Here is a 144,179-nt window from a genome sequence, read left to right on the forward strand (position 1 = left end):
TGACGACATATCGAAGAATGCAAATTCATATCTACTGCCATGCCCAAAACTGAAGTCCAAAAGCCTCAACATAAAACCAATCTGAAGCTCATAGAAAATGGTATAAATACCCTTGAACACATTGGCATAGGAGACCAGTTCCTAAATATATCACCAACAGCATAGACACATAAATTGGACCTCTTGAAACTCAGAAGTTTCTGTAAAGCAAAGGAGATGGTCAACAAGACAAAATGGCAGCCTACAGAATGGGAAAATATCTTCACCAACCCCACATCTGACAAAGGACTAATCTCCAAAATACACAAAGAACAAGAAACTAGACATCAAAAGACCAAATAATCCAATTTAAAAATGGGGAACAGATCTAAAAAAGAATTCTCAACAGAGGAATCGCAGATGGCTAAAAGACACTTAAGGAATTGCTCAACATCCTTAGCCATCAGAGAAATGCAAACCAAAATGACTATGTGATACCATCTTAACCTGTCAGAATGGCCAAGATCAAAAACATTGATGATAGCTTATGCTGGAGAGGATATGAAGTAAGGGGAACACTCCTCCATTGCTGTTGGGAGTGCAAACCTGTACATATGCTTTGGGAATCAGTTTCTCAGAAAATTGGCCATCAATCTACCACAAGATCCAGCAATACCACTTTTGGGCATAACCCCAAAAGGAGGCACTGTCACACCATAAGAACATTTGCTCACTATGTCCATAGCGGCATTATTCATAATAGCCAGAACCTGGAAACAACCTACATGCCTCCTCAACTGAAGAATGGATAAAGAAAATGTGTTACATTTGCGCAATGTAGTACTACTCACCAGTAAAAAAAAAATCTTGAAATTTGCAGGCAAATTGACAGAACTAGAAAAAGCATCCTGAGTGACATAATCCAGACCCAGAAAGACAAATAGAATGTGTACTCCTAAGTGGGTAAGCATACAATCCACAACTCCAGAGAAGCTAGGAATCAAGGAGGACCCTGAGACATACATGGATTCACCTAGGAAGGGGAGGTATTTTTGTTTATCTTGGTTTTTCAGGACAGGGTTTCTCTCTATTGCTTTGGAGCCTGTCCTGGAATAAGCTCTTTAGGCCTGTCTGGTCTTGAACTCACAGAGATCTGCCTGCCTCTGCCTCTCGAGTGCTGGGACCAAAGGCTTGTGCCACCAATGCCTGGCCGGGGCGGGGGGGGGGGGGGGAGGAGGAGTAGTTTTTAAGGTTCACATTCTGTGGCTAGAACCCAGTCATAGAGCCACATCTCTCAACAAGGATCTCTAGGATACAGTATGAATGAAGACCTACAACTAAGAAAGTGAGTTTTGGCTCAACAGGTAGCCCTTTTCAGCAGTCTTTTTTTTTTTTTTTAAACTTTTATTCAATCTTTTGTTCATAATTTTTTAATTATTGTGAATGTGTTGAGTATGTGCTGCGGAGGACAACTTTGTGAGGGTGGCTCTCACCTTCCATCTTTCTATGGGTTGCATAGTTATTTGGCAAACACCTTAACCTTCAATGTCATCTCACTGATTCTTTTTTGTATTTTTAGACAGGGTCTCACTGTGAGGCCCATCTTGGCCCTGACCCTGATGCTCCTCCCTCGGCCTCTTGCAAACTGAGATTACAGGTGTTTGCCACTATTAGTGGCCTGGGAATACTCGTGGCTCAATCTTTGCAAGTGAAAACTTTTTGTTGTTGTTTTGAGACAGGGTTTCTCTGTAACTTTGGAACCTGTCCTGGAACTCACTGTGTAGAGCAGGCTGGCCTCAAACTCACAGAGATCCATCTGCCTCTGCCTCCTGAGTGCTGAGATTAAAGGTGTCACTACCTCTGGGGTGGAAAAACCCTTTCATTGGGGTCACCTAAGACCACTGGAAAACACATATTTACATGATTCTTTAACAGTAGCAGAACTAGTTATGAAGTAGCAATGAAATAATCTTATGGTTGGGGGTCACCACAAATTGAGGAACTATATTAAAGAGTTGTAGCATTAGGAAGGACACATCCTCTCTGGGCAGGCTGAGGGTTCAGCTCAGCTCGCCATTCAGGCTGCCTTCTAGTACTACACATCTGCACCCGAGTCACCCACAGGGCTGAAACACACACCCATTCTCCCACAAATTGCCTTTCCATGTGCACCTCGAGGTGAGTTTCCCACAAGCCCCCAGGTGAAACTGCAGCTGCTGGTTGCACACTGACTCACCTAGCTGTTTTCCCTCCCAAGAATTGTGTGGACAAGTTGCTGACCAGGTCTGGACTGTTCCCCCAGGCCTTCAGCTGGAACTCCAGAAAACACAACGCTCAGTAAATAAGACACGAGGACACCAGGGTCTTGTTAGCTTGGATATATATATATATATATATATATATATATATATATATATATATATATTTTTTTTTTTTTTTTTTTTTGTCACAGAACACTGTTTGCAGTAGAGGAAACCGGCATTGCAGTCTGGTGGTGTCTTTTCTTGGCTTCTTACATAACCAGAACGTGGTCATCCTTTAGGTCAAAAGCCCTCATGGCACGTACCCTATTGAAATTCAGGACGGCTCCAATAATCTCTCTCTGTTTTTCTTTGTCATTTTTTAAAAATAAACATTTTAGATCTGTCCGTAAGAAGGCCGCGGAGGCTCCTGCCCAGCGGAAGACGAGTCGGCACAGTTGCTACACACGGGCTGCCGCCTACTCCAGGCTAGCAGTTGAAATCTTTTTTTTTTTTCAACTCATTTTTATTAAAAAAATAAAAAATGCTCCAACTATCAGTTTTACAAAATATCTAAGGGAAACACAAGAGCAAGGTGCTGAGGTAAAAAACACCTGAGGTAGTTTTATTTGTGTGTTTTTCTCATTTTAAAAAAAATCTGTAAATTTAACGCCCTGGGCCAACAACCTTATATAAATTGCTATTTTCCTGCACTTTAAATTTTTAAAGAAAGAAATAATTTCACTAAATGTTGATGGCTTATATACCAAAATGTAAAAAGACAAAGTACATTCTTTCTTTATGGACTTTTCCTGTTTGCTTGGCTGGTTGGTTTGGTGGGTTCCCGCTTTCGTGCCAACGACTCTTGTTCGTTTGAGTAACCAAATGTCAGCTGAGGCTGGTTCGTGTGTTTCGAGTTTGTTCCTTGTGTGACGTGATACTCAAGAGAACTGCTTTGCCTGGTGGGGGGGTGCATAGATATGGGGGGGACAGAAAAGGATGAAGGAATTCAAAAAACATCAGATAAAGAGGAGGGGGAGGGGAGGGAGATAAACAGAGAGAGACAGAAATATATAGCAATATGCAAAAAAAAAAAAAAAAAAAACCAGTTTAAAACCTGTGAAGCAAAGAAATGGGTGTATGGGACAAACCGGTGACAAGGGCCTGGGGCCCCTCCTCAGGGACGGTATCCCTTCTGTTGATAGACACAGGTGACCCACAACTGCCTCGAAGTGTCCTTGACAAGATTCCCTCCAAGTGAATTTTGTGTGGGTGGCTCAAAGTTCCTTTCTGTACCAATGGACCTCACCCAAAACTTTATTCTTTGAAGTCTAGAAAAGCCTGCTTTCTCTTCAAAAAGAAAACAAAATTAATAATCGAGTAAAAATTGGAGTTAGTTGAGTTATTTGATATATTACTTCTAAAATATATTAACACTGCAGGCACCCTGTGTAACCCACAGGCCACATATCTTAACATCTTTCCCCTTCTAATATGTACATACATGTACAGAGACGACTTCCCACAACAAAGGAAAGGCTATGGAGTCTGCTTTGCTTGCTTTGCTTTCAGCACGTTCACCTGTTAGTTCAACTCAAAGGGATAGCGCCATGGGAGCTGAGGAGGGAGCGGAGTGGATGGGCAGTGGATGGCTATGAGCCTGCAGAAGCCAGGGGAAGCTGGGCGCAGGCCAAGTGCTGTTTCTGGGGAACCCGGCCCTCCCTCTGCCCTTCTGGACCCCAGGAGGTGCAGGGGTCTGCAGACCCTGGCTGCTCTGCAGACTTCTCACTCCTCAGGATGGTCTTTGGTTTGCTCCCGATCTGCTGGCTGTTTGGTCTCATCTGTCACGTGTTGGGAAGGCTACATTCATCTGTTTGCTGGCGCCTGTGGGGGCCTCACTTGCTGCGCTGTGCGGCCCCTCCCTGAGGGTATTTCTGCTCCTGCAGCTTCACCTGTTGTACAATTTCCCTGATCTTGCGCTGTGCGGTCTGCAGCAAAGAGAGGGAGGGGAGGGAACAGGGAAGACACAATCCCAGTCCTGGGGACGGCAGGAAACAGGGGGTCTGGGACTCGGGAAAGGATAGTTGAGTGCCCAGAAATATCTCACTTCCCCCAGGCCCAATAGTCATGGACAGAATTCCTCTTTACCTCACCAAGCCTGCTGGGTGCAAGGTGGTGTGGGGTGGGGGGAGAGGAGGGTGCCAGGCTGGTGTGTGTGGAGGGGCAGGCACTAGAACTAGCTCACAGTGAGCAGATGCTCCAAGGAGCAGCAGTAGGGGTCAGTGATGGGGTTGGAGGTCGAAGGTCACTCACAGCTGAGCATGGCTGTGTCATTCCCATCCCCCATGCCTCCCACTCATTCCCTCCCTTTCCAGAACACTAGAAAGATCAGGAAAGGAGGGAACCCCGATAAAGCTGAACTCTACCCCTGGCCTAGGCAAGTCACAGGCACAGGCACAGAAGGCAGAGTGGGATACAAGCATGAAGCCATGCCCTGCCCTTCTCCTTTGACTGACAAGAGGATCCGTTGCCCTCTTCCAAAACCCGCCCAGCAATAAGCATCAAGACAACTAGGCCACATGTCACCACAGCACTGGCTTCTCTGAGTGCAGGGCAGCAATGATGTGGTCTGGGGAGATAGGGTCCCTTTGTGGGTAGTTACCCTTCCACAGTAAAACCCGGCTGCTCTGCTGGGGGCTTGCTGGACATGTGGCTCCTCAGAGGAAGGCTGGGAGGGCAAGGGATGCCAAGCTCCAAAGCAAGGTGTGCCAGCAGCCTTGCACCAACGGTTGGGGGTCAGGGAGGTTTCCACTGTGTGTGTTGTGTGGTCAGGAGGGGCTCAAGTGCGTGGCCCCTTGACACAAATGCAATATCTGAACCAGCAGAAAGAGCTGGGTAGGATGTGGGGCCTCACAAATAGTACCTGGCTAGCAAAAAAATGTCCGATAATTCTGACGATCACTTCGGCATTTTCATCTGGCGTTTGGTCACGAGGCACGATAACTTCTGCGCTTGTCAAGTTCTGCAACTCATTTACCTGGAAAGACAGAGAAGGAAATGAGTGACACAAGTGTACCCCACACCCCATAAAGCCAATACCTAGGGAGAGACTAGGGATATGGGGTAGGGGAGGCAGGGAAGCCAAGTCCGTTCCTTTCTCCTGTGGGTTTGGGCTCCAAAAGGCTGACTGACAGACTCCATGGAGCTGAATGCTCTAACCCTGCAGACACACATGGGGAACCCCAGTAAGAGCCCAGGTTAGACACTCATTTCTGGACCAGCTTCCTGGATGCTGGCCAAGAGCCCCTCTTGTCTGACTCCTCCCCTCCCCCCCCTTCCCTCTCCCTCCTTAAAACAAGGCTGGTCTTGAACTTGATTATGTAGGTGAGGATGACCATGCACTTCTGATCCTCTACTCACTCTCCATTTCCTGAGTCCTGGGATGATGATGCCCTGCCCCTTGGCATGATGCTCAGCTCACAGGGAGGGGCAGCTAACCTCACCAGGGGATACAGAGAATCCAGTGGTTGGTGCTCTATTCTCTGTCTCCAACATTTCAAATGCCCCGAGCAGTCAGTGTGCGTGCCTGGGATTCGGATGGCATTTGTAGATCCAGGGGCTCCGTTTTCCAGGTCAACTTTATTCTTTTGGATATGACAGCTAGAACCTGAGCTCCCTACCCCAATTCCCGCCACTCAACAATGTCACTCCACCATCACCAAGTTCTACTGGAACTTCTCCAGTCACCCCTCACCAAGGGAGAAAGTCATATTCCTTGTGTCTAACAGGTAACCTACTGATATCTATGATTAAAATACTTTTCTTGGGGGGGGGGCTGATCCCAAGATCCCATACTTGATAAGCACATATCCTAACACTGAATTATACCTCCGCCTGGGAATTCAGGTGACATGTGTTACTGATACCTTCAGATTGGACACATAAGTTACTTTAATAATATATTTTTTTCTCACTGTATTGCTGAGCCAACTCCCCTAGAGCAGACAGCCAAACTTGAGAAACCAGAAAATGTACAGTGGGGGAGGGAGAGGCCCTGGAGACTGCTGTCAAGAGAGCACAGGCCAGAGTTGTAGCCTCCCAACTCGGAAACCAGGTCGAGAGTGGTGTCCACATGTGGGTGTGGGCAGGGTAGGAGGTACCCTTCTTGTCCTTCAGATATAAAAGGGCTGGGTGGCACAGCGCTCGGGAATAGGGTAGGCTTGACACCATGGGACTGGGCCCTTACTGTTACAGCCCTGCTGATGACCTTTCTGTCCTTAGAATCCCCATGCCTCATCCCTGCTGATGTGTCAGACCCAAGTATGTCATTGAGCAAAAGAGCTAGTGAGGGTCTAAGGGAATCAGGCATGGCCAGGGCGGGAAACTCACCCAGGTGTAGGGAGTAGGGAGCCAACTTACCGTTTTCCCCCCTTTGCCAATCACCCGGCCAGCTGTCGACGAGGGAACCCGGATGTGGGCTTCCAGCTTCACCTCTTCTTTGGGATTAAAAAAGTTTTCTTCTTTCAGCTTCCCAAAGATCCGTCCCTGAGCCTGAGAACAAATGACTGGTGACTGGGACAGCTGCTGGTAATGCCGCAAGGCTGTATAGGAACTAGGAGCCTCAGTTTCAGAGTGTTCAGTATTCTCTCCAGGCAAATGGGCAGCTGCTACCCACTCAGTTCTTACAGAGCGGTGTGTGTGTGTGTGCGTGTGCTGAGTGTGTGCATGTGTGTGTATGAGAGACAGAGAGATAGAGAGACAGAGGGGGAGGGAGAAAGAGAGAGGGGAGAGAGGGGAGGGAGAGAGAGAGACAGAGAGGGGGGAAGGAGAGAGAGAAAGAGACCAGTAAGCAGCAGGAGGGAAATGGACACTAGGCTCCCACAGGAGAACCTCCACACCTCTGGGCTGTATGCCCTGTACCAGAGCCTGCAGGGCTGGCATGGTCTTTGGCACTGACCTTGAACTGGGCTTCAGGTGGCCCGGTGATGATGACCATCCTTTCACTGACATCTGGACCTTCTGCTGGAGCTATCTGTGGTTTGAGAAAAGGAACATGCTGGTGGTGAGTCCTCTGCTTGTCTAAGAGCATGCTGGCACCAGTTGACAAGGCCATAGTGTCACCTCTGCCCTGGGTCTTAGGCTATCCAGCCAAGCTCTATGGGACACAGGGTCTGCCAATCCCCAGGCCCGAGAGCAAAAGAAATGGGTAGGCCACAACACTATCCAATCACTCTGTAGCTGCAGGAAAGGTTAGGCAGGCTCTAGGTCTCAGTTCACAGATGAACCAGAGCAGGCTGCCCTGCTTCCAGTCATGGCTTCCCTCACTCACCTATGCGGCATGGAAGAACTGAGACAGCTAGCTTTTAATCCTGTGAGGATACAAATAGGAACCTCACCAATAATTTGGTTAGAGGCTGTAGTGGTTTGAGTAAGAATGGCTTGCCATAGGTTCAAATATTTGAATGGTTAGGGAGTGGCAGTGATAGAAAGAATTGGGAGGTGTGGCCTTGTAGAAGGAAGTGTTATTAGGGGCGGAGTTTGGAGTTTCAGTAGCCTAGGTCAGGCCCAGTGTCTCTCTCTCTCTCTTCCTGCGGATCCAGATGTAGAGCTCTCAGCTACTTCTCCAGCACCATGTTTCCCTCCGTGATGAAAATGGACTAAACCTCTAATCCTCCCCTATTGAATGCTTTCTTTCATAAGAGTTTCCATGGTCATGCCAGGTGGTGGTGTGCAAGCCTTTATTCCTAGTACACAGAGACAGGTGAATCTCAGTGAGTTTGAGGCTAGCCTGGTCTACAAAGTGAGTTCCAAGACAGCCAGGACTGTTACACCACAGAGAAACTCTGTCCTCTGTCTCGAATAATTGAAAACCCAACCAACAACAACAAAAAAAAAAGTTGCTGTGGTCATGTTGTCTCTTCATAGCCACAGAACACTGACTGAAGAAACTGGTACCAGGAAGTGGGGTATTAGTATTACTATGTCAGGGTCTGACCATGCTGCTTGTTGGCAGATTGTGGCAGAGATTTTAAGCCAGCCTAGTATTGATTCTGTTGTGTGGTTATTAGTGGTCACTCTCTCATATAGATCTATAATGAAAAGGAGCAAACTTGTAGCAACAGTGGCCACACCCCTTTGGGCGTGGCTTCAGGTGTGGACAGAAGTAGTAGAAAGAGGAAAGCATGAGGCATGGTGGCTCTCTCGAGCTCTCTTTCTCTTGGGTCACAGATCGGATCAGAAGGGCAGAGACAGGCTGCGGTTGTCCTTTATTATTATTATCTGTGTAAGTTGTTCCCCAATAAAACATCTATTTATCATTTATCTTGGGTCTAGTGAAATCATTATACCCATGCCTTCACAAACTGAACAAGGAAAAATACAAAATGTACAGTTTGAGAAGAAAGGTATCATCAGGAAATGTAATAGAGATAAATCCTGTGCTCAAGGAGATAAAAAGTTTAAAGAAATGCCAGAGGCTAAATGGAATAAAGGGAGTGGTGATCTCAGGGAAAGATCACCTGCTAAATAGTCAACTTTTGAAGAGGAATTAAAGAAAAGTTTAAGTAGTGACGGAAACCATGGAAAAAACATAAAGCTGTTGAAAATGTATTCTGAATGAGGGGGCCAAGTTACAGCCCCAGCAAACAGAACTTGGCAGCTTCAGCCACATGGTTCTGGCTTTAGAGTCAAGGATACAAAACAGGTGTTGTAGAATATCTCTCTGCAACTAAGAAAAGCTGCAGAGACAAGGAATGTCCTAGGGCCCAGAGAGGCCATTGTGTGAAGCTGTGAAAGGGAAGCTGGATTTCCTTGGAGAGCCTAAGATGTTAAGAGATGCCAGAGTCAAGGGATACTGCCTGCTGAGGAGAACTACTAACAGGAAGCAGACCCAATCCAAAAGAGAGGAGTGTGTTGCAGTCAAAAAAGCTGAAAGGAGTTGGAGGTCTGAAGAGCATTTTGACATCAGACATGGAGGTGCAGAATTTGGAATTTGCCCAGCGGGTTTTAGGTCTTGCTTTGATTCAGTATTTCCTCACTATGTTCCCTTTGCTCCATTTTAGAATGGCAAAGTATACTCTGTACCATTGTTCGTTGTAAATATGTGATCTGCTTTTTAATTTTGATTTTATAGGTGTTATAGCTAAGAGATTACCATGTGTCTCAGAAAAGACTTTGAACTTTGGAATTTTAAATAGTGTTGAGACTATTATAGACCACTAGGACTTTTGAAGTTGGACGGAGTTCTTCTTTTTGCATTATGATATGGTTACAAGCCTATGGCAGCCAGGAACTGAATGTGGGTGGTTTGAATAAGAATGACCCCTCAGAAGTTCATATTTGAATGCTTAGGCAATGGCACATTGGTAGAGCATTGACTAAGACAAGGTCCTTATCACATTTCCCTCCCAGCACATTCTGACTTACTTAAAAGAAAATCTTTAAAATAGGAAGAGGAAGGAGGAGAAGGAAAAAGTGGCAACAAAACTGAACTGGATCTAGTAGTCCATGTTAGTAGTCCTAGCATTTGAAACTAGATGCTAAGTTACCTTGACAACACAAACACATAAGATTTTCACCTCAAAAACAAAACAAATAAATTAAAACTCAATCATCAGATCATGGCAAAGTTAAATGTAATTCACAGTAAAAACAATGGAAAGCACAGCAGGAACCTAAGGGTGAGCCAGGAGATCTAGGTGAGCACACAGCACATCATGCAAGATCCAACACAATTCTCAACTCCCAGCTTCGCCAGAGCATTTGCACAGCAACATTAGCTGCAGACCATGCTCAGGAGGTGGAAGCAGGAGAATCAGGACTCCAGGTCAGCACAGGCTCCCCAGGAAGGCTTGCAGTTTGCCTAGGCTATGAGACCGTGTCTCAGGCAAGCAGGGAAACAAAAAAACAGGGGGAACATAGTCAGTTACAGGGTCACCCAGGCTGAGGGAACCCAGGGCTCAGGGAGGTGGCGTTCCCACGGGTTTGTAGGTGTGCTGTCTCCAAAGCTCAGGGGAGACCTCCACTCAGGTATGATTCTGTTTTCACCACATCTAGGCTCTAAGCCAGAGTCTACCCTGGGACTTTAGAGTCCAGTGGTGTGACCCAGCTCTCTTGGGAACATGCCTCCACAGTGTGCTTGCTGTCACCTGTACTGTTCAAGAAAGAGGGACACCTTCATGGAGACCTCTGGCCTTGACCATGGCATAAAGATAAACAGAAGATACAGGTAAACTGTAAGCAAGCTCCCGAGGACCACTCTCCATGGTGGGTAGTTACTTCTTGGTGGTAATAACAGCCTGTTCAGGGGATGGACACTGAGGTGGGCTGGCCCTGAGACAGGTAGCAGGAAACCCTGTCTACTTCAAGATCCAACACTGGCACTAAGTCCTAAACTGAGAGGGCTGTGGAGTGATGTCTAAAAGTGATGAGACCCGTGCATAAACTCCCTCCCTCTTCACTCCTGGGAATCAGTAAGGTTTCCAGGGAGGAGGAGGGGATGGAACAGAAACAGGACAATCTGGGCAAATCTTGGTTGTCACACTCCAGTTTTGTGTTCTTGGGTGGATAGTCAGACCTCTTGGGCTTCATTTCTCATATGCATCAGCAAATGGGGACATCACTGTTGTGGTCAGCCATAGCAGATGCTCAGGATCCTAGAGTCAGTGGAATTTTATCTGAGAGCTAAGCTGACCACTTAGGCCTGGTCTCTCTGTATCTCACTTTTTCCAGTAAAGGCCAGGGTGAAAGAGTCCTCAAAGCCCTTTGGTCCAAACTGTCTCACTGAGCACCAGCAAAGATCTGGGTGAAGCCAGCCTGTTCGCATCCCTGCTTTCTCCATCACGTAGGCCACAATGCTACCTGTGCCAAGCCACTGGGCACAGAGGACGCCATGCCCTCATCACAGCCACCCCGGTCTAGGCTTCACCCAGTTTGAATGTGAGTCTCTAACTGCAAGCAGAGACAGATGCAGGCTGAGAGTCCAGCAAGGTGTAATCCTCTCCCCATGGCACCGCAGTCTGCATTCTGCATTAATTCAGAATGTTTTGTTTTTGTTTTGTTTTGTTTTTCCCCTGTCACACTTGCTGCGGGAGAAAATCCAGCTTTTAGGGAGAAAGTGTAAGTATTCTTTCTCCCCAAGTCATGGGACCCAGTTTCATAATTCTGGGTTGTCTCATGGTAGTGAGTTATTTTCCATAGCAATGGGAAACATTTCCCCAAGTGTTCCACGGGGTTTGCAGTATCTCAGCGGAGCTGACAGCTGGCTTGAAGCAGGCCCATGGCAAACAAACAATCCTTGACAACAGAGAGAAGCAGGATCTGGGGCTAATGAAAGCCACATCTGTAGACATCTACCTTACAAGCCAAGAGGTCTTCTCTAGCCTTCTGCTCAGACCTGGGTTCTTAACAGGTGTCACCATCAACTTCTGTTTGCCTATGATTTTATCAGCACTTTCCACAAAGTTCTTCATTCCATTTGTTTTCTCACAGTCTGTAAGTCCTAGGAAGCGCGGACTAACAGAAGCATTGGTGTGCTCAGTGCTAAGCATAACCGCTAACTGCACTCGAGCCCATTGCCTTAGCTTGGGAAACACCTTCATCCCTCTTTTATCTTCTTGGGGAGAAGGGACAATGCCAACCCTCAAAGGACCCGGTTTGGTCACCACTAGCATCTTTCTTGTAACAGTTGTTTGAACAGGAAAGGACTAAAATGAAGTTTGGAAGCTGACAGGATGGTCCTGGAAGTGCACCCTGTGGATTCTGTCTTTGGGTCATGTAAGAACTGACGGCACTGACAAGAGGAAGACCTTGGGGGCAGCAGCTGGTAGCGGTCATCTTACCTTGATGGAAGCACCAGCAAATCGAGCCAGCTGTTTGATGTGCATTCCCTTTTTCCCGATGATAGCACCCACAGCCTGGGTTGGGATGAAAAGATTCACAGTCTCCTGCTCTGGGTACTAGAAAAGAACACACACACAACTGACACTCTAACCTGGCACCTCATGGCCCAGCTAAGTAACCTTAAGAGCACGGTATGTGAAGGCTCACTACCTGGGGAGATGACCAAAGTGGCACGCGCGATCTTTGTGTGGCCTGGCGCTCTCTTTGTGAACACTAGCAGGGTTAACAAGCACCTCTGAGAGCCCATAATTGCTGGGCACTAGCAGCTGTCCCTGGGTTCTCTAACATACACATATCTGATATGCGTTTCTTGTGCCTTCATCCAAGAACCAAAATGGTTATTTTGTGATGGCTCAGTGGATTAAAAAGTGCTTTCCATGCAAGCCTGATGATCTGAGTTTGATCCCTGGAACCCACAGTGGAAGGAGACAATTCCTGAAAGTTGGCCTGGCCATTAATACATAAAACAGCAAAAACGATTAAACACACCTGGCCACAGAGGGAAAGCTGTCCAGTCTGTCCTATAACTAGGAATACCATTTCACAAAGCGACTCACCCTGCTGTGCCCATGCTCCATGGCGAGGACCCAGGGAGGTGGGCAAGCCACCTCTCCCTGGAAACCCCTGAGGAAAGACAGAGGCTCTTAGGCCAGGGTGCCAATGGTTCTTATGGGAATGATGTGTCTTCCTTCAGTTGTTAAGACTTTGATTAAAGAACACCAACCCTCCTCCAGCCAATTAAGTGTGGTATATGTTCATGTGTATACATTCATGCTGGAGGTCAGAGGCTGATCACTCCACCTTAGTTTTGACACAGTATCCTTTGGAACCTGGGCTCAGTGTTTTAGCTAGACTACCTGGCCAGTGAGACCCAGGGGTTCTGTCAGTACTTCCTCAGCACATCCCACACCTGGCTTTTATGTGTCTGTTTAAGATTCAAACTCAGGTCCTCATGCTTTTACGGCATGTACTCTGTCAACTAAGCCACATACCCTATCTACTGGAAACTTCTTTAGCTTATAAGTATTTTCTAACTGGCTTTCTTTTGTGTTTTTAATATATTTTTAAAAAGTGGGGGGGGGGGGCTGGAGAGATGGCTTAGAGGTTAAGAGCACTGGCTGCTCTTGTAGAGGTCCTGAGTTCAATTTCCCAGCACCCACATGGTGGCTCACAACAATCTATACAGTGGGATCTGATGCCTTCTTTGGCATAAAGGCAGACATGAAGATACAGCACTCACACATAAAATAAAGTCTCTCTCTCTCTCTCTCTCTCTCTCTCTCTCTCTCTCTCTCTCTCTCTCTCTCTCTGTGTGTGTGTGTGTGTGTGTAATTGCATGTGCCTACAAAAGCTAGAGACACTGGATCCCCTGGAGCTGGAGGTACAAGTGGCCCTGAGTTACCCTGACGTGGGTGCTGGGAACGCCGGTCTTCTGGAAGAGCAGTGAGCACTTAGCACTTGTAATGAATGACCACAGCTCTAGTCTTTTGTTCTCTCTCTCTCTCTCTTTGTTAGACAGGGTTTCTCTGTATTGATTTTGGAGCCTGTCCTGGAACCTGCTCTGTGGACCAGGCTGGCCTCAAACTCAGCCTGCTTCTTTTGCCTCCCGAGTGCTGGGACTAAAGGCGTGCACCACCAATGCCCAGCCCTTGTCTTTTGTAGCTCAGAGTGGCATGAAACTCACTACACAGTCCAGGCTGGCCTCAACCTCTTAATCCTCCCACCTCCCACTCACAGTATGAGAATCACCTAAGAGGAGGCCACAGAGTTGAGGGGCTCCCCAGCGCTGTAAACAGGGTGGCTTGTTGCTTACACTCTAAGCTGTATCACTCCTGGCACAGACTGGAGGTACAGCAGAGAACATTCACACTGTGACCCTTCACTGGCCTGTTCCTCAGGGCCATTGGGGCCAGCCATGGGGCAGGAAGGATGATGGCTAGGGCAGGTCAGAGGGGCACTTACGGAGTGATGATGCGGGAATGGGCCGAAATGGTGATGAGGGTACATACTGGGGAAGTATCCGGAGTGGGTCTGCATATGAACAAGACATTCAGTGAGTCAGGTGTCTGTCTCCACCCAGCACGTGTGCTCTGTGAAGCACACGATCTACAGACTTGTACCTTTGGTTTCTAATCTCTGAAATCCTGGCAAGGTGTCACCTGGTCCAACAGGCCTAGAGCTGCTGCTTCTAAGATGAGCTTTGCTCTCTAGGAACCCAGCCCATGCCCACTCTCAGGGCTCAGACCCACCTTTGGTGAAGAAGGGCTAGTGGCTCCTATTTTATGGTGGAATTACAGGTTGTGCATTACAAGCAACACAGAATACTGGGGACAAAAGCCAAGAGTTATTCAGGATAAGCAAACGTGATCCTGGGAAGACTGACCGGTGTTAGCTACATCAGAGATTTCCAGAAGGAGCAGAAACTCAGTGAGCAGAAACTGAAAGCGACAGTGAGAGAAAGGAAGTGTGCAAAAGCGGATGTGTGGAGGGGGGGCAGGAGGGCAGATGTGTGGAGGGGGGGCAGGAGGGGAGATGTGGGGAGTGGGAGGAGGAGGGCAGATGTGGGGAGGGAGAGGAGGAGGGCAGATGTGGGGAGGGAGAGGAGGAGGGCAGATGTGGGGAGGGGAGGAGGAGGGCAGATGTGGGGAGGGGGAGGAGGAGGGCAGATGTGGGGAGGGGGGAAGAGGAGGGCAGATGTGGGGAGGGGGGGAAGAGGAGGGCAGATGTGGGGGAGGGGGGAAGAGGAGGGCAGATGTGTGGAGGGGGGAAGAGGAGGGCAGATGTGTAGAGGGGAGGAGGAGGGGAGATGTGTGGAGGGGAGGAGGAGGGGAGATGTGTGGAGGGGGGGGGGGAGGGTAGATGTGTGGAGGGGGAGGGGGAGGGTAGATGTGTGGAGGGGGAGGAGGAGGGCAGATGTGTGGAGGGGGAGGAGGAGGGCAGATGTGGGGAGGGGAGGAGGAGGGCAGATGTGGGGAGGGGGGGAAGAGGAGGGCAGATGTGGGGAGGGGGGAAGAGGAGGGCAGATGTGGGGAGGGGGGAAGAGGAGGGCAGATGTGTGGAGGGGGGAAGAGGAGGGCAGATGTGTGGAGGGGGAGGGCAGATTGGGGAGGGGGAAGAGGAGGGCAGATGTGTGGAGGGGGAGGGCAGATGTGGGGAGGGGGGAAGAGGAGGGCAGATGTGTGGAGGGGGAGGGGGAGGGCAGATGTGGGGAGGGGGAAGAAGAGGACGGATATGGGGGGAATCAGGAGGGCGGATGTGGACTCATGAAGCAGAGCTAGCTATTCTGGAAAGTCAAGTTGAAACAGTAGCTAATCTTTAATCGAATACCTACAGCATAGCAGGAACTGATACTTCGTATCTATTTGTAAGTTCTTCTGTCCTAACCCCTACCCCTTTTTTTCAAGGCAGGGTCTCTGGCTGTCCTGGAACTCGCTCTGTAGACCAGGCTGCTCTTGAACTCACTGTTATCTGCCTGTCTCTGCCTCCCAAGTGCTGGGATTAAAGTTATGCGCCACCACCGCCCAGCTTATTTATACATTCTTACCCCCCCACAGCAGCCCTGTGAGACAGAAACATATCTGAGTTCACAGACACTAAAGTCAGCAAAGCTGTGTTAACTATGTTTTCCATGAGGTCAAGTAAACAGCACTCTCACTGTCACCAGTGGGAAGGTCGTGACAGGTGCAGGGCACCAAGGCACACAGGCCTGCCTGGCAGAGGGAGAGAAGGATGGAGCTTGGAGTAGCTGAGGGCACTGAACACATTTCAGGGTGATGAGAGTCTCCCACCGTCTGACTCTCCAGCTAGACTCAGCTACAGATATAATTCCTTACCAACCCTTCTTTTAGGTCGGAAAGGACGAAGTTATGAGCACCTGTAGTGCTTCCCAGGTTTTAGAAGGGTCACATGCCTGTGGCATCTGAACTGAACTGAAGAGACTGCAGTGATGCCTCTGCCCACAAGAGGGTGCCACCAGACGGGGGTCTGGGGAAGCTAGTTACAGTCCTTTCTGGGGTATGGCTGCTAGGCATAGGGGAGACGATTACTGCAATTTGTTTTTTGTTGTTGTTGTTTTGTTTTTTGTTTTTTTTTTTTTGCACTCAAGTTTCTAACCACGGGAAATGGGGCTTCTGCCTGTCTCTGGCCCCAAGTATGTGTCCTTTAGCTGTCACAGCAGAAGCGATCCCTGTGGATTGTGATTCTAAGCCCCAAGCAAGGACAAGCATAGAGCTAGAGTACAGCTTGTATTCTGAGTCCTCAGAGCCCTAACATGAACACTGTCCAGACCAGTCTCAGCCTGGGATGAAGGAGAGCTTTCAAAATTAGTTGTAGAAATGATAATGAGGACAGATTTCTTCTAGCCCTAAGGAGGAGCCACAGGGTTGCTAGAGAAGAGTTCTGAACTTAGCAGCCAGATTTCTAGCTGAGGTTCAGACCTACGCCTGAGTCTGAATCTCTAATCTCTATAAATGGGACAATTTTTTCAAAGCTTCCCGAGTCTCCCACCCTCCCTCTCCAGACTCCAATGCCTACATCAGATTGCATTTGGCCATCTATTCACTAACTCAAACGCTTTTGAGCACCCACCATGTGGGAGACCTTACTCTAGGAGATAGGGACATAAGGGGACTTACTGTCTATTTGTGAGACAAATGCAAAAGATAACTTCAGATAAGTCTTAAGACAGTGGCCAGGGCAATAGAGTGAGCAGTGGGGTTCTTAGAAGATCAGGCCAGGAGGGCTGGCCCAGGTGACATTTAGGCAGAAGGTTAGCATGCCCAATACAAGGGAGAAGGCAGGGGCTAGGATCATGCCTTGCAGGCCTGGTCCAGATGTGGACCTGCCCTCAGGCCCATCTGTGAGCCAAAAGGGATGGGCTGTTTTAAGGTGTGTAAATGACACCGGGTGGTGGTAGCACAAGCCTTTAATCCAAATGCTCAAGAGGCAGAGGCAGGCAGATCTCTGTGAGTTTGAGGCCAGCCTGGACTACAAGAGCTAGCTAGCTCTAGGAGTGTAAACGAATATTTACATTCATTACAATGAAGCAGGTGCCCATCCCTTTCCCATCTCCCCATCCTCCAAGATGGAGCTGACAGCATCCAATGAAAAGGAATTTTCAAATTCTGACTCCTCTGGTAATCAGAAGGCAAGCTATCAGTGACCTAAGGAGACCAGGGTGCAATCACCTGCCCACAGGGCCACGGCTGCCTATCAGTAGGCAACTTCCCCTTGACCCTGGGTTCACTGGCCCAATCTTTGTATGCAGGAGAAGATGCATATTTTTATTAAAAGAGCACGGTATGAGCACGTGGGGGAGGGGTAGTGTTTTTTATGAAGGTGACAGCTATGTCTGCTCCACCACTGGCAAGGGAGAAATTCTTTTTCATACTCCAGCCCATTAAAACTTCCCAGTCTAACTCTGCTGGTGGGCAGACAGTACAGAGCAGAGGTTAGTGAAAGCTCACACCAGCGCTGTCAGGTCACCTGCTTTCCTGGAGGAACTGCAGGGTCCAAGGCACAGATGCGAGACAGCCTGACACTTGAGTGAGGTGTCTTCAAGCAGGAGAAACCACAGGCCCTTGGTACAGACAGTGAGGAAGGCATCTGGGCGGCCCAGGGCAGGCTCGTGTATTACGCTCAGGAGCTTCAAGGGCTCTCTTGGGACGACAGACTCATCCCCAGCTGGAAAGACAGCAGGTACTGCCCTCAGGAGCCAGCGATGGGGGTGCAGGATAGGCAAGGACTTAGACAGTTTTCCAACTTAGGGAAGTTCTGTGTTCTGTCCCAGATTGTCAAAAGGCCTGTTCCTCGCAGCTTATCCACTCTGGGTTGGTTTTCTTAGGGCAACTGGAGGAGAGGGTGCTGGGGACTAGAAACTAAAAAGCAAGAACTAGAAGCAAAATGAACCTGGACCTTCGTTTGACTGCAGCCTGAGTTTTGCTTGTTTCCCCCTAGTATAGCTTTCCTTGTGTTCACTGCAAAGAGTCACTGGTCTGTTGGAGGTCTCTGGTTTTTGCTACACTATCAATGCTGGGACTCCTCTCGGCTATTCTGTTGTTGCCCTGTGCACGGAGATCCTGCAGCTTTGGGTCTGCAGGTCAGGTTTCCTTCCCCTGCTCCAGCAGATCACAGATGGGGTGGGTCAATTCACAGCCTTGGTTCTGAGCCTGAGTGATTGCAGGGTTGGTCAGCCTTGTGCTCACCACCAGGGTGAGCTCCAGCATTGCCCAGGTTAGCTCATCCCTTGCAGTGTTGAGCAGGGGGTGGGGCCGGCCCTCCCACTTTGGTCACTTCCTAAAGGTTGGCTCTCCTTCAGGGCCAGCTCTACCTTGTTGCCCAGGGTGGAGTAGGGGCCACTCTCCCTACAGCTGATGAGGGGCAGGGACAGTTAGCTCTCCTGCTCCTATGACCTCAGGGCCAGCTCTCCCACCTGCCCCTGTGTTGATGGGCAGTGTGTGTGTGTGTATGTATGTGTGAGTGTGAGTGTGTGTGTGTGAGAGAGAGAGAGTGAGAGAGAGAGAGAGAGAAAGAGAGAGAGTGAGAGAGAGAGAGAGAGGTAAAGCATCTCTCCCTCATCCATGCCACAACAGCAGGTGAGTAATGGGGACATCTCTCCCATGCTAAGATCTTAACCACTTAGGCTTCCCTGATCTGCTCATGCCTGGAGCAGTCTCAGTGAAGTCAGGTGGGGCCTTAGGAGAGCGCTGTCAGTACTGCCCTATGGATTCATTAATATATGCTCTCGAGTTTACTAAAATACAGGAAGGTACAATTATATGTCATCAGGTATGCATAAAGATAGGGGGAGAGGGCAGCAAGGCCAATCCACAGGCCCAGTGAACAAGTTCTGACAGCACGAAAGCTCCCAGAGAATGCAGGGCAGTGTGGCAAAGGGAAACCCTCATCCACCTAGAGATCTTAAGTCCCCAACAGGAAATTGGGCAAGTGCTCAATTGGTACCCCTGTAGCTCAGCAACAAAGCCCTGGGTTCAGTCCCAGAACCTCATGAACCAGCGGTGGTGTCACATGACTGTCATCAGAGCACTGAGAGGTGGCAGCAAGGCAGAAGCTGGAGTCCATCCATCCTCAGCTACATGGGCGCAGTGGGGCAGCCTGCACTACAGGACTGCCACCAGCAAAGAAATAAGCAGAAAACAGAAAAAGGAAACTCTGCAAGCTCTATTAATAAGAAAGAGGGTCTGGAGAGGTGGCTCAGGGGCTCTTCCAGAGGTCCTGAGTTCAATTCCCAGTGACCACATGGTGGTTCACTAACATCTGTAATGAGATCTGGTGCCCTCTTCTGGCATGCAGGCATGCATGCAGGAGGAACACCATATATATAATAAATACATCTTTTAAAAAATAAATAAGTGTGTGTGTGTGTGTGTGTGTGTGTGTGTGTGTGTGGTGTGTGCATGTCTTTAGTCCCACAACTCAGAAGCCAGAGGCAGGCCGTGAGTTCCTGTGAGTTCTCTGTGAGTTCCAGGCCAGCCAAGGCTACAAAGGGAAACACTGTCTTGAAAAAACAAACAAATAGTATTGGGAATCAAAAGAAACAAATAATCACAAGGTTGAACATTTAAAAATGGAAGCAATCTGTTACATACAACTTTATGGTGTCGTATCTAAAATACAGATAAAATGGATTCCCCCCTCATACTGGAGAGCAAACCCAGAACTCTGCATACAACAGGCAAGCATCCCTCCACTGAGTTTCAACCCAACAAGTGAAATGGACACTTTCATTAAACTGTAGTGACCTCTGTATAGACACCTGAGTTGAATGGAATGGGATGGAGCACAGAACTACGATGAGGTAGTGTGTGAGACAGATGGAACAGGTCAAGGTGGTGCACTCACCCTGGGTGGGGTGGGGTGTGTGGCTGTGGCTGTGGCACAGGACTGGGACAGGAGGATCAGCGGTTCAAAGCCATCCTCAGCCACAGAGCTATACTGGGCTATATGAGACCTTGTCCCAAAGAATCAAAAGCAAAACAAAGGGCAGAGTTGGATTTCAAATTGACTGATAAAACAACAGATTACTCAATAAATTACTTGGGAAACTGGCTATTCACTTGGAAAAATAATAAAGTTAGATCAAGATAAATGCCCTGTAAAATACAGTATAAACAACCCCCAGCAAAACCAACAACTGAAAATAAGTACAAGGAAAACATTTTTACAATCTTGAATGAAGGGGCTTTTTCCTTCACATGACATTAAAGGCCAAAAGCCCCAAAGTAAACATCTTATCTCTACTTTTTATTTATTTATCGATTTCATTTTTGAGACAGGGTGTAGCTATGTAGCCCAGACTGCCTGAAATTTGGAATCCTACCCTGCAGTCTCCCAGCTGCTAGAACTATGGGCATGAGCTACATTTTAGGGATTTTTTTTTTTTTAAATTTTGTTTGTTTGTTTATTTATTTATTTACTTACTTTTTATTTAACATTATCTTTCTGCTTAAAAATTCTGCACCAATTTGGTCTAAGAGAAAGCTGTGATATTTAAATTGCATACACCATTTTCTCCTATAATTTCAGTTACTAAGAGCTTTCACTTTTAGACAGACCCTACTGGGCTCCCTGTGCAGCCTCCCGGAGAGTGAGATGTCTTCGGCACCTTTTTTAAATGGTGCTAAGTAAGTTATTACATCTCACAGCAAAGGTAAAGGACATGAACTCCACATCCGTCCAATGTGCTTCTGCCACAACCTTCCTTTACAGACACACACACCGTTCAGGGTAACTCAAGAGATGGCTTGCAGTGCTCCCAAGCACCTCAGAGAAGCTTCTGTGACAGAGGCCTGTAGGTGTGGTGCCGCTTTATGACTATGTTGAGGGTGTAAACACAGGGAACCCCCGAGAGCCACTAGCCATGCCTACACCAGAGAGCAGAACCGAGTTCACCCACTTGATTCTCTCCATAGAAACAGTTTATACACAAAACAATGTTTAAGAGAAGAAAAGTGGGGGAGGGTAGCTGTCATGAGTTCAGTGTGTCAGTCCTCAATTGGTAATGTACTAATCTTGAATGATAATTGTGGGTGAGGGCAACAAGCAGAAAACACAATCACATTTCTATTGCTGAGAATTCTGAGTCAAACAATACTTACTGATAACCTACTAAATACTAGGCAGTTTTTAGTGGGGTTTAGCATCAAACACTGTGGTGTTTTCATTTTAAAACTTCCTTTCAGTAAAATATGTTTGATTTAAGGACAAAGGTGGGAATGATATCTGTTAAGAATAATCCATGTATCTTTAACATTTGTATTAAATAACGAACATGCATGAATGTCGTTTGAAATAACGACTCTTCTTTTTCCAGACAGGGTTTCTCTGTGTAGCCCTGGCTGCTCTGGAACTTGCTCTGTAGACCAGGCTGGCCTCAAACTGCCTCTGCCACCCAAGAGCTGGGGTTAAAGGTGTGCACCACCACTGCATTTTTATAAAATGGACGTCAAGTTACTGCATTGGTGAGTGGTTCTTTTTCTCTGTGGCACAACACCGTATTTGAGAGCACACATTCAGAGCCTGGATCAGTATCCATTTCCCCACCAGACAAGCTCTTTTATTCATATTATAATCATCCATGAAGACAGATTGCAAATACAAGCCTTTGCCCTTACTAACAGAGCAGAGTAGTTATGCTGCTTGGAGCTGCCCAGCAGGAGTGACCCTCAGGACTCTGAGCTACTTACAGCGAAGGGGTGGTAGGGGGCACTGGGGGGGACTCCACGGGGCCCTGCTGGTGGAGGAAGCACGGACAGTCCTGTTGAAAAGATGCCAAGTGCACTGAGGTTCAACCCTGGGATTAGATTGGCTTGTTGCTGGGAACAGAAATGAAGAAAAGAGATGAGGGAGAGAAGCCCAGAGAGGCCAGGCTTGCTGTGGCCAGCCTCCACCTCCTATCTGCACAGCACCAGAGTTTCCCAGACAGCTCACCCTAGTGCCTGGACTTCCTCACCTTGTACTGGGCATGGACAACAAATCTCAACCTCTCAACCGAACTTCCATTGCTTCCAAGCTTCCCTGCCACCCTCACGTTATCTCCATATCGGACTGTGGCCACAGATGTCTTTACTCAATGCTTCTCAGTGCTTTCCCGTGAAGCCCCGCCCCGGACCCACCAAACCCTGCTCCCTGAATACCCTGTGCCTGTTGTCACTCCTTCCTCACCTGTTCAGGTGCCCCCCCCCCAGTTCACATGGCCTTTCTACGCTCTCTTAATATTCCCATTTTTCTCAAAGATACAAGACAGAGTTCCTGACTCAATGCCTCGCTCCTGCCTCACTTCCTTGGATCAGTGGCCATTTTGCTTGAAGCTATATTCAGTGTCTGACACAGCAGTACTCAATAAATATTTGTGAGTGAGAACAAATACTAGTCTTTTCTAGTCACCCAAGGATGACTCAGGCCCTTCAAGATCTCATTTCTTATTTCATATTTCAACCTAGAATGCTCACCAGGGCTGGAGGCAGAGAGATACCATCCCCCATGCTTGCCTGTGCCCAGCCTGCCCCCAATCCTTGGCTTCCTGAACGCGAAGCAGACTTCCAAGATTTTCTGTCTGTCTTTCTGAATATAAAGTCACCCTAGAAAATGTCTCTTTTTGTAAGAATGCAAAACCAGCAAACCTGGCTCCTTCACCAGGAGCACCAGATTTTGTGCTATCTCATGGTGCACGGGTATGGCTCTGAAATGGCGGTGTGTAGAGCACCTACAACTTTTTTTTAGTATAGCCAGGTGTTCATGGAAAGAGATGTTGAGCAAAGACATTAAAAGCCCACAAGAAAAGAATGAGATGGCCAAATGACACTGCCACAAAGGCATCCCACTGTGTCCCACAGCTACTGTGTGGTAGGCGGGCGGCAACCAGGTGGCGCTGGAGAGGTGGGGGATGGGCCGGGACCTGAGAAAGCTGCAGCTTTGCTGTGAGAGGAGGAGCTGCAGCACAGATCACTCTGTCAACAGTTAGTCCTCTGTGAAGTGTTGGTGGGTGGGACAGGAAGTAGTGAAGGGTCAAATGGAGCCCAGAGGTCAATGATAAATGTGGAAGCTGAATTGCGGCCCATGACAGCTGAGGACCCTTCTATTCTCAGAAAATTATAGTGAAAAATGAAAGATTTTACTCTTCTGAGCTGAGCCTTGCTCTTCTGAGTTTTGCTGATGGAGAAATAATTTTAAACAACTATAAAGTGAGAAGGAAGTAACAGGAAGGGCGTGCAGTCTTCTTCAAGTGCCAGAGAGCACTCAGATGTGTGACAGCATTTACTAGGCAAACTAAGAGTGCCAACCAGCAAGCAAGAGATGCCAATCACAAGTTAGCCCCTCCCTTCCTCCGCTCTGAAATGGCTGCTTCAAACAGATTTACCCCCAAGCAGCTCGAACTAGACAAGGTCTCTGTACCAAGTGAGGCCATTTGTTTTGACCCTGAGTAATAAGCTCTAGGCTTTACATATGCTACACACATATCACCACAGAGGCAAACCTCCAGCCCAGTCAACTTATGTTTATGATGGAGGCAGGGTCTCCCTATTATGTCGCCCCAGATAACCTGGAAGCTCATTATGTGTACAGACCAGACTGGTTTCAAACTCACAGACATTCACCTGCCTCAGTCTTTCCAGTTCTGAGATTAAAGGTGTGTATCACCAAGCCTAGCTAAAGCATATCCTTGAAAGTTTAAAGAGAGAGAAGACATGACAATTTTATACAAAGTTGAGCAAACAGAAGAACACACTTTCCTGGCCCTACATTTTTATCCTTGTATGTGGCATCCAGCCCTGTTGACCCACATCACTTTACACATATATGTGTAGCCCAGCTCTGACCTCTTCCTTTTCTAATACGTGTGATTGCAAGCATCACTCTCGTTACAGCCTGTAAAGTGTGATTTTATTGGCTCACACTGACCTGTATGTAGCACAGTTTACTGACTACTTAATCCTAAGAGGCTGGAAGCTCCTTTCCCTAATGCACTTCCTCAGCTGAAGGACAGCTAACCTCACAGAGCTTGGGACCTGCCCTAAGCATGGGAAGATCAGCAGGGACACAAGAACTGGGTACTCACATTAACGGCCAGCATATCATTTTCAAAGGCTTCTCGAAGCTTCTTCATGATCTCTATCTCAGCATTGGCACAAGCGTCAATGGTACCCTTCACTGTGATGGTTCTCTCAGGGTTATATATGCTCAAATCCTGCAAGCTGGCCAATGGAGAAAAAGACAGGAAGAATAAAATTCCAGACCACAGACACATCCTGGTAAAGACTTGATTTCTCCTAACACTACAGCACAGAATCCTGCAATCTAATCTCAAGTTACTAGTAACTGACACTCTCTCTCTCTCTCTCTCTCTCTCTCTCTCTCTCTCTCTCTCTCTCTCTCTCTCTCTCTCTCTCTCTCTCTGTGTGTGTGTGTGTGTGTGTGATGTGTACACTATGGATTGAACCTTGGCCTCACAGTGCTAGAAACCCTTCTAACCCCGAGTCTTATTTTATGTTTTGAAAGGGCTCACTAAGACTATCCTTGAATTCACTGTGCAGTCAAGGTTCAACTGACTCTTCTCCCGAGAGCCTGGATGACAGGCTTGTGCCACCGAAGCGACTGTATTTTTTATTTTAACCTTTTTGCAGTGTGGTGTTGGGGTGGAGCCCAGGGCCTCCCTCGTGCTGGTGAGAGCTCTGGTGGACTGTGGAGCCCACCTTTGGAGCTGCTCCCACTGCTGCCCAGAGTAACTGGCAATGGCTGAGCATCTCCCCTCTGGAGAAATGCTCATCAGTCGATCCTACACATAATCAGTCTGAAGGGGTCACTTACGATGAGATGGTTATCTTGGTCCCTGTCTCATGCTCAATTTTCTTCAGATTTCTGCCTTCTTTGCCAATCAGTCTTCCAACCAAGCCATTGTGGGCCAAGATTTTCAGAGGAACCTCCTCAGCCCTAAAAAGACAAAGCACATTCAACACTCAGGATGGACGCTGTGTGGGGTTCGAGAGTCATTACTTCACTTTTATGAGTGGAAACCATCTCCTGAAGCTTCTTTCCCACCCTCAGCTTATAAAAACTGACTAAAATGAGCCACACAGAGGTAACTCTTCTTCCCTTTTCTTTTTGCCAGTACTTAGATGGCAGTGGCCTGGCCATTGGGAACTAAATTAAAAAATAGAATCCCACATAATCTAGCAACCCCACTTCTGGATATATATCAAAAAGAAATAAAAATTGTGACTATCTGTAAATTGACATTCACAGTGATATCATCGAGAAACAGTTGAGGTTACAGCACTATAACCCAGACAAAAGGGTGGACATTTTACGCGCTACAGCTGGACGAGCTTGGGGACTGAGATAAACCAGTCACAGGAAGACAGATCCATGGGACCCACTCACGTCAAGTATCTAAAGCGGAGCTTCTCAATCTTCCTAATGCCGTGACCCCTAATACAGCTCATGTTGTGGTGACCCCCTCCATAAAATGATTTTCGCTGCTACCTCCTACCTGTGATTTTGCTACTGTTATACCTGACAAGGGGGACAAATGATGTGGAGCTCCCATGAGAAGGTTGACTCCAGGAGGCTGTGACCCCAGGTTGAGAACCACTGGTCTAAAGTAAAGCAAGTGGTAAGAACAGGAGGTAAACAGAGAGGCAAGAACAGGCTGCCAGAAGCTGTTTCATGGGCACCGGGAGGCTCAGGTTTGCAACCTGAGAAAATTCAGGACATGTGTTTCCTAAAGTATGAATGAATATAATGTCATGTGTATTTTATCACAATTCTTCCAAACATTTAAAAAAGCACAGGAAGTGATGCTCTTCCTTTCTAATTTGGGATACCTTTCTATAGTGATACAAGGTCTGAGATATTGTAAGGAAAGCAAAACAGAAAACTGTCCCAGGCCTCTGAGCCCAAGGTTCCGGTGACCCAAGAGCTTTTCTAACATAGGGCTTTGTGTTATGTGACAATATGCTTCTTACTATTTAAGTCACTTGTGTATTCTACTTCTTTTGCATGGAGAGACACATTACAGCAAGATACTGTCCCAGACTACAGACAAGTCTGCCTGCCTGCCTGCCTGCCTGCCTGCCTGCCTGCCTGCCTGCCTGCCTGCCACATCCCCAGTGCATACGGCCACATCCAGCACATGGTACCTGATAAACACTAGGCAAATAAGAAGAAAGTTTAGTGTCTTGTCATGTATCCTTTGCCTGTTACTTGCCCCTTCTGGGCTCGGTCCTCCCTGGAGCCCCAAGTCACTCTGTCCCTGAATCTTGGATGAGTGTCCTCGTGTACAGTCAGCAGGCTGGTTTCTCACGACTGCGTTTACTCCTGCTGGCAGCTGTAGCTTCAATACAAAGTTCAGTGCTTGGCATGGGGCAGCTACTCAGAAACCCTCATGTCAGAAATCCCAACTCCATCTTGTTCCGTACGCCATCTTAAAATCCCCACTCACACCCATCTTGTGTGTTTTACTACATGTACACAACTAATCAAAACAGCCAAGGAGGGTGATATTTGTAAAAAGCCTCAATAATTTAGATCAAAGAAGGGCTCCCGTTAGATGAGGGGCTAAGCCCTGTGTGAGACATGAAAACAGATTAGCAGTGTTGCTCTTTTTACAACATTTGTCTTGCTTTCATGCATCACACCTACCACTTGCCAAATGAGTTTAGTATTCAACCCACCCCCTGCTCCTCTAGGAGGCTGCCACACTGCTTGCAGGCAAACTTCGAAGACTGACAATGTTTTTTTAAAAACTACAGATAAATATAATTAAATAAATTTAAGTAAAACCCAAGCTGTTACTGTGTCCACTTATGAGATATCTTTCTTTTTCTTCCCTTTTTTTTTTTTTTTTTTTTTTTAATGGCCAGGGGTTTATCTGTGAATTCCTGGTTGTCCTGGGACTCCCTGTAGACCAGGATGACCTTGAACTCAAGAGTTCCACCAGCTGCTGCCTCTGCTGTTGGGATCCAAGGTGTGCATCACTACCACCCACTATTTTTAATTATATGCAGTGGGAAGATCCACCTTCTGATGGCAGCCTATATAAAGGACATGGGAGATGGAAGCTGTTGCTTTTCACCTGCTTGCCCTGGCTCTCACTGGCAAGTCGTCCATTCCTTCACTGGCATTAAAGCCTGCTTTTTCAGGGTTCCATATACTGAAGACCATCTGAGACATGCAGTCACATGGACTGAACAAATGCTGGACTCTTGGATTTCTTGTTGGTAGACAGCCATTGTTGGACCACACAGACCACACAGACCACAGTCTGTAAGCCATTCTAATAAATTCTCTTCCTCCCTTTCTCTCTCCATACACATATACTCATTTATATGTACACATAATATATTCATATATGTTCATATAATATATACATTATTGATGTATATGAATACACACACACATAAATTCATTCTACCAGTTCTATTCCTCTAGAGAACCGCTCTACCTTTATTGAGTAACACACTTAGAGCTTTTAAACACATCCTTTTTTTAAAATTCTCTCATATGTTACATCCTGACCACAGTTTCCCCAACCTCTCCTCTCCCCAGATCTACCATCCCTCTGTCTTCTCTCAGAAAAGAGCAGGCCTCCCAGGGACATCCACCAAACAAAGCATAATACGATACGATGAGACCAGGCACATACTGTCACATCAAGGCTGGACGAGGCAACCCAGGAAGAGGAAAAGGGTCCCATTAGTAAGCAAAAAACTCAGGAACCATCCTCACTCCCATTGTTAGGAATCCTGCAAGAACACCAAACCATATCATATATGCAGAGGACATAGGTCAGACCCCTACAAGCTCCCTGATCTATGTGAGCCCCCATGAGTCCTGGACAGTTGATTCTATATGCTGTGTTCTTGTGGAACTTCTTCTTTTTCTTTTTCTTTTTTTTTTTAAACTTATTTATCATGTATATTCAGTATTCTGCTGGCATGCATGCCTGCACACCAGAAGAGGGCACCAAATCTCATTATAGGTGGTTGTGGGCCACCATGTGGTTTCTGGGAATTGAACTCAGGACCTCTGGAAGTGCAGCCAATGCTCTTAACCGCTGAGCCATCTCTCTAGCCCTCTTGTGGAACTTCTAACTTATTTCTTAATCCTACAGCACTGGGTGGTCTGAGCATTGCACAAACTTACAGTTTGGTCTCTTCAGCCTCTTTCTGCATAATTTCAAGAATCATGCGGCATGCTTCAGATGTCCCTTCTGGGGTGGCATGGATGGTGACAGGCTTCTCTGCAGCCCCAGAGTTCTCCTTTCTGTGGATGTCTACCCTATAGGAAAAGAATCAGGGGCTATAGCATAGCATCATCCAATAGGGCCTCAGACGCAGGAAAACAGGCCTGGCCAATACCATGAGAACAGAGGAAATGCTATCAGTACACTTGCAACTGATCCTTTGCAACTCTGGTCAGAAGGGGGCCATTCTTTTTTTTTTTTTTTTTTTTTTTTTTTTTTTTAAAGAAGGGGGCCATTCTGACAGGCATGCTGCATCACCAAGGCTCCAGACAACTTGGTAAGAAAGCCAGTTTGGTTAATGAAGATTTTTTGCGAAGCTTTTCAAATATCCGTAGTTGTGAAGAATAAAGTGAGAAGGGGGTAGCATAATGGAGCAGTTCCAACCTCTGCACTGATAACAGCTTTTAAAAGCCATATATCCATCCAATTCAACACCAAATTCAGGCAAGCTTTATGTATCTGAGCGTGGACAGAGGGGCAGAGGTGTGCCTCTCTGCCATCCTACGGTCTTGGTTTCCTTTCTGGTGGCAGTCTGCCTTCTTCTAGGCTCTTAAAACTAACTGCTTAAGACTGAAGACTCTTTGAACTTCTTTGGTAGTGGTGGTGGGGGTCCTGCTTGTTTTGTTTATTTCTGGAATCACATAACTGAGCCCCTCTCACTTCCGCTGTTAGAAAGAACCTCCTCCTCAAACCCAAGCACATATTTTGAGAACTAATTTCATTCACTTCATTGAAACTTGAGCCACCTTACACAGTGTCTGGAATCAGAACAGAGAGAAATAACTTTCTTTATAGTGATCAAGCTTAGGGGCTCCTCTGCAGGCTACAGGACATTCACTCAGTGACTGGAATAAGACACGCCAGCTTGGGTAAGAGTATCTGCTGGCAATTTGGTGCTTTGCAAATGTGAGTTCATTTGATGTGCCCAATTGTTTGCATTCTCACAACGATCCTGGTAAAATACAGTGGCTTCCTTTTTCACAGAAGCAACCAATACTCAAAGAGGTGAGATATTTTTATAAAAACCTGAACATGTGTCACTGTTTTCAAGTCCTATATCTTCATTACAGTGTGCCGGGGTCTTATAGACATATAAAAAAGTCAACAATTGAATGAATCATTTTGTCAACTGACTGCTACCTCCAGTTCAGTCTTCTTAAACAGAAAAATCAGACACAAAGCCAGATAGCTTCTTGTTTGATGTAGCAGTGACCCACAACTACTATAGGAGACAACCTAGATGGTCTACAGAGTGGCTACTCCAAGGCTGACTCAGCCGGCGGTAAGAGCCCAGACTGGAAGCATTCTATGACCACACAGCCCCTACCAGTCACTGTGGCACTAGATGTGCTCATAAAATGCTAGCAGAAGGGGTTATCTTTTTATGGATTTAGCTTTTCCGGGGATGAGGATTACGTCATTAGCATGAACACCCATCACAGCCCCCACCTGAGGTGAGTCTGCTCATCATCTATGGAGAAAAGCACTGTTCCATGAGGCACAGCTTCCCACTACAGCAACAAGTGACCCGAGGATGGAGACAGGATGCAGGCTACCTCTCAGAAGCAAGCAAGGGAAACGCTGGAGGCACCTACCGGGACTGGGTCTGTTTAGTGATGTTCTTTATGGTCAAGCCTTCCTTTCCAATGATGGCACCAACAAACTGGGTGGGGACCAGGATGCGCAGAGGGAAGTCAATCTGTCTGGCCTGAGAAGAGCTCCCAGTGCTGTGGCCTTGTTCCCGGGAAGAGTGGTCCCCATGCTGGGCTCGATGAGGAGGTGAAGGGGAGTTCACCTCTTCGTCAGGGATATAGGAAATCTTGAAAGAGTAGTTCTCAAACTGATGCCCACTTAGCTTCTCAATGGCTCTGAAACCCAGCAGGGATACAGGGGTGAGCATCAAGAATATAGGGGTGAACGAGACAAACCCCATCTTGGCCCTAGAGTCTCAGTCAATGATTAAACAAGCTTCTTGGTGTCTAAATCTAGGTGACTTACACATATTCTTCTGTTTCCATTTCTTTCCATCACCAAAAACTATAGATACGGGTCCAATATTATTACTTTTTTTAAATCATAACATATCTTCATGATTATTATAATCATACCACAAAATTTAAATATATTTGAGATTCTGAAACTCATAAGCAAAAATTAAGGAAACTATATTCATACTATAGTGTCCCTGTCTTTATTATATACTATTTACAAAAATGTATTAAAGTGGACATATTATTTTTAAACCTTAAAAATCAGTTAACACTCTTAATTATCAAATATTTTTATATAACTCATTGCCCACTCCACTTGACACAACTTTAAAATGAGACCAACCAGCCTTCTGGTTCACTGTTACTTTTGCTACTGAGCCTCCCTTTAGTTTGTAAATTGTGCCCCATCTCTTGAAAATCACAGGTTGTCATGGGTACCTCTAAAGGTGTAGCCTCTCCTCTGGGGCAAACTCCTGGAGATGAGATGGCTTAGTGTCCTTCTGGTAATGTTTCAATATTTACTACTCTATATCAGTTAGGGTGTATTTAGCCCTCAATCCTCAAAGTTACAGACTTATCTAAAAATAACTATTATAAACAACAAAACTTAACTTTCATTATTTTAAAAACTGTACATGAAATGAGACAATGTCTTTACATGTTTCTGCAGAAATCCTACTGGGGTAACATTGAGAGTTTGTGGCTTCATTATAAGACAAGACCTTCTGAATTCAAGGAAGGCAAGAGTAATGTGTAGATGCTACCCAAGTGGCTGGGCTATGGCTATGATGGCCGGAGGTGGCGGAGCTAATGAGCCGGTATTTTAGCAATGAACAATTAATCTGAGACTGCTGTATGAAAATGGCTAAACCTGTGTCTTCGTATGGAAACTGCAACAGCAGTGAGGTCATTCCCTTGGGAATGGGTACACAGTGGCTATACACAGCCATCAAGTATGACCACCGGCTACACCTCTACATTACACTGGCTTACGAGGTACTTCAAGGACTCCTACCAAAAGAAACCTCTTAGCTAGGCATGGTGGTACAGGGCTATAACCCTTCCCCACCTCAAAAAAGCCCAAAAGATTAAAGAAAAAGAAAGACTGTTTTTTTTGCATGTGATTGCTTAAAAAGGTAATCCCATGTCTGTTAATAGTAAACTCTAATCATTACTGAAGCAATAGAGTAAGGAATGGAGTAGGTAAGGAGTCCAAGCCAGGCACATGGGAGGAACACTCCCAGATAATCAAGCCTGCTATTGTCCTTGAGGTGGACACTTTGTAAGATATTATACACAGGAAAACTGTTGCTTTAGTCTCCATTCAGTGAGTGTGCACAGGAGGCTGTGTGTTTTCTTGTGGAGAATGGAGCATGCTCTGGTAAAAGCTTGTCAAATGAGTCTATGGGCACAGTATCCTAAGGCTGGTATCCAGCTCTTCCTGCCATGGCTCTTGTCTTTCTGCTGATGCTAAGGTTCAACACTGTTTCAGACAGAGTTCATGCACAACCACTCAATACGCCAGTTTGAACTCCCTGGCTCTACACAGACATGCCCAAAGTAGCAAGAACACCTTGGAGTTGTTGTACAGGCAAGTCCAAGAGGCCATGGGTACCCTGGAGTTGTCCTAGCATGTCAAAGAGGATGTGGACTGGCTGGAACCTGTTTCTCAGGAAGGTTTCCCGAAGCAGGCCTCAAAGGACACCAAAGACAAACCCAAATAAACCTGCAAGGAAATAAACCCAAACCACTTACATCTTCGCTTCTTCTCTTGTTGAATAGGTGACGTTGACAACAGCAGTTTCTGTATCTGTATTGACTAGGGAAGAAGTGAAAACTACATCATCATTTTAAAATAGATATCACCCCTGGCCCATGGAAAGCTAACTTCAGAGGAAAATAAACAAAACACCGTATTATCCTAACTGTAGTCATGTATATCTGTTTACTATCTTTATAGAACCTGTAAATCATGTTACACTCTGTAATCAGTTGCACATATAACATGTTGCCCTGCATTTCACTTATTTTATAAGTACTTCTTTGTTCTTCAAAGATGCTTGTCTTCTGAAAGTTTTGTGGTCCTTGATTCTGGAGTAAGCTGAGCTCCATTTAAATAATTTATTTCACTGGTCATTGAAGCCATGTTCCTAAGACCGTATTGAGGGGCTCTGCTGGATAGAAATCACCCATGAAATAGGACAAAGAAGAGCTCAATAGCTTGCTCTGTGTCCTGAGGCACTGGAAGCTGGGCCGTCTCCACTGTTCAGGTGCTGAAGGGCTGTGTGTTGCCCTTGAACACCTCCTTTTCAGGTAGTACCATCCTGATTCAATTTCATGATGTTAGTTGTCTCCAACACTCCAAACCTGGGATTTCAGGCATGTGCCACCACACCCAGATCAGCACTGTTTTTAAAATTGTTTTCAAGTTCACATCTGTAAAGCCATCTTGCTACCAGAATATCATCCTGTCAACCATAAGGAAGTGAAAACGGAAAACAGACTTCATAGAAAGCTTATCTTCTGAGTGCTTCCCTTTCAACTCAGGCAGCCTCGAGAAATGGTGTCATGTTCTTAATAATCGTGGAAGGGAGCACACCCTAATAACTGTTGGTTCACAACAATTATGCTAATTACACTGACAGATCGGACCATCTGGGAGAAATCGGATTCTATATGATTGTTTCCTGAGGACTTTATGATCCTTTGCAATTGTCTACAAAATACATCAACAGGTTCTCACTGAGTGATGTGAGCATTCGATGCTGTATGAAGGGTACAAATTATGCTCATTTTACACACTTGGAGACAGAATTAGTGCAGTTCAGTTGGTGAGGCTGAGCGACTGTCCCAAGGGTTCTCAATGTAAAACTCATCTTTACTATACTTTAGTGTCTTCATTTGTCAGGGTCTTGGGAATCTACCTTTCTGGACTCCTACAGAACTACATAGGACATCAACTTTGGGGGCCTTTTTGGTTCTCCTTAAAAACCAGTACTTCAGGCACTGGCCAACAAAAATGAGTAGCATATGCAGTGCTGTTCCTATGGTGAGCCTCAGATATGAGTGCACATAAAACCACTCAGAAATTCTTGATTCAACCATGAGCCACTCCCTCCACCCTGAGTCTCTGCAGGTTTGTGGTGAACCCCAGGAATCACACTTTCATGCATGTCCCAGGAATCTTGGTGGGAAAATGCTACCTTGTAGTAAATAACCCTTTTTTGTTGTGTCCTCACCTCCTAGTGTGGTGGAGTTATTTAGGTAACCGCAGTGTAAACTCAACTGTTCTCAGATGAATTAAACTTGCCCAACTGTGCTTGTCCAGCGCTCATGCTCACTGCAGGTGTTAGAAAGCCTGAGTGCTTGGTGGGGTGGCCACACCTCTCATCCTAGCACTCAGAGGCAGAAGCAGGTGAGCTTCTATGAGTTCGAGGCCAGCCTGGTCTACAGAGTGAGTTGCAGGCCAAACAGGGCTACACAAAGAGACCCTGAAAGAACATTCCTTTAACAACTGAACTATATAGATATACAGAGATGACAGATAGACACAGATGCCTCTGGCAGGCAGGTATATAGACAGAAAGAACAGAAAGCACGTGTCAAAGACATTGGGGCTACTGCTCACTGATGACCCTAACCTAAGAAATAACAGACAATGCCCTCTCCAAAGTTCAGTGAGCTAAACTGCCTCACTCATTACCTTGTTCCACATTTTCCACTGTCCCACATTCAGCCAACAGTCCATCCAATACCTGCAAGGGAACAGGAAGAAAAGATCATAAAAAAGACATGATTTCTTTCTGCAACTGATACACACTAAAACAAGGACATAGGAATAATGTAAATAAGTTGGCATTTCAGATCTTCCACAAGAACTCAACAAGTCTGACTACTCAGGACCCCCCCCCCCCTCGAATGGTTCCTAACAACTTATCCAGTTGGATGACACCACATAATTTCAGAGTCTTGGTAAATGAACAGTCATACTCCTAGGATGACACAAACCATGCTGTTGAATTGAAAAGCACAGTGAAGGAAAAGCCCATTTTCCTGTAGGGGACTTAACAGTTCTTCCTTCAGCTTTCCATCAGGGACCTCCTTATGTATTCAAGTAATACACTTGTACACTTCAAAGTTTCCATAGTAAAAAATTTGTCCATGGGGAGAGAGAGATGACAGTAAAAATATATACTGTTCTTTGCAGAGGATCTGAGTTCATTCCCAGCACTTACATAACAGTTCACAACTGTCTACAACTCCAGTTTCAGGGGATCCAATGACCTTTTCTGACCTCATGTGCTCTGAGCACAAGTGGTGTACACAGACCCACATACATACACATAAAAAATAATAAATCTTTTTTAAAAAGTTTGTTCTTTTTAAAGATTTATTTTTGAGACATGGTCTGGCTGTCTAGGAAATCCCTATGTAGACTAGGCTAGCCTCAAACTCAAGAGATTTACCTGCCTCAGTTTCCCAAGCTCTAGAATTAAAGTCACATGCCACTATGCTGTGTGTGTGTGTGTGTGTGTGTGTGTGTGTGTGTGTGTGTGTGTGTGTGTGTGTGCCCACGCGGGGAGACCAGATGTATTGGATCCAGGGTTATGGGTAAGCCACTCAGTATGACTACTAAAATTGAACTTGGAAGTTAGGGCCATTTGTTTTTAACAGTGGTGGGCCACTGGGTCCTCAGCAAATCGGAATGTGAAATGATGAAAATCTTTCATCAGATCATGTGATGGTTATCACAAAAGGGTGCACACTGTCTCCTGGTTGTGTGCCGGGGCTTGTGGCCTGGCACCTAATGGAGAAGACAGTGAGCGGCCAGAGCATAATTTGCCAGAGAGGGACAAACACAATCTCTAACTCACGTTGTATGTCCTGGCACTGGAAAGGAAGGACAGGACCCAGAGTTTCGGGGGCAAGTCTCAAAGCCTCGAATTCCTAGTGTAAAAAGAAGCCAAGCTAGAGGTGCCTAGGTACCCAGCTTACCTCCCACTGCAGGTGAGGCGGGATGTTCCGGATCTGAATTTTTCTGCTTCTGTAAAGACAAGATCAGTCTAGAACATATTCTCCATACACTCCAACTTCAGCAAATAACAAAATCAAACATAGAATTGTAAATCAAGTTCACTGTCCAACTGCATTTATCAAACCACTCACAGAATATTCCTACAGTGGACAGGAGGCTCTGTGTTTCAAGGTTTCCAATTACCTTGGGCGGGGAAAAAAAAAATCCAGGAACTATAACAAGCTAAAGAAACTACAATTTAAATACAGATTTACATTTCCAGTTTCCTACTAAAGTAGTCACAGGATAAACAACCACAATCTTCCTACAACCATTCTCTCAAAATAGACAAACATGCTTGCAAGCGATTCTATCTCTACGCTCAAACAAAATCAGATTTTGTGCCATATCAAATTTCATTTAAAAATTTATTTCTGAAAGGTGGTTTATTCGTAATTCAAAATTAGAACCTCATAAAAATCTCCGGCTTGTTGCTGTGTGTCCTCAGTGTCGGGGAAATACAGACTCGGGTCTCTTACCTTGTCTGCCATTCCTACCTTGCTTTTTCATAAGATAGTAACACACTGCCCATCTTCCTATCTAGACAGTGCCACGTCTGTTTCCATGAATTAAAGTCACATGCATTTATCTCACCAGCCCCTCCCTTATTATTATTATTTTTTTTAATTTAGAGGTCTTTCTTAAGACATCCTGATAGTCTGATGGCTCTAAATGATTTAGGTATCTTTTGTTTGGTTTGGTTTGGTTTCTCCAGACATGGTTTCTCTGTGTAGCCCTGGCTGTCCTTGAACTCATACCTGTCTCTGCCTCCCTACTGCTGGGACTAAGGGCCTGTGCTGCTCTTTCGGTTTTTTTGTTTTGTTTTTGTTTTGTTTTTTTTTAATGTAAATATTAAATTACATAGAAAGAAATAAGCCAGGCATAGTGATCTAGGATTCTTATACTAAAACTCATGAGGCAGGAGGGTCATAAGTTCAAAACCGCCTGGAAAGGAAGGTGTAGCATGGTCTTTCCCTTCCTACCCACTGAGACCATATAAAACCCTGGAAGGCCCATCAGTGTACAGGGGCACCACTTCCACTGAGCCCATATTCCATCCACACTCATTTGGAAGATGCTGGAGAAGGGATGTGGTCCATTCCTTCTCCCGTCTTTCTGGTGCCAGTGTCTCCAAACAGTGGTTGGTCACAGCCACATGCTTCCCCGTGGCTTCAACTTAGGCAACAGCCTCCAAGGAAAACGCTGTTGATTCAAGCTGAGAGAGGAGGAACAGAGAAGTACAGAATACAAAAAGAAAGACCAGCAAAGTGAGGAGCTCATTTCCCCCATGCACATACAGCTATGGCAAAGTGCCTACAGACGCCAGAGGACAACATCGGGTACTGTTCCCCAAGATGGCAGCAGCCTTGAGACAGGGTCTTTCACTGGTTTGGAGCTCCTCAAAGCTACTAGGTACACTAGGTTGGCTGGTGCCAGGATCATGTATGAGCTGCAGTGTACTTTTTGAAGTGTGAATGTGTTGTCTTAATGGCTAGTGTGGACTAGGATGTAGAACCTCACATTTTGTGGCAGAATGAAGAGAGAAGCAAGAATCAAGAGCTACTTCTCTGTCTCCATGCTCTCCTGGTTTTTCACTCTTCAGCCACAGTTCTTAATGAAAAGGCAGGCCTATGGTGGCTGCACAGAAATTCCCTACAGAAGGCACCACCAAATCCATCTATAGAAAAGTCATCAGAATTTGCAAGAAAATAGAGTATTTCTAAAGAAAAAAGTTCATTATTTCCAAATATAAATATCATCTCTAACTGTGGACCAAAAGTAAAGGCCATTGAAAGCACCTTACTCATGAGTTAAAAGCTATTTCACAAGAATAGCTACTGCACACTAAGTATCTGCCAGCAGATGATAAATAAGTGAGAGCCTGGCTATAACATACAGAAACACACAACTGTTAAAAATAGAGTAGGTACATATACACATACCCTTGCAGGGAATGCCCCAAGAAATGTTGTTACAGAAAAACAATTACTAATTAAGTTGATCCTGGTTTTGTAAATTATCTTTAATTGTGTGTGTGTGTGTGTGTGTGTGTGTGTGTGTGTGTGTATGTATGTATGTATGTATGTATGTATGTATGTGGGGGGTATGTACACTGTGCATGGATGTCCATGAAGGCCAGAATCAGATCCCCTAGAACTGGAGTTACAGCTGGTTGTGAGTACTGGTGCCTGAACTCGATCCTCCTGCAAGAGCAGTTTATGCTTTCAGCCACTGAACCACAAAACCAGCCCCAGATGCTTTTGCTACTTTCTTTTTTAAAAGGGACAAGGCTGGGCGGTAGTGGTGCATGCCTTTAATCCCAGCACTGGAGAAGTAGAAGCAGGTGGATCTCAGTGAGTTCAAGGCCAACCTGGTCTACAAAGTGAGTTCCAGGACAGCCAGGACTGTTACACAGACTTACATAGACAAACCTTGTCTAGAACAACCCCCTCTCCCCCCTCCCACACTTGAAGGGAAAACCATAACACATGGGCTTTTCTTTTCTTTCTTTTCTTTTTTTTTTTTTTTTTCTAGACAGTTTCTCTGTAGCTTTGGAGCCTGTCCTGGAACTCGTTCTGTAAACCAGGCAGGCTTCGAACTCACAAAGATCTGCCTGCCTCTGCTTCTCAAGTGCTGGTATTAAAGCTGTGCGTCACCAATGCCCGGCCCATATGGGCTTTTCTTATGGCAGGTTTGTATCTACTGTGTAGCTAAGGATGGTCTTGGACTTGTGCAGACAGATTCTCCTTTCTCAGCCTCCAGCTACTGTAAGTGTTTTAATTGTTGGCCTTTTATTTATTTTTTTTTTTTAAAACAAGTTAAGATGGGCTGGAGACATGGCTCAGCAATCCAGAGCACTGATTTTAGATACATATATATATATATATATATATATACATACATACATACATACATACATACATATATATACATGTGTACACATGCAGGAAACTCACTGATGATGTCTGAGCAGGGCATGGATCTGAGTGTATAACAGAATGTTCTTAGGAGTCATTTTATTGCTTCATCCCTTTAGCAGAACAGTAGTATTTGGTTTTCTCCTAGGTCCACAGCTTATGTAGTCTCAGTGCCTTGGCCACCCGGGCAGTGTTGGGCAAGGATTCCATCTCACAGAGTGGGCCTTAAATCCAGTCAGGTACTGGTCGGTTACTCCAAGCTTTGTACCACTATTTCATCAGTGTATACATCCTGCAGGCAGGTCTCCGCTGTAGACAGACGGGTTTGCAGCTGGGTCAGCATTTGCCTTCCTTCTTTGGTAGCATGCAGGGCACCTTCCAGTACCATGAACACTAGTCAGAAAGGTGAAGGTTCTATGCAGGCACCAGATCGACTTCTCTGTGTTCAGTGAGTTATGTAGGGGTTGTCTTCAACAATAGGGCCTTTCCATCAGCTTGTGGAGAGCCATCAATATATAGTTTAGGGATTTCCACAGGATCCCTTTGGTTAACAACTTCATTAGCTATAACCCATTTCCTGCACTGGAGGTTTCACTTAGTGACAACATGTTTAGCAGGGCCCTCTGGCGTCCTCCTTGAAATACCAGCCTCCATTTTCATTATGTAACACACTCTAGTAAAGGCAAAACTGGTGTCGAGCAAGCATCGGCAGGTACCTTCACTGTGGCATGGCCACGTTGAGGAAGCTCTGCTCCACGCCCACACTCTGCCCCTGTATTTAGCTCTCCTAATCTCCCTTTCCCTGGGGGAAAGACTGACAAAAACCACGGACACATCTATGACGTGCTCCAGAAGGAAGTTCAGGAAGGAGAAAAGTTTAATGGCTATTTATCACAACACCAGAAAGGTTATTTTTCAGAAGGGGGGGGGGGAACACCTGTAATCCCAGCTCTCTGGAACCTGAGGCAGAAAGATCCCAAGTCCAAGGCTAGCCTTGGCTACAGAGCAAATTTGAGAGCAGTCTGTAATCAAGACAACAAATGAAAGAACAAATAAGAAGCACATTTTGAATGATACAAAGAGATGCCAGTCAATGACCATCTCTGGCACCCAAGAAGGTGCTGTGGTCTGGGGATCCCTGAGGGTCCCTTAGGACTAAAGTCTGGTCCATAGGGTGGAAGGCAGGAGCATACACCTTATGGAGGCAAGGGAACTTCTGGGAAGTAGGCAAAGCCAAAGGTTCTTGGGTCACTGGGGACATGAGGCATTTCCTTGTGACTCCTTTGGCAGCTCTTACACTCCTTGTTCAAAACATCATCACATGCTCAGTGGTGCAACTCCCTTCAATGCTATCCACACGTGCTGACGTGCTCACCAGAAGCCAGCTGTTATGGGCTCAAATCAAGTTTGTCTGTTAAATAATCCTTTAGTCTATAAAATTAGCTGCCTCGGGTATTTGTTACAGCAATTGAAGGGTAATATACAACATGTTGATTCTTTTTAAATCAGCTTCCAGCACCAATGTTATGCAATTTGAATACATAGAAACCTACTTTCAAGGATGGGGATCATGATCAAGGACAGAGGAACGGCACCACCTGCCTGGCACAGCCACACAGCACAGGTGGACAAATGGCTGCTCCTTAAGGAAGGGCCTTTGGCTAGGTTTCACCAAAAAGAAGCAAACCACATCAATACAGTATTACATCCTTCTAGCAGAAAGACAAACCTTACAGATGGGTTTCAGAGAACAGTGTGCTATTCAGTGCTTTGGGGAGCATTAGAGTGAGCTTAGAGACGGTAGGATGGTGGAGACAGGAAAAGTTCAAGTGAGAGTCCTGCCCCAGGTGAGGGTCTAACAACCCTCTCACACGTACATCAACAGTTGCCAGTTCTGACGGGGGGAGAGGGGTCACTTGCACAGCTGCTCTGATGAAAATGGTTTTGTGTTCCACAACAGCAATTCCTTCACTTCATACACAACGACAAAGGAATAACAGTGTTCAGCCTATATGGTCTCATACTAACATCTCTGTACCTTCCTTCCACCCTAATATCTCTGCCCCAGACAGGCACTGGCAACCATATACTACTAGATGCTGCACACGCTCCTTGAAGGATGTATCCCTGACACTCAGTTATAAAGAGGCCAAGGGCTACAGGAAGAGTGACATCCAGCTGGAGTCTCTATACTAGTGAGAGTTTCACATCACTAGACAAAAGAATCACACACAGAATAAGGTGAACCCATTTGAGGGCAGTGTACAGAGTCAGAGGAGAGGAGGTATGGAAGAACTAAAGCTTAATCCCGAAGGAAAAATGGGCATCTGGGAGAAAGACGAGCAAAGGGCATTTATCCTGCAGAGAAAATAGCATAAGCAAGGCTGGCAATCCCAACCAAGTAGCAGTAGGTTCAATATGGGCAAACTCAGTAAGTCCCAAGTCATTGAGAAGTCAAGTACACCAAGGAAGCACACTGCGGTATTAAGCAAGGCTGCAATGAGCTATGATCAAACAAATACATGCTATGATCAAAGAGTCCTAAGAGCACTAACAGCCAGGCAGGAGGGAGACATCTCCCCAACAACTCCCAAGCAAAGCACCCTGGATGAAATCTGCAGGGGCAGACAGGAAGACAGACTGACACTTAAGACCATCCAGTGGGCTTTCTTGCCCACTGGGGCCCCGTGTAGTCCACAGACTAAACTGACTTGACCCATCAGCCAGCTGGAGTCTTGCTTTCCATGAGGTGTGACCTCTGGACCGCAAATGGATGAGCAGTGTAACTGGCTTGGAAGGAACAAGGGCAGTCTAGAGATACTTGTGTTGCTCCCTTGGCTTCCCAACTGTTAAAGTACCTCAAGAAATTGGAATTTCCCCCAGGAATCTAAAGCTGGGAGGAGGTTAACGCCTGGTGCCCATTAGAGGAGTCATTTGTGCTCTAGTCCCCTTCCCTTCACTACCTAACAGATCTCACATAGTTCTGACAATCTGTGAGGCCACCTTGCAGGAGACACTAGAGTCTAGACATTATTGATGGGTTCATAATGAGAAGGACACCTTGGGCAAGACTGCTTATCTACATAGCCCTCTACCTAAGTTAGGAGCCAGAGAATGGACTTCAGGTACAGGAGCAATCCGTTGGACATCTTTAGCCCCTTCTTTCTCCTGTGGCCACACGGATAATCTTTTTTTTTTTTTTTTTTTTTTTTCTTCTCGTTTTTCACTACTATCTGTTTAACTGGCCTGTGAGGGTTGGTGGCTGAACCTGGTTTATTAGGGATGTCAAGGTACAGGCTCTAATCCCAAATAGTGTCAATAACAGTGAGAGGTCAGAGTCTATCTAACAGAATGCACTGTTAATAAATTCTTATAATTGTCATGTGCCCTCCCCCCATTGTACAGATGTTCAAGGTCGAAGCTATTTACCCAGATATTTTGTTGACCTTGGGGGAACTGTCTGACCTCACCAACTGGACTCTGCTCTGGTCTCAGAACTGTTAGGTTGGATAAGAATGTCTGTGAAGTGCCAATGTGATTGCTGGCACACAGGTGCTCTGCTGTCCCAGCTAAAAGGAAGATGAACCAGATTGTACCGGAGCTCTCAAATTAGTCTGGACAAATTAGTCTGGATGTTGTGGTTGACAGGATTTCCTAAAGATGACTTCATTAAAAAAAAAAAAAAAATCCCACCATATGACTTTGCTATTTCTCCCACCGAGATACTCCTGCGAAATCCAGCCAAGCTTATGGCCACTGGGAAATGAGTTTCTTACTTCTGATGCTTCCTTCATGAATGCTACCCTTAGAACCCAGTCCCTACAGGAGAAAGAAGAGTAAGCAATCACTCAGAAAAGCCACCACTTCAGCCAATAGCCCAGCTGAGGTCCCAGGTATCAGCCACAGTGAGAGGGTGGTAAGTGAGTGAGAGAGAGAGAGACAGAGAGAGAGAGAGAGAGAGAGCTAGGGAGGGAGGGAGTGAATGAGGGAAATGGTGAGTGAGAGACTGAGCCTCCACATGCAAATTACCTTGACCATCTTGAGTCTTCCCAGCAGAAGTCTAAAAATACACGGGTTTTATTTTATGCCACCTCATTTGGGCTTGCTATGTAACAATAGACACCACAAATAGATATACTCTTTTAAGGCAATGGAGGGTTCTGAAAAGGTTTGGGAGTGATTAAAAGCAAGCTGAAGGTTTCTAGGTTAACCTGAGTGTGGTCACCCGAGGTGAGGGGTATATTTGGAGGAAACCACTGATCTTGTGTGCTGCAAACACCAAATGCCCTGGTGGAGAGCGGTTTACAGGGTGCATAATAGATTCAGAAGTCAAGGAAAAGTGAGATATTCAAATAGTCTTGAACTCACACAACTGACAGACATTTCCAGATGGGGTTTTCTTGGTAGACAATGAGTGGAAAAAAATTAAACTTTATCTGTGACAATTAGGGTTAATTGTCAACTTGACAGAATTTAGACTTACCTTGGAGATGAGAAGCTAGGCATGCCTGTGGGGTGTTACCTTGATACACTAACTGATGGGAAAAGACCCATCTTAATTGTGTGGGAGACATCGCCTGAGAGGGGCTCCTGGAGAAGGCAGGAGAATGGGGAAGGCAGGCATTCACTGAACAGCTGCAGGCATTCATTGCTTTCTGTTTCTTGCTGTGATTATATTGTAACCAACCACTTTCAAATTCCCAAAGCCTTGATTGTGTCATACAATGGACCATCACCCTGGACTTGTAAACCAGAATAAACTCTTTCTCTTTTGAATTGCTTTAGTCAAAAGTGTTTTGTCACAACAGTAAGTATCTAAGACAGAAATTAGCACCAGGAGCAGGTTTGTATCTGTGATCTGTCCATGGGATGATGCTACAGAAGCCCAGGGAATGGTTTTGTAATTAAAATGTAGAGAAGTTTGGTGCCTCATGCTAGAAAATTTCTAGCATACTGGAAGCTGAGCTTAATGGGCCATTCTGGTGAGTTTTTAGGAGACAAGAATGCTTAGAAGATGAGACAGTGATGGTCAGCTCATGAGGTTTCAGACAGGAGAAGAACAAGTATCTGGAACTGGACTATGGGTAATCTGGCTTCATTCTGTCTGCATCCTGAGAGCCTGAGTCTGATGAATTTAAAGGTACTGAATTAATTTGTTTGGTGGAGAGAATCTCCAGATAGGATAGACACTTTGGACCAATGCTGAGAAAGTAGATGCAATGCTGGCAAGATCAGCACCACTGAAGAGGGAACTCCATGCTATGGGAAAGCAGGAAAGATTTCCTGAAGAAGAAACCCCACACATCAGGGGCTCCAACATGTGAAAAGAAGCTTTCTGAAAACAGAGAGCTTGAACTGAGATTATGGCTGAGTAGTTGGGTCCCTACTCCTCCAAAGAGAGTTCCCCAAGGGTCAGCACACAGAAGCGGATATGCATGCCTGTGGACCATGGGGGCCAGGCTTTATCTCAAGCTGTGAATGACAACTTGGCAGTGCCATTCACATGCTACTGGTTTAGAATACATAAAAGATGGAAGGAAGATTGTTCCATGATTTCAGAGAGCAATGAGACCTGGCAGTGTGTGTGGCAGGGTCCGGGTCCCTGCAAGGGAGCCTTCAGGAACCACTATATGTTATGAAGGTAAAGCCCAAGTTGCAACGGAAACTTTGGGGTATCTATCAGAGATGCCAAGACTGTGGGACATCAGTCAAGGACAGCTGCAGGCACAGAGTGGAGCCAGTTCAAGAGAGAGGCTGTGTGTGCTGTAGACAGAGCTGTAGAGGTGGCAGACCATGCCCTTTGGAATGGCTCGATTCTATCATAAAGCCTCAGATGCCATGCATGGGGCTGCAGGATTTGCTGTTTGCCCTGCTGGGTTTTAGTCTCATCATTTGTTGTTGCTATGCTAAGTTTTTTTCTCTTCTGGAATAATGCTTACTCTGTACCATTATATGTTGGAATAAAGAAATTTGTTTTGCTTTTTATTTATAAGACCTCATAGTTCAAAGGCTTGGGACTTTTAAAGTGTTGGAATTCTTAAGACTGGATGTTAAAGGTGGATGGAATGCATTTTACATTATAACACAGTCATGAGCCTATGGGAGCAAGGGATGGAAGGTGATAGCTTAAAAATTATGTGTGTGGGTGTCAAGTTGCTTAGGGGTGGGTTTTGTGATGGTTAGTGTTAACTGCTGAGTTTACAGAACCCAGAGGAATGGGCCTCTGGGTATGCCTGCAGGGTCTTTACAGTAATGGATGTGGGAATATCAATCTTGATTGTAGGCAGAAGCATTCTCTTCGGGATTCTGAACTATATAACATGGAGAAGGGTACCCAGCAGGGGCAAGCATTCACTATCTACTCTTCGAATGCAGACGAAATGTCAACCAGCTGCCTCTAACACGGCTTCCCACCACGATAGAATCTACCCTGAACTGTGAGTTGAGAATAAATCCTTTGTCTTTTGAGTCACGTTCATTGAAACACTATCCTAAACATGTTGGGTCTACAAGATGCCTAGACAAACTGTGAAGTAGCCTGAAAGAAGTCAGACATTCATGACCAGAAGCTGACTAATGACTTTGGCTAAAACCTTAGAAATGAGTGACACCAAGAAAATTCTTGACCTCCAGGCGTCTACACTCAGTGGATCAGCAAGTGAGAGGGTCCACCAAAGAGACAGAATCCTCAAAGTCCCAACCAACTTCTGTAAAAGTGTAATCGAAGAGACAAATGTTTGATACCGATCCAAACAACTGGGACATAAGAAGGAGAGGAGTGAGGAGGGAGGCAAGGAAGCATCCAAGGTAAGAGGAGGACCTCTCTGCCACTCACTGGAGTGCAGTCAGACACATGGACTGAAGAATAAAGATGACAAAATGCACATTTCTAAGAGTGTGAGGTGCACACAGACACCTGCACTCATCTATCTCATGGGTACACCAGAGGTTCCCCAGCTCATCCTTCAAACTTTAGAAGAGCAGTTCTAGCTTTAGCTGAACTCCACAACATTCTTGAATGATATATAGTATCACTGGAACAAACAGGCCATGCTGCAAGGAAAAGGCACGGCAGGGTTCAGATGGGGTGGCCTTCCACCTGGGAAAGTGTACAAGAAATCTGGGTGGCTGCATTCCTTTTATGTCAGTAGTAAATTCTTTAATCGAGAGGCCGTTCTGGGAAAGTTATAGAATAGATTCATTAGCAACCATAAGGCTCTCTGAATCTCACTCAAAGTGATATGGAGATGGGGAAATGGAGATACTGTCACTGGAGAAACAATAAAGGTGAATTCTGGAAATGAGCATTCTAAGAAAAGCAAGCAGAGCATGGGGAGGCATGGGGTCTGAGGAGGAGGTAGCCACCAGCTGCTTTCATGCCGGTTACCCTGATTCTTCACAGTGGGCAGCCAGCATGAACCGGCTAAGCTGGGCTAGGACTCAAAGACAGAACAGTAACTGGCTTACCTACAGGCAGAGTCAGCAAACAGGCAGTTCTGCAGACGAGATACCCCAGTTCCCAGAAAGGGGAGAGGTTACAGTCTTATGAAGACTTCGGTAGAAGTTCCTGGAGAAATGGCATCAACAACCCAGTGCTGTGTTTACTTTTCCCCTAAACACTGTTTTTAATAAAGGAAGGCAATGATTACAATGTTTGAATAGTATTTGGGGGCCTTTTATAAACAAAGAGATGAGGTTTAAGGAAAAAAAAATGAGTACAAGGAAGGCATTTGGCTGCCTACCGTACACTATTTGGTTTAACACAACACTCTCAGTAAATATGGGCAGTCCCACTTTATAGAGACCAAATGCACACTCAGAAGGGGTATAGCTGTACCAATAGTCCATGCCAGAGTCAGGATTTTCCCTGGAGAGCCTGCTTCCAGAGCCCACTGGCTGGACAGGTCATCTATTAAGAGGTACCTCTTAAGAGTAACGAGTTCAACATTAGTCAAGTGTGAACTAATGAGCTTTGTGATAATGCTCCAAACAATGGTTATACCCTAGAGGGGCACTTCCGTCATATATCATATGTACCTCAACCATGACACAACATTCACACAAGTGTCAGGAACACTACTGTGTGAGAAGCGAAGGTCCTGCCATCACCCTTGCCCTTGGAGAGCCTCTCAGCACTTCTATGCTAATGTCCCAACACATTTTCCCTGCTCCACGGTTCCTGTCTCTCCTCTCTATTCCTTCCCAGTCTGGACTCAAGAGGGAAGAGTTGGAGTCAAACAGACCAAGCTCTGCCAAGCTGTTAGCTCACACACCATCTAGGACCTAAGTTGTAAGGCAGTTATGATGTGTCTTACCATTATACCAGTACTATACAGGAACAGTCACAATGATGGATGTCATTCTAGAAGGCTAGAAGAAGAAGACTCTTTTAGGGCGAGCAATCAACCAACCACCTGACCAAACACCTGAGTATGGAGCACTACCTAACCCACTGTTGACTACCTATTGGACAGATCAACTCATTTAGGGAAGTGCTTATTATCATACCCATTTAACGACAGGCAACAGTCACAGTAAGGCCGAGCGAGGAACCTTCCAAAGTCACATCTACTAAGAAGCAGAAGCAAGACCCAAACTCACACACCAAATCTTACTCTTGACCATGAATTCCCACAGTGCTCAGCGTGACCTGAAGATACTCAGGGTCCCCAAGATCCTTTGGAGAGTCTACAGAGATGAAGCTATTTTCCTTGTAATGTCAAGATGCTTTCCGCTTGTAGATATTTGCAAAGGCTGTGCAAATCAACAGTGGCTCTGACTACAGGCACCTCTGCCTGACTGGAAGCATGGGCACAGAGCAGTATGGACAGTCATGGAGTGTCCTTGTCATGTGCTGTTAAAGCAGTAAAAATTACTAAAGTTTAGATATGAAGACTCTGGTGTCATTTTTTTTTTTTTTCTGAACACCCCTGTTGTACGATGAGGTAAGATGACTCAGGAAAGACGTGCTAACAGCTGTGAGCTACTTTCTGCATGGAAATCCAAATCCAGTAACAGTGACTGGCAACAAGAGATGCTCACAATTGGGAATCTGGCAGACATTTCCTGAAAACCAAGTGAAGTTGTTACTTTTAGGACAATAAAACACCAGTATTTTTTTTTCCAATGCTGAAATTTGACATCTCAAGCAAAACTTAGAAAACGCGTGTAAAACTCCATAAGCCTATAACATCTCCATATATGAAGGTTTGGGGATGAGAGTGGTCACAATGGTGATGCACGTAATTTTATGACATTAACGTAACATGTCAACATTTACAAGCTTTGAACTGCCCAATAGTCCAATAAAATGACTGTAACATCCTACAGTAGTCAGTGGTTTTAAAGAATATTAGGAATTATTCACGGGGCTAGAGAGGTGCCTCGGTGTTTAAGAGCACTTATTGCTCGCAGCAGACACCCAGCCACTTACAACTCTAGCTCTAGGGGTTCTTCTTTTTAAGGTTATTCATACAGAGCCAGGCCAAATGGTACAGATGTGTAGTCCCAGCTACTGAGGAAATCTGGGCAAAAGGATCATAAACTCAAGTCCTGCCTGGGCTTCAGAGGTGATTCAAGGCCAGACTAGACAATTTAATGAGACCACACATCAAAATAAGATGGAGCCTGGGGATATAGGTCCACTATAGAGTGCTTGTCTAGCGTATGTGAGGCTTTAGGTTCATTTTTTATAATGGGAAGACAGAAGGAAGGGAGGGAGGGAGGGAGGAAGGAAGGAATTCAGTTTCATATGCTTTCAAATACAATATAGAAATGAAGATTTTAAAAAACTACTGCTTGAGGGCTGGAGAGACGGCCTAGCGGTTAAGGGCACCTACTTGTCCTTCTACAGGACCCAGGTCAAATTCCCAGCATCTAGAGGCTCATAATAACCTCTAACTCCAGTGCCAGGGATCTGATGCCCTCTGCTGACCTCCATAGGCACTACACACGTGCAGTGCACAGTCATACATGCAAGCAAGTAAAACACTTGTACACACGAAATTAATCCAAAAAGAGAAACTACCACTTGTCAACTTCGGTGCAGCACCAAAGACACACACAATTTTCTGAAAGGGCTGTTAAAATATCTTTTCTGGGGTGATGAGTTGCCTCAGTGGGTACAACCCGAGTTTGACATCTGCAACCTACATGGTGGAAACTGAGAACTGACTCTTGACAAGTGTTCTCTGACCGCTACATGAGTGCTCCCCATGAACACCACAGAAATGGAGAATGTAGACCACGAGAAAGGCTCACACACCTCAGCCTGCTATAGCTTCCTTCTTGGACACTGCCAGGGTCCCCCCCCCCCCCCACCATGATGCTCTGTCACCCTGCTGGTCATCTTACCTCTTCCCTCCTACTGCGCCCAGCTCTGCTACCCTCTCAGTGTTCACCAGGGAATTCCGGAAGGAAGGCTGCAGTGAAACTTCTCAGGTCTGTGCAAACCCGTTCTTGTTTCTCCAGCCCTACAGAGTGACGCTCACCTATGCTCACCCCTTTATCTTACTACAGAGCTGGCAGACAATGGTAGGGGATGGAAATGGCCGATCTTCCCAATCACTGTACGTTTCAGGGAAACTGGTGTGTGAGGACCATGGGGAAAGAAGCTGAGGAATGGTTAAAAGAGAAGTGTTAGCAGGTACTTATTCCCATCTATATTACACACTACAACCAGAGGTGGACGCTGCAGGCAGTACTCAGTTTTTACAAGTATTAGAGCAAAATCAGAAATCAGAGCAAAATAAATGAAATAAATGTGAACAAATAACCCCTAAGTACATAAAATAGGAAAGTAAAAGGCCTAGGGGGCTCTCTATTGATAGAACAGGAAAGAAATAAAGAAAAAGTTACAAACTTGGTGATAATTAAAAAATTACATTCATATTACAATTTAAGAATCTGTTCAGAATTGGGCATGGTGGCACACGCCTTTAATCCCCGCACTCAGTAGGCAGAAGCAGGTGTATCTCTGTGAGTTTGAGGCCAACCTGGTCTACAGAGCTAGTTCCAGAACAGCTATGCTACACAGAGAAACCCTGCCTCGAAAAACCAAAACTAATGAATCAAGCAGCCAAGCACACAAAGAATTTGCTCAGTTACTTAGGAAGGGTTCCGGTATTGAAATGTCACAAGTTTAGACTCTCAATGCCTTTGTCAGAAGAGGGCACAGCTTTCCTTCCCGAGTCAGCAGCCACAGGAAAGCCCTCAGAAGGCTTCTAACCTCTGCCACAGGGTCTCTCTGGGCTAGGAGTCAGGGTAGGAATCAGCATCTGTAGGTGAATGAGTTAATAAATGCTTTTACCGATCTGTATTATAAAATTCTACCAACAGCTCCTAGCTGGGCAGAAAGTATGAACTTCTTCCAGCAGGATCACATATCAAATCCTATCTTTAAAATCCAGAGTGCCAACTCCTTTTTGGGAGAAGGAAGAAGGAAAAGGATTGACCGGCCCAAGGCCAGAGAGAGCATGTTCTCTTATCTTTGTTTTTATGATACTGTTGTTATACACATGTCTAATTTGAAGACCTTGGTCAGAAAATAAAAGCTTAATTACAGGCTCCACTGGGAAGACAGGGTGAGCATTACACAGCAGGTATGAGGCCAAAACTGTGAAGACCCAGGTTGTAGTCACAATCACTAAATACTCCCTAAGCTCACTTCATAGCTGCTAAGTCTCAGTAAACTCACTTCCTCCCCAGGCCTACTGCCACGGCCACCAACCACAGACTCCAAACTAGTCCCATAATCGAGACTCATAAAATGTGTTAGATGAGTGAGTAAAGTAGGGCTCTAAAGACACCACAAGCAGTGGGAAAACAGATTAGTCTAAAACCACACTCACGTATTTCATTAACTCTACTCTGTCCACACCGGTCACTCCAGCAAGGGTCCTCTGAAAACTAGGTCCCTTGCTGCCTCCCAGGAGTTTTCCTCAGTGGTACTCAGGCTCCCCGGGGAGCCTCAGGTTACCTTTTACAATACTATCGTTGGATCAAACCAACCAGATTATAATAAAGCAGGTTGCTTCCACATCTGGTTACACTCAGGGCCCTCCCTGTATGGCTAGCATGACAGCTAGTGCTAGTCTCCTCCAGGAGCCTCAGTGGGCTCCTGAGGGCTCCTTCCCATCAGGTAGCTGAAGGCTATCACCCTTGCCTGATTTCCACAAAGTAGAGATAATTCCAAGGCTCCCTTGCAATTGTCCAGGCAGGAGTCAGGTATCCTACAGAGACACTTATGTGCCCCCCCCATCTGACTGTTGAAACGATGAACACCAAGAAATTGGAATTCCCCCAGGAGTCTCATGCTAGGAAATACAAATGCAGGACCACACCTTCACCAGGGCTGATGAACGGTTATGTATGCCTCGTGCTCTCTACTCAAACCTAATCTCAATGGACTTGGAGGGTTTCTCTCTGCATCTCTCTTCTTCCTAGTGCAGTCCTTTTCCTACTTCTCACGATTGTTTAATTGTCCTACTGAGATTGAGGGGGGGTAAATTTGGCTTAATAAGGCTGCCAGAGCCAAGACTCTGTTCTTATAAACTCTTCTCAAGGAAAGTTGCCTGCTTTTGACAGCTTTAACCTAAGATTGTATGGGATGCTCCCATTGGCTGTCTCTGGTATCTGTCCCCTCCTGCAACACCATCTCCCAACTACAACATGTGCAAGACCACTCCATACTCATGCAATGACAATTCAAGGGCAATTGCACTTCATAAGGAACCTGATGCCTTGCTTTACCCCATGTGGCCCTTCATCCTTGCCTTTTCATCTTGTTTATAATCCAAGATCCCAGCAGGGGGCGCCATGAGGGAGGAAGTTAGTTGATGGAGTTTTAAAAAAAAAAAAAAAAAATTCTCAGTTTCAATGAGTGTCTGCAACATTGGATTGAGTCAGCCTGGCTCCCGCACAATGCAACCAGACTCCTCCTGCTGCTCCCGATATGCAAAACAACTGTGCAATTAGAACTGGGTGGCAAATCCATGCTAGGAAGAGCATGACCTCAGCCTTCAAAATTAGATCTAGAAAAGCCCTCAGCTGCTCAGTGTCCCTACACAGCAGCATTTGCCACTGCTGGCTCACATTCTTTGTTTGAATTTCAAGACAGGGTTTCTCTGTGTAGCTCTGGCTGTCCTGGAACTCACTCTGTAGACCAGGCTGGCCTTGAACTCCCTCTACCTCTCCTGAGGGCTGGGATTAAAGCCTACACCATCACCTGGCAGATTATTTGTTTTTAAGAGATAGAATCATACTTTCCATCTTTCTGTCAAACAGTACATTATGATTTCATCCAGAAAAAAAAATCCATTTCTTAATAAGCAAGCCTTGGTTTATTGAGACACCCATGCTCAGCCTTCTAGGCATTTATTCCGACAGACTAAAGGCAGAGGTAGTGAATGACATCTGCTCTGACCTTTTCCCATCAACTGTCACCCAAAAGGACAGAGTGGTCCCAGTTCTGGATTAGGATCAGGCAGGAAGGATGGGGTGGGGGAGTGCAGGAAGGAAGGGGGTGCATGCGACTGGGCATCGCCAACATTGCGTTTTCTAAAGTGTGCTGCCAGGACAAGAAAGCTATGCCAGAGGCCCAAGAGAAACAAACTTCAAAGGTATAAGGTTACAGGGTTCAAGGTTAGGGAGACTTGTTTTTGTTGTGTTGCAAGTGACTCTGTGTGCGGTGTATATGCATGTGTGTGCATGTTGGAATGTGTGTGGCCATATGAACTCTCATTTGGAAGCTGGAAGTTGATGTCAAGTTCCTCTTCAATCATTCTTCACTTATTTACTGAGGCGGGCTCCTCAGTGAGGCTGGGATTTGCCATTTCCAGCCAGTCTAAGCTAACTACCTGGCCCCGAGGCACTGTACTGAGGTTCACAGGTGGCTGTCACACCCACCTGCTTTATGTGGGTTCTAGGGATACTGCCCCAGTTTTCACACTTGCACTAGACTTTATCCACAAGCCACACCACACCACCCCCACCCGCCCAGAAGGCAAGGTCTATAAACATGTACTGAATGAAACTCTGCCTGCTAGCTGGTTGGTACAGGGCAGAGTGCAGACTTCCTTCCTGCCCCAAAGGGGACAAGTAAGTGGGTCTGATGAACCAGCAGGAAACACTAGCCACTCAAGAGGGAAGAACACATGGAATTAGAATACAAGTTCAATGTCTTCCACTGTCCTCATGACTCCCACCCCTTCACTGAAGCAGGAAAGCAGAGAAGAGAAACACAAAACACTGGCCACAAAACAAGAGCTGGGAGCAGTGGCTGAGCAACAGCTCTGGTCAGGCCATAGTCTGTCTAGCTGCTTCCCAACAGGTTGAACATCACGCTTGATACAATGTACCCACTGGGTGGTAATAACAACAGTCCTGGGCTGCTAGTGGGCTGAGCACAAGAAGAGGAACCTATGCTGATTGGTGGGTGGTCTAAAAGCCGTCTTTAAACTACCCCTTGCTAACCAAAGCACCCAAGAAGTTGGATTTGGGGAAATGGCATTCCCTCAAGGAGAGGGGCAACAGTACTGCAGGCCTGGAACAACCTACCCTATTATATAAAGGACCACAAGGGCAGTGGTCCCCATCCTACAGGGATGCAAAATGTTACACTGCCATTTAGTGAGAACTCCATTCCCAACATAGGCATGAAAATTCAGCTCTAACTAATTCCCAAATTCTGAAAGAAAAACAAAACAAAACAAAACAAAAAAAAAAAAACCAAAAACCCATTTTTCGTAAAACTTAAAAGAGTCTACAAAGCTTGGTATGTTTAACTTGAGGGCATCCCTCTCAAAGGATTCTAAAAGACAGAAAGCCATTTTCCAGAGCTACAACATGGACATGACACCTCACTGCTGTCACAGTAAGCGTGTCACACCAGCTAGTTCCTACACAAGCATTCTCAAGGGCCAGGCTTGAGATCCTCCAGGCTTTCCCAGTGAACGCAGACTCAACACTTAATGATGACGAGGAGGCAGGACGGGACCCCAACTTGGGGCCAGCCACTTTAGCACTTGGACACTGGTTCAACGGAATGCCACCCCTCCTTCAGTAGAGGCCAGCTCTCTGCAGAGTGTCAGGTCACATGCTGTGGGCCCAGTGCTAAGGAAGATGAGACAGGAGGGCTGCAAACTCAAAGGTAAGTAACAGGACTCTCTTTCTCAAAAACAAGTAAATATGAAAATGCCAGTTCTCACCTTCCCCTCTTGGGTATGAGACATGGTTTGCTTTCTAGGGCTTGGGGCCTTATGAGGAAGATCACACATGGAGAAGATGTGGCAATAAAAGTAACAAGAAATTGTGAGCAAGGCATCTGCCACTTTTACTTCAACTTCCATTCATGGTTCTAATTAATATTTTAATTGCTTTTTATACACTTTAAATTATAATTCAATTATATCACTTTTCCCCCTTCCCTCCAATCCTGTTAACAACAGTTTTATTCACTATTATTACTATTATTATTGAGGCAGAGTGCTAGGTAGCTCAGTCTATACTTGAACTCACTGTGTAGTCTAGAATAATCCTGAGAGCTTGTTCCCCCTGACTTCACTTCCACATGCTAGGATTTTAGGCGTGTGTCATCGCAGCCAGCTTTATACATATATATTAAGAGAGAAAAAGAGGTCATGAATTTGAGGGCAGGGAGAAGACAAAATGGGAGGGGTTGGAAGAACTAAAGGGTAGAGGAGAAATAATGTAATTATATTTTAATTAAAAAGAAGACCTAGGTATCTAAGTATGGCCATGCTTTTGAGTGTGGTTTCTCTTTCATTTTTAGCTTGGCTTTTTCTAGAAGTATGACTGGGCAAAAAAATGAAAATCAAAGACAAACAGAAGTAAAAACCAAGCAAAACAGGTAAGGCAGAGACCTGGAAAGTGTCAGAACAAATAATTTCCAAGTCACTGCATGCTCAAGGTCAACAACAACTATCTTATGGTGACGGGTTTACATGTCTGAACTCAGGGTCTTCACGATTCCAAAACTAATTGTCCACCTGCAGCGTTAGACTTAGAAAATTATAAGCAGATACTCTTTAATGTTTAATATGGAGTCTTGCTTATGCAAGCTTGCATAGCTTAGGATCTATAGAGAGTCTCCTGCCTCTGCTACCAAGTGCTGGGATTGCACACATTCGCTACCACACTGGGGCACACAGTACTCTTTTAGTGAATTAAGAGATCTAGAATTGCCAGGTGGCCGTGGCACTCTCCTTTAATCCCAGCACTCGGGAAGCAGAGGAAGGTGGATCTCTGTGAGTTCAAGGCCAGCCTGATCTACAAAATGAGTTCCAAGACAGACTCCAGAGCTTTACAGAGAAAACCTATCTTGAAAAACCGGAAGGAAGGAAGGAAGGAAGGAAGGAAGGAAGGAAGGAAGGAAGGAAATGAGATATTCACTCTGTTCACACCTATTGCACTGGCCATACCCATTGGGGGTGGGAACAGGGACAGATGCGACCTGGGGGAACTAGGTCTGAGGAAGGGGTCCCTGGAGCACTCTCTTGCTTGCTGGACAGGGACAGAGAGCATCTGGAGACATCCTTGGGACCAGGAACCTGCTTGTGTTCATCTGTCTCTGTTGTAAGTTATTTCTCCCTGAATAGACATCTATTCAGCCTGTTTTTCCCAAGCCTTATTAATCCACAATAAACAAAAGAAAGAGAAATCTGGATTTTAACCTTTAATCCCAGGACTTGGGATACAGAGGCAGGTGGGCCGATCCCTGTGAGTTCAAGGCCACCTGGTCTACAGAGTGAGTTCCAGGACAACCAGGGCCACACAGAAAAACCCTGTCTCAAAAGAATCCATGTATGTATGTATACACACACACACATATATATGCATATATATGCACACACATGTACATATATAGTGATATATAGATACCTTGCTTGTACTAATAAAGCTTGTCTGAGGGTCAGATAATGGAGCTTGCCACTGGCTAACCACAGAGGTCTGGAGGTCTGTAGAGACAGACAGGAAGTGAGGTAACTGGGTGGAAATAGGATATAAGCAGGGAGAAACAGGAACTCACTCTCTTGTCTGCTGAGATGCTAAGGAGGTAAGGTGTGGCATGGCTTGCTCCTTCTCTCTGATCTCTCAGCATTTTCCTCTACATCTGATTCCTGGTTTTTATTATCTAGACCAATTTAGAATTACAATTACATATATGTCTATAAATAAATAAACAGGAAATCTAGACTTTAAAGCTGCTCTCTTGCTCTCTTGACTCTCTCTCTCTCTCTCTCTCTCTCTCTCTCTCTCTCTCTCTCAAAACTGTTACCACTCTGACAGTGCACCTCTTGCTGACCTTGTGTAACAGTACTGTCATACTTAGGGTCTTAGAGGCTTTGTTTTTACAAGGTCTTTGTTGTTTTTGTTTTCAATCTAGGGACAGAGACTAGTTCAGTTTCTTTGGCAGGCTTGGTGGTGACCAAAGTTCTTCCTGTCTTTTTAAAAGGGGATCACAGGACCAGAATGGCCCAGCAGATGGGGGTGCGTGCCGGCAAGTCGGGGGAACGGAATCCAGTGCCTCAGGGGGAGGTGCATGGAGATAGCAGTCTCCACAATGCTGTCTTCTGACCTATGCCCATGCCAAGGTACCACACGCTTGTACCCATATGATACCAATTAAAATTAGAGTAATAGTCAAATTAAATGGGATCCTCTAGCTTAGTGTGGTGGCACATGACTGTACTCAGTCCTCAGAGACAGGAGCACAATTGCCACAAATCTGAAGCTATTGTCTACATAACATTATCTACAGCCTAAAACTACAGGGTAAGACCCTGTCTCAACAAAACAAAACCCTTCTCTTTGCACCATCATGCTGTCCTCAGCAACAGAGAAAAGGGACACATGGTGTAGGAGTCCTATGACTACTTTCCACTGTGACGGTCATCAGAGAGAGCGTCCCTGTGCCTTGACATCAGGAGCAATGGCTGGCAAGCAGAAAAGAGCTCACAAAGCTTGCTGTCACCACTGTGCTATCACCAAGGTGGAAAATCCAGCACCAACGCTGCAAGTGTCAGCTTTCTTTCCACCAACAACTAATTATATAAAAACTCTCCTTCTCTGTCATCGTATTCTAGACCGGTATAACTGGATAGACACAATACGTACAATCATTAGAGGCTGAATTCCTTCGTCACACCATCACCATGGCAACCCCATTCTCCAATATATGGTTGTCCCTGCATAATTCCAAAGTTGGCCTAAATTCCATTCTTCTCAATTCCCCCCGCCTCTCCCTTTCTCCTTTCTTTTTTTTAACTACTTCTTTGAGAATTCTGTACAATGTGTTTTGAACACAGCCATCCCTTTCCCCTCAACTCTTCTTGAATCCACCTCTTTCCTTACTCACCCAATTTTGTGTCCTTTTATCCTATCCCCAAGTTCTTGACACAGAGAGTTTCAATAAATATCACTGACAAACTAAGACTCTCACAACACCTCTAGCCAGTTACTAAAACAATTTAACAGTAGGTGCTGTGATCTAAGAACTTCTCTTTCCTCCAGTGTGAGCTTACTGAGAAAATGCATCATTGCTTTGTATGTGCATGTCCACACATGTCTCACGGTGCAAGTGTGAAGGTCAGGTCTGAGGATAACCTGAGGGAGCTGGGAGTCTATTCTCTCCTTCCAACATGTAGGTTGTGGGGCTCAAACTTGGATCTTCAGGCTTGGTGGCAAGCACCTTCACCCACTGAGCTATCTTGCTAGACCAAGAACAGTAATTAAACCTAAACATTTATACCTCGAGGCTGGGCTGGTAAAGGATAATTGTCTATTAGTTTATGTACCAGTCATCTGGACTTGGGAAATATTGCAGCGAAAAACACTGAGAAGTTGAGGTCCTCACTTGAGTACTCAAGTGAGTACTTCATAATCATTACTGTTTAGACACTAGCGATAATAATGAACTCTGGAGCCTACAGCCCAAACAAGCAATTAGCATGGATACAAGTGTAAAAAGTTCAAGGAGACTGGCCTGGGATCCTCACAGTCTAACCTCCTGCTCTATGGTGACCCCCTGGCTGGCTATCTCCTCCCAGGCCTTGGGCAACCTCATTTCTTGTGAACAGGTGTTCTTGCATAGGGACAGACTGAACAGGAGAAAGTTTTCAAGTCCTTTTCCTACCCAGTGAATGACTAGACTTGGAATTAGCCTTGATGTGGCCGTTCATTAAAAGGTGAATGTCCTATTACAATGAAAAGCCACATTATGTTCAAAAGGTCCCTGACATCAGGCCAAGAAAATAAATTAGTTTAGTTCAGAGAGAAAATAACCTGTTCCTGAAATAAACCAGGCAAACAATGTACCCGAAGCAGCCATGTCTGGGCACTTGGTCCCTAGCTGACTTAATATGTAAAGCTTTCAGTTTCCTGCCTCCACTGAGCAAGCATCCAGACATAACTAATGGATGGCAAAGTTACAGTTACACTTCATTTAATCAGATAAAAACATCTACACTGCTAAATTAAAAAGCTCTTTTAGGGCCAGCGAGACGGCTCCCCAAATAAAAGTGTTGCCACCAAGCCTAATTAATAATGTGGGCTCCACCCTGGGACCAGGATCCACATGGTGCAAGCAGAGACCCACCTCCCATGAGGTGTCCTCCATTCCTCACATGTGACACACAAAAATTCTTCAAAGTACTTCTACTCATTTTTCTGCAGTTCTATCATTGATGGTCTTTAAATTTCATATTCATACTCCAAAGCAGCTGCTGTGTTTCCCCCATTTTTTAATGGAAAATGTAATTTTGTTAGTGAAATCTATTTAAAAACAAAATGTACTTTCTATATACTTCCTAGTGCTGTGTCCAGAGCAGCGAGAGTGAACTCAAGCAGGATGCTCTATGATCTAATTCATCAATGTTACCCCAAATGCCAAGGCTGTGTGAAAGAAAGGACTTTCTGCTTCACTGTGTTGCTCAAAGGCTTCTCATCGAAATGAACAGTGTCAATGAGGGATTTCTTTTCCAACATTTGATCCCCATGGTTCCCCTGGTGCTGGCAGTGATTGAAGTCACTTCTGGAAACTGCCAGGTTCTTCGGGATTGTTCTCTCTCTCTCTCTCCAAGTCTGACCCCTATTTCTTGCTTTTTCTGTCTCAAGGTGTCAGACCTTTTATCAGGTCTGGGGAAGATACAGGAAAGATAATACATAATTATCTTGGAAAAAAGTCAACTCATATATCTTGTAAAAAGTTAATTATCATCTCCCAAGATAAATCATACTTGGGGAGCCCACTTAGCCATCATGTCATGCAAAATAAGGCAACCATCTGACCCAAATCAAGCAGGGCATAGCCATTGTTTCCAGTACCTCAATTTAAAATCTTATCTTCTGAGACTAAGTCCTAGACCTGAGAACCATGTGAACGGAATAAAGCAGCAGCAGTAGCAGCCCCCTTCTCCCAGTATCAGGACCATGGAGCCACCTTGACTGTCCTCCCTACCTCTGTAAACCTGAGTATCTATCTACTCACTAATTCAACAAGTCCTTTTCTCTTCTCTTCACATTTCTACCTTTGAGCTTTCTCAGTCAATATCGCAGCACAGACTGCTTTACTGAGCTCCTACCGACTCTTCTCCACAGCCTCCCACCTGCTACCCATTTTACCCATGGACGCCTGCTTACTAGCTCTCAGCTGGTTAGAAGCAGCCGAAGCCACAGAATGAACTCTGTCTTTTCCAGCTAGCCCAATTCCCCATGGTTCCAGAGTGTTGCAAGAACACCCCAAAACCAGTGACCACCTGGCCAGCAGGCACAGAGAAAGTGAACAGTTTGCCTTTGGCCCTGAGACACTCTGTACAACCCTGATCCACAAGAGTCTCTCGTGGGGGAGAACCCAGGCTGTAATGTTAGATTCTTTCTGTACTGATACTATAATCATAAAATTGGTCTTAACGTTTTTCTTTAAAATTTTTCTAACTTACATAGAGGAATGGTATAATTCGCCCAGCTCTAACAATTGATGGCAATCTTGTATCATATATATTACCTAAGCTACAAAGGCATGCCTAACTGTGGCACATGGGCTGCATATATTCCACGGTAACCATGAATGTGGCCCCACCAAACCATAAACCAAAGCATTACAGGGATTTGGGTTTTGTCCGGTAACTCAACAGCATGGTCCTATGTAGGTCCCAAAGTCAAGAAACAGAGCAAGCCTGCAGGGAAACGAGGTTTTTGTTTGTGTGGTAGTTGAATAGGCACAGCCCCACAGACTCATGTGTTTGAATGCTCGCCCATAAGGAGTGGCACTATCAGGAGCTGTGTCGTTGTGTGGTGGGTGTGGCCTTGGAGGAAGTATGTCACTGTAGAGGTGGGCTTTGAGGTCTTAAATGCTCAAGCTACACCCAGTGTGACTCACAGTTCACTTTCTGTTGTAGATTTAGAACTCTCATCTCCTTCTCCAGCACCATATCTGCCTGCAGGCCACCATGTCCCTTCATGATGATAACAGACTAAACTTCTGAACTGTAAGCCAGCTCCAATTAAATATTTTCCTTTATAAGAGTTGCTATGGTCATGGTGTCTCTTCACAGCAACAGAAACCCTAAGACACTGAATTTTCTTTACATATTCCAATGGAAATGTTCCATTTTCCATTGTAACAAAAAACTTTCACTTGGATTTAAACTCTAGTGTGTGACACTTAGTTCAGTTCAAAAGTAACGCCTCTTATATTCAATCCAGAGAGCACATGATTTGAAGTCTACTATTGTATCTGTATTTCTCCTCTGCTCTCGTGTGTGTGTGTGTGTGTGTGTGTGTGTGTGTGTGTGTGTGTGTGCGTGCGCGCAGTTTTGTTTATTTTTTAAGGGTTTGTTTTGTTGGGTTGTATGTAGGGGTGTTAAATTTTGAGATAAACTTTAATCCCAGCAGTTGGGAGGCAGAAGCAGGCAGACCTCTGTGAATTTGAGGCCAGCCTAATCTACACACCAAGTATCAGTCCAGCCAGCACCACATAGTGATGAAACCCTGTCTGAGATACAAATGTGGAAAATAATGTATCTGAAGTTGTGTGGTGATTGTATTTGGTTACAGCTCAAGTCCTGAAAGAAGTGTGGCTAGAACCAAGTACCACTGTACCAGAGCTGACTGTGACCAGGGCAGTGCTCACCTGCCATGTCCTATACCAGCCACTGCTCTTGGAGAAAGCAGCCCAACGCCGAGAGTAGCACCGGGTCAGTTTAAAGATACACAAAGCTATTTTCTTAAAATAGTTCATGACTAGATGGCTCAGTGGGTAAAGGTGCTTGCTGTTAAGCTTCAGATTTGATCCCCAGCACCTATCTGGTGGAAGGAGAGACAACTCCTGACAGCTGTTCACACACACACACACACACACACACACACACAGAGAGAGAGGGGAGAGAGAGAGAGAGAGAGAGAGAGAGAGAGAGAGAGAGAGAGCAAGCAAGGCACATTCATGCCTCCTGCCCACTGTAAATAAATACAAATTTTAAAGTTAATAGGTTCGCTTATGGCCATACCACCCTGAATGCGACCGATCTAGTATAATAGGTTCAATTTGTTATATTACTTTTGAAAAACAGGTGTGTGTGTGTGTGTGTGTGTGTGTGCGCGCACACACACACACACACACACACACGTGCGCACGCCTGCATGTACGGCTGTGTACCATATGCATGCAGTGCCTGTGAAGACCAGAAGAGGGTGTGAGACCCCCAAGAACTGGAGTTACAGGTTGCCATGTGGGTACTGGGACCTGACCCTGGGTCTTTGCAAGAGGAGAAAGTGCTCCTAACAGCTGAGCCAGCCCTGCAACCTCACTTTACTGCTTTAAAGTCCATAAAATCTATTTTCATAGAATAAATTCTATTAACTGGTTTCCTTGTTTCTTTACAAGTTATTTACTTAAAAATTTTTTTTGAGCTGGGAAGTGGTGGTATGCATCCTTAATTCCAGCAGAGGTAGTTGGGTCTCAAGTTTGAGGCCAGCCTGGTCTACAGAGCAAGTCCCAGGACAACCAGGGCTACATAGAGAAAACCTGTCTCAATAAACAGACAAAAACTTGAGATATCATCTCATTAGGCTGGCTGGAAGCTGTAATCTTGCTGCCTCAGCTTCTGGAGTGCAGACACTGTAGATATGAACCAGCACAACTGATCGTTTTTTGTTTTGTTTACAACCATCAAAATGGCCAGGGTACTTCCTATGCTGCACTGGGAGCTGAACTAGAGCACAGAACATGCTGGGCAAGCATTCTACCACTGACCTACATCCTCAGGCTCCTAGAACTGCTAAACCTACTGCACACGGCTTAATGGATCCAAGAGTGAGCACATGTACTAATGCTTATAAAAGACTTTCCAAGGGCTAAGAGATGGCTCCATGGGCAAAACACTTCTGGACAAAAGGAAAGCCAGAGTTGGAATCCTCAGAACCCATGCAAAAGTGGACGTGACATCAGGTTCTATAGTCCATGTTCCTATAGTTAGGGAAGCAGGGAAAGGAGACTTCCCAGAAGGTCATGGGCCAGCTAGGCAGGTATACATAGCAGGAAACAATAACCTTGTCTCAAACAAGGCAGAAGGCAAATGATACTCGAGGTTGTCTACTGACCCCCCCCCCCCCACACACACACACTTAAAAACCCAAGATTTTTAAGAAAGCTTTCCAATGATTCAAATTTCAAGTCTGGGTTTTAAAGAAATTGCAATGGATACCTCTTTTCCATATTTAGCCATTTATTAAAAGAATTACTTTTCCAACGGGTGGTGGTGGTGCATGCTTTTAATCCCAGAACTCAGCAGGCAAAGGCAGGGGTGAGGTGAGGGGTGTTTCTTCCCTTGGGTTGAATTTCCAAGCAACATACCAAACATGGGTTCCTTAGAAGGTCCCCAGGCACTGCAGACACATGTCTAACAAACATGGGTTCCTTAGAAGGTCCCCAGGCACTGCAGACACATGTCTAAAAAACATGGGTTCCTTAGAAGGTCCCCAGGCACTGCAGACACATGTCTAACAAACATGGGTTCCTTAGAAGGTCCCTAGGTACTGCAGACACCATCTATCATCACAGAAAGCCTCTGTGTTTCTCCTGTGCTGCAGTGCTCGTGTTCCACTCACTGTTCTCTCAAAGAGTGAGTGACATCATCAAGTTTATGTTGCAGCTGCAGCATGCACCAGTTCTGCCTTCTCCTTCCTTCCGTAACACACAACCGAGGACTGTTTCCGTCAGAACCCACTGTGCTCAAAGCCTATGGAGCTACACTGTTAGGACAGTCACTCAAAGGCCAAAGATGATGTGAAGTGAGTAACTCTCATCAATTACGAGTACAAAGTTGGGATAGAGAGATGACTCCGCAGTTAAGAGTGCTTGCTGATTTTCCAGACAACCCGAATTTCAGTGTCCAGCATCTATTACAACAGCCTCTAATTCCAGCTCCAGGGGATGACTCCCTATTCTGGCCTCCCAGGCACCTGTACACACATGAACACCCGGCCATACACATTAAAGACAAAATAAAACAAAACAAAGTTTTTAAAAAACCCAGTACATTTAAACAATACACTTTAAAAAAACATCAAGTCTGGCCTAGATAATGGAGGCTAGGGGTAATACTGAGGGTAGAACACTTGCCTAGAAGAGCTATCTAAGATGAAATAGATCTCTCTCAGCTACAGAGCTGAGACAAGAAAGAAAATGTTAACAGTAATTATCTCTAAGATGTGCAACCGAGTGTGTGTAAGACAGCATGTAGGTGTGGGGGAGGGAAAAAGAGAGGGAGAGAGAGGAAGAGAGAGAGAGAGAGGGAGAGAGAGAGGGAGAGAGAGGAAGAGAGAGAGAGAGGGAGAGAGAGAGGGAGAGTTTTCTTGAATATTTTATGAGGCATACTGGTGAGAAATACTCTCAAAGACAGTGAAACCAGCCTGAAGAACTGAAACGACAGGCAGAGAAGGAAGCATCATAGGACAGAGAACTGTGAGGTTAGGGTGTGCTGAGTGTCCAATCCCACTCCGGGCTGCTACTTTGCAGGCTCAGTACCCAGCTGGTGGTGCTATTTTAAGAGGCTGTGGCAACTTAGAAGGTGCAGTTTGGTTCCAGCACTCTTGGCTTCCATCCACCACGATGTGAACAACCACCGTGACCTGTTTTGGGGTACTGATACACGTGTGAAGATACATTGCTGGGATTAGTTTAATAAAGAGCTGAATGGTCAATAGCTAGGCAGGACATCTAGGCAGGATTTCTGGGCAGAGAGAGGACGTAGGAGATGAATTGAGGCATGCACGATACCACCAAGATATGAAATGAGTCAGACACACAAAATAGGAGAGAGGTAAAAGTCATGCAGTAGAACATAGGTTAAGAAAAAAAAAATGAGTCAATTTAAATTATAAGAGCTAATGGGACAAGCCTAAGCTATGGCAGAGCTTTTGTAATTAGTAATAAGTCTCCATCTTGTTATTTGTGAGCTGGAGACCCAAAAGGAAAGTCTGACTACAATGAACTGAGCTACTCGGCCAAGCTTCCCTGCCAGGGTGGACTAAAACTCTCTCAAACTGTACCCAACAACTCCCTCCTCCCTTAGGTTGCTTCTATCAGGTACTATGGTCACAACAAGAAACTAATAGAGAGACTGGAGGAATAATACAACCAAGGAAGCCAGGCCTGTCATTCCAGCCACATGAGAAGCTGAGTGAGGTGGGAGGGTCCTTCAGGCCTAGCAGTTCAACAACAACCTGGAGGGCACTGAGCCTGCTCATCCCAAGAAAAAAAACAGCAATTTAAAAAACCTATAGAAATGCCAGAGGATTTGTAACCAACAACTGAGAATAACTGAAGGCTTTCTAAATGGGACCTTTTATAATTATAAAAATTAATTTTATTATTATAAAATAATTTTATATTATAAATATATTAACAATTTTACTATTATAAAAATAATTTTATTATTATGAAAATAATAATACCTTTCTGGGTCTAGGGATGGAGTCAGCTAGAAGAGGTGGCTAGCATGCACCAAGTCCTTGGGTGTGGTTCTAGCCCACACAGACTGGGTCAGTGGTACATGACGACAGTTTCAGCACTTGGGGTATAGAAGCAGGGAGATGTAGAAGCAGGGAGACAGAAGTCCAACGTTATCCATGATTTGGGGGCCAAACCTAAGCTTCAGGAGGCACTGTCTCAACTAACAGACAAAAACACTTTTTTTTTTTTTTTTTTTGGTGCAGGAGACCCACCCACCTTACAGAGAGTAGTAGGATTTTCTCAATGTCTACTGGTTAAAATATAGGTCACAAATAAAACATGCTTGAATAGGCAATAGTTGTGCTGAACCAAACATCTATGGATCATGGCCTCTCCAAAAGGGCCACACAAATTGTCCAGTGAAAAAAGTGATTGCGGCTACATCCTTCCCACCACGTGCTCCTAAATAAGACTGAGTGCTGAGTAAGTCATGTGGAGGTGGTGGTTTTGGAATCATCCGGAAGGTAGCAAGAGCTCAAGGAGGTTGAGGCCGGTATAGACTGAGCAGCTCCTGGACACCCTGCTTCCCCTGAGTCCTTCCCACTTCATAAATCAAGGCCATCATTCTTAAAAAACAAAACAAACAAACAAGCAAAACATGTTGACCAAGCAATTGAAACAGACTGAAACCATGATGCAGGAAGACCCTCACTCATTTAAGTCACTGCTGCTATTAAGGGACTTTTTTGTCTTCTCTCAGTGTAGCATACGAAAGGGCTCTGAGCGGCGGGTGCTCTGCCACCAGCAGGGCCACAGCTTAGGCGCCCCAGTTACTAGATGTCTTGCGGGGCAAATGGCACTTGTGAGCAAGTCACATCTCATGTGAGTGAAGGGCGTGACCAGGAGCACCAGCAGGCTGCCAGGAGGAGAGTCTGTCTTGGGAGGGTTACATCACAGGCCTGGAAGTGGTTTTCTGGAGGCCATCATCACTGTGATTCCCAGAAGGACAATTCCTAAAAATAGGTGATGATATCTCTCCTATGTGTAATTATGTTACGATAAAGCAGCTGACATTATGACAAGTCATTAGTCACAAGCCATATTGACTCAGATTCAAGCCTGCAGAAGGGATGACCCAGGCCACAACTTACGGAGGGTTTTATTTGACAGCTCTCACAGTACTCAGCCTCACCCCTACCCTGAGACAAAGGGGTTGTATTGGTAGGGCCTAGGTATGCCTCTCTCCTACAGCAGTGAGGTATTTACTATTCTGCTTCCAAATCACTTGAGTCCAATGATTTATTCCTTCTCCCTCCTTCCCCTTGCTAATTTTAACCCAACTCCAAATTAATATTTTTTAAGAGCTAACGTAATGCCTGGCCCCTCTTACCACTTCTCATGACTGAGGAGTGACCATCAGCACAAAACATCTTGTGGTAGCCTTAGAATAAAAAGCTTCCAAAGCACTGGTTACTGTAACTTCTGCTCTAGGCACTACTTGCCTCCTCTTCCCTCCCATGTAGCCTGAATACAAGGGGTACATACAACACGAAGTTAGACATAGGTTCTTTGAGTCACCCGGTCTCCTCCTGTGGACCACCAGTGAGAAGCACCCAGCACAGGCCAGCAGAGGGGGTGCGTGTCTCAGGCACACAGGCCACAGCTCTCCTCCGGCACTGCCCACTGTCCCACTTTGCGCTCTTTCAGTGGCGGGCTAGATGCTGATGTTGCCACTCCATCATACACTACTCACCAAGGCTGCCTGAGAAGGGAAGGGACACAGGAAGATGACATATCTAAAAGCAAGAGAGCATAGAGGTGCTGGAGGCTTGGGAAGGCTGGCCCATGCTCCTCAGACACACCCTACAGGGCCTTCACACCACAAGCCCAGCACAAGTCACTGATCACACACTTAGCTTAAGCTCGATGACAGGAAGAAGTCCTGCGGGACCCGAGGACAGGGAAGGCACTGTGGTTCTGGTTTTCTAGACAGATGATAAGACTACAACAGCAATTAAGTTCTCCGGGAAGAAATTTTTGTCAGGCATTCGGGCTGTGAGCCTAAATAGAGACGATCCTGCAGACTCTCACTATAAGAACAGGGGTCATGGGTACAGAGACAGCAACTATAGCACACAAAATATTCCTGTAAAACAGACCCCCACCTTTCTCCAAACTAACGGCAGACCTGTGGAGAGAATGTGCATCTTCTAAGGAGCTACCAGCTGGTAACAAGCTTATTGTCCACAACTGCTGACCACTACAGTGGAGCCCACATTACCACCTACTATCTAATGGGGAGCTCTTATCATACATCATCTAAATAAAGATCAAAATACTGAGACAGTTTCACCTGTGTGTCTGTGTGGCCTGTTCACATCTGCTTGGCCACTGCCCTTCTGTCACCCTTTATCTGCAGATGTTCCTTTTGTCTTAACCAAGTCCCTTCTTTTGCTCTCTCTCTCTCTCACACACACTTAAAGTACAAATTCTGCATACAATTACATTTCACCCCATTTCTCCCCTCCCCTGCATTTAGACCCCTTTCCTCACATAGTTCCCTTTCATGACATATATGTATATATGCATGCATATATATATATGCATGCATATATATATATATATATATATATAGAGAGAGAGAGAGAGAGAGAGAGAGAGAGAGAGAGAGCGAGCGTGCACCAACGTGAAAGAAAACACCTGGTATTTGTCTTTCTGAACCCAGCTTGTTTCACTTAACTCAATCTCCTGTTCCTTATGCTTTCCTACTAATAACATTTCACTCCTCTTTACAGGGAGTGTATGTGCTATGTGTGTGTCTCCACTGTGCATGTGTGCCAGCGCTTTTAATCCATCCACTGTTGATGGTCATCAAGGCTTCCATGTCTCCGGCTATGAGGAATGGCGCCTGTGGTATGCTGGTGTGTCTTGGCACACTGACTCAGATTCCTGCAGCCTACATGCAGTAATGGTTCAGCTGAGTCACACGGGTCCATTTTTAGTGTTTCTTGAGGAAACTTCACACTGATCTCCATGTTGGCTGCATTAGTTTATGGTCCCAGTGGTGGTGTCTCAAAGAGTGTCCTCTCTCTCCCCCAGGTAGACAATTAAATAACACACTCCACTATTTACTACTGAATTAAAATCAAATCAAATAACTGCACATTTCTCCTGCATTTCCTGTGTTATGTAGTAGGAAGAGGAGTCTTACTATATACCACAGGCCAGCGTAAAGCTAAGGGTCCAGCCCTTACAATGAAAATACTTAGTACCCAATGAGGGTCATGCGTTGGCAAACAAGGACTAGAAGGCAAACTCAACCATCCAGCCAGCTAGTTTTGTCTTTAGGGTTTGATTTGTTTAAATGTTCTACAAGCTAAGAATAGTTTTTAATTTTAAAATTTACATTGGCTGGTTGGTTGGTTGACTGTATATGCATGTATGGAGGTCAGAGAGAAACACTGCAGGAGTTATCTCTTTGTAGCATGCGGTCCTAGGAACTGAACATCAGGCTTGGCAACAAGCTCCAATGAGAAACTATGCCCTCCCAAGAATGATTTTAACTTTTTAAAAATGTTTGAAAGGGCTGGTATTATAGCTACTTTAGTAAAGGACACCAAATCTGATGACCTGAGTTCAATCCCCAAGGATTCACAGGGTGAAAGGAACAAATCAACTCTGACAAGTTGTCCTGTGACCTCTACTTGTGTGCGTGCAGACCATGCATACACGCACACACACTAAATAATAAAAATAAGTATAACGTGAAAATCTTTTCTTCATCTTGCCATACTTCACAGATGGTTTGGTATACTCTGGTTACTGCTTTTACTTTCTCTTTACTCCAAGTCTGAAAGATGAGTGATGGGGACTGTGTACAGTCTTTAGATATAAGACAAGTTTGGAAGTAGATTTGATCAAGGTCACAACCCTGATAAATAGCAAAGCCAGCAATAGATCCCTTTCCTTAACTACATTCTGCAGCATCCCCATTACATAACTTTGTCTTCCTGGCTATCTACCAAGTGTGGCTGCCCAAAGTCTCTTAAACATTCTCTATATATTTGACAGTTCACCATAGTGTAAAATCCATTCTTCCTAAAATAGGGTGGGAAACAATCTACCAGGCCATTTCCTGCAGAGTGGACACAGCATGGTGGGTTAGTAGTATCATGTCTGATGATGAAGGCAGAGCATTGTTGGCCAAATATTCTGACTAACTCCTTGAAGCTCTGCCTGGGGTCTGTTTCTTTAGCCACACAACAACCTCACTTTATCTGTTCCTTCAGGCAATCCATGCCATCTTGACATTACAGAAGCCTTACTCTGTAAACATGATCACAAGGTCCAGAAGAAACTTCTATGATACTTTAAGATGTTTTATTACATGAATTTGTTCATATGGAGATGGGAGTGTGAATATGTAGGTCAGAGGAGGAGCTGGTTCTCTTTCCATTATGCTGTGGTCAGGCTTGGCAGCAAGTCTTTACCTGCTGAGCCATTCCAACAGCCCTACCAGACTTCTAAAACCTTCAGAACATCTCTCCACCGTCACCTCGCAAAGCATGCTCCTGTTTCCACTAGCTTTTACCTGTGGTTAGCAAATTATGAGATGCCAGGCTAAACAGGTCCTTCTTGCTATGTTTCTCGGAGCCTTTCCATGCACACGTGCTTCACACATTCCTGACACAGGAATAAGGAGACACACCTGAGACATTTAGCTAACCACTGAACCATTTCCTAATACACTTCACAGAAGAAATGCACTTGGGAAGTAGGGAGAAAATGGACCCGCCATCTAGAAAAATGTTTGCAATTATAAAATGTCAAGAAAACGGGCTGCTGAAATGGGGAAGGTAATCCTGAAATACATATCAGAACAAAAAACGCTTCCCTATACTCTTGGGAAATCAATTTGGTAGTAATTAGCAAGTGCCTTGATAATTATACTCTTGTACATGGGAATTCCACATGTAGGAATTTATACTTTAAAAAATCTGAAATGTGGACAAACATCAGATCCCTACCCCTTAATGTACACCAATTATCTCATGAAAAAAGAAAAAAAATGCTATCTCTTGAGAAAAACACATTCTTTGCTCAACTGAAAAGTTTAAGAAATAAATGAGCAATTATATTCTTATATATACATGTACTTAGTCTCTACCTTTCACTAGAGAATCGCTGCTGTTAGCTCAGATTCCCCCATGTGCCCATAAGAAAGCAATAAGAAGATCCGCCCACCCTGACACAAATATGTAAGGTGAGGTGTTCTGAGGCTATGCATACTGGGAGGGTGAACATGATCATTGAACCCTTGATGGAGGCTTCCTTCAAAACGCAGTAACTTAGTGAAGAATATAATGATGTTAAGTGACTGCATGTTAAACCTTTTTAAAGAACCAATTTAGCTATTTTAAGAGGTCATTTAATATTAAATGCATTTGCTCATGTTATATTTTAAGTGCTTGTGAGTAGTGATTGCTTACGAAGGAATAACTGGAGGAGAGAAGGAATCTACTAGTGAGGCACGCTGCCAGTTCAAATCATGTGACTAAGGATGGCTGGCTGCCCTCTAGCGGTGGAGAGCCACACTGGCTCTGAGGCTTCTCAGGGATCAATAAGATCATAAGTCCCAGAATGTTATAAAGAGGCAACAATGTTTCTGAAAGTGTGAAGAGGCTGTTAAATCCGGAAGGCAGAACAAAGGGAGGCACTCAGTTTAAAGGCCACTGCATCATTACCTATTCTCATTGTATAGACCAATGTTTTTCAACATGTGACTCCTTGGGGCCTTTTGCAGGGGTTGCCTAAGACCATCAGCTTACACAGATTCTTACATTATGATTCTCAACAGTACCAAAATCACAGTTGTGAAGTAACAATGAAAACAATTTTATAGTTGGGGTCACAACAACATGAGGGACTATATGAAAGAGTTCCAGTGTTAGGAAGGTTGAGAATCACTGGTACAGACAGCCAACCTGGGTCTCAAGAGAAATTAGCAGGACACGATGTATAGTTTGCTGGGAAAAGGAAGCTTCTACTCTAGTCTACCAGAGGACATCACACAGCAGGATACTGAGCACAACTGGCTGGGGGAACCTAACACCCTGGAGCTTATCTGGTGATTGACAGGGACCTCTAGTCCTCTCGGAAAAGCAGGATTTGTCCAGAGAGGTAAAATCAAAGAGCACAGACTCACCATACCGAGTAAGGAATAGTAGTGGGTTCAATTTGCACAGCATTTAGCGTTGCGAAGTGTTTCCCTTTGCTGGTGAGTTAAGAACCTGCAGACTTTTGACTCCAAGAAAACAGACTCAGAAGGGAAATGCCTGAGTGTGAAGCCTGACAACTGAGGGGCAGACTCACTCCAGTACTACTTAATTTCCCACAGCATCTGTGAATCACAGGGGTGTGTGTGGTGGTGATATCTAACCACCAAATGTAAGTTTTCACTGGTGGTGTTCTTGGAGCAACAGGAGACTTTAATGGGTGACAAGGGAAAGGATTTTCCATTCTTTTTTTTTTTTTTTTCCAAGACAAAGTTTCTCTGTGTAACAGTTCTGGCTGTCCTGGAACTCACTTTGTAGACCAAGCTAGCCTCAAACTCACAGAGATCCACCTGCCTCTTCCTCCCGAGTGCTGGGATTAAAGGACTGCACCACTACCACCAGGCTCTTGTTTTGTTATTTATTTTTATTTAGTGCACAGTGGTGTTTTGCCTGCATGCATGTCTGGGTGAGGGTGTCCAGTCTCCTGGAACTGGAGTTACAGATGGTTATGAGCTGCTATGTGGAGGCTGGGAATTGAACTCGGGTCCTCTGGAAGAGAAGCCGGTGCTCTTAACCGCTGAGCCACCCCTGGAAAGCCCTGGAAAAGCTTTTTTCTTTTTTCTAGAGACTCACAGAAACTAAAAGGCAAAAAAGCCCAGGACCAGGACCATTTTCTTTTTAAGTGACAGCCAAGTGAGGTTAAAACAGGAGAGTCACCACAAGCCCAAGGCCAGTCTTGGCTACACACAAAAACTGACCCCCCCCCCACACCAATGAATTAAGTTAAAATATACAAAAGAGACATACCAGCCTGCAAAGCTTTGAAAACACTGTAAGGTAACTGGTATATTACAATTCAAATATGTCCTTAGACTCTTATAAGAGGCAGGAAGTGAGTGAGTGGGGATGGGGGGGGCGGTGGGGACTTGCAAAGCAAACCTAGCAGCATTATTTCTGTACTCTGAACTCAGATACAATGGAAAGAGGACCAACTCCACATCTACAGATGAAGGGTGTGTGATAACACGCATCTACTTACTGATCTGCTGGAAGGAAATTGCATCATGTGTCACCTGCAGAATAGATATTTTTACAAAGCTATATGGTTTCTTATTCCAAATGTATTTATGTACAGAAATACAGTGCACACAGGCACGCACGCACGCACGCACGCACGCACGCACGCACACACACACACACACACACACACACACACACACACACACACACACGGCTGCAGAAAGCAAATTAGGACCAGCAAGATAACTCAGCAGATGAAAGTTCTTGTCTCAAAGGCTGATCACCCAAATTCAATCTATGGGACCCACATGGTAGAAGATGAAAACCAACTTCCCCAAGTTGTCCTCTGACCTCCACACATGTATGAGAGCACACATGCACACACACAGAAATGACTGCTTTCTTAAAAAGTGTAAAAAACACCTTTGACAAAATATGGGCATTTCAACATTAAATATACTAATACAACCTCTATGATGAATCTATTTTATTTTTAATAAAAATTTTAGATAGATTTTATGCAGTTTTTTTTTATCTGCATGGAAGTATATGAACCACGTGCATGCCTGGTACCCTTGGAGTTCAGAAGAAGGGGTCAGATCCCCTAGAATTGGAATTAAGAATGGTTGTGAACCATCAGGAGAGTGCTAGGAGCACAAGCCAAGGTCCTCCCCAAGAGCACAAATGCTCTTAACCACTGAACCATCCTTCCAGCCCCAAATACTTAAAATGCTTTTAATGTATGTTGCATCCACATGGAGGAGAGGACAACCTCCAATGTCCTCCTCAGGAACACTGCTCACCTCCTTTGAGACAGGGTCTCACACTGGCCTGCCTGAAGTCACCAGTCAGGCTAGACTGGGGCAGAAGGCTCCAGGGAGCCTTTGTCTCTTCTTCCCCAGTGCTGACATTACAAGTGCCTGCTTCCATGTCTAGTAATTTTATATGGGTTCTAGAGATTAAATTTGGACCTTTGTGCTTCTAAGACAGGCACTTTATGAAAGCACCTAACCTCTAACCCTTACCCACATTTAAAGGCAGTTTTAGATATCCCTCAAGTTGGAAATTCTCAGGACAAATATTTGTATTCAGGTAATTTGTGCACATTCGAGATCTCAAACATAAAAACGTTTCAGCTTTTGAGCATTTTTCTTTTTTATTACCTTGCTAATAACAGCCCAAGAAATCAAATGGGGGGGTGTTCCTACCACTGTATCCTCATCATCATGAAAAATAAAAACAAACAAAAAACAAGTCCACTCCTGGGACCCTCATGGTGGAAGGAGAGAACAAACTCACCCAAGTTGTCCTCTGGCCTCCAAAGGAGCTGTGGCACACACAGAAACACAAACATATTCCAACTCGCACACGATAAATAAATACAATAAAAAGATTGATTCCAGCCAGGCGTTGGTGGCTCACGTCTTTAATCCCAGCACTTGGGAGGCAGAGGCAGGTGGATCTCTGTAAGTTCTCCACCAGCCTGGTCTACAGAGCTAGTTCCAGGACAAGACTTTGACGCTACAGAGAAACCCTGTCTCGAAAAACCAAAAAGACCGATTCCAGATATTCTGAGTTTCTTTGTGTAATTTGTGAATTTGTTATGGAAAATATGAGCAAATACAGAAGTAAACAGATACTATGTACCCATCTTATTTAGTCATGTGATTGAGCCTGCAAGCAATATCTGGAGAATAAGGAGAACAAATCCAGCTAGCTGTCTTTAAAATGCTGACAAAGTGTTCCCTCCTAATGAAAAATGACAGTGAACACACAAGCCCTTCATTTAAAATACTTTCTAGCACATCTTTCAAAGTGTGGTGTTTACAAGGCTAAAAGGTTACAAGAAGCCTCAGGTAGTAAGACTATAAGCAGCTCCCTGCAGGGAACTTTTGGGCACTGTGCCTACAGAGGAACAGCAGCAGGCACGAATGCACATCCCTGTGTGAAACTGCAAGCACCAAGTCTTGTGAGAAAAGCTCTTTGGACGTCAAAGAGCAAAGTATTTTAAGCATCTCATAAGTTTCTAAGGGTTGTTCTCATATTGTTCTCAAAAGTGGGGTGTGTACACATGCGCTTGGTTTTGGAATGTCTGCAAAATGAGGCCATTGGGTTAAAACATTAAAAACCCTAAGGAGGCTCTACCAAGGGCTCCAGGATCATGTTCTGGCAACTCACATTATGTCTGTAAAATGAAGTACCTTGTTTTTGGTTTTGTTTTTTTTTTTTTTTTTTTTTTTTTTTGGTTTTGTGTGTAATTTGGCAGAATCTATATATTGTTTTAAAAAAATGTATCTGAGAACTAGAAAGATGACTCAGCATTTAAGAGCACATACTGCTCTTGTAAAAACCCAGAATCAGTGCGCACAGGCACACACATGCACGCACGCACGCATGCCTGAAACTACAGTTCGAGGATCCAGTGTTCTCTTCTGACCTCTGCAGGCACTGCACTCACATAGTGTATGTACATACACACACACACACACACACACACACACACACACACGCACACACACACACGAATATAAAAATATACAAAGAATAAATATTTTTAAAATAACGAAGACTCATTTGTAACTTGATCCAAGTGGTAGAGGCATATTTCTCATAACCATGCATATATACACTGCCATGAGATCTTGGCAAATTTAAACCCTGACTCATCAGAGTAAAACAAGCCCTTCTTTGGGGGGGGGGGGTAGAGAAGCAGCTAAAACCACCTCTTTGAGTGTCAGGGGCAACTGAGCCAGGAAGCATTTAATACTGTAGATTACTAAGAAAGAAGCAGTGCAGGACTTCACTAAGCTCAGCATCGCAGCTGATTTCCAGCACTGGGTTACATGACTCAAGAACATACACTTCTCTCTGACATTGACTAGCCCAAGGTGGCATGTTTGTTACAAAGGGTCTTCAAAGACATCTTTGTGACCATCAGGCTTGCAACTGACCTCTGATCATCACTCCTGTGGTACAATGTTTAATAAACTGCATTCATTTACAGGGAATGTTACAGTACCCACCCCTAACTTCCATAGGACCTGAGAAGTGGTCCCACTCCACACATCCACACAGCATGGCCTATACAAGGGGGTCATTGAAAATGGATAGTGTGAGGTGGAGGATGGAACTCCTAGTGGAATGACTGTTGAGCAGGCAAGAAGCACCGCATGTTAAGAGGTATATGGTATGGGATTGTCATGTGAAGTGGAGGTGAACAATCCCAAGTCCAAGGTCGCCCTCATCAACTTCGCAAGAGTTCAAGACCAGCCTATAAAACGATAAGATCCTGTATCCAAAAAACAATGTTATTCCAGTAAATTATTCCATCATCAGAAACTAACGGTCAAGGTTACCCTAGTCTTGCCTGGTAAGAGTTGCATGGCTGTCCACAATGACGAGAAAATGTCAAACACAAGAGGGGGTGAGGGTCTCCACAGAACCACCACGCAAGTACACTCAACTTCAGGCTGGAGCTGGCAGGTGGAAATCACTGGCCTTCTAGCTCAGTTACCCAAAAGTCATACAATGATGTGTTCCCAACACTATCTCAGGACTTGCGTATGAAATGGTTATGTGGTTAAGTTACAGGCTTTCCTGATTTGTAATTACTATTTTCAATACAAACTTGCTTTAAGATGTGCTGGCCAACCATGACAGTTTCTGGAGAAAAAGGTAATAATAAAAGGTACCGTGTATTGATCCACAGGCCCACCTGGTGCTACTTGGTCCAGCCGGGTGAAAGACACCCATGGGCCAGCTTGGGTCCTCATAGTCCCAGCTGGCTGAAGTAGTTCACGGGCCTGTCCGGTGCCATTATAATGAGCAAATATTTGGTGGGAAATTGGAGAGAAGGGGAAACAAAGGTCATGGGCTGTGGAAAGAGTGAAGAGGCAAAGGTGATGAGGAACGGGCTGATGGATGGCCCGTGGTGCCACCCAGGGCCATGGGGCTCCTGTGCCCAGCCTACAGCCTAGGGCAGGCTTTGAGTCCATAGTCTTGCTGCAGCCAGGGACTGTGTTAAAGCCTGTGGCTCCTGTAGACACCAAAGGCCATGCAAATACCTGGGGTTTGGGCTGCCATCTAGGGCCATGATGGTGTCTGGGTCATGCTGAGGGGCCATATAGATCTGAGTGGCCTGTGCTGCTGCCCAGGACCATGTCTATGCCCTGGTCCTACTGCAGCTGGGCTCTGTGTTAATGTCCATGGCCCATGTTGCCACCAAAGGCCACACAGATACCTGGGATCTAGTCTGGTATTTGAGGACTGTGCCACAGGGGCCATGTTGATGGGAGTGACCTGCGCTGTCACCTGGAGCCATGTTGTCATTCAGGTCCAGGCTGTTGACAAGATCTATGTCTGGGTCCATGACCCTACTTAGGCAGCCAAGGTCTGAGTTGATATCCATTGTTCCTTGGAGTTGGATTTGGCTTTCCTTCTCTAAATTCAAGCATGTTGTTAAGATTAAATTCATGGTTTCTGCCTTAAATCAAGAAGCCAATTGGTGTAAGGCAGAAGAAAACAAAATCTGGGGACTCATTTCTTACGCAATTTTCTCTCTTAAATCCTAATTTTTCTCACATACGTTTTAATGCGTATTGTTGTCTTTCCCTAATGCATACCTTAAAACTTGAAAATTTTACTTTAATATTGATGTGTAACTTTTCCACAAGGAATAATAACGATTCCTAACAACAGTCTTTGAACTCTCCAGAAAGAAGATGGGGCCCCACATCATCGTCTCCACTTGACTCAACCTGATGCATCGGAACTACAAACATCACCCTAAAACTGGTTTGAGACTGTTTTGCTCGAGACAACTCATGACTAGCTAGCTGTAATGGTGCACCTTTTTATTACACCCTGGCCAGAGTTTCAAATAAAACTACAGTCAAGCATTTTCTGCCACACAGTGACTAGCTACATATGTCACAGCCAGTTCTGTTGAGAAATTTGGTTGCTAAAAATTTTCTTCCTACAGGATCCATTAGAGCAATCATTGTCCCATTTCAACAGGAAGTAATCTTAAGATAACGACGCCCCCTTTTCCTGCCCTTGTAATTTTGGGATAATAATCTTCTTTGGGTTGGTTTTAGTTATTTAGGGTTGGGTATGGAAGGTGATGCTTACACTCGGGTTTATCTTTTAGACAGGAATAGGGAATGGTTGAGAAAGGTATGGTTTAGATGAGATATAGGTAGATTAGCCTATTTTCTTGTGAATTTGAGTATGAGATAGTATTTTACAGCTTACATTGTTATATATTCTTATATGTGGTAAGCTATGTAAAACTAAGTTTATATTTTGTTATATTGTGTGAAATCTTTCCACTTATGTTTTATGCACATTATTTTTACCATATTCTATGTATGTATACTTTTACTTATGTTCAAGACATTTCATATATTGATACAATTTATGTACATTTATTCTTACCATATTCTATGTATGCATACTCTTCCTGTATTCAAGACATTTTGTATATTGATACAATTTGGGATATTTATCATGCTGCCCTTTATAGTTCTACCTCTTGTCTTGACATTTCTACTCTACCTCTATTTTAGGGATTTATATGTATGTATGTATGTATGTATATATATATATATATATATATATATATATATAGTTATATTGTTTAAGTATTTGTTCCTGCTTTACTCAGGGAAGTTTTAATCAGTTTTTTAGCTAAGTTTCTGAGTATTACAGATTATTTTCACTCATGTTTCCTGTACCTATGAGATTAGTCAGATATAGATGCTTAATCTTCAATCACTTCATAGACATGCAGAACATGGCATTTAAATGTTTTAATATTAGTACTCCATTGACATGAGACACTATTGCTCCTGACAGCACCATGCACTTTCCCGAAAAAATTGTTGGACACTGTTGTTGCTCCTGCTGGAGTTCATTCTCGCCTCAACTAATTGGGCACTGATTAGGACCTTGACCACTGATTTGGACATGCAGTCCTATGTGCTTGCAGGAGACAAATATAGAAGACTGCTGGACCTTGCCGAGTCAGGGTAAGACAGCCATTCTACCTCCCTGCTGTTGTTGTGGTCTGTCGAGTTCTCTTGGCCTTAGCCAAAACTGGGTGTACCAATGTTGCTGTGAGACCTAGGGTGACTGTCCAGGTGGCTTGCTGTTTCTGTCCTTGCTGCACCTTTTAGAAGTTGCTCATCCGCACTTCCTGTCTACCCTAGTATCGTTATTTTCCTTCTCAGATCTTGATGAGGTTGAAGATTAAACTATCACAACTATTATTCTCTCTTCCTAGTTAGATATATTAGGTACTAGACTTACATTTTCCAGCTTAGGACAACTCTATTGTAAAGTCCGTTATGCCTTCACCCTAGGACTAGATATGTAGGTCATTTTGTTCTCGATTTTCCTTTTCTTAGAGCACACTTGTTATTCACTGTTTTGTATATAGTTTTGTGTTAAGCCTAAATCTTTTATTTAGACTAAAAGGGGAATTGTAGTGAGATAGTCATTCTGTGGCACTGACCATGCCCATGGGCAGATGTGACCTGTGGAACGAGGTCTGAGGAAGGGCCGGGAAAAGCTCTCTTGTTGGCGGGACTCGGACAGGAAAGCATCTGGTGGTACTTGTTGGTGTTCATCTGTCTAGGTTGTAAGTTATTTCTCCCTGAATAAACATCTATTCGGCCTATTTGTTTATCCTGATCCTTATTTAACCGCAATACAATGTCTCACTATAATGAGATTTTGCAGGTGGGGCTGACTGGACAAAGGGTGTACTGTGAGACACATGGCTCCCGATGCCACTAGGACAAGTGAAGAGGTGTTGGAAAGGCAGGAAAAATGGAGGAATGAGGTGGGGTTTTTTGTTTGCTTTGTTTTTAATTAATTTTGGAGGGGGAGGAGGTCTTAGGGGGATGCTATAGGGATTAGGGGCAGGTATAGAGGGATTGGGAGTAAGTGGAATTGGGGTGCAAGATGTGATGGCGCACACCTTTAGTCCCAGCACTCAGGAGGGCAGAGGCAGGCAGATCTCTGTGAGTTCAAGGCCAGCCTTGTCTACAGAGCTAGTTCCAGGACAGCTTCCAAAGCAGTACAGAGAAACCCTGTCTCAAAAAGGTATCATGTACGTGATTCATATTTAAGACATGGTCATGCATCATGGTCATGGTGGTAAACCTGGCCAGGGACCAAAGAGCGATGAGGAAATTGTATCTACAGGCCTGGCAGGGTGACCCTCCTGGGCAAAGAAAAACTGCAAATAGGAACATGGTATGCAAATAGCAACAGAAGTATGACCAGTCCCAGAATCCTACTCTCTGAGGGTACAAAGATGTATTAGACAGGCTGTGTTCACAAGGCCTCAAGAAAGACCTCAACCCTAACAGTAGCCTCCTATCAAATATGTATAATCTAAATCTGACACTATTTGGCTAAATGATGAAATACTTGTGCTTTCTTTTCAAGTTGAGACTTATTTATTCCCTTGGATCTAAACTCATTTTATTAAGTTAATAACAATTAGAAGAAAAAAATAGCCAATATTACATGTGTAATCCCAGACCTAGGGAAGCTGAGGCAGGAGGATGACAATTTGGAGGCCAGCCTGGGGTTACATGGTAATACATTATTTCACAAGAAAGAAACAAAGGGACTGGAGAAATGGCTCAGAAGCTAAGAGCATGGGCTGCTCTAACAAAGGACTTGGGTTCAGTTCCCAGCACCTTCATGTAGACTCACAACATACCTCTTCTGACCTCCAAGGGTACTAAACACAAGTCAGGCACAAACATACATGCAGCAAAATATTCATACACATGAAACATTTAACGTTAAAGAAACAAAGAGGGAGAGAAACTCTAATAAGTGAAATGCCTGTCTGACCTTTCATAGACTATTTGAGAAAAAATTTAAAAAGATTTTCATTATTGCATTTACTGGGGGACATACACACAACGGTGCACATGTGAAGGCCTAAGGACAACCTTGTGGACTGAGTTCTCTCCTGTCTTCTTGTTGGCTGCAGAGTCCAACCCAGGTCACCAGGCTTTAGCAGCAAGCACCTTTAAGCCTTTGGCAAACTTTGAAATGGTCCAATAGATTGAATTTTCTTTTTTCCAGTGTGACAGAGTTCACAATTAAATCAATTTCCAGTCTCAGCAAGTCAAGAACTAGATCAGAAGTTACCTGTTTATGTAGGAGCATCAAATAGAAGAAACTTGAACAAAAACATGAGTGGCAGGATAGTTACAAGGCAGTTAAGTCATGCCTTGTCTTCTGAATTCATTCTGGGGCCATGATTTTCCAACATTTTTCCACTATCACACCCCTCCCTAATGATTATAATTAGACCTTTCTCCCAACTACCTCACCCACTAAATTTTAATGCCAGAGACACTCATTTATGTACAGCCCTTTGGGAGGCTACAAACATAGCATCTAAGATTTTACATCATCCAAGAACCAATCCCCCACCACCACCACCATGGGAAGTATCATGACACAACTGAGGAATTCCGGTCTTGGAAGTTATTCATCTACCATTCTCTGGATATGTGAGGGAGATGTAGACACACATGCATGCCTTTCCAATCAAATTCTTTAAAAATTCAACATTTTAAAAGATTAGATCTAGGACCCGGGATTAGAAGACTTAACCTTAATGAAGCACCAGACAGTAAATTTCTGAGATTTAATAAATACTGACAATCACAGCTTTAGCTCAGATATCTAAGACATCTAATGTTCTTTAACCATCAAGGTTCCCTTTCATTGAAAACCCTGGAAACAAGGAGCCAATATCCTTGGTTCTGGAGCAGGACCCAATCTAAACACTATCAACTTTCAGTTTTGAAGCTAGGGCCTTGGTATTGGGAGGGGGCAATAATATATCTAAAATTACTGAAGGCAAACAGATAGTAGAGTTCCCTTCATCCCTGACACTGAATCTCTGCCTTGATATCCTGACTCCAGTAGCATTCAGTCAGCCAACTGCAATCCCTGAGAACATACCACAGCATGGCACTCAGCCTTCCTGTAGAAGCAGTGTAAAATAGAAAAAGAACCACAAGTTAAGTTGGGTGTAGACTGTGTAAGTCAACAAAAGGTTTTAAAGCTTTTTCAAAGGACCAGAGAGAGGTTGGTTAGTAGGTGTGTGAACCAGGGTCATGTGGACTAAAAAGAGCAGAAGAAAAATATAATGCCAACCTGTTCATAACAACTCCATCAAGGTGATGTCCATGACCTGTCCCTAGCATGTGACACAAGCTAGTCTGTCACCACATAGTCCAGGCCAATGACAATTTCTCACTTAGATATTTTAAAATTTCATTTGAGGAAGAATACTGTTTTCTCTTGGATCACACGTATAAAGGACTATGTCTACAGACTGTCCTGACCATGTGTTCTCTTGCAATAAGAAGAAACACATCTTCAGTAAGAAACAAAGCCAATACTGAGAAACAGAGACAAAAGCAGGAATCAAGATACAGCCATTTCAAGTTCTAAAACTTACTTTTTGACAGTTGTGGTGTCACACGCCAGCAGTATTTACTGAAGGAGGATTTACAGAGGCAGGAGGATTATGAGCTCTTGGCTAGCCTGGACTACACATTTTAAAACTCACTTAGCTTTCAGTTTGGTTGAACAAGAAAACAAAGACAAACAAGGAACAAAGCCCTACAGCCCTCTTTCTTAAGCTAGGCTCTGAATTCTCATCACTAGGAACAAAGAAAACAGTGACCTGACGGAAGAATAAAGTGTGGCATCCCTGACCAAGTATGCCAAAGGTCACCAGCTCCCAGCTCACCCTGGGCTTGTTCTGGGCCCTTCCTCCCCTCTTTACCATCAGGTGTTTGGGAATCCCATAGACAGGCAAGCTGAGTCGTGTGCACAAACAGTCCTTGCAGCCATGGCTCCCTGCCCTTCTTTTGGCTTTGGTTGTTTCCTTCCATGGGGAACTACGTTGTACGAGCTGTTCAATGCTACCTATGCTATGAATAGAAACAGTATGTGACCATGAGTCACCAACTACAAAAACTGTGTTTGCCTTAGTGGAAAACTCAGAAAATTAATAATTAATAGAACACTTAAAAGTGTCTGAAGTGTTTGGAAAGAAGGAAGGTGAGTGGGTAGGTAGGCCATCTATGTCAGCTGAATGGTGTCCCTGCAGGCTGAGGAAGGACTGCCATGTGCTCAAAGCCAAAGCCGCATGTAAGTTCCAGGGTAGCCTGAGCTACGTGATAAGCTCCTGTCAGAAGGAAGGGACAGGGAAGAGAATGAGTCACAGAAGAAGGGAAATCAGAATTACTTTCTAACTGAAGGCCGTAGACAGGGAGGCTGCCCTTTTCAGATTTTCTACCATTTAATATTCAGGATACTTTCTGAATGATTATAGAAATCATCAATATGTTACCAGTAATGTGAGGAAAGGAAATGGGTTTGGGCATCAGAAATGTGAGCTAATTCAGAGTATACCCTGGCATTTATGAAGCTCCAGCAGTTCCTGGGACAGTAGACCCAGGTCCAGATGGTGCTGAGCTACACTCTAAGCCACAGAGGACAAGTGATGGGTGTGAATTAGTCACTGCTGAGCCTTTATCATAGGTGAGCACAAAATATCTAGCAAATAAAAATCAATAAAGGGGCCAATAAATAAAACCAACTTCCAAGAGGGAAGGTCAACTGTTCTCTTCCCTCGAGTCCACCAAATCTGGGCATTGCCAAGAACTACAAGCAGTTGCCAACAGGTAACAACCAAACAGCTTGCCTGAGGTGTGCATCTTGGAAGATTCCTGTCACCTGGGGACCCACTATCCTCAGGCCCCATCCACTCACCAAAACAACTATTGGGGGGATAGTAGTGGAAGGCGCTAGACCATGAAGTATTTTTGAAAATTGTGACTTTTCAATGTACTTAAGTATCTTAACAAGTTAACAGCTTATAGCATATGACCTTTTACTCCAATAATACTACTTCTAAGAAAAATCTATCCCAACAGAGATGCTACAGTTCTAGTCATAGTCCTGCATTTCTAATTCCTCCAATGAGGATGCTGGTCAACCTGAGATGAGGGAGAACAAAGAAAAACTCTTCAAAGATGGGAAGCCATGAGAAGACATAGAAGTCTTCTGAGTAGCCCCAGAGATGACATGGGTAATTGGAATGTGTCACAGCAGAAGAACCTGCACCTTCATTTCTGATCATCACTAAACCCAGATGTGTGCTTCACACTGACTCCCATCCTCGTGGAAGGTATAATGGCCATCTGCTCGAAAGAATGGTCACAGTAAAGTCTCTTATCAAACTAACAATTCCTGCTACAAGCAGTTTTCTTAGGAGATTCAGATATTACCAAATTATGATCCCTCCAAATACAGTAGCTATGCAGAATAAAAATCCCCCCCCCCACACACACAGGGTTTCCCTGATTCTCTGTATTGCTTTAGAGCCTGTCCTGGAAATAGCTCTTGTAGACCAGACTGATCTCGAACTCACAGAGATCCATCTGCCTCTGCCTCCCAAGTGCATGTGTCACTGCCCAGATTTTAAAAAAAAAAAAAAAAAATCTATCTTGGGGGTTGGGCTTTTGTCTTTCTCTATAATGGCCAAGTGTCAGGGGGGGGGGGTGAAATTGCCAATAAATGCCAATATATTTATTTAGCATGGGTATTATCAAGGTTATGTATGAGCACTGATCTGAAGGGTAGGGTGTGACCCTGATGGAAAGTTTGTCTCACATACATGAGGCCCTGGCCTTGATCCCAAGCATAGAATATTCAGAGACAGAACCTGTAAGCTCTCACCTACCTACTCATCCATTCATTGACCAAACATTTGACATTAGCCTCAGAAAATAAAATGGGGAGGGGGTGAAACATAAGTGACACACCCTGTGTTAGTCATTTCAAGTAGCATTCTTTGCTCTTGACTCGTTCAAATCTTCCTGAAGGCCTGGCTGGAACAGGAGTATAAGAGAAACTCTAAGACCTATCAGGTGTTAGAGAGAGGTTAAAAATAGAAAAGAAGCCACAGCTCCTTAGAAACACACAGGTGCAAAAAACTGGAAGAGCCTCTGCTCACACCGTCAGCATTCCGAAAAGACACCATAAATAGGCCTACTAGTGACATCAGACTCCTGATTGCTCCAAGCCACGTGAACTGCCCCTCCCCCATAAGCAGTCACAGATCTTCTCCCTCTACCTCAACTAAGAGCTCCCCCTGCCCTCACACACAGCAGTACTGGGTGGTGCTCAACATTTCGGTCCTGATGAGCACAACACTGGCTCACTCACTGCAGAACTATTCAGACCTCAGCATTATAGGAAGCTACAAAGCCTTCCTGGTGATTCTCTCAACGCCTTCTTGTGTTGGAGGCCATCTTTCTGCTCTGAATGACCTAGCAGCATAATTGTGTGCCTTCCTATATTAAGGCACAAGGTATACCAAAAAGAATGAGATACCATTTTGTAGTCAGATCAAGTTGCATCCTGAGTTTTTCTTTTCTCCTTTAGTACTGGTGGCCTTAAGAGACCGTCAATCTCTCTGAACACCAGTCTGCCACCACAGGGCTATCCAGAGATGAGAAACTAGCCCCTGATTTTCACAGTAAGCCAGTTATACCTCTCTTTCTCATTCCATCCATGTGCTGAGCACACATAGCTGTGGATGAGTGTTCAGGTGAGTTCCTGCCTGTCTGTGGATACTCCACAAAGGCAGAGGCCATGAGTCCACAATACCTACAGTCAAGATTAACAAGATTTGTCACCAATGAAGCCATTTTCCCAGCTCTGCAGACACTGCAGACTAGGGTGCCTCTGGGCTCTGCAGAAGCCTTCCAAGTGCAGACACTGGCCCCTGATTGCTCTTCACCTTGGATCTTATCAGCTGAGTGAAGACAGAACTGAGAGCAACACACTCATTGTTAAGTGCTGTTAAGAAAGGGCTTTCAAATACATTTTTGTAGAGGTGACTGCTAGTGAGTATGGACAAACGTGAGTGGAAAACAGGCCAGAAGACCTGGTCCAACCAGGCCTCGAGCCTTACTGCTCTCGTGGCCTGCCCAGGCCAGAAGTCTGAGTATCTACTGCATTTGCATCAATGTGGGCACTTACCTGTCTCACTGGAAGGGCTGTAAGGACTGGTGTGGTTACTGGCCTTCGCTGTACCAGCTAGGAAGCTTTCAATGAAATTATTTCAAGTAGCTAGACTATTGGGACATAAGGATTCTACCTGCCCTTCTTTCCTCTGTGCCTAAACAGAATAGAGTTCCAAGGGAGCCATGGGAAACAGTTTTCTCTCTCTGAAAACCCTTCCTCAGGAGAAAGTAACATCACCAGGCTGGGCAGTCAGGAAGGGCCCAGAGGGTGGGTGCCAGGCATTTGGAGCATATTGTTGTGTCTTGCCTGGAACCCAGTCTGCATCTTGATTCAGAACACTCGGTCAATTAGGAACCCTGATGATAGTGGCATGTTGCTCAATAACGGAAGTATTATTTGGATCAAACTATTGTGGAAAGTGTTTTTTGGCAGGTATGCCCCGTTGACACAGAGCCAGACACACTGACAATTCTTAGAACAACTGCTACAAAGTTGCCACAATTCAGTAGTTCAGATGAAAACTGTGACTCAGATTATACAGGCAGTGTGCTCTAGATATTCTCTGGTAATTATCAAATAAATTACGACTGGAGGAAAAAAGTCATTGCTTCAACTGGTTTCTGCGATGTTCTAGCTTGGGAGTACTGCCTCTAGAACCTCATGTGACGAACACACCAAATTCTTTAACTAGAAACAGTTCTTTTGGTTTCCTGAGGTGTCCCACTGTTTGGCACAGGCTGTTCTCAAACTGGTTGTAATTCCCCTTCCTCAGCCTCCTGTGGGCAGGGATTAGAGGTATGAGTCAACCACCCTGCCCTGCTAAAAACAGTGGGTTTTTTTTTTCTTATATTTTACTTATTTATTTTATATGTGTGCAGTTACATGTACCACATTTCAGTAAAAGTCAGAGGACAACTTGCAAGAGAGTTGGTTCTTGCCTTCTACCATGTGGATCCAGGGGATCGAATCCAGGTTGTCAGCATGACTGCAAATGCTACCGCCTGCTGAACCATCTCTCTGTCTCAGAGTAAAGACCTTAGCCTTTGCCCTAATTCTGGGTCTGTCAGCAACCAGCTCTGAGCAACCTACCTGGCACTGGTTTTCTCTCACACCAACTACAACACACACACTTGCTGGACTCTCATCTTCCAGTCTACTCTGTTGATTTGTGACAAGTTCTCTAACCCATGTACACACATGTAATTTTTAAATATTTGAAAAATAAGATAAAGGGACTGAAGAAGACATCTAAGCACACACACAGATACACATACCTGTGGTAAGCACCGCCCCCCCTTCCACACACACTTCCCAGAAACCCCTTTGCTCTCACCAACAGCAGTCACTGATGGGCCTACACACAGAAGCTTACCCCAGAAGTGAACTGTGAGGAAGACATTCCTCAAGACCTCCTGAGACAGTCTGTATTCAGACTCCCAGGCTCTCCAAATCTTTCCTGTCCAAATTTGTAAATGCACAAGTACTTATTAGTCACTGGATTCTGTTCCTGGGACTATGCATGCGCATTTCCCCCCTCACTGCTGGGACCTCTGGGGAGGCAGCCCCCCCAGATTATACTACATACATTTTACTGGACTTGGTACAAAATTTGTAATTTTAAATTACTATAGATGTCTATAATTATTCTATCATTTATTTCATCATATTATTGGCCCACTCTATGATTTACTTGATGCCAAGGCCCTGATAAGGAAATTAACATCCAAATTTTGTTGGAATCCAGCCGTCTGCCGACCCCGGCCCCTGACGATGGGTGGGACACTCATGACCATGTCATCTCTACCTCATGGACAAGCTAGTTTCCCTTTTAAAGCAAATGCGCCAAGCACGCCCCTCCCTTCCTCTCTTGCTCTCTTCTCTTGCTCCCTCTTTTCCTCGTTCTCTCTTTCTCTCTCTCTCCCTCCCTTCCTCTCCTCCCTACCAATAAACTCCACGTGGGCTCTGAGTCTCGTGTTTGTGTTTCATAGGCAAAAGCTGTAACAAAAGAACAAGTTTGACATTGCTGCTAGAGAAAACACCATTGCTCTGAAACATCTGTGTAATAATATATGCACACTCACTCTTTTGTGTGCATTCTGACACCGGCATCCCACAGAGTCAGGGGCAACCTCAGGTGCCAGCAGTAGCCTTCTACCTTCAGACACGGTTCTCTGCTGTTTTACCACCGTGTTTGCCACACTAGAAGCCTCCGCACTTCCACAGAATCACCTGTCTCTGCCTCCTGTCTCTCCACTGGGGTTACAGCTTCAAGGACGCATCTGGCTTTCTGTGTGGATTCTGGAGTTTTAACTCAGGTCCTCATGCTTGCAAGGCAAGTGTTTTTACACACTTAGCCATCTCCCTAGCCCTGCCCTGGGACTGGGAAGATGGCTCAGCAGAAAAAGTATTTGCTGCCTAAGCATGTGGAACTGAGTTCCAATCCTCCCCTCCCACACAAAAGCTGGGCATGGACATGTGCCTGCAACCTCACATCCACAGGGCTTGCTGGCCAGCCACTCTATCTAGCTGAACCAGGTTTTCTGCATGCTGACACACAGGAGAACGTACACACAATTGTGAACACACATCCACCTTTGCTAAACTATTTTTCCAGATTTATATGTATGTGTTAGTGTTTCAACACATGCATGCCTGGTACCCATGGAGTCCAGATCCTTTACAACTGGAGTTACAGATGGTGTTTAAGTGTCCATGTAGGTCCTGGAAATCAAACCTGAGTCCTCTGTAAGAACAGCAAGAGCTCTTAACCACTGAACCATCACTCCAGCCCCTCCACCAACTCTTTTTACAGGGTGAAAAGCAGACCTGCCTGCTCAACAAAACCCAACCAAGCAAATTATAACTAAGTTTTCCTTTATTCCACTTTCAGGAGGAAGATACTACAGGGAACAAAATGACATGTGTTCTGAATTTCCATCCACCTATGTCCACAATGACTGTACACTAGCATCATGTGGGGCATCTACACAAAACTGTGCTAGAACCCAGCTCCAGACCATGAGGCCACTCCCCCAGGTAACTATGATGTCCATCCCCGTGCACCTGTGCGCCATCTAGACAGCAATCAGTGTATGTACATTCACATTTTCCACCCCACCTTAGACTTCTTACATATTACCCAGTTTATGCAGTTGTGACTGGCCCACCAGCCACACAGAGAACCATTTACTCCTCTGGTTTAAAAATGTTATTAGTATCCTAACTGCATCCTTAAAAACGAGACTCCTCTTTGGAAAGGAGTGCTGACCCTTCAGATAGGTTTTCAGCAGGGTTAGACTAAGAAGGACTTTTCCTGGTGTCAAGCCTATAGTCCAAGCAATGGGGATGTTGAGGCTTGAGGTTAGGGCCAGCCTGAGCTACAGGACACTAAAATAACAAAAGGTTTTTCTGCTTGCCTGTCAATCTAAAGAAGTAACTCAGTTCATCAAAATGTACTCTTTCCTAAGAATGGCACCAAAATTAAACACAAACCAGATACAATTCATTTCAATCCTTGGGAATCACTTCCCACACACTGGCATGCTGGCTGGCACCCAGACATTGATGAACACATACCATGGTATGCCATTCCTTCCTGCTACAGGTGTGAGCAGACACCACTGCTGTGCACAGGTGGACAGTCAGTCCATGACCAGGAGGGTAACTGAGATCTGGAGGGAGCCGCCCAGAAGGACCAAAACAGACTTGATTCAAGACAAGGCCTTTGAGATGAGTATTCAAGGAGACTATGGGGCTGCCAATTTCCCAACATCCACAACTTGTACAATGCCTTCCCACAAGCTCCATCTGGACCTTGGCCCCAGCCATTTCAGGAGTTATCAGGAACTACTGCTAATTTGAATTCATCAGGCTGACAGGCTCTCTGGTTTACCACCTACCTTTGAACTTTGTGGTATTAACCCAATGATTCCCACTTAGAAATCCCTTGCTGAATGCTTGGGGATAAAGGGGATGTATGTGGAAACAGGTACCGCATCCCAGGGATGCCAGAGAGAGCTCTATTCCCTGGTGATGTTGCCATTGTTGTTACCCTTGTTCCATAACATAACCCCACATCTCAGCACAAGCAAACCTATCAAATGCAGTAAGGCACTCACAGAGGCAGGAAAGCAGGAGGGGACGAGGTGGGGAAATGGGTGGCCATTATTTCAACACAACTGCAACATTACCAATGAGGTACAGAAGCCCCCTTATTCTAGCCGGCCGACTAAAGCACCATCCATGATGTCAGGTCTCTAAAAAGAAATACCCTGGCAGACAGTGACTGCAGGGAAGATGTTTCTCAAGAGGAGAACACCCACAATTACCTCTGGGGTGGTTTGGATGAGAATGGCGCCCATAGGTTCATATATTTGAATACTTGATCTTCAGTTGGTGGAACTGTTTGGGAAGGATTAGGAGGTATGGGCTTGTTGGAGGAGGTGTGTCATTGGGGTGTGATCTGAGGTTTCAAAAGACTCATGTTTGTAGTTGAAGATGTGAGCTCTCTCGAGGCTACTGGTGCTGTCATGCTTTGCCCTACCACCATGGACTCCAACCCTCTGACACCACAAGCCCAATGAAATGTTTTCTTTCCTAAGTTGTATTGGCCACGGTATTTTTTATCACAATAGAAAAGTAACTAATAAACCTCTTCATTAGAACTGAAACAAATGTAGATGTTAACTGATATAAAGCTTCCTTTGGTATGCTGATGGGGTAGTTATAGTCCGGAAGATCACAACCCCCCCCCCCCAGTCACTACTGCCCACCAACTATAGAGATTATTGTCCTGTCTCCCACAAATGCAGGTTGTTAGACTCAGCCTCACACTAAGCTGGGTTGGTGGCTCATACTTGACATCCCAGTACTCCAGAGGCTGAGACACAAGCTCAGGGCCAGCCTGGGCTACAGCGTACGTTCTAGGCCAGCATTGGCTAAACAGAGACAGAAAATCTAAACTAAATTTAGAAACAATGCAGAATCTATGTCAAATGCTCCCCAATGGAAACTAAAGTACAACTTGTTGACAGATTGTTCTTGGAGAATATTTTCCAAATAAAAGTACTGAAAAGGAAATGTTTTCACTATAACAAGTTGTGAGCACTTCTGTCAATGTAATTTTCATCTTCCACCAGTTAAATAATACGACATCCCATGACTGAAGCTGAACACTCTTTTGAATGAATGTAGTTACAGCCAATTTCTACCATCCAAAAACTTTAGCATCCTAAAAGCTTAGGATGGGACAACCCAGACATCACTAACTGCCTGAGCTTAGGCCATCAGAAATCTAAAACAAATCAAGACAAACTCATTGAATTAAAAAACATAGTACTTGTACTCATAATAGAACTGAGCCAGAAGTTACTCTGCCTTGTCATTACAAGGAAAGAAGTGGGTGCTCATGAATGAGGAAATCAATATAACAATCACACAGAGGACGCTTTAACCCACACAAGAGAATGAGGTAGTTAGACATATTTCTGGAGCATCTGTACAGCACTTACACTGGAAAGAGAAAGTCAATGCCTTACAAACACCTGGGCTGCAGAACATAACGAAAGTGGTGTTTAAATGCACCTGAACAGGAACGGTCACTATGCCTTCCCTGTGAGCAGTATCCATCCTACTCAGAGTTTTAAACTGTCAATTGCTTCTGTTTTCAGAGTGGAGGCTCTGATGCCTGTGCTGATGAAGGACACACGAGACATGTGATCTACTTCTGGTGGTTCCTAGATGCTGGGTGGGAAAGCAATAACAGGGGCTCAGGCATCAGCTGATGTGCACACAGAGGCATTTCTTAAACTCCACACATAAAAGTTACTACACAAATACAAGCCTGTACAAATCTAAACATAGTGGTGGATGCTTGCAATCCCAGGGAGAGGAAAGCAAGATTAAGTGTTTCCTGAGGCTTAGTGGCCACTGGTCCAGCCCACCTAGAGTTGCAGCCAGAAGAGACTGTCTTCCACTCAAGGTTCCACCCTCTGACCTATACTTGCAGGCACACACACATGTGGACACATAGACAAATGTGATAGACCCTGTCTCAAAAGGCAAAGTCCACAGGTCTTGAGGAATGACATCCAAAGTTGACCTCTAGTCTCCACAATCAAACACACATACATACACACACACACACACACACACACACACACACACACACACTCACACAGGTATGTTGACTGTGGTTCTTTTGTTGTTGTTGTTTTTTGGGGGGGTTGATTTTTTTTTGTTTTGTTTTGGTTTTGGATTTTCGAGACAGCGTTTCTCTGTATAACACTGGCTGTCCTGGAACTCACTCTGTAGACCAGGCTGGACTTGAATTCCCAGACATCCTTCTGCCTCTGCCTCTGCCTCTGCCTCTCAAGTGCTGAGACTAAAGGCATGCACTGCCACCACCAGGCTTGTTGACTGCTTTTTATGTCAACTTAATACAAGCTAAGTCATCAGGGAGAAGGGAGCCTCAATTACAAAACACCTGTATAAGATGAAGCTGTAGGCAAGCCTGTAGGACATTTTCTTAATTAGTGATTGACATGAGAGGGCTGCTCCCATCACTGGAGGGTGGTCCTGGGTTCTATAAGAAAGCAGGCTGAGCAAGCCACTGGGAACAAGCGATTAGTAAGCAGCACCCTCCATGGCCTCTGCACCAGCTCCTGCCTCCAAGTTCCTGTCCTGTGACTTCCTTCAATGGTGGAACTATGATATGGAAGAGTGAGATAACTCCTTTTCTTCCCAACTTGCTTTTGGTGATGGTGTTTCTCAATAAATAATTTTCATTTTAAAAAGGAAACATCCAAAGTAACTTTCCAGCCACATAACTCATGCCATCAGAGCCTTACAGGAATAAGCACACTGCAGACAGCCAGTGATGAACTTAAATAGAAGTCTGAAAACATGATGTTACTCTACACTATACTGACCAAATCAAGTAACTCAGGGCATCCTACATGCAGAGGTGAGATGTTGGCATGAGTCTGGTAAAATGTGGAACGAATTATCTGATATCCACATAGATATGCTAGAAATATGGCTTGGTGGCTACATTTGCCTTGCATGCTTAGACTTCCACTGTCAAACATGTTTGACACAAAGGCAACTCTAAACACTATCAATTTCTTCACAAATGTCAAGCACCATCCCAAGTGTTTGCAGTGTTTCTAATGTGTGAAAAAGCCTAGGTACCAAAGTTCCAAGGACCTGTGGCTTTAGATTTCTAGTTGGAGAGAAAACTTCATGTCTGATATCAAAGTGGCCACTACGGTCTACTCGAGAAAGGCATTCATATTTGGATACTAAATGGCACATTTCTTAGAAAACCAATGATTCTAAAGAGTAAATCTATTTTCCTCTCATAGGCCAAGGCTAACCACAGTATGGCGTAATTCTGGAGAAATCAGACCTCACCCAGCTACAAAAATAGCAGAAAGGACTCTTCCCTGCTGGCAGAAAGGGAACAAACATCCTTCCTGATAGTGGGAAAGTGTTTCTGTATTTTTCAATCAGGCATTTAAAACATCAGCTCTTCCAGGTGAGACAAAGAAAGAATACTTACTTACAAAAGGTCATCTAAATGAAATCATTCTTCAGGGATGGTCAAAAGAAAAACAAAAATTTAACAGAGGTTGAGCCTGAGGCTCTAAAAACCTGGGTCTTATTCTGTAACCTCTGAAATGGAGACAGTAGAGATCTTCCTGTCTTACTACAGGTGTACGGAGAAGGAAAAGTCAACAGATTTGGTAGCTGGCAACTGGTACAACCATGGTTCCATCAGAAGCCCAGTTTCACTCTGAAAGGCACTAACTACAAGGGCTACTGTAACCATTCTTGCCTTTCAGTGCAAGTCACAAAGGAAGCACACATCTACTTGCTGACTCTTCCTGATGGACTTGAATGCCATCACAGCTCCCAAAGTTGCTGCCTCCTGACACTATCCTGAGAGTGTGGACCAGACATAGTGTCTCCTGTCTAATTAAGGGATGAAATGAAAAATAAAGGGTTACAGAAGGCAACTCTCCAGTGTTACTGAGTTTGGGGAAGCCTGTTGTCGCCATTCAAACAGAGCTAAAAAGCAGGTTGCACTGTAAGGGACCTCCACAGATTGAGTGGAAACCGAGCCTTCAGGTGACAGCTGCAGCAGCTGGTACCTGGCTGAAGTTTCTTGAAAATACTAGCTATATGGCTGCCACATTCCTGACCCTAATGAGTGAGATAGTAACTTTTGCTCTTTTAAAGCACTGATGTTAACTTGTCCATAGCAATAGATAACCAATACAGGTCCCACAGCCTCTTGCTTCACAAGCCTAACCTCTAAGAACATCATGATCCCCCCCCCAACCTCCCCAAGCACTGCACTGCCCTTGTCTGGATTGTCCCAGGACTCTCAAAGCCTCTGTATTGATTAGGTTGATCACATTATCATCAAAAAATCTGAAATCTGAAATGCCCACAATTGGAAACTTTGAAAATTCCACATTAGAAGATTTATTCCAAGTACAAAACTATTAGAAATAGTAATTTAGTGTCTTTACTAAGAGACACTGTGACCAAAGCAACTTATAAGAGAAATCATCCAATTAGGGGCACCTCGTTAGGCTGCTGGGAGAGGGGAGCTATTGTTTGTCTGCAGATGTTTTTCTCCTATAACCTTCAAATGTTTAGCATAACTTGGGTTTCAGACAGAAACACCAACAAGAGGAACTAAGTTTTCACATAATCATGTAAACCTAAGTACTAAGCCAGGTGTGATGGAGCATAACCCCATCCCAGCACTCAACAGGCACGGTGCGTCAAAGAGAGCCAAGAGTGCCAATCTAGCCACAACTCCATGGTGAGACCCTGCCTCAAATGCAACAAATCAAAAACTGAACTAACCTTATTGTTGGTTTTGTTTTGGGGACAGGGTTTCTCTGTGTAGCCCTGGCTGTCCTGGAACTCACTCTGTAGACCAGGGTGGCTCAAACTCAAGAGATCTGCCTGTCTCTACCTCCTGAGTGTTGAGATTAAAGGTGTGTGCCACCACCATCAGGCTACCTTAACTTTTTTTTAAAGGGTGATTTCTGAAGCCTATTGTAACCCCACCCAGTCTGAATCGCCTTCTATATGCCTCCTGCGCTATGCACAGCGGCTCTGTGCAGCCACTTCAGACTCCAAACAAGCTCTGCCCTTAAACTGTCCAAGAACCGATGCCAATTCCACTTACACCAAAGTCAGTCAGAAAACTGAAAAGGTCATTTACAAAGGAGTAAGGTATTTTCACTCTTTCCCTCTCACAATGAAAAGGAAAGAGATAAAAATGCAAGCTAATAACATACTGTAGCTTCAATTTTAGTAATTTGTTAAAAAAAAAATGAGGCACAGCTACTTCTGACATTCTAGATGTAGTCAATGAAAATCCAAAAGGCTAACGAGAGAGCACAATCAGCAAAGCACAGGCCTGGCAAGCAGGGAGATCTGAGCTGGATCCCCAGAATCCATGGCTATGGGGGGTACTTCCTTGTGATCTCAGCACTGGAGAGGCAGACTAGCCAATAACAGACTATCAAACAAAGTGAACAGTGCCTGAGAACACTCCAGGTTGCACTCTGGCCTCCACGAATGAGAGCACATGTCTGTGAGTGTGCACACGCACACAGACACACAGAAACTGGGTCTAGTTATCACAGAAATTCAAAATTTTAAAGTTCAAAGCCAGAAGTGGTGGCTCATGCCTTTAATCCCAGCACTCAGGAGGCTGAGGCAGGTGGATCTCTGTGAGTTCAAGGCTAGCCTGATCTACAAAGTGATTCAAAACAAGTTTATAAGTTCAGAAGACCAGCCTAAGCCTGGAGTAGTGATACACACAAGCATTAAATCACAGCATGCAAGAGGAATCTCTCCATGAGTTCAAAGGTATCCTGGTTTATACAAGCCAGTAGGGGGCTGGGGGGGTGGGACAAAGGAAAGAAAATAAAAGGAAAGGGAGGGAGGGACACACAGAAAGGAAGAGAAGAAGGGAGGGAGAAAGGAGGGAGGGAGGGAGGGAGGGAGGAAGGGAGGGAGTGAGACCAAGGCCAGTCCTTCCTCTCCCCACCACACCCTGCCCTGAAAATTTTAGCTGGCCATTTTTGTGGGACCACTGGGATCCTGAACTTCCAAACAGGTGTCTGAGCTATGCTGACTAGACTCTTGAAAGATATGGTTTTGTCTTACCACATGTGGTGGTATGAATAGGAATGGCCCCCATAGATTCATGTGTTTGACTGCTTGGTTTATAGGGAATGGTACTATTAGGAGGTGTGGCCTTGGAGTAGGTGTGGCCTTGTTTCAGGAAGTGTGTCACTGTCGGGGCCAGCTTTGAGGTCTCATATGCTCAAGTTATGCCCAGTAAGATGTAGAACTCTCAGCTCCCTCTCCAGCACCATGTCTGCCTGCATGCTGCCTTGCTTCACATGACAATAAAGGACTAAGCCCCAACTAAACATTTTCCTTTTTAAGAGTTGATGTGGTCATGGTGTTTCTTCACAGCAATAGAAACCCTAACTAAGACATGACTGTAGAATGATCAGCTTCTTCATGCTTGTGAATTACAGTACAAACTTCATTTTTAAAGTGTAATTCCAATGTCAGACATGGTGGCACACACCTTTAATCCCAGCATTTGGAAGGCAGGGACAGGTGGATCTCTGTAAGAATGTTCCAGGAAGCCAAGGCTACAGAGAAAACTGTCTCAAAACACAACAACAGCAACAAAAGTGTAATTTCAACTTTCAGAGTAGGATGTGTTTCGACACAAACAAGCTGGCCTCGGGGGCTCCCTTCTGATGACTCTCCTCTTCATCATCAGGGTAACAGGTCCACCACACCAGGTTCATCAGTAATGGAGATTGAACCAGGGCTTCCTGATGCTAGGCAAACACTCTTCCGACTTTGCTACATCTCAGAACTCAGAGTGGTTTTCATTTTTGTTTTTTGAAAATGTCTCTTAGGTCAACAGTTTCTAGCTGGGCCTTGATAAGTGTCTATTGCACCCAGAGTCAAAGAACAGAATCCAGACAGTCATCAAGTGCATCTTCAGATGTGTTTATTAGGGCTTGCAAGATTGCTCTGCGGCTATAGCACTTTTCCTGTTACTGTGATGGAATATGATGGCCAAAAGCAAGTTATGGAAGAAAGGGCTTATCTTGGTTTTGCAGGTCCAAAGGAGTAAGAGTCCATCACGGTGGGAAGCACAGGGAAGCAGGTGGCAGGCAGTGCAGTGGGAACAGGATGCTAAGAGCTAACATCCTCAACCACAAGCACAAAGCAGAAAGAGAACTGGAGCGCCTAAACCTCTCCAAACACCACCAACAACTGGGGACCAAATGTTCACATGCCCCAGACTGCAGAGGACACTCCTCATTCATACCACACTGTAAAGGTGCTTGCCACCCAGCCTGATAAGCTGAGCCAGATCCCCAGCACCCAGGGAGGAGAGAGAAAACAGAATCCCAGACATCGTCCTCTGACCTCTGTGCCCACATGCACACACGCTCACAGATAAACCTAAACCAAACTTTTAAAGTGTTTGCCAGACATAAGAGAATCACAGTTTCCTAGGACGACTTACAGCACTTGCTATGGTTGCTTTGATGTTGATCACAAAGGGGAACCATGTTCCTCCAATTAAATGGAAATAGAACCTGTATTATATAACATACACACATAAACAATATTGTCATAGTCAGTATATACCCACCCTATATTTATAAAGATTTTAGGTGGCCTCACAAAACAAGTATTTGTGAGTCCTAAAGCTTGAAGGCCGCCAGGCCATGTGTGTATAAAATTCTTAAAGAGCTAAAAATAAAGAGAATTAACAAATGTTTTAAAAAATTCTTACTTGATCTATAATTACTCTCTCAGGTAACTAAACATTATTGGTACATATAAAATAAACAATAAAAAAGAACCAGGTAAGAAAGGGAAAATTATTTTACACAGTATGACCACTCACAATATCTTGCCACCACTATGATCTAAAATCCCTTCAGACCATTTCCAATGATCAGTAATGTAATCCCGGGCTAGTAAGATGGCTCAGCAGGGGAAGACGCTTGCCTGGCAACCTAAAGACCGAAGACCTTCGCAAAGTCACCTCTGACTTGCCCACATAAGCTGTGGCACATGGGCTGCCCCAATAAAAACTAAATTATTATTTTATTATTGTATAGATGTGACCATGGTTTCTTTCTCACTTCCTGTTTATCACTGTGTGTGTACAATGTGTGTCAGAGCATAGATGTGCCTATATATATATATAGAGAGGGGGGGGGGAATCTGAGGACAGCTTGCAGGAGTTAACTCTTGGGACTGAATTCAAACTATATTTTAATGATTATATTTAAACACCATGAGTATATTTCTAAAGATTCTTGATTTCCTCATTCTCGGGTGTTCCAGCAAGCAGAGAGTATCAAAGTCCTGGCTTGAAGGCATCACTGTCAGTTATGGAGAAAGGGAGGGAAAGGCTAGTCTGAGCCAGAGGTCAGATATTTGCATAGCTGCAGGTTTCTTTTCTACCCTTCAGTAACTGAAAAGCGGTGTTTTCCCTTTGCAAAGGGTGAATACAAGTGCACTGAGTGTGGGGGGGACCTTCAGCACTGAGAAGCTCTTTCCCAGTCCTTCAGCCACTCACAAAGAATCTGCAGTGTGGCCCCACACCCCTTGAAGCGTGTGTCGGCTGCACCAATCCAAGGAAGTGTGTGCCACAAAGACCAAACATTCCAACACACTGAGCAAGCACACACGTGCCTCGTGAGGGACCCAAACCTCAGCAATGAGGGGCGCTGGGACTAGAGATCCAGTGTTCCCAGCACCCTCACAAAACGCAAGGGAAGGCAGAGGGAGAGGAAGTGGGCAGTGCAAGGCCTTAAAGAAAGAAACCTTTTGTGAGCAGGCCAGCCACACTGGGAGTTTTCAATTGTCCAAGGAAAGGAAGGTTGTAGAGCTGCTCAGGCCTGACCACTCTGGAAGCATCGACTGTCCTCACTCTGGAATCACAGAACACACATAGCACTGCAGGCTTCAGAGACCCAGTCACCTCTTTTTCTGCGGCAGCCTTTCCTCTCCCTTCCTCCTGCCCCCTTTAATAAATGAAAGGACTAAACTCTTTTTCTGGGTGAATCTTTCATCTTCTACATCTGACAAATAAAGAGATACAACACAAAGTCCTTCAAAACTCTATGCATACAACGATGAAGAAAAACATCCAGTTTTCAAAGGAGGGCTGTTAGCATCAGAGGTGACAAAGCATTAAAGGGTCCAGAGCAAGACAAATGCCCACGCAGCTGGTCCCCAAGCATCGCACACACCAGCCAATAGGCCGTATGCACTTGGTAGAGCAAGGGTTTAAAATGTGTCTTTTGAGATCTTGAGCTATCTTCAGATTCTTGTCTGAGAAAAGGGATTATCCTTTATAATTTAACATGTTTCATGATATTATCTTATGGTTAAAAAATGCACTGCGTTCCTCTATAGGAGACAAACCCTGTATGCCTCATTTCATTGGTGATATGACTAACTTGAGTCTCATGTTACTAAAGAAAAAACAGCCAGAAATGCACAAGATGTCTCAGTGTAAAAGCATACACAAATCTTCAGTCCCTGTGCCCTCACATCTGAAAAGCTTAAGGTTTTCTTCCTTTCTTCCTTCCCTCCTCCCTCCCTCCCTCTCTGTCTTTCTTTCTTTCATGGTTTTCAAGACATCTCAATGTAGGGCCCAGAACTCAATCTGTACACCAAGTTTGCCTTCGACTCAGACATCTATCTGCCTTGCCTGCCTTTGCCTTTGGAGAGCTGGGATTAAAGTTTACACTACCACTATCTGGCTTGGCTTAAGGTTTTCTAATGTTAATAAAATGACCTTTTAAAAATAGTTAGGATTCTGTATTTCCTATTTCCAAACTATAAACATTTTTTTAAAAATACAGATAAATGAACTACTGAGGTAAAAATTATTACACACTTCTGCCCTTCATGTATGGAATACATTATCATGGATACGTGTGTGTCTTTGTACTTAACCTTACAATTATTTTGCTTTTTAAGTATCTTTTCCCTTTCATATAATTAGAAAATTCTCTAAAAAATTCCTTCAAACCCTGACCAACACTTTCAATTTCTTTTTATCTTGTGTGTGTGTGGTTGTTGAGACAGGATCTTACATAGTCCACAATGACCTCATGTTTCTGACCCTCCTGCCTCCTCCTCCCAAGAGATGGGATTATAAGCATACACTACCATACTCAGATAACTGGTTTTCAGTTTCACTAAACTATGACTATACCAGACTTCAGCCCCTTCTGTTCTCTGCATTCCCACTGTGGAAAGGAGTAACAAAGTTAATCTCACTATCCTTTATTAGTCTATTCATGCTAGACACGCAACAGCAAAGATACAGCCACTGCTTTTCTGTAGTAGTTCGGTCCAGTGGAAGGACTCAGAGTCCGAATTGAAGGTTCATAGCCTTGGTTAGGAACAGACCTCTCCTGGCTCAGGGTGAGGTGGGTTGGGGGGGGGGGTGTGGAGAAGGCCTGGAAGGCCAAACCAAGAGCCTAGCATATAGCAATTGCCACTCGGTAATTATTAGTTACTCTCTTCCTCTCCCCCATCTTCTGAGTCACAATTCCATAGAAAATGCCACATCCCTCCCTGGACTGTACAACTTGAAGAAACGCATGAAGAGTTAGAAATAACCCTTCACCTACTTTTTTTTTTTTTTTTTTTAATTACTCTACCCTCCCTCCCACAACCACTACCACCCTGAGATTCCACAAAAGTTAAAGGAAGCAAGATGATGAGTTCAGGAAAACATTACAATTCAGAGATGAAGGGCAATTCACATGTGGTTACTGAGTATGTCATTAAGAACTCCACTAGTAGAACCTCTGTTTACACAGCAGATGAAAATACAAACAAACAAACAAAAACCTTATTGAGGAAAAAGACTAGCTCCAGAGTGAGTCTATGAAAGACTGGCAGCCCCCACCAATGAACAAGAGAAAGCTCTGCAACAGCCTCCTGCAGGGGCTAAGCCACGAGAAGCCCACTGGGAGAATTCTTGTACTTTGCCAAATGGCACACAGTCTTGACCAGAGCTAAAGGCAGGACCTAATTATGGTGGCTCTAATGTTGAGAGAAATGTCCTGTATTTGTTTTATGGTATATTCAGGGTCTCTCTATGTGGCCCTGGCTGCCCTGAAACTTGCTATGTAATCCGGATTGGCCTCTAACCCACAGAGATCTGCCTACCTCTGCCTGGGATAAAAGGCCTGTGCCGCTGTGCTCAGTGAGAGTGTCCTTCTTACTACTGTCCTATTTAATACAAAGAATAGGACCACTAAAAAGGTGCACCAGTATCAACAAGAACCAAGCAAACAAGCAAACAGAAACACAGAGCACCTCCCTGGATAAATCCCCCACACTGTCTGTGTCTGGCAAACAGAGAAAGCAGGTATTAATGCTACTTTTAAAATGACATGCTTGTCCATGCCTTTAGTCCCAGCACTCAGGAGGCAGAGGCAGGCAGATCTCTGTGAGTTCAAGGCCAGTATGCTCTACAGAGTGAGTTCTAGGACAGCCAAGGATGTTACACAGAGAAACCCTGTCTCTCAAAACAAAAAAAATAAATAAATAAAATCATGCGCTTATTTCCAGTTATTTTTCCCTATAAAAACAGTGTAATGAAGAGTGGATTGTTCAGACCACGCTAAGAATAAGGTAAGTTACAAAAGGGCACTTAAAATTTCTATCATCCCTAAGTGGTATCTAGGCTTTACAACACTTTGGATGGATTAATTTCAAATGATGTGTTCAGTGTGGTATTCTCGGGTAAAAATCAGTAACAGAGCCCTTGTCTGGGTTCTTCCCTACTACTGACTTTATTTTTCTGCCATAGACAAAGTTCTCCATTTCTCTAAGTTTCTTCATGTGAGAAAAGGACCAGTCCATTTTTCTTCTTTTCCAAATCTTACTTAGAAAAAGTTGATTTTCTGTCGAAGGGGGCACAATAGCTTTTTACTGTATGAACTTAAGATGCAGCCACACAGGAAACCATCTCACCAAAATGCTCTCTAGTACCATGTTTATAACAGTACCAGATCATAAAGCCTGCAATAATTTTAAAGTTCAAGCATCCCCCCCAAGGCAAATTCACAGTTATGTATTAAATAAACACGTGACAAGACTGCAAACATGCCTCTTGGTGCAATGGTTCCATACAAGCTTTTCTGTTTACTGGGTAAACAGATGCTCACAATGTAGGAAGATATGATAATGCTTAAAATGTATGTCCAAAACCTTCTATTCACTTGCCGAACTTATTAAAGTGCCTACATTAACAGAATAGGACACTGGTATTAATTGTTTGAATTTTAGGAAATAAAAATGTAAGAAACATAAACAATGGGAAGATCCAAGAATAAGCAAAAATGCACCTCAAGAATGCAAAATTATTACTTGGGGAGGGGGATCACTGCTTCAGGAGGAATGTCCAATCATGAAATGATGAACATAAGGATGGTGTTTGGACTTGACAGCCCCCTTAATACAAAAGCATCCATTTCTGCTCTACCTATGTGCAACATCAATGCCACTCAATTCTAAAGACACATTATTATATTTTCCCCCTCCTCTTGGGCAGTATAAGCAACAGAACCTAAGGTTTTCTGCAATACAAAATAATTTCTTTCCCTTATTTTATGAAGTAACCAGACTAAAGTCCATAATCAAAACAGGAAAAGTAAAAACCTTAAAAATAATTCCAAGCACTCTGCAATTTGCTGCCCAAAATAGAACCCATACCATCCATGCCACCAAATGAAAATTATAAGTTTGTAAGCATCGAGTGAAATTATAAAGTAAAAGATTGAAAATGTTTCAATGGCAATAAATGGGGTACAGGCAATCATCTTTCTTCACTCCTAGGTATTTGCTGTTTCTTTCCTAGTATCTGTTCATCAACATTGTTTGAACATTCCCCAAATTTGTTCTTTCCATTGAGTGCAAAAAGATAAAACCTGACTAATCAATCAATTGTTCAGGCATGCCTTCTTAAACAGGACTTTCCTGAGCCTCAAATTAAGGAACCAGACATAGTTTTTTGAGATATTATACTTTTGATGTTTCAAAGCATACATTTTTAAAAAATTAGTTTAGCCAAGGCCCACCAGTTGAGAGAGAGAGAACAGAACTGAAAATATACTCATGGTGTTTAAATATAATCATTAAAATATAGTTTGAAATTTATAATTTTTAAGCAGCTCCCAATTCCATGCTGTTTCTAACAAAACTGATCTACCACTGGTTGTGCAAAAATAACAAAACACCCTCCTAAGTATAGCATCCCTAAGTGAAAATACACATTCACTAACACACACTACATAAGCTGGGCACTGTGGTGTATGCCTGTGATCCCAACAACTCAGGAGGCTGAGGCAGAGAGGTTCAAGACCATCGGGGGCTGCATAGGGAGGCCCTGTGTTTAAAAAAGAAAGCTTGTGTGTATTGAGGGTAAGAGATTATGAAAGCCTTCACAGAATTGAATTGGAGAGAAATCTAGGAGGGTAGTTTTTGCATTTGGACTGTCTTCTTTCTCATCAATATGCTCATTGGAAAAGCTACTGCAGGTGTCTGTGCCCTGATTGCCAGGAGTGAAGGCACCTGTAAGTGCTAGGCATCTCTCAGGGACGGTGCCATTACAGTGACTGCCTTTGTGGGTTTCAATCCTCTAGTGATTTTCATTAGCTTTGTCTGGACTGAAACCCCGAGTTATGGCTGCTCAATTAAGGATCTCCTCTTTCTCTTGCTACTGAATCTATGTAAAACTACTGCCCCCCCAAATGCACACACCCCACTGACTCAGAGGAATGACACATTAATTCAGTAACAACTGACTAATTGCTCATCTACTTTTGAGGGTTTCACTAGCAGACATAGAATAGTGGTCCAGTTGTAGAAGCAGATATTTAGAAAATATCAAACATTTATAAATAGTTGTAGGGGAAATCTATTTTTACTGCTTTTTCTGTCTTGTTATAAATGTACTCTGGTCTCAATCCTTTTACACACAATTCAACATCATTAACATTCTTTAACCCACTAAGGAACTTGAAGCAACCTGCATACACACATAAAAATAGTGTTTATTTAAAATAGTGAAATAATTTTCATTATGTAGTTAGTTTTGAATATGTAAAATTGTTTCTTAAAAAATATACTTAATATCACTATATGTAAAGGCTTTCTCCAGATATTAATTTTCCCTCATCTAAAAAATGACAACCTCAGCTTAACATGAGACACACAACTCCTAAAGGGGTCATCTTATTATCTGGAACAGCAAATAAACGCTGTTATTATTGAAAAATGAACATAGCAAATGGAACTACACACACACACACACACACACACACACACACTTCTCTTTTAAAATTAAGGTTTAAGAATTTAAATACTTCTATAAATTGCTGCCTTAAGATTGATACTTTTAGAAAACCAATCTATACCTATTGAATTAGAAAACCAAGCAAAACAAAATGTATTTTATTTGTAGACCTCACTAGTTTTTAATGTTTAAATAATATCTACAAATTTAAATGCTAACCTTATAAAATATTTTAAGAGTACATTATTATTTAAATATCGAGTAAAAAATGTTTTTTTATCATTTCTATTCCAAACCTGATACCTATTTCTTAGACATCAGGAAAATGTATGTTCTCTAGAACATAAAAAATTTACCTTTTTGAAAATGTGCAAATGCAACTTCAAAGCTAAGTCAATGTGACTTTACTGTTTGACATCATATATGACATTGTATTAATCTTTCCACATATATAATTAAATCCAGCCATTAATTTCTAATTCAACAAACTATTAAAATGGAAGCCTAAGAAGGCTACTGTGAGATTTAAAACTAATAAAGTCTTTTCTGTTTCTAGAAAATTAAAAATTAATGCAGAAAAAGCCTTTGTTACAGGGAGGGCTTGAGGTTGGGAAGGTTTTTTTGGGGGTTGGTATTTAATTCATCTATACACAATGTAGTACATACAAGCAAAATACAATTGGGATACTGTTTTCTTTAGCATTCCTATAGGAGACCAAATTCATCTGCATTGGAGAGAACACAATTACTGATTTTTAACTCATGAAAGCTAGATTCATCGCTTTCCCTACACCGCCTCAGAGTATTTGACTGTCCCAGCTGAAACCCATCTAACATCATTCAGCTACTTCCTAGAAGTGGGTAGATAATGCATTTTTTTTTCTAACATTCTATTTTCTCATAAACTCATTCAACTTTAGATACAAAAGCATATTCAAGTCAGCATGTCTTAGATCAAAACAATTTATTCACTATGTGTACATGTGTGTATATGAGACTTTTTAAGCATATTCTAGTCAGTGTGTCTTAGATCAAATCAATTTATCCACTTTGTGTACATGTGGGTATTGGAGATTTTTTAAGTGAACTTTGGGCAGCACCCAAATTAAATTCTATCAAGGAGGTTTCCATAACTTTTAACAGCAGTTTTAAAGTTACCCATTGTCTCCTCTTTACTAAATCTCTGATCCACAGATACTATATGAATATAGGGGGGAAAAAAAAAACCAAAAGGTTTTTAATTCAGCAGACTTTGACCAAGTAGAATGTGAGAGAAACAGATGACATGTATGTCTTATGTGCAATAATTTGCACATGAAAATGGATGAAACAGAAGTAGCAAAAAGGAAAAGAATCCTCTACTCCAGGGTGACTGAGAAAACAGCAGTGTCTAGTCTATGTAGCCACGTGTATAAATTGATGCTGTGTGATTTAACAAAAGACCCAATTGTAAGCAAATAGCATGCCAAGAACTCCACAAATGAAGATTAAAACACCTTACAAATTCTCATCAGCTTTAAAAAAAAAAAAAAAAAAGCCTATTTGGAATACAGGTATTAAAACAGTTTCCTGAGAAATCAAAGAACCAAGCACAATATTTAAAAAATTAGCACTCATTTGTTGAATCATTTTTCAAGGAGGTAAACAAAAGAGAATGGCTTGTTTTCCCTGGGCTCTACAGAACTCAAAAATCACATATAGAAATGACCTAATGTTCCTAAATTTTCTTCCAACTTGCTAATTTGTATGGAAATGCAACAAAAGAACAATTAAAAAAAATCACTGTATAACATGAAAGCTTTGGTCTTAAATGTCACAGTACTTTGGTTTTTTAAAAGACCCAGAATTATGGAGAATACATCACAGAGGGCTGAGTTCAGCTAACCAAGTCCGACCAGTTTAGCCTTCTCTCCCTTAGCTTGTAGTACAAGTAGGGAACTTTTGTATTTGAAATTCATAAAGAAAAAAAAAGATCAAAACCACTCTGTCAAAAAAAAAAAAAAAAAAAAATGGTGTCAGTCTCTCAGGCAGCAGCTACCCATGCATTTGGTTTGTTAACTGTCTTCAGGTATAGTCAACCACACAGCATGCTCTTAACATTTTTCTCCTGGTTATTTTCTATCACCAACATGTTCAAAGAAATCCATTATTCCTAGGACTATGTAAGTGACTCTTCAGCCAAAATGCAAACAACCTCTGCATTTAAAAAAAAGAAAGCCAAAGTAGTATTTTTGTTGGTAAGTTTTAGGTGATCTTAATGACTTTAAATAAACTAGTATTTTACATATTTTAAAATTAAATTATATACACTGTATCATGAACTAATGCAACATCAAAATATCCAACTAAAAAATCTACTGTCTTTTGCTAATTTTGATCTCCAAAAGGATTGATAACAGCTAGACAGGCAACAGAATGAGATATTTATAGATGCACAGTGCATTAAACAGTTCTTTCTAACAGTATTTATCAAAACTTCCAACTGTTGAGAGACAAATGGTTTAAACTTACAGTAAGTACTTAGCATCCCAAAAAATATCTCCTTACCCATCCTCCCCAAAATAATAATATTGAAGGAAACCACATTAACTTAAAACAACTTACAGAAAGCCACCTACACAGTTTCAAACTGAGAATCTATTTACTGTTAACAGCCCAAACTGCAAATCATTAAATCTTAACTTTTTCAAAAACAATAGTAGTAATCAGTTTTCTAATGTAGCTCACAATCATTTCTAAACAGAAATTCTGTGAAACTAAAATGTGGAAATATGTACACAATGTTTTTTAAACCCTCCAACATACCCAAGTATTTATAAAATCAATTTGTTTTAAAATGTTCTCAATTGTGACAGAGCTTGAGCATCTACCTCTGCCTAAGAAGGTGGAAAATCAAGACAGGCTCCCCAACCCCAGTTCTAATGATTAATGATGAATGGCAAAGAATCGTTCATTAATGGGTATTAACTAAGTTAACGGGGGGGGGGCGCTTTACTCCCCCCCACCCAATTTAAAGTCCACAGTGAGCTTTAAACAAAAATATTCTCCTTCATTCTTTCATAGCAAATCACTGGATAAACCCAACCCCCACAAAGCGTGTTACTTCTGCATTAACAATAGCTAACAATCGACTTCACCGCGAAGTTGTTTATTCTCCATCGTTTCTCTAAAGCAACAATTACAACAAAGTGCTCAGGAGCATACAGCTCTGCTGCCTCAGTTACTGAAGTCTGCCTTCTCCCGGCATCCCAAGCAAACAACCAACTTCTTCAGAAACTATGCAAAATACTGACCCCCTCTAAAGCAACAATTACAACAAAGTGCTCAGGAGCATACAGCTCTGCTGCCTCAGTTACTGAAGTCTGCCTTCTCCCGGCATCCCAAGCAAACAACCAACTTCTTCAGAAACTATGCAAAATACTGACCCCCTATTTACTGATTTTATTATTCGTCACTAAACTATGCAAAAAAAAAGTAATTAATCGAATGGTCTAGTTAAGCAATTCAGCTGACACAGTAAACATTTACTCTTAACATCTCACAGGAAGTTTGCTATTGTGCTGGGGACAGTGATGGCAGAGAGGAGTTCTCAGGCTATTTATGATAAACAACTTAATCGGTAACAGCCAACTGAATCTACCTAGTGTTCTCCATCCCGACCCCTAATTAGGCACCAGTTTGCAGGCACAGAAAACACCTTATATAATGAAAGTAAAAATAACAATAATAACTTTCTAAGCTATGTATCTCCACTAACACAACAAACAAAGGCCCTTTTAAAAAAAATAGAGACTTTTTTTAAAGTTGACCACTTTTTTTTTTTTAAGTTGGACGTCCAATCGTAGGGAGGGAAAAAAGAAACTAGGCAAAATATATTTACCTTAGCTTTTTAGAGACCGAGTAATCCACTTCCATGATTTTCCCATGCAATTCCACTTTACCTTTAAAACAGAAATTTAAAGTACTCAGAACCTCAAGTCGAACCCGTGAGGGTCTAGGAGGGGCAAGCACACTACACCGCGCTCGGGCTCCGCCTTCTGGAGCCTTCAAGGGGTCCTCCACCCGGCCGCAGCTGGGCGAACTTAGCGCCAACTGTGATGAAAAGTGGGCGCCACGGGTGGCGGACGAGGTGGGAAGAGCACTAGCCCGGTTCCGACCCAGGTATAGCTGTGGGTGGCATTACCGGAAAAACACATTTAATAAAGAGCGGCGCCAATTTGAAAAGATGAGCTCATTTGAAACTCAAGCTGCAGGGCTGGCGCGCCCCGGCTTCTCGGGCCCCCAGCTCCCCATTCCGCCACTCGGGGACCCCGAGGTTCCAGGGCGCTCGACCCCCACCTCCACCCCACCGCCCTCCCTGCCAGCGGCCCCGAGGACACGCGCAGGAGTCCCCGGCTCTGCGGCCGCCTGCTTTGGGGTGACCCCCAGGTCTCTCCAGCCCACCCCGCCGCACAAGTTCCCAAGAAAGGGGTTCCCAGCAGGGTCGGGGGTCGCAGGCCCTGGGAGCGTGGTCCGCCGCGTGCGTGTACTGATGCGAGCTGGGAACGCGCGCGCAGGCGAGTGTCGCGCTCCGACTCCCGTCTGGGCTCCAGCGCGCTCGCGGACCCCCCGGTCGCCTCTTTCCCGGTTCTCAGCCCGGGCCCCCACCGAGTTGAGACAGGGTACCTCGTAAAAAGGTGCTTCTGGCCAAGCAGGAGGCGGGGAGACGGGAGGCGGAAAGCCCCCAGCCCCGAGTTCTTCTCAATAAAATCGGACAAAAAATTCAGGGAAAAATAGGAGCGCTTCCGAGACCAGCGAAAGGGAAGTGAGCTTCGGGAAAAGACCGAGGGAGATGTGCGGTCCGGCAGGGGCCGGGTGGGGGGAACCCCGGGACCTCCAAGGGTTCAGTAGGTAAAGTCGAGGAGCTGCCGAAAGTGGGGGGCCAGAGGACAAGGGGGGTCTCGAAAAGGGGAGTGCGGCTAGGGAAACGGCAGAGGACTAGAGGTCTTTGGCACGAGGCATGGGAAGCAGGAAGGTCTGGCCAGGAGGAGAGGAGATGCTGGATTTGGGGGGCCCCTGGCAAAGAGGGCACCAGAAGGGTCAGAGAAAAGGAAAAGGGGGGACTCTGCAAAGGTGGGGGCGGGGGAAGCTCCGCGGAGCAGCTGGGCACGCCGGGGCGCTCCAAGCGAGCCAGCGAGCCTAGGGACCCTCGGAGGAGCACAGGGTCGCTCCGAGGCTGAGGCCGGAGGGTCTAGGTTAGCTCCCGCGGTGGGGGTAGGGCAGCGGCCGTCCCGGAGCCCGCCCGCAGCCAGAGTCGCGGGGCTGGTGCGTGGAAGTGAGCGTGCGGGCGCGGGAGTCGCGGCGGGCGCGGCCCGTGGGGCTCGGCCTCCCCGCTGCCACCGTCCCGAGCCAGCGAGGCGCGGCGTGGGTCGCGCGGGTGCTCACCCGAGAGGGTCTCGATGGCGCGGATGGCCCAGTTCTGGTCGGGGTAGTCCACGAAGGCGTAGCCGGACTTGAGCAGGACCTGTCCCGCCAGGGGCAGCTTCCTGTCCCCGAAGAGTTGCCGGAGGTCGTCGGCGGTGACGGCGGGGCTCAGGTTCCCGATGTACAGCTTGTTCATCATCCGCGTCTTCCCGAGAGCCCGCGGCTCCCCCGGCCCGGCACCAGGCGCTCCCGCCGCCTCTGCAGCCCTCCTCTCGCCTCCTGAGCCCGCCCCCGCCCCCACCCTCGCCCTCAGCCTGGCTCCCCCCACCGCGGCCGGCCCGGCCCGCCCGGGGGCAGAGGCGGAGGCGGGGACTCGGCGCTGCTGCCTCCTCGGGGCAGAGTCCCGGGCGGGCGCGGGGACAAAGCGCTCGCTCTGTCTCCCGATACCGGGGTGGCGACGGGCGACGCACCCCGCGCGCCTGAGAGTTGGATCGGCGTTTGCACCGCCGAGAGTGCGCGCCCTGCCCGCGCCGCGCCGCGCGCTCCGATGGCTCGGCGCTTCCCAGGCTGTGCGCCGGACGGGCGGAAGCGGCTGTGGCCCGAGCGGGACCGGGAGCGGCTTTGCGTGGCGGCGCGCGGGAAAGGACGAGGGCGGGGTGTGTGCAAGGTGGACCCGGTGTGGGCGCGCGGCGGTGAGGTGCACAGCGAGGTGAGAGGCGCACGCAAGCAACGGCTGACAACTTCCCCCCTCCCCCGCGCGTCCAGAGCCATGCATGGATCCGGATGTTCTCTGCGAGCTAGGCTCTTGGAGAAGGGGGTGCTTGTGGTCAAATGACGGTGAAACACGCCGGCTCTAGGAAAGTTGCCGTGGCGGTGGGCCTCAGTTTCCCCCACCCAAGCGGAGAAAGGAGAGAGGGACCTGAGTCCAGCGGTGGCCAGGTGGCTGAGCGGCCGGTTCGGTTCCAGAGCCTGGAAGGGACTAGAGAGGAAAGATGTCCTCCCGCGCAGAGGACGGAAGAGGTAGGGTCCTAGACCCCCTCCTGGAAAGGAGCCTTTACCCGTGAGGATGTAGGGCTACAGAAGAGGAGAAATGGAGGGATTCTGCGGTGAGATGACTCTGGGTGTAACATGGGAAGTGTCTATTGGAATTTAGAGGGCTTACATGGGAGGAGGTATGTCTAGGTGCAGAAGTGACCGAGGACCATAGGATAGAAGGCCTGCCTACTCTGACCTCAGAGCCAGCAGTGTGCCCCAAAATGTGGCAACACCCCTGAACCTAGTGAGGGTGACATAAAGGCTAGCTAAGTAATGTAAGACACTGAAGGTTTGCTTCCATTTCTTTACCCAGGGGACCTAGGAGTTTAAAACTTTGGGTGGAGGTGGGGACTGTCCTTAATTACTTGTCTTGAGAAGGAAATGATGAAATCTTTTTCATGTAGATATTTACTGACATTTCAATTTTAGCTTTCATCAAATATTCACACATTCCCTCCTCACTGGATTTTACTACTGCTGGAATTGGGAGTCACTTTGCTGCTGTTCTTAGACTGACAGATAAACCAGGGATAGAGGCTTCCTGCCTAATATGTGGAAGAAAATCACAAATGGAAACAACTTGTGTGTGCATTAATCACTAGGGACTGGAAGCCAGCCACCTTCAGATTATTCACACAAATGCTCCCAATTAGGGTGGTCATGTCTGTATAAAAGGGTATGTTTGCCTATTTGCAGTAAGTCATAGTTGCAGGCTACAAAAGGCAAAGAAGGAACTGTCTTGGATTTGGGGTCCTCTTCTTCTTTGAAAGGTTAGTATGCCTCTTATGTTGCATCACATTTTTTAATATGTCAGGTGTTTGTTGCAAAACCATGGCTGCTGTGCTGGGCAGTGTACAATCTACCAATTCTTACATTCTGGGAGCTAGTTGCTTTTTGCTGTCTTTGTTCTGCCCTGCAGGCATCTTGTAAACAGTGCTACCGAAAGAAAACACAAGATTTGTGAGTATGAAGGACACTTTTCTCCATACCTCATGTATTCTTGAATATTCTTGGCACTGTGACAAAATAGCTAATTAAAAAAAAAAAAAAAGTTGAAGGGGAAGAAGCTTTGTTTTGGCTCACAGTTTGAGGATACAGTCTGTGGTGGCCACAGCAGCACAAAGCACATTGCAGCCACAGTCAGGACAGAGCTGAAAGCTGGTGTTCAGTGTGCTTCCTTCTTTTTATTTCATCTGGGACCCGTGCTCATGAAATGGTGCCACCTACATTTACTGTGGGTCTTCCTGCCTAAACCCAGGCCCTCACAAGCATGCCCATAGTGATGCAAAATCTCATCAAATTGAGATTAAGCAGCATAACATTCCACCGCACCCCAAAGTTTAATTTGATCTTATAATAAAAATGTATTCAGTACAATTCTAAAAGCCCCTGTAGTCTTCCCCTCCTATTGTCCCTTCCTTCTCCTGTTGTCCCAGTACAGAGGTCCAAGTTTCTTTTGATGGCACTAGTTCCTTTAATAGTTACAGCTACTTTTGAACCTACCTTATCTGAAATTTTAACTTGTTTGCATTCTTTTCCTCATTGAACTTTACATTTTTCCTCTTTTTGCTTTTTCTAACTGTATTATTCTTGATTAAGAGCAGCAAACTGCAGCCATACCACATTTTGAGCGCTGCCTTGAAATTCCCTCCACCAAACACATTAGTCCATTACTTTTGAATTCAACTTCACTCAAGTTTTCAGGACACAGTCAGGAGGCAGCCTTAGTCTTTGTAAGAATAGAACCCAAATGCCCCCCTCAGCCCAGTTCCTGATAGAGTTCTTGTTCTCTGAAACCCCATGAGTTAGGCCTCTACTTTCCACACTTAGCATTGTAGCTTTCCAAGTTCCCACCAGAATAGTCTGTTGACATTCTAGGGCTTTTTTTAGCCCAAAGTTCTGAGATTACATTCCTCCTATAAGCCAATTCCAAAACCTTACAAACCAGTAGTCAGGATTATCATAGCAGTGGCCCCACTACCAAGTACCAGTACTCACCTTTCTTCTTGTTGTGAGGAGACATTAACAAAAGCAGCTGATTTGGTTTTGCTTACATTTTGAGCCAACAGTTCATCCAGGTCTAGAAGGCACTATATAGCTCAGGTGTGAAGGAGCTGGCCACATTGTATCTACCATCAGTAACTAGAGAGAAATAAATACTAAAATGTGGCTCACTTTCTTTCTTCAGCCTGGAACTCCAGCCCGTGGAGAATGTGACACTCAAATTTAGGATGGTTCTTCCCAGGAAACCCAGTCCCTCACAGACATGCCCGAATAGTTGCTTTTTTTTGGGGGGGGGGGTGGGGGGGTGGGGGGGTGGGGGGCGTGTTTCAAGACAGGGTTTCTCTTGGCCTCAAGAAAGGTTTCTCTTGTAGCCTTGGCTGAAACTCACTGACTCTGTAGCTCTGTAGACCAGGCTGGCTTTGAACTCACAGAAATCTGCCTGCCTCTGCCTCCTGAGTGCTGGGATTAAAGGCATTTTTAAAATATATTTTTGTTTTTAACTTTATGTGCAATGGTGCTTTGCCTGGGCAAGGGTATCAGATCCCCTGGAACTGACTCCACAGACAGCCATGAACTGCCATGTGGATGCTGGGAATTGAACTTGATTCCTGTGGAAGAACACTCAGTGTTCTCAACCACTGAACCTTTTTTCCAGGCTCCCCCACCTTAATTCTTAATCCCATCACTTTGATAGTGAGATAGCTATCTCTACAGCTACCTCTATCCTTAGCTGCAGTAGCTTTTCTGTGTTAGGAAAGAGGCTAGGAAACCTTAGCAGACTGCAGGGACAAACTCCAAGGGAAAGCCAGAAGTCTAGAGGGCCTCGCTTTTGCCTGACAAAACTCCTAGATATTTTCCTGTGTCAGCCCACCCTGGAGAGCTGAAATGGTGGTCACTTACAGTTCCTGAGTGATCTTGGTTGGACTGAAACCTAGTAAACTAAGATGAGGTGAGAGTTTAAGATCAGAAGTTTGGAGACATTCTTAACGTATCCACATTGCTTTCAAATGCCTACATTAGCCTTTCCTCCAGAGTTTCAGAAGCAGTGAGCACCTTACAGCTTCCCCTTGATTCTCTGTGGCAGATTAGCAGGAAGGTGGCCAGGACAATGTTTCCTAACCCCACTTTGCAGGTAAAAATACTGAAGCCCAGGAAGCAACATTTCATGGTCACACAGAGGTAAACATAGTTGATCCTGAGAGTCCATAAAGGACCCAGCCTTTGTCCAGGATGTTGACTACAGAATTACCTCTGCCTACAGCTAGAGTATGTTTTGATGGAATCAGGGTGCTAGAGTTAACTTTTTGAAGCTACAAACATGGGGAAAATAGTTATTATAATCAAGGTTAATATAGTCAGTGTCTTTAGATGATGGGAGGAGCTGGAAGAGAAAAATGAAACCTTACTGGAAGATGGGGCAAAGCCAGCATGACAGTAACTTAGAGAATGTCATGCCAGCATCTGTGTGTACAATAGTAGTTTGCAGTAGTGTCCCTTAGACAACTTCTGCTGAGTTGATACAGGGGAACTGGCTAGCTTTAGTTGATTACTTCACCTTGCTCTATTTGGATTCCTCATCTGTGAAATAACTTAGCCATTTCCTCACAATAAACCCTACCTCCACTGTAGTTTACATGTTTTCCAGAGTCTGGGCCTTCTCAGACCTCTGCCCCTTTTCACATACTGTTCCATTTCCCTGGAATAACCTGCCCTCGAATGTTGCTGTTCCCTTTCCCCAGAATAACCTGCCCTCGAACATGCTGTTCCCTGTCCTGGAATGCATTTCTTCCTCTGCAACCTCCTTTCTCCTCCCATCTTGGCACCAAGATGTTCAGCACTTCATACAGATAAGAAATATCCTGGCTAGTAGTCATAGTTGCATGATGTTGTAAATATGCTAAAAAAGAACTCACTAGAGTACATGTCGTGTGTGTGTGTGTGTGTGTGTGTGTGTTTGTGTGTGTGTGTGTGTGTGTTTCAGGGGATTGGTCCCAGGCAGATGCTCTACCACTGACAAATGGGATGTGGATTATACCTCAGTTTTTAAGAATTATACGCAGGGCTAAGAAGATGGCTCAGTAGGTAAAGGTGTCTTCTGCCAACACTGACGATCAACCCACTGACATCAAACCACATGGTAGAAGGAGAGAACCAGTTTGTCCTCTGACCACCACCTGCAAGCCACAGCATGGCATGTGCATATGCACACATACATATTAAAACCATCTTTAGTTATGTGAGAAAAAGTCTTCACTTTATATAGTAAGTGTCTAGATGAATGACACTTTTGTCATCCCCCCCCCTCTATGTTTTGATTTTCCAGCCAGTATGAAACCTAGTTCAGGTAATATTTGTTGAGTGAACAGTGGCCATCTGAAAGCCCAGATTGAATGAAGGCATATTCATATAATGGTGTTTTCCTTTTCTCCCTGTGTTGAACACATCCATGTGCTCATGGCATCATGGTATGCCACAGTGAGGATACACAAGTAGGCGTTTCCTGACCTGACAGGGTTATGGTCAATGGGGGAAGCAGTGTGCACATGGATGTACTATGGCATTTAGATGTGACGGTTGGTTGGCATTCAGCTGGGGTTACCAGGGATCATCATGGAAGAACTGATACTGAAAATGGGCTTTAAAGGACAAGTAGGTAACTTAGCTTTGGTTACTGTTGCTGTGATGAACCACCAGGACCAAAGTAATTTGGAGAGGGAAGGGTTTATTTAGCTTATCTTGTACATCATATAGTTCTTCAAAGGAAGTCAGGACAGGAACTCGCACAGGATGGCACCACCCACAATAGGCTGGCCCTCCCCCATCAATCACTAATTAAGAAAATGTCCTATAGCCTGATCTTATGGAGGCATTTTCTCCATTTCCCAAAGGAGCTTCCCACCTTCCGAGTAACTCTAGTTTATGTCAAGTTGACATAAAACTAGCCAGCACATCAGGGGTTTACTAGTCTAGGAAAAGGCATGAAATTAATTATATAATGGCAGAAAGGGGGTAGTGAAATGGTTCAATGGTTAACAGCACTGGTTACGCTTCCTTGGTACCCTGGTTTGATTCCCAGCACCCACATGGCAGCTCACAACTGTCTGTGATTCCAGTCCCAGGTGATCTGATTCCTTCTGGATTCTTCAAGCACTAAATTCACCTGCTGCACAGACATACATGCAGGCAAAACATCCATACACATACAATAAATATTTTTTTGGTTAAAAAAAAAAGAATAGTATGTAGTCATGGAGATACCAAAAAAAAAAAAAAAAAAAAAAAAAAATCACCTCCACACCTGAAATCAAATTGTTTGAGAAAAAAGAGAACAGAAATAATGAAAAGCCAAAGTCCCCAGAGTCAAAGACCTGTTCTTTGGACTGAAGGGTGTGCCGAAGGCTTAGTTCACATAGTGATTTACCCAGAGCAAAGGCACCTTGCTGTGACACTTAGACCTCAAATGGTAAAAACATGTGTTGGTAGAGTCAGCATTGTGGGAGGGATTTGGAAAGAGGATGGCAATGTATTTTTCTAAAACAAAGAAACTAGAGAGTAGCGGGGCAATGCCTTTACACCAGAGTAGAGATTATTTTAATCTGGTATTTTAACTTTAGGCTGGTTACAAAGGGGTGTCAAGATTAAAATATATCCCCACTTAGTGAAAACCATGGAGTGAGGAGTATCAACCACACTGAAAGAAGACACAGGTTTGGGAACAGGAGCTCCAATACAGAAAATTCTACAGACACCTGGAATGCTTTCGTGCAGCCATTCAGAAAGCAAGGTACAAATTGGAAGAAGACGGATGGCTTAGAGTAAGACCAAAAAGGACACACACACCTCCAGGAAAAAAAGAAACTCATTCATACAAATAGTAAGCGTTCCTGATAAAAATGACAGGCATGGAGCATTAGGAAGAAATAATCACGGGCATATAGAAAACAAGACAAATGGAAAAAAGACATGGCCATTCAAGCCAACAGCCTCAGCTGTAGGCTCAATCATGGAAATGTTTGTACATTTGCAACACAAGCAGCCACAAGAAAATTCTACAGAACAACCAGAAAAGCAAAACTAGTAGGAAAATCAACAAAGACCGGGAACGGACTAATTCACAGAAGACAGAATGTAAATAAGCTCATGTGCCAGTAATTGAAGAAATTAAAACCACTCCCAACCATTGCATTGACAAAAGTTTTAAAATTCTGAGGAGACAGGCATTGGAGATGCAGAGCATCAGAAACACTCACCTGCTACTGCCCTGAGTGACTAATGCATCCCCTGACCCAGTAGAGCGGGGTGGCTGTTAATCCTCTTCAGACCCCAGACTGTCCCTTCTACCCGCACCTTCTGATAACCTCATTGTTTTGTTTTTCCAGACAGGGTTTCTCTTTATAGCCCTGGCTCTCCTCGAACTCACTCTGTAAACCAGGATGACCTCAAACTCCTGCCTCTGCCTCCTGAGTGCTGGGATTAAAGATGTGTGCCACCACCACCCAGTGATTTTCACATTTTTAAAGTAAGAATATTAATGTTATTTTTAAAAATAGCAATAAAGTTTGGTGGTAAATACGTGGAAATCTTACCCTAACAGAATTTTATCACAAGGCAGAGAATGCTTCCCAAGCTTGGTTTTGCATTATACTCATCAGGAAATACAAATTTCTGGGCTGGCAGGATGGCTCAACAAGCAAAGGCACTTGCAGGCAAGGCTGATGACCTGAGTTCTGTCCCCAAAACCTGTATGGTAGAAGAGAACCAAATTCCACAAGGAGTCCTCTGACGTCCACATGTGCTCTGTGGCAGGCACTAGTGCCCTCCCAAAAGAAATTGTCATTTTCAAGATCTGTCACTGGAATTATTTTGTTTTTTATTGAAAATAGCCTTTTTTCATTCAGTATATTCTGATTAAGGTTTTTTCCTCTTCTAACTCCTCCCAGATTCCCCACACCCTACCTACCAAAATCCACACCCTTTCTTTCTTGCTTTCATTTGAATACATACAGGCACCTAAAAAAGAATGGTAAAAATAAAATATAAGAGTCAATGAAAAAGCAAAAGAAGGGGCTGAAGAGATGGCTCAAGGGTTAAGAGCACTAATTGCTCTTCCAAAGGACCTTGGTTCAGTTCCCAGCACCCACATGACAGCTCACAACTTTCTGTACCTCCTGTTCCAGGGAATCTGACATCCTTACACAGACATACATGCAGGTAAAACACCAAATGCAAATAAAGTCTTTAAAAAACAAAACAGAAAGAGCACAAGAAACATACACAGGTGCTTAGACACACACATTAGCACACAGAAAACTATAAAAATAAAAATCACAAACCATATTATATAAGCAAAATATCTGTAAGGTTAAAAAAAAAGCATTTAAAACAAATATAAATCCAAAAGTATCATTAAGTTCATTTTGTGCATCATATAGATGCAACCCATTCCCAGCACTGGAGGTTTCATTTGGTGATGAGAGATGTCTAATGGGGCTGTCTCTCCCCCCCCCACATGTGCACGCGAATGCACACGCGTGCGCGCGCACACGCGCACACACACACACACACAGTTAAGAGTTACTCCCTGTTAAATGTTCAGCAGTTAAGAGTACTCCCTGTTCTTGCAAAGGACCTAGGTTCAGTTCTCAGTACCCCTTGGTGGCTCATAACTCCACCTCTAGGGGCTCAGCACCTTCTGACCTCTATAAATACTGCACAGATGTGGTACACATACATGCATTCAGGTAAAGCACTCATGCACATACATTTTTAAAATTATAAAAAAAAAGACAAGAAGTTGGGATGGGTTGGTGGTAAGAGTAGATTTAGGAGGAGTTAGGGAGAAGGTTGCATGCATGTATAAACTCCTCAAAAAAAGTTCATACAAACCATGAAGTAAACATTAATCCTCACATGTAGCTTTTGCAGATTTTATTGATTGATCAATGACATTATCGCAAAAGAAAATTCAAATCATGTTTTACATTTGGGTGTCTCTGTCCTCCTTTAGGTTGCATAATTTCTTGGTCATTTGTTTTTAATGTGTTGATGTCCTTGATGCATACAAGATGTTTTCTGTGGAGAATGCTGTCAAAGTGGGTCTGTCTAATGTTTTCTCCTGGCTAGATTTAGGTTAAAGACTCAAAAGGAGCACCACAGAGGTGACACTGTTTAAGTAAGAGTGTGCATTGTGTCAGGGAGTACATAGTGCTGATTCCTCCCATACTGGTGGCAAAGTGGTTTGTCACTAATAAAGTGGTTTGTCCCTGTAGATCAGGTTGATGTGTTACAAAGGTATTAAGTACTTTGAAACTATGTAGATACTCTTTTAACCCTTAAAATTCAACCCCAGGGTTATAGTGTTACTGTCCTATTATTCTTTTGTGTATCTCTTCCCCTAGGACCTCACACATACTAGGCAAGCCCTCTACTACTGAACATGATCCCATTGTTGATTCTTCATTATGGTTATATTAGAATACATAGTTAGAATACATAGAGTTTCTCACCTGTCTTTCTTTGCAAATGAAGTCTGTTGTTGGGGTGGAGAGTTGGCTCAATGATTAACAGTACAAACTGCTCTTGCAGAGGACTCAAATTCAATTCACAGCACCCAGGTTAGAAGGTCCACAGACTCTAGGGAATCCAACACTTTTATCCTCAGGTACCTGCACTCATGCACATACACACACACACACACACACACACACACACACACACACACACACGATTAAAAATAATAATAAAAATAAATACTCCTGGTGTCATAATGTGTGTTTTAAATCCCCTGCCTTGGGAGGCAGAGGCAAATGGATCCTTGTACATTCAAAGCCATCCCCATCTATAAAGCAAATTCTAGGCCAGCCAGGGTACCTACAGAGAGATCTGCCTGCCTCTGCCTCCTGAGTGCTGGGATTAAAGGTGTGAGCCACCACTGTCAGGAAATGCACATATTTTATTCCTCTTCTTTCCTACAGAAAAAGTGGCGATGGATAATAATCATTTGCCCTTTTCTATTGGCCACACCTGAGTGATGGGAAATGTCACCTACTCATAACACCTGAGGCCTGTGTGCACTTTTCTTTACTCAACAATTACCCTGAAAAAGAGCCACCCTCAGTTCATACAGACTTTCTTCACTCCTTTAACAGTTGCACAGCCCTCAAAATATGTAGATAAATCCACTATATTGTATTTCTTCAAATTAAGATGCTCAGTTATGGAGATGGTTCATTGAGTTAAGGCTTAAGAACAGGAAAAGGGTGGGCATGGTGTCTGTCTGGAATCCAGCTAACAGGACATAAGACAGGCAATCTCCAGAGTACACTGGCTAGCCACAGTGGCCAAACTGCAAGCTCATGGTCAGAAGAGACCCTGCTCCCTCAGTATACGAGGTGGAGAGATGTCTTGAAGGACACCTGACGTCACCCCAGGCCTCCACTTAGACACACACACAGGCCTCCACTCACACACATGTGCCTGCAAACACATGCATGTACACAGGCACACACAACACACAAGAAAGAAAACAGAAAATGCTATAACAACCTTGTATTTATACTTTTGCACTCTTGGAGGTTTGTCTTCAGTATAAATTCTTTTTTGTTGTTTTGTCTGTTTTGTTTTTCAAGACAGGTTTCTCTCTGTATAGTCCTGGTTGTCCTGGGACTCTGTAGACCAGGCTGGCCTCAAACTCATAGAAATCTCCCTGCCTCTGCCTCTCAAGTGCCATGATTAAAGGCATGGGCCACCACCACCCAACCAGTGTAAATTCTTAAGAGAGGTTGCTGTGGTGGCCCATGACTTTAATCCCAGCATTTAGGAGGCAGAGGCAGAGGCAGGCAGATTTCTGTGACTTTGAAGCCAGCCTGATCTATAGAGCAGGTGCCAGGACAGGTTCCAAAACTACACAGAGAAACCCTCTCTCAAAACAAAGCAAAACAAAAAGAGTGAGGTTAAAAAACTGTGATTGCACATTTTAACTATACATTGGGAAAGAGTCCCCCATAAACATGGCAGGGGCTAGAGGAGGGAGCCCACTCGGATAAACAAGCTTGCCATGTAGGTATAAGGACCCGGATTTGATCCCCAGCACTAACATTCAAAGAGCTGGGTACGGTGATACACACTTACAATCACACTTCTGGGAGGTGGAGACATTCCTAGGGCATACTGGCCAGGCAGCCTAGTTTAATTAGTGAGCCTCTTGGACCAATGACGGACACCTTGTCTCAAGAAAAGAAGGTGATGCACTGAGCATGGTGGCCACACACCTTTAATCCCAATGGCAGGCAAATGTTTCAGTCTGAAATTAGCCTGGTCTATGTAGGGGATGCCAGTCTGACAAGGGTTACATAGTAACTGTCTCAAAAACACAAAACAAAAAACCCAAAGTGTTGGCTCCTAAGGAACCACATGTAAAGTTGTCCTCTGGCCCCCAAATATGAACATGAACACACACAGTCACACCTGTTTGCATTCCATTAATTGTAAAGAGTACCTCCTTCCCAACTATTGTCAACAAAGTGTGTGGTAATCTTAAATTCTTGCCAGTCTTATTGGTGGGAAATGGTATCTCTGTGTTGTTTTAACTTGTAATTTTCATTACTGGGGAGAGGCTCCTTCCTGTGCATAAGAGCACAGCATTGTTACATTTTATGTTCCTGTGTGCCAACCATTCTTCTACCTAAATAGTAGGCATAGAAGCTCTTGGTCTACGTACATCATGTTCTCTCCTATACGAAAACTTCACTTTTAATGTATCCAAGCTTGTCTCTCTTAGCTAGTTCTGGTATTATTATGCATGCTCTTCTATATCTACATTAAAAAGGAATTCACTCGTTTTCTAAATAAGAATAGTTACTATTTTAAAATTTTATTTGAGACAGGTCTTATTGTCTTACCAGGTTGGCCTAGAACTCACCATGTACTCAACCTAACCTCAAACTCCTGATCTGTTGCCTCAGCCTCTCGAGTGCTATGATTCCAGATATGTGGGCTGGGTCATGGAATCTGGTCGGATCTTTTGCAATAAAACCTCCCTGGGAGATTCAAAGTGGTCACAAAGCCCTTATTTTCCAGCTTGCTTCATCAGTCTTTGCATATTTCATTTATTGTTACATTTTTCCTGCTTGTTTTATAATGATACACTGAAGATAAAGGGGCTAAGTGTGTACTAAGTGCTATGCCTTGGGCACAGACACGCATTGACAACGCAGGAACTCACTTTTATTATATCTCATTTACAAATCTTGAGGTGTGTGAGATTTAGAGGAGACTTACCCCAAGACTAAATAAAGAAATAAATCTAAACCATGGCGTGGGATTGACTTCAGAGCTCACCCTTTAGCTGCCACTCAACTGTGCCTCTCAATGTAGGAATTTCCAATGTAATTCTCCCTTTATCAAAGGAGAAATGTTCTATTTATTTTCCTTCCTAACTTCTTTCTCTCCAGGAGTGACTCCTTAAGCATGTGATGGCCGCTTGTGCCTTTTCTGTTTAGATCCCCACCTTCAAATACAAACTCTTAAGGAGTGAGTCCTTTGGTAGCTCTAGTTCACTCTGAGGAACTGATGCCTGCTGATCTACAGTGCAGGGCTCTGTTCTGGAGAGCTGTTCTCTACGTTGGAGTAGATAAGCCAGGAATTATGTGGTTATAGCAGCAGATTCACAGCCCACAGTGTGAAATCAGTAGTGAAGCCAAGTATATACCTAGGCTTCATCCACATAACAAGCCTTAAAGGAAAGGGGGCAGAGGGAATTGAGGTGTTGGTTAAGCCTTGACTCATGGAAGGTAATGACAAATCTTTCCTTCATGAATGTTCTAGATTTAAACTATGAACAATTTTACAGTGTCATAGATCAGACTTTGTGTCTTGGGGAGTGACTAAGGTCTGGATGACAGAAACACCGAGAGCCTCTTGTCTAACAAGTGCCTCAGTATGCCTTCTTTTGCTGGGATGCAAGTACTGACCAAAAGCAACTTGGGGAAGAAAGGGTTTATTTCAGCTTACAGCTGTAGCTTCATCATGAAAGGAAGTCAAGGCAGGAACTAAGAGGACATGCTGCTTAATGGCTTGCTCAGCCTGCTTCTTAAACAGTCCAGGACTACCCACAGTGGGCTGGGCCCTTCCACGTCAATCATTAATCAAGAAAATGCCCCCACAGAGTTGCCTAAAGGTCAATCTGATGGAGGCAATTCCTCAGCGAAGTCCCCTGCTCCTAGATGACTCTAGCTTGTGTCAAGTTAAAAAAAAAAAAAAAAAGCCTCCCCAGCACTGTAAATTTCTATTACTGATATGGTGGCCTTTTAAACACAACACATGCTCCCTTCCCACAGACCATGGGAGTTTAGGCCTTATCCATGGCTTCTAACTTCTACACTAAGCTTTCCTTACATTCTGGTACTGTTCCTTGCTTCCTTCCATTGGGTTGGGTTGTTCCTTTAGTACAGGAATCCATAAAGGACGTACTATGTCCACATTAGAAGACTTAGAATTGAATTCCTTAATGTTCACTATGACATGTGCAACCTTAGTAAACTTACTTAGCTTCTGAGCTTTCCATATTGAAAAGGGAGAATTGCTGTCAAGTACCTAGAAGCAGGCCTGGGCCTTATGTCGGATTCCTGGTCCAGCAGATACTTTCCTTCTGAGGAGGCCCCTGACTTGGAGCACTGTAGCGTCACCACACTGAAAGCTGTAAACTCAGCAACTACTAGAAAACAAAAACAACAAAGTTTCTAGACAGAGGTGTTAAGGACTTTAGCAGTTACATGGCCCAGTGAGACTCCTAACAGACAGTCACCAGAGTCTGTCTGTACCAAAGGTGCCCACACTGAATCTGGAAGCTGCCTATGGCTAGAAACATTAAGGTGAACTAAAATCAGTTTGCCTTTATTTGAGATTTTCATGACCATTGAAAGTTAAAAGAACTTTGTAAGAGCCTGAAGCCCACCAGCTAGTTTTATGAATCTAGATGCAAGTAGATCATGTGAGGCTTCCTTCTTTTGCAGAAGGGCATTCTCGGCTTGCACAGTTGCTGGAAGCCCAGTTCTTAGTGTTGCCCTCCCCCATCCAATGAATCAGGCCCTCTCCTCTCCCTTGCCAGCCACTGGTCTTTGCATATGCAACATTTGTGAATTTGAGAAATGAAAACAAGATTCTTACTGTGTTCTAGCCCGTTGTGAAATAGGAATACTTGTGAGTCAAACTAGAGTCATTAGACCTGGAAAAGCCAATCACTTGAACTACACGCCCAGCAGAGTGTGGGTAAAGTGTAGTAGACTTGATGCTTTAGTCTTGATGAGGTGGACACATGGATTCTTTTGGAACACTTGTGCCAGGCCAAAGGGAAATGCTTGATAATGCTTGCTAAATTGCTGCAGGTTAAAAATTTTAAACCCTGGCTGACATAAGAATGTGATGAAGAGAGAGGGGAAAGGAAGAAGGAGAGAAAGCAACATTCTGAACTTCACATGGTGATGTACACCTGGAATCCCAAGCTATCAGGGCTTTCTCCAGCTGCATATTAAATTTGATGGCAGCCTGGACTACATGAGCCGGTCTCAAAACAAAACCATTAAGCCACCTTCTACCAATTGCATTGGTGCACACTTGTAATCCAAGCACTAGGCAGGCAGAGTGAGGCCAGGGGATTGTGAGCCTGGGCTACATTAACAAGGAGGAGTTAAAGTACTATAGTGGAATGCTTGTTCAACACGGACAGCGCACATGAGCTCTGGTGTCTTCTCCCGTGTGTGCCAGGGTGGATTTTCTGGAAGTAGTGAGAAGGCAAACAAACTCTGCTTGGGGCTTGTGGAGCAGGAGGAAGCATGGCTGAAAAGGACCCTGTGCTCTTCCACTGAGTCACTCACCTAGGGACCCTCAGAGAAGCTGCTGTCTTATGAAACTGCTGAAGTCACCAACAGAGTTAATTTGATAATATTGTGTAGTGGGATATTCACTTTTGTCTCCTTCTGTGGCGCTGACCACGCCCATTTGGGGGTGGAGCCAGGGACAGAAGTGACCTGTGGAACTAGGTCTGAGGAGGAGCCAGGGAACGCTCTTGCTGGTGGGATTCGGAGAGGAGAGCATCCAGTGGAACCTGCTGGTGTTTATCTGTCTAGGTTGTAAGTTATTTCTCCCTGAATAAACATCTGTTCGGCCTAATTGTTTATCCTGATCTTTATTTAACCGCATTAATATTGTCTTAGGAATTTATGACTAATGATATATCTAGATTTGGGTTTTTGAGGGTTTTTTAAATTTTTATATTTTGAGACAGGGTCTCAAGTAGCCCAGGCTGGCCCAAAAACCTCACTGTACAGCCATGGTTGATTGTCTTAGCTAGGGTATCTTTTTTGTTTGTTTTCAATGGTTTCTCTGTGTAGCTCTGGCTGTAGAACAGGCTGGCCTTGAACTCATAGACATCCACCTGCCTCTGCCTCCCAAGTGCTGGGATTAAAGGCAAGCACTACCACTGTCTAACCTTAGCTAGGGTATCTACAACCACAGCAACTTTTATAAATGAAAGACATTTGATTGGGGTGGCTTATATTTTCAGATGTGACTTGGTGGCATTAAGGGAGACATGGTGCTGGAGGAGCTGAGAGTCCTATAGGCAACAGGAAGTGGTCTAACTCTACAGTGAGTGAAGCTTGAGCATAGGAGACCCCAAAGCCCTCCCCCACAGTGACACACTTCCTCCAACAAGGCCACACCTCCTAATGTGGTGCCCAATTATGGGAAGCAATTACATTCAAACTACCACAGTAACCTTGAACTTCTTACCCTCTCGATTCGCCCTGCTTCCACCCTACAAATCCTGGGACTATAGGCATGTGCCACCATACCCTGCTGGATAAAAAGCCTTAAAAAAAAAAATCACCTCCCTTAGGCCAGCAAGAGAGCTCAGTAAGCAAAAGTGCTTCCCAGCAAGCCTGACAACCTAAGTTCAATACCTGGGAGCCACATGTTAAAAGGCAAGAACTGACTACACTTGCTTTCTGATCTCTGCTTACATATACATACATACATACACATGTGTGTGTGTATATATGTATATATGCACACATACAAGCACACAATAAATAACATGTAATTTTAAAAAACTTTAAATCACCTTCCTTTATGTGAAAAAAAAAATGCTTTTAGAAACCACCCAGAAGTGCTTTGAGAAGCTACAGATTTGATTGACTGGTCCAGAAGAACCAGTAAGTACTACAGCAAAATCAGAAATGCCGTTGTCTGTTCATGTTATTCAGATAGGCTCTTTAGGGGCCTGTAAAATGGCTCAGCAGTGGAGGCTGGAGATAGCTCAGCAGCTAAGAGCACTGGCTGCTCTTCCAGAGGACCTGGGTTTAATTCCCAGCACCCTCGTGGAGGTTCAAAACTGTCTATAGTTCCAGTTCCAGGGATCTGACACCCTCATACACACATGAAGGCAAAACATTTGTGCTCATAAAATGAAAATAAATCATTTTTTTTTTCTTAAGACTCAGCAGTAAAAATGCTTGTCAGGTAGACTTGACAATCTGAGTTCTTTCCCCAGAGCCCATAGGGTAGAAGGTGAGAACTGACTCCCTAGGGTTGTCCTCCAGCCTCCACACAGGAGCTGTCACACACACACACACACACACACACACACACACACACACACACACACACACACAAATTAAAATTAAAAAGACAAAAACAGGCATCAGCACAATGTTCATGCAATCAATGGCTATTGCCATGTGTTGATAGTTGTTTTATTTTCCCCTCTGGTTTTTTGACAGGGTCTGGTTTAGCCCAGGCTGCTACTTATTTACATAGCCCATTGTTACATAGTGAGGATGACTTTGAGCCCCTTCCTGAATCTACTGGTTCCATGTAAGTCCCATCATGCCCAGCTGTTTTTGGCTTGATGAGAATTGTTTTTAAAGGCTTGTATAGAAATTATACACAAGTTTTCTTTTTTTCCAGACAACACATCATAAAGTAATGGGATCAGTGAGGAATATGACTCCTTTGCAGTATCAGTGTTGGAGAAGGGAGGAAGGCAGGCCCAGGTGAGTGAAGGACTGCTGTGTCCCCAAGGCTCTGGTGACCTTCAGGCCAGCAGATTTGCTGTCCTCATGCAGCAGTAAAGAGTTCCTTCCTTCTCTTCTTCCCTTTAGTTTTTGTGTTTGTTTTGTTTCACCTTTTGAGACAGGGTCTTATTCTGTAGCCCAGACTGGACGAGGACTCATTACGTAGTTCAGGTTAGCCTCAAACTCATGGCAATCCTGCCCCACCCTCCCAAGAGCTGGGATTACAGGGGTGGGTCCCTATACACAACAAGTTTGGTTGTTTTCTTTTGGTGGTCCTGGGGGTGGAGCTCAGGGCCTTGAGCGTAAGTGGCTGCCACTACCCTATATCCTCAGCCCTTGGAAGTGTGAACCATCCAACTCAGATACTTCTAGAAACACTTGCCAGAAGCCAAAGGGACATAGAATAAGGTCAAAATTAGTGCTTTTGCTAACAGACCTGAGCAAGCTTCCTGAGGTACATTATTAACTAAATGAACAATAGCATTGCTTGAAAAATTGCAGACTGTTGGGGAATATTATTTTAAGGTGTGTGACCTTAGTTTATGCTTGCATGTGTTTAACTGTGAAGCTGTGATTCTTTGCCTGTCTAAAACGCCTGATGGTCCTAACAAAGTGCTGAACGGCCAGTAGCAAGGCAGGAGCAAGGATAGGCAGGGCTGGCAGGCAGAGAGGATAACAGAAGGAAGAAGGAAGAGCAATAAGAGGACAAAGAGAGGAAGGTGTCAGGAGCCAGCCAGCCACCCAGCTACCCAGGCAGCCACAGAGTAAGATACACAGTGAAAGACACACAGAAGTAAGAATAGGAAAGGGCCAAGAGGCAAAAGGTAGTTGGAATAATTTTTAAAAAAAGCTTGCAAGCACCAAGCTAAGACCTGGTATCCATAACTAAGAATAAGCCTCCGTGTGTGGTTTATTTGGGAGCTGGGTGTCGGGTCCCCAAAAGAGGGCAAAAATAACCAACAACAGCAACAGGCCACACTGAGTGGAGCACTGCTCACCCATGAACCCAGCATGCAGGAGGCACAGACAGGAAAATGGAGAGACCCAGGGATACAGCTTGTTAGTAGAGGTCTTGCCTAATACACACAAGGTCCTGGGTCCCATCTCCAATACTGCAAAAACAATATCAATATCATAATAATAAAGTCTGTTTAAAAACAAAGGCCATAAAAACTTGATTCTAATTCTTACCAACTTTAAGTGGTTCGTCACATGATTCTGACCCTTCGTGGTGACCTTCACATCTTAGATCACACAGTGAGTGCTCTGTAAACACGCAGGGTGTGAAGAAGATCCTGGACATCAGGGAGCAGGCAGCCCAGGAGTCCAGACCTGGAGGCAGCAGAGGGCTTGGAAGGCTTCCGATCAGCAGGGCGCCCCGCCATGAACCACCCTGAGGATGGGGTCCCCAGGCGCATGCTCCAATCTCAGTTTCTCCTCCTCCCGCCCCCATGTTAGAGATGGGTTGTCAGGGCTACTGGGTTATTTCCTGCTTTCTTTCTTCCTTTCTTCCTTCCTTTCTTTTTTTTTTTTTTTTTTTTTTTTTTTTTTTTGTATCTGTCAATCAGATTTTTTTCTTATGTGGTGCTCTGAAGAATACTTGCAAGTCTCCCATAGCAACCAAGCATTTGTCATTGCTGTCTTATCTCACACATCTCAAAATGTCAATCTATCTTCTTAATTTTTTAAAAATAAATTTATATCTAGGTATATTTTCTGTTACATTTTATTTAAAAGTCTTACAGTATCCCCTACCATAACCACAGCCCTTGTTACTCCACCTGAGGACAGCACAGAGCCTGCACACCTTGAACAGGGAGTACTGTCTACCCTCACCATGACACCAGCCTCTGCCATCACAGGACTACCTGCAGAACACAGTGCCCCTTCTAGGTATGAGGACTGCCTATCCCCCTTGGCGCACCCCTCCCCTCCACCCCCACTCCCACCCCTACCCCCAAAACAAAACAATATTTAAAAGAAAAACCAAATCCCCAACAAACAAACAGAGAAGACTCACACCCTGGAAGCTGTCACACGGTTTACCCTTTGGCCCATTCATCTTCACTTGCAAGTGCTCATTGCCACAAGGCATCGGTCTGGTTCCAGGCCTCAGGCAAGTGCTTGCCTGTGGTGAGGAATGAGGCCATCTTTCCTGAGTGGGGGTGAGGAGAGCTTTCCCTGAGGGCAGGGCCAACTCTCCTGCTGTAGTATCCACTGAGGGGCAGGGCCTGTGCTAACATGAGCCATGGACGTTATCACAGACCCCAGCTACAGCAAGACCATGAATCCAGACATGGCCTTCAGCAGCAGCTCAAGCCCAAATGTCACCATAGCCTTAGTGGCAGCATAGACCACCCAGATCTGTATGGCCCTGGCAGCAGCCCATTGACCCTTGAACACCAACATGGTCTGATGTTGACTAGATCCTGGGCATCTGCAGAGCCCTGTTGTTAACAGGATCCATCAGCTCATGTCCCTTCAGCTGTTTCAGGACCTTGAACCAAGACCTGGCTCTTGGCTATAACCCAGGCCATAACATCGCCTTGGACACTGGTGGCAAATAGGCCATTCACATCAACCCATTCCTCACCACCTTCACCTCTTCAGATCTGCCTTTCTCCCTAACCCCCTGCCTGCTCTCTCTTCCATTTCTCCACCCTGCACTCACTCATGACAATGGTACCCAACAGAAGCATCTAGCTTTATAGAGACTACATACCTATACTCAGAATTTGCTCCTGGCCCTAGCTGAGCTAGGACCACTATTTTAGTTTTAAGAATTCTTTATGTTTATGTATGTGTGTAAATGTATGCCACATGTGTTCAGGTGCTCATAAAGCCAGAAGAGAGTGTCAGATCTTCTAGAGCTGGAATTATGGGTTGTTGTGAAGTTGTGAGATGCCCTTGATGGGCACTGGGAATTGATGTGGGTCTTCTAAAAGAGCAACAAGTGCTCTTAACCACTGGGCCATCTTTCCAGCATCCCATGCTCCAAAGTTTTTCTTTGTTTTTTTTTGTTGTTTTTGAGACAAGTTCTCACCATGTAGTTCTGATAGATCAGACTGTCCTGAAACTCACAGAAATCTGCCTCTACCTCTTGAGTGCTGGAATTAAAGATATGCACCACAGCTGACTTAGGACCATGGCTGACATCCCATGTGCACGTCAACACTGAGTTACTCAAGACTGAACCTCAAGCACTACCAAAACCTGAGAAGTTGGAGCAACAGCAAAGACTCAAACTTCTACTCAGCAAAGGGGGCAGACTCCATACTGAAAAATGATCTAACTTCGGATGCCCCAGTCCCCTCATACAAGCTCAAACATGAAAAACCATGACTGTATGTCTCCTTAAAACATTAGTATTCCCATGGTAAAAACCAACTTAGATGACACACGAGAAAATGAAGTTAAAATATGTTCTATGTTCTGGAAACTTTTTTTTTTATTATTTTACATGTCGATCCCAGTTCCCTCTCCCTCCCTCCATCCCTCCCTCCCTCCCTCCTCCCTCCCTCCCTCACTTTTACCCTCTCTGCCCTCTCACATACACCCTAACCACCCTCCCCTCCCATCCCCCCACCCTAATTCCATATATAGGGCAATGCCATCCAGTTGGGGTCATGTAGATTTGACAGGTCATGTGAAGTAGGGACTAGGGCTTCTCTCCTGTCTCTAGGTGTTCGCAAGGTCCTTTTGTGCACCAGGGATGCATCCTGGCTCCACTGTCTGAGGTCCCTTAGACTGCTTAGTCCTTCTGAGACCCATATTCAGGGGGGCCTGAGTCAGTCCCATGCTGGCTTCCCAGCTATCAGTCTTGGGGCCCTTAGCTCCTCCTTCTTCAGGTAAGCTGTCTGTATGTGTTTCTGCCACATGGTCTTGTCCTCTCCATCTGCATCTGGGTTCTAGTTCGACTCAGTGTTTATGTATGGGTGTTTGCTCCTGTTTCCAACAAGTATTAGATGAGGGCTCCATGGATAAGTTAGTTGTTGATCTCACTATCCAGGAAGAGCATTTATGGTAGCCTTTCCAACGGATGCTCAAATTGTTAGTTGGCGACAGTCTTGTAGTTCTCTAGACCTTTCTTTGTGTTCAATTTTATCTTCAAACCAATATTGACTCCCTCTTTTATGTTCTCTCTCTCTCTCTTCCCCCCCCCTTTCCTGTCCTCTATTCCTAACCGGACTCAATCTTCCTAGTCGCACGTGTTTTCCTCTCCTCCCCCTCTCTTTCTCCTACTTCTCTCTCCATTCACTGCCCCCCCCACTTCCCCTGTGCTTTGGGGGACTTGTCCCTTCCCGGTTTTGTGAGGAACTTTATATGAATCTCTTACAATACATCTTGTATCCTAGTTCCTCTGGTGGTGTGAACTATAGGCTGGTGATCCTTTGCTCTAGTCTAAAATCCATATATGAGTGAGTATATACTATGTTCCTCTTTTTGTGACTGGGTTACCTCATTCAGGATGGTTTCTTCAAGTGTCATCCACTTGCCTGTGAATTTCAAGATACCATTATTTTTTTCTGCAGAGTAGTATTCCATTGTGTAGATGAGCCACATCTTCATTATCCATTCTTCAATTGAGGGGCATCTAGGTTGCTTCCAGGTTCTTGCTATTACAAATAATGCTGCTATGAACATAGTTGAACACATGTCTTCGTTGCATGGATGTGGATCATTTGGGTGTATGCCTAAGAGGAGGATTGCCAGGTCCTGTGGTAAACTAATTCCCATTTTTCCTAAGGAACCGCCATACTGATCTCCAAAATGGCTCTACAAGTTTGCACTCAGTGGAGGAGTGTTCCCCTTTCTCCACATCCTCTCCAGCATGAGTTGTCATTCTGGCAGATGGTATCTCAAAGTTGTTTTGATTTGCATTTCCCTGATAGCTAAGGATGTTGAGCACTTTCTTAAGTGTCTTTCAGCCTTTTTTATTTCCTCTATTGAGAATTCTTTCTTCAGTTCTGTACCCCATTTTTTAATAGGGTTATTTGGTGTTTTGTTGACTAGTTTCTTGAGTTCTTTGTATATTTTGGAGACCAGCCCTTTGTCGGATATAGGATTGATGAAAATCTTTTCCCAGTCTGTGGGCTGCTGTTTGGTCTTGTCCACTGTGTCCTTTACCTTACAGAAGCTTCTCAGTTTGAAGAGGTCCCATTTATTAGTTTTCTGTGTCTGTGTTACTGGACGTATGTTCAGGAAGCACTCTCCTATACCAATTTGTTCAAGGGTACCTCCTACTTTCTCTTCTAAGAGGTTCAGTGTGGCTGGATTGATGTTGAGGACTTTCATCCATTTGGACTTGAGTTTTGTGCATGGCGACAGACATGGGTCTATCTGAAGTCTTCTACACACCCCCATCCAATTGTGCCAGCACCATTTTTGAAGATGCTGTCCTCGCCCCATTGTATAATTTTAGCTGTTTTGTCGAAAATCAGGTGTTCATAGGTGTGTGGGATAATATCAGGATTTTCAATTTGATTCCATTGGTCTACCTGTTTATTTTTGTGCCAATACCAGGCTGTTTTCAGAACTATAGCTCTGTAGTAGAGCTTAAAGTCAGGAATGGTTATGCCTCCTGAAGTTCTTTTATTGTATAGGGTTGTTTGGGTATCCTGGGTCTTTTGTTTTTCCATATAAAATTGATTATTATCCTTTCAAGGGCAGTGAAGAATTGTGGTGGGATTTTAATGGGGATTGCATTGAATCTGTAGATTGCTTTTTGCAAGACTGCCATTTTTACTATGTTTATCCTACCTATCCAAGAGCATGGGAGATCTTTCCATTTTCTGGTATCTTCTTTAATTTCTTTCTTAGAGCCACAAAGTTCTTATTATATAGGTCTTTTACTTGTTTGGTAAGCGTTACACCAAGATACTTTATGTTGCTTGTGGCTATTGTAAAGGGTGATGTTTCTCTGATTTCTTTCTCTGTCTCTTTGTCTTCTGAAAAAAGTAGGGGTACTGATTTTTTTGAGTTTATCTTGTATCCTGCTAGTTTGCTGAAGGTGTTTATCAGCTGTAGGAGTTCCCTGGTAGAGTTTATTGAGTCGCTTATGTAAACTATCATATCATCTGCAAATAGAGACAGTTTGACTTCTTCCTTTCCAATTTGGATCCCCTTGATCTCCTTTTGTTGTCTTATAGTTTTAGCTAGAACTTCCAGTACGATATTGAAGAGATAGGTAAAGAGAGGGCAGCCTTGTCTTGTTCCTGATTTTAGCTTAAGTTTCTTTCCATTCAGTTTGATGTTGGTAGTTGGTTTGCTGTATATTGCTCTTATTATGTTAGGGTATGTTCCTGTTATCCCTGATCTCTCCAAGACCTTTATCATGAAAGGGTGTTGAATTTTGTCAAAGGCTTTTTCAGCATCTAGGGAGATAATCATATGGTTTTTCTTTTTCAGTTTGTTTATATGGTGGATCACGCTGTTAGATTTTTGTATGTTAAACCATCCCTGCAATCCAGGGATGAAGCCTACTTGGTCATGGTGGATGATTTCTCTGATGTATTCTTGAATTCGGTTTGTCAGTATTTTATTGAGTATTTTTACATGTTCATCAGGGATATTGGTCTGTAGTTTTCTTTCTTAGTTGTGTATTTGTGAGGCTTGGGTACCAAGGTTATTGTGACCTCATAAAAAGAGTTTGGCAATGAACCTTCTGTTTCTATTTTGTGGAACAGTTTGAGGAGTAGTGGTATTAGTTCTTCCTTGAATGTCTGGTAGAATTCTGCACTGAATCCATCTGGCCCTGTACTTTTTTTGGTTGGAAGGCTTTCAGTGACTGCTCTCTTTCATTGTGGGTTACAGGTCTATTTAAATTGTTTGTCTGTTCTTGATTTAATTTTGGTAAGAAATTTGTCCATTTCCTTTGAATTTTCAATTTTTGTGGAATACAGGTTTTCAAAGTATGACCTGAAAATTGTCTGGATTTCCTCTGTGTCTGTTGTTATGTTTTCCTTTTCATTTCTGATTTTGTTAATTTGCATGTTCTCTCTCTGCTTTTTCGTTAGTTTGGATAAAGGTTTTTCTATCTTGTTGATTTTCTCAAAAAACCAACTCTTCGTTGCATTTATTTTTTTGTATTGTTTTCCTGGTTAATATTTTGTTGATTTCAGCCCTCAAGTTGATTATTTCTTGGCATCTACTCCTACGTGGTGAGTTCACTTCTTTCTGTTCTAAGGCTTTCAGTTATGCTGTTAATTCTCTTATGTGACTATCCTCTGTTTTCTTCATATGGGCACTTAGTGCAATGAACTTCCCTCGTAGCACTGCTTTCAAGGTGTCCCATAAGTTCGGGTTTGTTGTGTCTTCATTCTTGTTGAATATTAGAAAGTCCTTAATTTCTTATTTCTTCTTTGACCCAGGTTTGGTGCAATTGCACATTGTTCAGTTTCCATGAGTTTGCAGGTTTTCTGCTATTTGTGTTGTTGTTGTTGAATTCCAATTTTAAAGCTTGGTGGTCTGATAAGGTACAGGGGACTATCCCTATTCTCTTGTATCTGTTGAGGTTTGGTATGCCACCTAGTATGTGGTCAATTTTAGAGAAGGTTCCATGTGGAGCAGAGAAGAAGGTATATGCTTTTGTGTTTGGATGGAATGTTCTATAGATGTCTGTTAACCCTAGTTGAGACATAACTTCTGTTAGTTCTTTTGTTTCTTTGTTGAGTTTCTGATTTGTGGTCCTGTCTAGTGGTGAGAGTGGTGTGTTGAAGTCTCCCACTTTAAGTGTGTGAGGTTTTATATGAACTTTGAGTTTTAGTAGCATTTCTTTTACCAATGTGGGTGCCTTTGTATTAGGGGCATAGATGTTCAGAAGTGAGATTTTGTGTTGATGGGTTTCTCCTGTGATGAATATGAAATGAATGTCTTCATCTCTTTTGATTAATTTTGGTTTGAAGTCTAACTTGTTAGATATTAGGATAGCCACACCTGCTTGCTTCTTGGTTCCATTTGATTGGAAGATCTTTTCCCAACCCTTTACCCTGAGGTAATGTCTATCTTTGAAGCTTAAATGTGTTTCTTGTATGCAGCAGAAGGATGGATTTTGTCTTCGTATCCATTCTGTTAGCCTGTGTCTTTTTATAGGTGAGTTAAGACCATTAATGTTGAGGGTGAGTAAGGACCATTGATTGTTGATTCTTGTTTGTTTTAGGTTTGTTGTTGGCAGTGGTATTGTGAATATATTTGTTCTGCTTTACCCTTGGTTTCTGGTGTAGTTAGATTATCTGTTGCCTACATTTTTGTGGGTGTAGTTACCTTCCTTTGGTTGGAGTTTTCCTTCCAATACTTTCTGTAGGGCTGGATTTGTAGATACGTATTGGGAAAATCTGGTTTTGTCATTAAATATCGTGTTTTCTCCATCTATAGTGATTGAAAGTTTTGCTGGGTATAGTAGCCTAGGCTGGCATCCGTGTTCTCTTAATACTTGTAGAACATCTATCCAGGACCTTCTGGCCTTGAGGGTTATCGCGGTTAAATAAGGATCAGGATAAACATATAGGCCGAATAAATGTTTATTCAGGGAGAAATAACTTACAACCTAGACAGATGAGCACCAGGAAATTCAACCCGATGCTCTCCTGTCCAAGTCATGCCAGCAAGAGAGCTTTTCCCTGCTCTCTCTCCGACCTCCTTCCACAGGTCACTTCCACCCATGGCTCCACCCCCAATGGGCGTGGTCAGTGCCACAGAAGGACTATCTCACTACAATTCCCCGTTTAGTCTAAAGAAAAGATTTAGGCTTAATACAAAACTATATACAAAACAGTGAATAACAAGTGTGCTCTAAGAAAAGGAAAATCGAGAACAAAATGACGTACATATCTAGTGTAACAAGTATGGTTTTTCCTCCCCCCGCCGCCGCGCCAGCCCCAAATAATGCACAGAGACTCTGTATTTGATACAATGCTATTGGCCAGGTACTAGTTTCTTATTGGCTACCTCTGCCTTAGTTATTAACCCATTTGTGTTAATCTATGTATGTCCACGTGTTCTTCTTACCGGGAGCCGGCTGCCGCATACTGCTTTCTCCAGACTCTCCATCTTGACCCTCCTTCCTACTTCCTATTTCCTCCTTGTCTCCTAGTCCCTCCTATCTTCCTTTCCTATTGGCCAACAGTGCTTTATTATTAACCAGTATGAGAAACATATACAGAATGACATCTCCTATCAATCTAGTCCTAGGGTGAAGGCATAACAGAATTTACAATAGAGTTGTCCTAAGCTGGAAAACGTTAAGTCTAGTACCTAATATATCTAACTAGGAAGAGAGAATAATAGTTGTGATAGTTTAATCTTCAACCTCATCAAGACCTGAGAAGGAAAAATAACAATACTAGAGTAGACAGGAAGTGCTGATGGACAACTTCCAAAAGGTGCAGCAAGGACAGAAACAGCAAGCCACCTGGACAGTCACCCTAGGTCTCACAGCAACGTTGGTACATCCAGTTTTGGCTAAGGCTAAGAGAACTTGACAGACCACAACAACAGCAGGGAGGTAGAATGGCTGTCTTACCCTGACTTGGCAAGGTCCAGCAGTCTTCTATATTTGTCTCCTGCAAGCACATAGGACTGCATGTCCAAATCAGTGGTCAAGGTGGGAGCAGTTCTTTGCCCAACAGGCCATTAGCTGAGGCGAGAATGAACTCCAGCAGGAGCAACAACATTGTCCAACATATTTTCGGGAAAGTGCACGATGCTGTCAGGAGCAACAGTGTCTCATGTCAGGTCCCATGAAAATCCTAATCCCGCTTCTGACACCAGATATCGCGGTTAAATAAGGATCAGGATAAACAAATAGGCCGAATAAATGTTTATTCAGGGAGAAATAACTTACAACCTAGACAGATGAACACCAGGAAATTCAACCCGATGCTCTCCTGTCCAAGTCATGCCAGCAAGAGAGCTTTTCCTGGCTCTCTCTCCGACATCCTTCCACAGGTCACTTCCGCCCATGGCTCCACCCCCCAATGGACGTGGTCAGTGCCACAGAAGGACTATCTCACTACAGAGGGTTTCCATGGAGAAGTCAGGTGTAATTTTGATAGGTCTGCCTTTATATGTTACCTGTCCTTTTTCCTTCGCTGCTCTTAATATTCTTTCTTTATTCTGTATGCTAGGTGTTTTGATTATTATATGTCGAGGGGTCTTTTTCTTTGGTCCAGCCTATTTGGTGTTCAGTATGCTTCTTGTACTTTCATGGGCGTGTTCTTCTTCAGATTGGGAAAGTTTTCTTCAATTATTTTGTTGAATATGTTTTCTGCACCTTTGAGCTGGGCTTCTTTGCCTTCCTCTATGCCTATTATTCTTAGGTTTAGCCTTTTCATGGTGTCCCACATTTCCTGGATGTTTTGTGTTAAGGATTTGTTGGATTTATGATTTTCTTTGGTCGATGAATCTATTTCTTCTAGTTTATCTTCTGCGCCTGAGATTCTCTTCCATCTCTTGAATTCTATTGGTTATGCTTGCGTCTGTAATTCCTGATTTTTTGCCCAGTTTTTCTATTTCCAGCATTCCTTCGGTTTGTGTTGCCTTTATTTTCTCTATTTCAGTTTTCAAGTCTTGAACCATTTCCTTCACGTGCTTAATTGTTTTTTCTTGGCTTTCTGTACTTTCTTTGCTTTCCTTAAGGAATTTATTCATTTCTTCCATTTTTTTGTTTGTTTTTTCTTCCATTTCTTTAAGGGATTTCTCACATCTTTTTTGAGGGCCTCTATCATTTTTATGATGGTAATTTTTAAGTCGTTCCCTTCTGCTTCCTCTGCTTTGTTGTGTTCCATTCTAGTTGGAGTAGATCCCCTAGATTCTGGTGGCGTTGTGCTTGTCTTCCTGTTGTTAGGTGTTTTCTTGTGTTGCCTTCTTCCCGTAGCTTCTTCCAGTAGCTGTTGGTGGGGTCTCCCCTCTCTCTGTGGTACTTCCCTGGTGGGCTTATGTGGGTCAGAGGTTCAATAACTGTAGCTCTGGGTGGTCCAAGCTCTATAGGAGGTCTCTCCGCAGACAGGGACCCAGGGATGGGGTCAGGGATGAGGATCCTGTAGAAGATGCCTGCAGAAACTCAGAGTGGTCCTGCAGAGATAGGCAGGTCTCTGGGAGGGGCCAGGAACTCCAGCAGAGGACTGGAGGTGGGGGTCAGAGGCCAAGCAGGTGGAAATTACGGGTGGTCCCGCGTGGATAGGCAGGTCTCCTGTGTTCAGATTTGCTCCGAGAAGTCCCCCGAAGTAGTGTGGACTCTAGCCAATGGCTCTAGCCAATGGCTGGCAGAAGAGGACAATGGCTGGGCTGATACTCGGGATGTTTCTGCAGAGATAGTGGGATCTCACTGGGAACTGGCACTCTCCAGCTGAGGCCTCTTTCTTTAGCAGAGGCCCTGATTTGGGGGTCAAGGATCTTGCTGGCAAGGAACTCAGAGTGGAACCACAGAGATAGGCGGAACTCTGGGAGGGGCCCGGGACTCCAGCAGAGGACTGGAGGTGGGGGTCCGAGACCAAGCAAGTAGAAATTACAGGTGGTCCCACGTGGATAGACAAGTCTCCTTTCATGTCCTGGGAGCTTAATAACAATATAAATAAATGTCAAAATGGAAATGAGTAGAACATGAATGGATGAAAAAAAGCCATTCAATATATGAAAATAGAATTTGATAAGAAGTTATAAAATTTCTGGAGAACCCTGTCCTCAAAAAAATAAAACTTGCAATGAAAATTTTAGGAAGTCAAATAAAAATCTTAGTGGAAGTCCTCATCAACAGATCAAATGGAAGACAGATTCTCGGGGCTTACAGACAGGGTAGAGGAACTGGACCACTGAGTTAAAGAGAATGGTATGATATATGTGAATGGGGCATGCATGAACTCTGGACTACTATTTAAAAAGACCAGACCAGTGACTAGTAGATATAAAAGAAAGAGAAAAGCCTCGGGTCAAAGGCACAGAAAATATTTTCAACAAAATCATAAATGTCCCCAAAGTACAGAAAATCAAATGTATAGAACAACAACAACAAAAAGGATTATTAATACCTCCAAGAGAAAAAGACACATATGAAGACAAAAACCACTAGGATAATAGCTGATTTTTTTTCAATAGAGTCCCCAAGATCCAAAAGGGACTGGGCTGATATATTACAACTTCTGAAAAACTACAGGTGCTTTCGTATGCTACTGTACCCAGCAAAACTATCTGTCATCTGTTGGGAAAAAATATTTTAAGGTGTATGACATTTGTTTATACTGTGGAACATTTGTTTTAATGATGTAGATATGTTGCATTCTTTTATGTTGCATTTGTTTAACTCTGTGAAACTGTGATTCTATGTCTAAAACACCTGATGGTCTAATAAAGAGCTCAATGGCTAACATTGAGGCAGGAGACTAGGTGGGGCTGGCAGGTGAAGAGAATAAATAGGAAAACTCTGGGAAGAGATAGAACAAGGTGAAGAGGGCACCAGGGGCCAGCCACCTAGCCACTCAGCCTTACCACCCAGCCATGGAGTTTGCATGAAAGTAAGATACACAGAAGTAAGAAAAGGAAAAAGCCCAGAGGCAAAAGGTAGGCAGAATAATTAAGTTAAGAAAAGCTGATTAGAAACAAGTCAAGCTAAGACCAAGCATCCATAAGTAAGACTAAGTCTCTCCATCTGTGATTTATTTGGGAGCTGGGTGGTGGACCCCCAAAAGACCAAAGACAAAGAGCCAAAAGAGTAAGACCAAAAAATAAAAGACAACCAACTACAGTTATCCTCAAAGGAGAAAGAAAAAAAATTTACAGTAAAAGCAGGTTAAAGAAATGTATGACTAGTCAGGTGGTGGTGGTGCATGCTTTTAATCCCAGCATTCAGGAGGCAGAGACAGGCGGATCTCTGTGAGTTCAAGGCTAGACTAATCTACAAAGTGAGTTCCAGGACAGCCAAGGTCAAACTGAGACCAAGAAGACCGGATGCACCAGGCATTCTCTGGTAAGATAAGGCCATGTAGAAATAAATAGATTAGTAGTTATGGGATAATAATTAAGAGAGAGCTAGCCAGTAAGATTCCCTAGCCTTCAGTCAACAGTTTTATAATTAATATAGCATCTGTGTGTTTATTTGGGGCTGAAGGGCGGCGGGACCTGGCAGAACAGAACCTCCATCTTCAAGCACCTACATTTGGTGGCTCACATCTGCCTGCAACTCCACCTCCAGGGAATCTGAGGGCATCTGCACTCATGTACACAGGTCTACACAGTGACACACACAGCATGCACTCATGTGTGCTCATGTCCACACTGTAGCACAAATAATAAAAGCTCAGAAGCAGATATTGGGGTTAAAGCTGAAGATCAGAGAATAAAGTGGCCAGCCACTAGCTCTTACTTCAACCTCAGACTGAAAGGGCGATCCTGTCTCCATGAATCCTCAGATTGCAATCTGGCTGCATTTGTCTCCACGAAACCTCAGACTGCAATGAATTCCTGTCTCCTCTTGCCTTATATTCCCTCTCTACCCATCCATATTACTCCTGTCTCCACCTCCCTAGTGCTGGGATCAAAGGCCTGAGCTCTGTTTCTCTTTTAGACTGATTTACTCTCATGTAGCCCAGAGTGCCTTTAACTCACAGAAATCCATCTGCCTTTGTCTCCTGAGTGCTGGGATGAAAGATGTGTGCCACCATTGCCTGGCCTCTATGGCTGGGGCTAGCTTTGCACTCTGATCTTCAGGAAAGCTTTATTTGTTTCATCATAGACAAAATAATACCACACCTCACAGTGACACACACAGCATGCACTCATGTGCTCATGTCCAAACAGTGACATACATAGCATTAAAACCAACAAATGCAAACTTACAAAACTAAAAAGCTTTTGTTCAGTAAACAACACTATCATTCAAGCGAAGAGGCAGTCTACAGAATGGGGGGAAAAATCTTTACATCTGACAAAGGGTTATTATCTAGACTGTACAAATAAGTCAAAAAAAAAAAAAAAAGCTGAACATCAGAACACAACCCAATTAAAATGGAGCATAGAACTAACCAGGGAGGTCTCAAAAAAGTAACTGAAAATCACACACACACACACACACACACACACACACACACACACACACAAAACAACCACACTTTTAAAAAATGTTCAGCATCATTAGCCATCAGGAAAATGCAAATTGAAACTGCTGAAATTTCATCTTACCATACTCCTCTCTCTCTCTCCCTCCGTCCCTTTTTGGTTTTTTTCAAGGTGGAGTTTCTTTGTGTAGTCCTGGCTATTCTGGAACTTACTTTGTAGAACAGCTGGGCTTCAAACTCACAGAAATCTTCCTGCTTCTGTCTCCTGACTTAAAAGTGTGCACCACCACCACCCAGCTCCAATTAGGATCTTAAAAAAAGTAATACATCAGTCTATTGTCAATAGACTTGGTTTCTCTCTAGAACTTGCTATAGTAAGACCCTGTTGCTGAAGATATAACATACTTGAACCATAGAACATGGAGAAACCTGGAAACTTCATCTCTACTCCCTTTCATGGTGCTGGAAAGAGCTATGAAAACACCATTGGTAGAGAAAAGTAATTGACTCAGAGGCTTAATATAAATTGTAAATGCTTGGCCAATAGCTCAGACTTATTACTAACTAGCTCTTACAACTTAAATTAACCCATTTCTATTAATCTACATTCTGCCACATGACTTGTGGCTTTACTTGTCCCTTAGCATGTCCTGCTCCCTCTGTGGCTCCTAGTGGTTCCTTTCTCTTCACCTTCCTGCGTGGCTACCAGCCTGTCAGCTTTTTATTAACTAATGAGAGTAATACATATTCACAGTGTACAGAAGGATTATTCCACAGCAAGCAATTGCTTATCTTACCAAGCTATGAAACCTGTGAGCTACAACAATGACTGGCCTGGCAAGACAAGCCCATTGTTGCAATAATGCCCCAAATGTTATAGAAATAACTAACCACCTTATGATTGGACTCCTGACAATATTGTTAACTGAGCCAAGAACCCATGACTGGGTAAATCATAGGCCCTAGAGGAAAGTATATCATTACTCTGGTAATGGGACATATAATGCCACCTAAGCACTTACCTTTATACCCTTAGGGCATCTCTCAAACCCCATCCAAAGAAGCTTCTCTTTGTAGTAGAGGGTGACTAATAAAGAGACTACAACTGATCAACATGCAGAGAATAAAAGATGCTAGAGTTCTCAGCTCCAAAAGGTCTATCTCTAACACACACACACACACAGAGAGAGAGAGAGAGAGAGAGAGAGAGAGAGAGAAACCCCACTCAGGTCATTGTGGGAGAGGGGGCAGTAAGAAGAGCCGGAGGCAATGGATGCCTACAGCAAAAGAATTTTCTGGACATGAGCTCAGAGCAGCTGTGCCAATATATACAAGGTCTACACAAGAACAAACCAGCAAAAATGCCAGCATGGGTGGGATGGGTCATGAAGTCAAACCCTTATCTAAGGCACTATTGACAACTGATGGGCGCTGGGGAGATTTTCTTCATGGATGCAGCCTCTGCTCTAGTAGCCTCTTGGGCTGTGATTCCAAAGCCAACATGGTCTACATAGGGAGTTCCAGGCCAGCCCTGGAAAAAAAAAGGAAGAAAGGAAGGAAAGAAGGTAGGAGGGAAGGAAGGAGGAAAAATCTTGAAAAAAAACTTTTTTCTTCATTTCACAATTCTTGTCCAAATAAACTTCTTGCTGTGTGTAGATGAGGAGTGAGGGTCCTCCATCCATGCACACACTGGCAGTGGTTACTCCATCCATGCACACACTGGCAGTGGTCCCTCAATCCATGCATACACTGGCAACAGGCCCTCCATCCATCCATGCACACACTAGCAGCAGTAAGTGGATGCAGTGGGCTTAAAAATGGAACACATGAATTTGGGAGGGAAAAGAGGGGCGATCGGGGAAGAACTGGATGGGAGAGAACATGGGAGCAGAGTTTATCAAAATTCAATACATGCATGCATGAAATTCTCCAACAATTAAAAATATGTATATTCTTAAAGGGAAAAAACCCTATGTGGTAACCATGGAATATAACTAAGTAGGAAAAGAAAAAAAAAATCTCATAGTATCACCATCTGTTGTGCTAGTGGGATTTACATTAGTTTGAGCCTTTGCTCTAACAGTTTGGCAGTCCACATTCCTAGGGATCTCAACACTGGAAATACAGTCATGCTGAACTATGACAGACTACACATGACATATTGTTAACGTGTGATACAGTGACACCTAACATCATTTTTGTTAGAATAGATTCCCACTAAGTGACTTGTGACTTCAATAAGAAATGTGGTCAAAGGCTTATGACCCTGTTCACTGAAACATTTTTATGACAGAGAGGATAAAAAGCCAAATGCCCAGTAAAAGGAAGAGCCAGTGTTACATCCCAGTGATGAAAAAATGTGGCAGGCCGTTAATCCTTCATAAATAAAGGTGAGTTCAATGTTCTATATTCTTTTTTAAAAAATGTGGTACATGCCTTTAATCCCAGCACTCTGGAGGCAGAGGCAGGCAGATCTCTGAGTTCGAGGTCAGCCTGGTCTACAGAGTGAATTTGAGGGCTACACAGAAAAACACTGTCTTGAAAAACAAAAACAAAAAGATGTGGCAATTAACAGCATGCTTTGGCCTGAAAGTCATTAGAACATTTATGTGGCTTCTCTGAGGGCTTAGCACCTCTCACACGGCCAGTAGATGGTTTGGGATTCTGAAGGGCCCTTCCTATTCCCCAGGAAGATAAGCTTGTCCTGAAGGTGGGAAGCCTTAGTCCCCAATTCATAGTCTTTCCAAGTCTGAAGAATTCCCTGCAGTTCTGACCTGACTACCCTCACTACCCACATGTAGGAGTCTATTCTGACAAGAATTGTGGGGAGGACAGAAAAAGTATTCTTTGGAGTCTTTTTTTTTTTTTTTTTTTCTTTTGGAGAAAGAGTCTCACTGAGTAACCCTGGCTGGCCTGGAACTCTCTCTGTAGACTAGGCTGGTTCCAACTCAAAGAGATCTGCCTGCCTCTGCCTCCATTAAAGGCACGTGCCCTTGAACCCTGCTCTTTGAAGAAATGTTTGCTATCTGGAGAGATGCTATTTTGAAGTCAGAATTTTTAGATGATTACACTACTCTAAAAGTTTGGAAAGAATAACACACCAACATATTTTCTAGGTTTACATCTGAGTAGTGTGAGTGTAGACAACCAATGAGGAGCAGCACCCCAAGCTGTCATGGCTGACAAGTCTACTTGTTTTCTAGAGCTGCTGGGATCAAAAGAAAGAGCATTATGAACATAATCAAACACAGACTTCTACACATGGTGCTTGGAATTTGCTCCCAGGACCTCACTGTGCCCTGAAGACTCTGAGGCTAACACCCTGCTATGCCTTCATGATGGGCAAAAGGCATCCCGCACGCTTTGGCTTGGGTTTCACTGTAGGGCTTACTGTGGACAAAGGATTGAGGTGTGTGTTGAAAAAAGGAAAGGCCAGAAGAAGAGCAAAATTAGGCTCTTTCTCTCGTCCTCCTGGCAATAGCATGGTTTGAGTAACCTGTGGTACAGAGTATGAGAAATATATAAGAAACATGGGCCCAAGCTACAGCTTTAAGTTTAAATTATATCCAACAGTTGCTTAAAGCTTAAATGTCAGCCAACCTGAAGACATATACTGAGAAATAAATGACTGTGAGTTTATTTCCATATGTTATGAAATTGTTTTTTGAGGAATTATTATAGTTAACTGATGTTTAAGAATAGAATCACATTGAGCTTCACATTAACTTCAAACTCATGATAATCCCCCTGCCTTGGCCTCTCAAGTGTGGACTTCATGGCTAGCACTGAATCTTCTTGCTGTGCCAATACAAGTTGAAATGTGTTTTCCCACCAGGGTTCTGGAATCTACAGGTATTCAACATCTGAAGAGATCATATGACAACCCTCTTCATTTCAAAGTGTGGCAGAGAGTTTCCAGTGAGGAGGGGAATATCAACAAAAGGAAAACATGACATTATGAGGAGGAAATAAAAGGAACACAAATGCCAAGCCTTTGTGGGTTGGGAGGAACAGGTGTAGTTCAAGAGTAGAGATTGAATCAGATGTAGTCGAAGAAATAAATAAGAAAAAAAGAAACAACAGCCTGGGCCTCAGTCATTAAAGACTAGGCTCACAACCAAAAATATAGGAGAAACAATAGCCTGGTATACAGAACTCAGAAGAAGCTTTTCTTTGGGGACCTGGAGGAGCTTTCTGCTCCTCAAGGGAACACATCAATGGCATGTATATAAAGAATAGAGAATTTGAAACTCAAAAACCTTGAGTGGTTGGGGAGATAGCTCAGTCAATATCACACTTGTAGTACAAGCATGGAGTTGTAAGTTTGGTTCATCAGAACCCATGTAAAAGCAGGTTACAGCAATGTGCCTATAATCCCAGACCTGGGGAGGCAGAGACAGGGGCCTCCAGGGCTGGCTCATCACCAGTCTAGCTGAACGAATCAGCTTCCAGTCCAGGGAAGGACCCTGACTCAAAAAATAAAGTGGGAGCAATGGAG

At 44.2% G+C, this 144,179-nt stretch overlaps 1 protein-coding gene across 2 annotated transcripts; it reads right to left on the reverse strand.

Moving 5' to 3' along the window:
* Positions 1 to 3,786: 3,786 nt before the first annotated feature.
* On the reverse strand, positions 3,787 to 108,801 carry Igf2bp2 (insulin like growth factor 2 mRNA binding protein 2). Of its 2 annotated transcripts, XM_051191200.1 has the most exons (16): positions 108,547 to 108,800; positions 107,003 to 107,063; positions 35,367 to 35,415; positions 34,075 to 34,126; positions 32,127 to 32,190; positions 29,976 to 30,248; positions 28,281 to 28,415; positions 24,945 to 25,067; positions 24,196 to 24,331; positions 21,824 to 21,952; positions 14,082 to 14,150; positions 12,059 to 12,175; positions 7,177 to 7,251; positions 6,639 to 6,770; positions 5,143 to 5,256; positions 3,787 to 4,207 (listed from the first exon to the last, which is right to left on the reverse strand). In XM_051191200.1, the coding sequence occupies exons 1-16, from the start codon at positions 108,722 to 108,724 to the stop codon at positions 4,115 to 4,117; spliced, it is 1,800 nt and encodes a 599-aa protein (XP_051047157.1). In that variant the 5' UTR covers positions 108,725 to 108,800; the 3' UTR covers positions 3,787 to 4,114. The 2 variants fall into 2 exon arrangements, with proteins under 2 accessions (XP_051047157.1, XP_051047158.1); XM_051191201.1 differs by lacking the exon at positions 21,824 to 21,952 and having other exon boundaries at positions 108,547 to 108,801.
* Between the last annotated feature and the right edge of the window lie 35,378 nt (positions 108,802 to 144,179).

Source organism: Phodopus roborovskii, unplaced genomic scaffold (genome assembly GCF_943737965.1).
Source record: "Phodopus roborovskii unplaced genomic scaffold, PHOROB, whole genome shotgun sequence".
Lineage (NCBI taxonomy): Eukaryota > Metazoa > Chordata > Mammalia > Rodentia > Cricetidae > Phodopus > Phodopus roborovskii.

What these genes read in the sequence shown, in the direction of transcription:
- Igf2bp2 (XM_051191200.1), bottom strand. Translation starts at nt 108,724, where the DNA reads ATGATGAACAAGCTGTACATCGGGAACCTGAGCCCCGCCGTCACCGCC. An exon ending in AGTGGAAAATGTGGAACAAG is followed by an intron (nt 32,191 to 34,074) that starts GTAATGAGTGAG and finishes CTTCTTCCCTAG; the next exon opens with TCAATACAGATACAGAAACT. An exon ending in TTGCTGGTGCTTCCATCAAG is followed by an intron (nt 7,252 to 12,058) that starts GTAAGATGACCG and finishes CTCAAACCACAG; the next exon opens with ATAGCTCCAGCAGAAGGTCC.